The following is a 144,179-nucleotide window of genomic DNA, read 5'->3' as shown; positions in this document are numbered from 1 at the left end:
TTTGTGTGTCTTGTGTTTCGCCTACAGGCCGCAATTCGTAACAGATTCTTTTGAAACTGTGAATACCTATTCCTTATACCCTAAGGATGATCCCTCCGGTTTTTTTGGTGATTGCCCAACCCCCAGGGGCAGAGCCACGCCCATTTTTGCTTTGTGTGTCTGGGTGTTGCCTATAGGCCATGATTCTTAATGGATCGTCTTTGATCTTGGTATATGTATTCCTCATAGCCTAAGGACGACAACTGCATTTCCCGATCCCTAGGGGCAGAGCCACGCCCAATGTTGGTGTTTATCGTTTACAGGCCGCAATTCTGAATGGACCAGCTTGGTACTTGACATATGTATTCCTTATAGTCTAATGGTGTCAACTATTAATTTTGGTGAATGCCCCGACTCCCAGGGACAGAGCCACGCCCAATTTTTGCCTTTAGCGCACGAAGGCCACAATTCTGAATGGATTAACTTGCAACTTGGTATACTTATTCCTTATACCCTAAGGACGGCAACTATTGATGTTGCTACGATAAAAAAACATAGTCTCGATCATCCATTTCATGATTAAATTATGAATGGAAGTCGAGCAGCAAATGGGATCATAATCCAGTAAATATCGCAGGCTAGCGATGCCATCGAGATTTGATTTTGGTCTGGATAAGTTAATTAATGTCTAATTAATAATTTAGATAAAGAAAGACCTGCAATAGAAAGATTTAGATCTTGCATAATGTATGTTTAAAAGTACTTTACAATCCACTCGTAAGCATTAACTAAAATAATGTAATTATGTGTTGTCTCTAAATTAATTGGGGGATCACGGTGGCTAAGTGGGTAAGACGCTGGCTCGCTAGCCTGGAGGTCGGGTGTTCGATCCCTGCATTGGCCGAGAAAGTTCATCCAGATTTTCCGGCGTGGTTCCCCCTTGTCAGTGATGCAGGACGGGGGGTCTGACAAGGACAGCTGTCTAGCCCTTCGGATGAGACGAAAAACCGAGGTCCCGTGTATACATTGGAATGCACGTAAAAGATCCCTTGGCAGTTGGAATTCGACATACGAGTAGGCGATAGTGCCGCTGCCCGGGCAAAATTTGCCCCAAAGCACACTGTATGGCGTATGCCCGGCTTCATTAGCCCAGTATAGGAGCAGAACAGTAGGACGTTAAACCCCATTTCATTTCTAAATTAATAACATGTATATTAATTGAAATTTTACATAAACCCTACCCCCAAGGACATATTTAACCATGCTTTGTATCCTATTCTTTCAGCCTTTAAATTGTACAACACCTTCGACGAAATAAACTGTTTAGACCATTAATTAGGAGTAGATTAACACCAACTGAAGACGCGCCTAGAAAAAATCTAAACACAACGCAAGCACTGCGACTAATTGAGTTAACATAAAAGAAAAGAAACCACGGACTAATGATCAAATCCTTTTGAATTTAATCTGATTCAATTTCCTGCCCGTTTTATATATTTCTGTTGTTTCATCAACAATGGCGACTGTTTATTGTCATCCTTGTGAATATTTTCTGATTCAATATCCAGCAAGTCTTTCATCTCTCTTGTTTCATCAACAATGACGACTATTTTTGTTTAATGTTGCTTTCACAAACAGGCCCGTAACTAAGGGGAGGCGGGCACAGGGGGGGGGGGGGGGGAGCCTGCAAAAAGTTTCGCCCCCACACCCATCCTGTGAAAAAATTGTCGACCATAAAAACAATAGATATACATTGTCCGTCAATTTTACAGCACCCCTGAGAACACTTCCCACTCCCCTCGTTGCTCTGCGATAGTTACGTCCCTGTTAACAACTAATGTTATCAAAAACATAATAGATCCATATAAGTGTTTTTTAAATTGACAATAAATGACTATAAAAATTAAATATACATTTAGAATTAAAAGTAGGCCTACATTAAAATAAAATAATTATTAGAAAATTGGTTAAATCAAAACCTTCCAAGCCTATTACATAGAATTAGAAATGAAATGAAAATGAAATGAAAATGAAATGAAATGGGGTTTAACGTCCTACTGTTCTGCTCCTAAACTGGGCTAATGAAGACGGGCATACGCCCTACAGTGTGCTATGAGGGAAATTTTGCCCGGGCAGCGGCACTATCGCCTACCACTATCGCCTACTCTTATATCGAATTCCAACTGCCAAGGGATCTTTTACGTGCATTCTAATGTATACACGGGACCTCGGTTTTTCGTCTCATCCGAAGGACTAGACAGCTGTCCTTGTCAGGCCCTCCGTCTTGCATCACAGACAAGGGGGAACCACGCCGGGACATCTGGATGAACTTTCTCGGCCAATGCAGGGATCGAACACCCGACCTCCAGGCTAGCGAGCCAGCGTCTTACCCACTTAGCCACGTGATCCCCCATAGAATTAGAGGTATTTAGTAATTTAGAAAGGAATTCATAGAATGGACGGAGAAGATAGAATTGATATAAGAACATTATTATTAAAAGAGAGAGAAGTGGGGTTTAACGTCCACTCGACACAAACTAGCTCATTTCGGGACTATTATTAATAATAATAATAATATGTTGTCTAACAGAACGTAATATGTAAATACATAAGAGGGGTTCACTAGTCCGTGGATGCACACAGGGGCGCCGGAACCCGGGTACCAGGGTATACAAATGGTACCCTGCCCTTTTCTGGGGTATACATGTATACCCATGCCCTAATGATGAAAGTTTTCAACCTCTTCACTAGTTTATTCATTTGTGAATGATCAGGCTTTTGTCTCTTTCATTATCATGTATTTTAACGGGTTTTATGTTGGAATTTGGAATGCTAGAGGCGCTCTAAACAGCGTTCTGGGAATTGAAAAATTTCAAAATTTTCTAGAGGCGGAGTGGTGGTGGGGGGGGGGGGGGTGATGTACTAGTCCGCCGCTAAAAGAAATGCTATAAATATGGGTATCAATAAACCTAACCCTAATTCTAATAATAGATATCGGTGGACTAATGAACCCTAACCCTAACCCTAGTAATAGATATCGATGGACTAATGAACCCGCGGACTAGTGAGCATACCCCAAATAGATGTATACACGTGGTCTAACAAAATATGTAACTAAAGAACGGCGAACATAATGATTACAAGAAACGATGTAAAACAAAGAATACTCTATAAATGTACAAGTAAACTTCAACGTTATTAACAACAATAAAACAAATACAGGATATGGAGAATGTCATGTGTGTAACGTACAAAATCATCAAAACTGATTTAAAATAAAAAAACCAACGTTACTAACAATAATAAAACAAATACAGGATTTGGAGAATATCATGGTAACGTACACAATCATCAAAACTGATTTTATCTGATCAATAACAAAGATCGGGTGTAGGGGGAGGGGCTCATAGGGCGTAGATGTGACTGGTTTTGAATCAGGAATACAGACATTTAAAATTAGATGATATTGCTCCTTATTATTATTATTATTACGTGTGGATGGCTTGGAGAGATAATTCTGTCAATTACTGTGAGGTCTATTTGATATTGTATCGTAAAGTATGTACATATCCACATCAAGGTTAGAGAGAGAGAGAGAGAGAGAGAGAGATGGGTTTAAGGTCCACTTGACATAAACTAGGTCATTTCGGGACTAACATATGGTTTAATTTTATTTAAATAATTCGCTTGCGCGTAGGGGTCTTTAGCAGTGGGAGGAAACCGGAGGACCCGGAGAAAACCCACGAGGTTGGACAGGCGACCCTACTCCTTGGGTTTAACGTCTACTTGACACAAACTAGGTCATTTCGGGACTAACATATGGTTTAATTTTATTGAAATACTTCGCTTGCGCGTAGGGGTCTTTAGCAGTGGGAGAAAACTGGAGGACCCGGAGAAAACCCTTGAGGTTGGATAGGCGAGCCTACTCCTTGTCACGTACAACCGGGGATTCGAAACCACGCCAGTTGACTCAATGGCAGGCCTTATGATACAGCGCGCACGTGCTAACCATTCTGCCATCCCCGCCCCCTACGTCAAGGTTAAGGTGATGTGTTTTGTAATGGAAATTCCGGCGTGCGAAGCGTCTAAAGAGGTCCCGTGTACACGTTAGTGCGAACGTAAAAAAAAAAATCTTAATCGAAATTTGATATACGAGTAAGCCGTACTGAAGTTGAAAAAGAAGCCATTCCTTACAATTAATAATAACTTTAATCTAAAATCAACGGCGAGTACAATTTAATCTTAAGTACGATCGTAATATGGACCAGGAACTAACCATGTTGTTGGATGAAATTCAAAAATCTAATTCACAAAATCGATTCTGAAATGCACACAGACAAAGCATGCCGATTTTCATGTCGATCGGACTTGAATTGGCGAAGACTTAGGCTTTTTCGAAGAGCGTCACCACAAAAAGAAGAACACGATGGGTAGCATTTAGCGACAAATTTGGCACAAGGGAGACATTCGAACGTCATGTGCAATTCAAAGTGATTGACCCCGTGAGGAATGTCTCCCCGGCGACCAAGCTGTTAGCGACCAGTTGCTGGTCCAAAAATATGTCCAAATTGAAACCGACACCCTCAATTCTCCAGGAATTGGTCACGTGTTTCTTCAATACAATAAAATTCCTACTCGGGACCCGGGTTAGCGTTAGTGTATTTGTGGAGTGTGTGCCTTGATCCAATACACATCAAACATAATTAAACAAAAACATCTTCTACTATACCAACAAAATATAAACCCCTCTGTGTAGAAATACAGTTTCGTAAAGGACCATTATTGTTTAAAGATTTTTGAAGAGTTTACTCGTTCTACCGAATAAAAAAATTTAGTTCTGAAACCACAAAGCGACGCCTGTTGGGGTCCAATCAAGGGGCTCCCAAAATATCTCGTCATCCAACCATGTTCTATTACCACCGGGGGTGTAATATATATTGCCAATTGGGTTGCATTGTGCGCATGCTCCGTTATACCACCAGGCACCACCGTAAGTGACAGGACAGCCCAAACCCGGTACTTGGTTGTTATCCATATCATATGAGGAGAAAGCCGATCCGATCAGATCCGACAGGCAATCAGTTACGTTTACTGGGGGTTTGACATGATTCAGCTGGGCACTTAGAAGTTGGTAGTTTGTTGACGAATTACCTATTTCAAACTTTTTACACACAAATGTAACATATTCAGCAGGTAGTACCTTCTTCTGAAACTCTATATGTAAATCTAATGTTTTGCTTCGGCTTAACCAGTGCAGTTTCTCAAGTCCAATCCATTCAGCGGCCGACCCATGGTTGAAACCATCTCGATATTGTTCCCAGGTTCTATTCAATGTGTACAAATGGTTATAATGTCGCATTATTAAGCTTCGTCCACCCCATTTCATCACGCAAGTCACGGTAAACGATTGCGGGGCACCTGGTGGTAAGACTTCATATAATCCCAGACTTCCATCTTGATACATTTCTCTGAAGCCTTCACTACAATCTGCAAGATACAAATTAAATGGTTTTTCCAAATTTTGCACAAGGGAGACATTCCTCACAACACCGGCCATGGTGAATTCTCGTTGATAAACGAGATGGTGGTTTATTTTAATCGACACTGACACACACCGCATGCTAGGGTTAGGGTTGAATTTTGTCCAAAAATTCGGGTTTGGTCCAAATTATTCTAACGTCATGTGCAATTCAAAGTGATTGACCCCGTGAGGAATGTCTCCCCGGCGACCAAGCTTGGGTTGGAGATGAATTTATATAAGAGAGAGAGAGAGAGATGGGGTTTAACGTCCACTCGACACAAACTAGGTGATTTCGGAACTAACATATGGTTTAGTTTTATTTCAATAATTCGCTTGCGCGTAGGGGTCTTTAGCAGTGGGAGGAAACCGGAGGACCCGTAGAAAACCCAAGAGGTTGGATAGGCGACCATACTCCTTGTCACGTACAACCGGGGATTCGAAACCACGCCAGTTGACGCAATGACAGGCCTTATATGATACAGCACGCACGTGCTAACCATTGGGCCATCCAACCCCACGAATTTATAAAAGCTTCGGCTTGTTTTCAAATTCATTATATCAGTATTATAAATACTCATGTTGTACTCGAAACAAAATATTGTTTAAAACACTAATTAAGATGAATAGGTCCGGTTTTGCCAGCATGATCTTCCACGAGCGTTTGAAACCAGAGATAGGAAGTAATACAAAATACAAACGTGATATTTACCAGTCATTAGTCTTTCACAATATGTTCCAACATATCCTCCATAACACACACAGTCATCGTTAACTAATGTACCATTATTCATGCATTCCTATATCGTGATAAATAATTATTATTAACTATTGTATCATTATTCATGCATTCCTATATCGTGATAAATAATCATTATTAACTAATGTACCATCATTCATACATTTCTATATCGTAATAAATAATCATTATTAACTAATGTACCATTATTCATACATTCCTATATCGTAATAAATAATCATTATTAACTAATGTACCATCATTCATACATTTCTATATTGTAATAAATAATCATTATTAACTATAAATGTATCATTATTCATACATTTCTATATCGTAATAAATAGTCATTATTAACTAATGTACCATCATTCATACATGCCTATATCGTAATAAATAATCATTATTAACTAATGTACCATTACTCATACATTTCTATATCGTAATAAATAATCATTATTAACTAATGTACCATCATTCATACATTTCTATATCGTAATAAATAATCATTATTAACTAATGTATCATTATTCATACATTCCTATATCGTAATAAATAATCATTATTAACTAATGTACCATCATTCATACATTCCTATATTGTAATAAATAATCATTATTAACTAATGTATCATTATTTATACATTTCTATATCGTAATAAATAATCATTATTAACTAATGTATCATCATTCATATATTTCTATATCGTAATAAATAATCATTATTAACTAATGTACCATCATTCATACATTCCTATATCGTAATAAATAATCACTGCTCTAGACTATCGGATGGTACAGTTTTAAAAGGATTAGAAAGACCGTATGATTTACAAATTTAACTATAAAATGGATAATCGAGACTTAGTCCCGTTTGTACAGTTCTGCTGTTGCTACGATAATAAACAGCCTGCATCTGCCAACACTCATAACATCGGTCCGAATAAACTAATTTGAATGAAATTTTCCATATATTCTATTTTTGAAGTATTATAGCAAACAGTTAAAGCTCTTTATCTAAATCTTACATAATGCATCAAATACTATTTAATGTTATCTTTTAAATTCATCATTTCGTATTTTTCAAGCACACACTAAATTTAAAAATAAAATAAATCAGCGGCTGCCAGACAAGATACGCCCACATTTTGCAAGAGATGGATAGAGAACAAGCTAAAAACAAACAGGATTTTTTGTACAATCAGGGGCAATAACCCAGAAAGTTATGGTCTGAAATACCCAAATATCAAAAAGGACTAAGATCTTTGGGATATAAAGATATGTTTTAAGTTTCATCAAAATTGGATAAAAATTTGACCTCTAGAGGGCCCACAACCTTCGTAGCATACTGTTGTCGGGCAGTATCATTTCGATTTTCCCGAAATTCGAATTCAACCTTCATTATGGTGGAATGGTGATATATTTAAATGGTTTTTAAAATCGGAAGAAAATTGTGACCTCTAGGGAATCCGCATGCTACAAATGCGATTTTTCGAACAATCAGGGGCCATAATCCAAGCAGTTATGGTGTAACGGTGATATATTCGAACGTTTTTTTTTAAATCGAATAATAATTGTGACCTCTAGAGGGACCACAAGCTAAAAACGCGATTTCTTGTACATTCAAGGGCCATAATTCAGGAAGATACAATCCGATACGCGCGAATATCAAAAGGAACCGAGATCTTTGGGTTATGAACATGTATTTCAACTTTCATCAAAATCGGATCAAAATTGTGACCTCTAGAGGGTCCACAACCTTGATTTACCAGATGTTTACACTATTTGCGTACGAGGGGCTGCCATTTTGTCCAGCAGTTTTGGCCCGATTTTCACTAAATTACAGGTTAACAAACATTATGGTGTAACGGTAATATATTCAAACGTTTTTTTAAATCGAATAATAATTGTGAAATCTAGAGGGACCACAAGATAAAAACGCGATTTTTCGTACGATCAGGGGCCATAATTCAGAAAGTTACGATCCGATATGCGCGAATATCGAACGGAACCAAGATCCTTGGGTTATAAACTTGCATTTCAAGTTTCATCAAAATTGGATCAAAATTGTGGCCTCTAGAGGGTCCACAACTTTGATATACCAGATGTTTAAACTATTTGGGTCCGGGGGGCGGCCATTTTGTCTGGCAATTTTGGTCCGATTTTCATGAAACTCAACCTCTAGAGGGACCACAAGCTAAAAACGCGATTTTTCGTACAATCAGGGGCCATAATTCAGCAAGTTACGGTCCGATATACACGAAAATTGACAGGAACCAAGATATTTGGGTTATCAACATGCATTTCAAACTTCATCAAAATCAGATGAAAATTGTGACCTCCAGAGAATACATAACCCTGATACACAATATTTGACATTATATGCGAACGAGGGGCGGCCATTTTGTCCGTCATTTCCATTCCGATTTTTACGAAATTCGAACTCAACCATTCCTAGGGTGTAACGGTGATATATGCACACGGTTTTTTGAATCAGATAAAAATTGTGACCTCTATTGGGTCCACAAGCTAAAAACGTGATTTTTCGTACAATCAGGGGCCATAATTCAGGACGTTATGATTCGTTATGCGCGAATATCGAAAGGAACCGAGATCTTTGGGTTATAATCATACATTTCAAGTTTAAAATAAATCGGATAAAAATTGTGACCTCTACAGTGTTCACAAGTTAAAAACGTGATTTCTCGTACAATCAGGGGTTATAATCCATGAAGTTACAGTCCGATACATGCCAATATCGAAAAAAAACGAGATCTTAGGGTGATAAACCTATATTTCAAGTTTTATTGAAATCGGATAAAAAAAATTGACCCGTAGAGTGTTCACAAACAATTGTGGACGGACGGACGGACGTTCGGACGGACGGACGGACAGGGGCGACGACAATATACGTCCACATGATCCTACAGCCATTCAAATCAGAATAATTTGTATTTTTAATAATATATCGTTCTTTGTTTTACAACACTTACTTTTACGGCGTGCTTCTTTTGGTAATAAACTGCATTTGTCAAACTAATTGCATTTCCACAATCATTGGCTAAAAGTCCAAAATTTAAAAAGCACGTTCTGTCCGTTTTCCTGTAAGAAACTGATAAACAATTGTTATCTAAGGAACAATTGGCTGCACATTGTATTACACTTCTTGATTCAAAAGTTAAATAACTTTCAAGGCTCGTCAGAACCTGATCGTCACAGAAATCAGGACGGGTGAAATTTTCATAAAAAGAGTCACAAATTATATTCTGAAAACAGCAGTACAAGACTGATAGAAATTTAAGTGTATTCATTTTTAACAATAATTGTCCGTTAATTATTTTACTCCGAAGATTTGAGACGATCTTGACTCACGCTAGAGTAGTATTTTAATGAGAAGCTAGATAAAAGAAACCAGCATTACATCATTCGATAAATATATCGATTTATTAATATCAGTAAGATAAGAGAGAGACAGAGAGAGAGACAGAGAGAGAGAGAAATGAGGTTTAACGTCCACTCGACAAAAACCAGGTCATTTCGAGACAAATATGGTTCAATTTTATTTCAATAGGTTGCTTGCGCGTAGGGGTCTTTAGCAGTGGGAGGAAACCGGAGGACCCGGAGAAAACCCACGAGGCTGGACAGGCGACCCTACTCCTTGTCACGTACAACCGGGGAATCGAAACCACGCCAGTTGACTCAATGACAGACTTTATGGTACAGCGCGCACGTGCTAACCATTCAGCCATCCACCCCCACATCAATCCGATATAGTCAGAATTTGCAGCCAAAACTGTACATGGTGCAAACATCCAATGTAGATGCGGTTGGCCTCCGTAGATCTATTTATTAAATATATAAATTTTGACCAACAGAAAGTGTTTTACGGATGGTACAAAAAATAATCTTAGATTGCCCATATCTCGGTTATTCTCAACAGATCGTCTTCGGATTTTCATCTTTGGATTCTTTGGACGAATCCCATATGGATTCTGACTGGCTTGATTAGTTTTAGCACCAAAGATTCGCGAAAGTTTTCGTCATCATCTTTTAGACATTCGAGATGGCGTATCTCCATCACTATTTGAGGTATCAAGTTGAAACTTGGTAGGAATAAGGAGCGCATTAGTGCCTTCAAAATGGCAGATTAAAACGTTTTGTGAAGGCGTCCGGAAATTTCCGAGGCCGTTCGATTTTTCCCGAACGTGAATAATTCTCTCCATTTTGAAAAGAGACCTTGATCAATAACATTTTCAACCGTTTGGCCGCCATATTAGACTTTACAAAAAAAACTTCAACTCGATATTAAGCCGCTATTTTGATTCCAATTTTCAAAAACTATTTTGTTTTGAATCTAGTCCAATTGGCAACAATTCATAGGAAGCCGATTTTTGAATTTCGATTTCGTTTACTTCCTGTTCGACTTTTGACTTTCTATCTGGTGACCTAATCTTTCAATGACCCTTGACCTTTGTATATATGACGATCCTGATGTCAACTAACAGTTAATATCAAAAAGTTCGGTCTTGAAGTATACCTTCCGGTTTAATTAAGAGTTCAAAATGACAGGTTTTTCCACTTTAATAGGTATTGGATGTTACTATACTCAATGCAGGGTGTAATTTGACTGTTGTCGTGACAAGGCGTGACAAGGCGTGACCTGACGTACCGAAACACGTCAGTACTGCTTCGGAGTTCTAGTTTATGTTTGTATTGTACTGATTTTGTACGAATAAATTATTATTATTATTAATAACACGGAAGTATTAAAGTACATGTCGTGTACACAGTTGATAACAGGCGACCAAGCCTCCCCGTAGATCAGTGGTTCTTAACCTTTTTTTGGCAACAGCACACCTTGAAACACATGAAAAAATAGCGGCACATATGGCTAAATATACATGTCATAGACGACATACATCCGTAGACACAGACTAGTCATTGAAACATTAAGAAAAACACAGCTATGAACGTACCAGTAGACATCAGTAAATACTCAATTGGAATTAAGTGACTTTTATTATTTTCATATTTTCTCACAGGTCTACCCGATGTTTAATATCAACACCATAATGTCCAGGTACTATATTGAGAAACTGGACAAAAGTATAAAGGGGAGAGTGTTATCTTATTAGGTTTGTTTTTTTGGTTTTTTTACGTCATTAAAACCAAAAAACGACCGTCAACTATCGCAAAAGAAATAATTCCACGAAATCTTGGCCTCTAATGATTTAAGCGTGATCAAATGGATAATAATGGTCCGATAAATTCTAAACAGGATGTGTTTATCTCCTAATTGAATACCGCTCGGTTTATTCAATGGTTCAAGAGTGTGTATCCCTGCGCTATTCTCAAAATACACTGTACTCACAGGCACTTGAAGGGATTAAAATAAAACTTCTTACTACGGTTTGATTAGTATTACTAATAACCCGAGGTGAATCACAAACCAATCTCACAATATTCATTAATTCTAACACTTTCCGTCATTTGTATTGCCAACGAGACTTTATTTGATCATTATACACCTTCCAATGTAATTAAATTGGTCATTTTACAGCGTTATTATTTACAAATCAAACTTGATTATCAAACTTGAGGCGGGATCACTTGGCAATTCGTGTTTTCCTTTTGCGTTCGTCACTTCCGATTGTTGAAAGATTAATTACGCATCTATCGTAGCAATGATCTCTGTGATAAAATAATATTTGGAACGTGTTTAACCAGTTCTATCACATATATGATAATGACTGACACCAATATTGTCCTTTAATAATAATAATAATAATAATAATAATATGTGGTCCAACAGAACGTAATATGTAAATACGTGAGAGGGGTTCAATAGTCCGCGGATGCACTACTCCGTCGCTATAAGAAATGCTATAAATATGGGTATCAATAAACCTAACCCTAACACTAATTCTAATAATAGATATCGGTGGACTAATGAACCCTAACCCTAACCCTAGTAACAGATATCGATGGACTAATGAACCCGCGGACTAGTGAGCATTCCCCAAATAGATGTATACACGTGGTCTAACAAAATATGTAACTAAAGAACGGCGAACATAATGATTACAAGAAACGATGTAAAACATAGAACACTCTATAAATGTACAAATAAAAATCAACGTTACTAACAACAATAAAACAAATACAGGATATGGAGAATATCATGTGTGTAACGTACACAATCATCAAAATTGATTTCAAATAAAAAATCAACGTTACTAACAACAATAAAACAAATACAGGATTTGGAGAATATCATGTGTAACGTACACAATCATCAAATCTGATTTCAAATAAACAAAATCAACGTTACTAACAACAATAAAACAAATACAGGATTTGGAGAATATCGTGTGTGTAACGTACACAATCATCAAAAATGGTTTCATCTGATCAAAGACAAAGAGGGGTGTAAGGGGGAGGGAGTCATAGGGCGTAGATGTCACTGGATTTGAATCAGGAATACAGACATTTGAAATAAGATGATATTGCTCTTTATTATTATTACGTGTGGATGACTTTGAGAGATAATTCTAACGTCCACTCGACACAAACTAGGTCATTTCGGAACTAACATATGGTTTAATTTTATTTCAATAATTCGCTTAGGCGTAGGGTTAGGGTTTAGTTTTATTTCAATAATTCGCTTGCAAGTAGGGGTCTTTAGCAGTGGGAGGAAACCGGAGGACCCGGAGAAAACCAACGAGGTTGGACAGGCGACCCTACTTCTTGTCACGTACAACCGGGGATTCGAAACCACGCCAGTTACCTCAATGACAGGCCTTATGATACAGCGCGCACGTGCTAACCATTCGGTCACCGACCCCCCCCCCCCCCCCCACACACACACACACACACATCATGGTTAAAGTGATGTGTTTTGTAAAGGAAATTTCGGCTCCCGAAGCGTCTAAAGCCTCTAACGTGTACACGTTAGTGCGAACGTAATAAAAAAATCTCAATCGGAATTTGAAATACGAGTAAGCCGTACTGAAGTTGAAAAAGACGTCATTCCTTACAATTGATAATAACTTTAATCTAAAATCAACGGCGAATACAATTTAATCAAAAGTACGATCGTAATATGGACCAGGAACTGACCAAGTTGTTGGATGAAATTCAAAACTCTAATTCCCCAAATCGATTCTGAAATGCACACAGACAAAGCATGCCAATTCTCATGTCGATCGGACTTGGCGAAGCCTTCGACTTTTTCGTAGAGCACAAGAAGAAGAACACGATGGGAAGCGGTTAGCGACCAGTTGCTGGTCCAAAAATATATCCAAATTGAAACCGACATTCTCAGTTCTCCAGGATTGGTCATGTGTTTCTTAAGAATAATAATAATAATATCTAGAACTGAGAAGCAGTAATGACGGGTTTCACCGGTGCCCCGTTACCGTTGAACATATGTCACTTCCGGTACCGATGAGACCATTAAACAGGTTTCCATATAAGCATTTCACACATCAAATAAAATGAACGCAGAATCAACCAAATCGAGCAATATCAATTCATTGTATACATTTGTTACATGTAAGTGACAAAATTACATTACTTCCGGTGATAATGAAAATGTTAAATTAGTTTTATGAAATCAGAAATGACATAAGGCATCACATGCTGAAAATTTTATGTAAATTGAATAATAATTTACACTTTCATAGACCAAAAACCTTGAACAGTCACTTGTACATAAATCGTCTATTTCTCTGCAACCGTACAAGTTAGAAACCATTTTTTGGTATCTGTATGATCGTATGGGTACAATCCATTTGTTTTTTGGAATCAATTTTAAAAACTTTACAAATCAGACTCATTTGAATAAAATATCTGTTTTAAAGGCTAAATATACAGTTTTTGCCAAAATGACGTTACTTCCGGTGATAATGAAAATCTTAAATAATGTGAATGATTTACATAAGAAAATCTTAAACCGCTGTACATAACGTTTATGTTTATGTAAACATTTAAAAACATTAATTGTTCACTATACATAAGCACATTATGTTGAATAACATTTTCGATAAAGGTATATTTTTAAAGAGCATTTAAAAGATATCAAATTCGTAATAGACCTCAATTGACCAGGCAAGGAATTCCATAGGGTTGGTGCAAAAACACTGAACGCGCGATAACCATAAGCTCTTGGCGGCTTCCGAAGTGGTTGATACAAAAGTTTCACACCGGCAGTACTACCAAGAGGGGTATCTTTGGAGTTTGTGTATCGGTCCAATACAACTCCATATTCGGGACCAGGGTTAGGGTTAGTGTATCTGTAAAGCGTGTGCCTTGATCCAATAAAACTCCTATTCGGGACCAAGGTTAGCGTTAGTGTATTTGTGGAGTGTGTGCCTTGATCCAATACACATCAAACATAATTAAACAAAAACATCTTCTGCTATACCAACAAAATATAAACCTCTCTGTAGGAATACACTATCGTAAAGGACCATTATTGTTTACAGGTTTTTGAAGAGTTTACTCGTTCTACCGAATAAAAATATTTAGTTCTGAAACCACATAGTAACGCCTGTTGCGGTCCAATCAAGGGGCTCCCAAAATATCTCGTCATCCACCCATGTTCTATTACCACCGGGCGTGTAATATATATTGCCAATTGGGTTGCATTGTGCGCATGCTCCGTTATACCACCAGGCACCACCGTAATTAAGTGGACAGCCCAAACCCGGTACCTGGTTGTTATCCATATCATACGAGGAGAAAGCCGATCCGATCAGATCCGACAGGCAATCAGTTACGTTTACTTGGGGTCTGACATGATTCAGCTGGGCACTTAGAAGTTGGTAGTTTGTTGACGAATTACCTATTTCAAACTGTTTATACACCATTATAACATATTCAGCAGGTAGTACCTTCTTCTGAAACTCTATATGTAAATCTAATGTTTTGCTTCGGCTTAACCAGTGCAGTTTCTCAAGTCCAATCCATTCAGCGGCCATCCCATGGTTGAAACCATCTTGATATTGTACCCACGTTCTATTCAGTGTGTAGAAAGGGTTAAAATGTCGCATTATTAAGCTTCGTCCACCCCAATTCATCACGCAAGTCACGGTAAACGATTGCGGGGCACCGGGTGGTAAGACTTCATACAGTCCCGAACTTTCACCTTGATACATTTCTCTGAAGCCTTCACTACAATCTGCAAGATACAAATTAAATGGGTTTCCAGGCTGAAGATTACTGACAAGCATTCATTAAGGGGCGATAACTCCGTAAATAATTTCTTTAAGGGGCGATAACTCTGTAAATAACTGATATACGACTCACAATTTCTATATATATTCTAGCGTATGAATATTCTCAGCAAGTTTGAATATTTGGTTTTTATGACTGGGTCAAATGACAGGTAAGAGAGAGAGAGGGGGAGAGAGAAATGGGTTTAACGTCCACTCGACACAAACTAGGTCATTTCGGGACTAACATGGTTTATTTTTTTTATTTCAATAATTCGCTTGCGAGTAGGGGGAGGAAACCAGAGGACCCGGAGAAAACCCACGAGGCGATCCTACTCCTTGCCACGTACAACCGTCGAATCGATACCCCGCCAGTTGACTCAATGACAGACCGTATGACACAGCGCGCGCGTGCTAACCATTCGGCCATTCAACCCTCTTGACAGTTAAGAAAATTTTGATTGAGTGCAATCATCTCAAGAATATAAGATCACGTTATTACCGTTGTCGGTCTCTACGTCCATGAGCTAAATGGGAAATTGTTGAACGTTTTAAAAGAGGTAAATTTTTATTATAAATTTTAATTATATATTTATGTATCCTGTATTTTCATTTTAACAATGTATATATATATAAAAAGGACTTATTTGTATTTACTTTGAATTATATACAGTATCTGTATAATTGTTTTTATTTAAATACATTTGTGATATATTGTTTAAGTTGTCCCGTCAAAAAATCACCGCATGCTTCATGCTTGGTCGGAACTGATGTGCCATAAAACTCCATTTCATTTCATATATCCTATAAAAAAACTGATTCGGTTCTTGTTTATATCTAGTTAAACAATCTTCAGCACGCTGGACATAGCATCCCGACCGTACGTAACTAACGTACGAAAATTAAATGGTAGCTGGCTTTTTTTTCGCACGTATACAGTGAATGGCCATTTTGCTCAGTAATCCCAGCCAGAATTTGGCTATTCTTTTAAAATTGCGTTAAAGTTTTAAATTTTTGTTTAGAACTGAAATAAATTAACTTTTAGTCAATCCCCACGCTAAAAACATAAACAGAATTGATTGTGTATATCTGAAATAGACACGACCGAAGCACAAAATAGTGCCAATATGCCGACGTCAAATCTAGAGTTGTAGATGATGTTATTTTTGTGAAAAATCATTGGAAGAAGCGATAAGACGTTCTGTACGGATTGTACAGTCCTAAAGGCTGCGAGAAGGCTATTGTTTACAATGTAACATTGTGTCTTGTAATGTTGATAATGATCATGATGATGGTGTTTACATTAATTTGTTTGTTGATGTGACCTCATGACCTGTGACGTTTAGATAACGTCATATGGATACCATGGCTATTCACTGTGTCAGAGTCACTTCTCTGCAGGTAGGGTGAGTCTGTCGTTCAGATTGCATCCCGACGACAGATTTTAAAAACTGCGAAATTGCACTGCTGTTTTTATTAGAGGTAACCAGTGTATGTTAATAACAGGCCAATTGTCTACACATGAACATAAACAGTTCTAGACCGGAGGCTCAGCGCAGGGGGGGGGGGGGTCCATCATATGGGCACAAAACCAGATCAAACTTTTCTAGAGTGAAATTTTGCGTAGAATACGATGCCGAGTGGTAATCAGTGGGGCGCAGTAATTTTTGTATTATGAAAAGAAGCTGAAAATGATCGAAAGTAATTACACTTTCAATAAAAATGTAAACTTGCTAAATTCACCTTTGGTCTTAGTGACCCTGGAGGTCAAAAGGTGAAATTTACCGTTTTTGCACTAGGCAGATTTAAAGCAATAAAATGTCAACGTAAAATATAAAAACTAAAGCGAAACATGTTCTAATTAATAATAGGAACATTTAAAAATGATCTTTAGGTGGTCTTAGCACCGAACTTTTACTTTGGAACGTCGAAAATGATCTTGCATAACAGAACAAACACACTTTGAAACCTGTTTCAAAAATACGTAAAAACTGTCAAATCGAAATCTCTCCGATTTATTTTCACAACGATTGTTATACATAATGATACTAGTTATCTGAAAAACAATTGAATAGTTTCAGTGTTGGACTCCAGCCTGCAGGCCGGTTGGATTTCCGAGAATCCCAGTCTAGGAAAACCGACGTTAATCTGTGACGGGAAAACTCGCATCTGGCGACGAGATTAAAAGTTTGCAAATGTTTTATGTGTTTTTATGAATTTCGCCGGAACATGGACGCAGATAAAACCGACGAATGCATTGTACATAGTAGTTCACAGGATATATATGTCGTATTGGTAAATGTTAGTGGGGAAAATTTGGGCAGGATTTGTGACGCGGCCTGCAGGCTGGAGTCCAGCCATGGAACTGTTCAATTGTTTTTTTTTTCAGACAACTAGTATCATTATGTAAAGCATTCGTTGTAAAACTAATTCGGAGAGATTTTAATTCAACAGTTTTTGTGTATTTTTGAAACAGGCTCCGAAGCGTTTTGGTTCTGTTATGCAAGATCATTTTCGACGTTCCAAAGTAAAAGTTCGGCGCTAAGACCACCTAAAGATAAATTTTAAATGTTCCTATTATTAATTAGAACATGTTTCGCTTTAGTTTTTATATTTTACGCTGACATTTGTTACTTTAAATCCTCCTGCAGGCTGGAGTCCAGCCATGGAACTGTTCAATTGTTGTTTTTTTTTCAGACAACTAGTATCATTATGTATAGCATTCGTTGTAAAACTAATTCGGCGAGATTTTAATTCAACAGTTTTTGTGTATTTTTGAAACAGGCTCCGAAGCGTTTAGGTCCTGTTATGCAAGATCATTTTCGACGTTCCAAAGTAAAAGTTCGGCGCTAAGACCACCTAAAGATAAATTTTAAATGTTCCTATTATTAATTAGAACATGTTTCGCTTTAGTTTTTATATTTTACGCTGACATTTGTTACTTTAAATCCTCCTAGTGCTAAAACGGAAAATGTGACCTTTTGACCTCTGGGGTCACAAAGAACAAAAGTGAATTTAGCAAGTTTACATTCTTATTGAAAGTGTGATTACTTTCGATCATTTTCAGCTTATTTTCATGATACAGGAATGACCGCGCATTCACTTTCAGTGCAAATGAACCCATTTGACCTTTGACCCCTAATATCTCGAAAACGCCCCAACGGCGGACTGATTACCACTCGACATCGTATTCTACGCCTCCAGACTATTCATATAGGCGGCTTATCTGACGGCCCCATTTCACTCACAAAGAGATACACTGTCAAAAGTGAAAATGGACGTTTTTGATTTTTGTCTTAATAATGAGTAATTGCTCCACCATTCCTCGGACATTCACCAATTCGTTGTGGCATACTCCTAATCAACCGTCCAATCACAATTTGGGGCAATCTGACCCACTCCTCTTGCAGTGCCACGGCCAATTCTTGCAGTGTTGTCGGTTGACGTTGACGTCGACCAACACGTCTCCCGATCAAATTAAACGTAACACACTAAAGCAAAGATATGCTAAACAGTAAATTTTACGCAAGAACCGATGGGGAAGCAAACATAGATAGGATAAACCAGCGAGCGGCAGTTTTCATCAATCCTTCCTTGAAGTGCCAAATTTTGACAATGAACCCCTCCCACGTGTATGGCGCTATTGCGTGTCGCACATGCAGCTCAGTGGTTATTTTGGGGCTATAAGTTCTCAAAGCATGTCAAGCGTCCATGACTATTTAACATATCACAACCTGCATAGGCATTTGCATTTCAATATCCCCAACTTTTTTTTAAGAGTATATATTTTTCAAAATATCTCAACTTTAGTATCGGTAGACACATGCATCCAGGTGGTCAAATGCTAACATGAATGATGATGGTGATGATTATTTATTTATTTGTCAACAGGGGCGTACATAACGATTTTGTTGGGGGGGGGGGGGGGCAGCCAAAATGCGACCTACTGATACACATACCCCCAGTACGAGCCGCGCACCACAGGTGCGAGTTTTCTAGTGGCCATGTGCAGAGCGGATCTAGAAGCTGGGAATAGGGGTGGGGTGGGGTGGTTCCAAATCTAGGGCGCCATCCACAATCCAACCCCACAATGAATGTCAACAAAATACTGGCTATAACATTAAGCGTCCCAGTAGAACATAGACAATATTGTATAATTATATAGTTATTCGCCGATCGTTGTCTCGCCGGAAAGCAGTTTTATTTAAGTTGACATAAAGTTTATGTCATATATGATGATTGTGCCTATAACACTGAGCAACCTGAGAAAATTTTGAAAAATCGAGTCAATATCCTACCATTTGAGGTCATTGCTGGGAGAAAGTCTTGTGGACGAGAGGACCACAAATGTGAGGCAATGGGACAGAATCTCGAGATCTGCCCCTGTCAATTCCGCCTGTTTTGCAAGAGTTGACATGACATTTGTATGGTCTGACGCCCCACGACCCACACACCAGTATAACTGGGCAGTTCACTATAACCGTGAATACGATAGTGCTGAGACAGTATAAGAAAATAGAGGAATAGAAGAATGGTGTTATAACGGAATCGAGCGCCGCAGGCGCGAAAAAATTTCAGATATGTACCCGAGCTTTTAATTTTTCGGGATTGGGCCTGAAAATTTTAGTCATTGTCATGGCAAATGGAACTAAATTCTCGCTAACGAGAGGATAAGAAAGGAGACAGAATCTTGTGGCCTATCTGTCAATTTCGCCTATTTTGTAATTGTTTGTTTACCTCATTAATTCATTTAGTCTGAGACCGACTGCGGTGAGTACTTTTTTTGAGACCGACTATTTTTTTTGCCATGGGGGAAAAACATTTCACAGAACAACATACTCACAACAGAATAAAAGTGACAAACATTTTTTCAAACATGACAAGCAGACATGGTTATTTTATACTATAGTTTTGTGTGACGTATGCAATTTAGGCTCACGGATTCACGCAAATACATAGTATTTGGGATCTATTCTGGCATTGTTTGTTTACCTCATTAATTCATTGAGTCGCCGATGCATAATTTTGAGACGGACTGCTGTGAATGCTCTTATTTTGAGACCGACTATTTTTCTCCCTGGGGGAAATTTTGTTCATAGACCAACATACTCACAACAGAATAAGAGTGAAACACACCATTTTTTCAAACATGATAAGTTGACAAGGTTATTTTATACTAAAGTTTTGCGTGAGTAGTGTGACGTATGCAGTGAGCACTTATTGTGATACCGACTGCTCTTATTTTACGACCGACTGCACTGATTTTGCGACCTACTATTTTTCTCCCCCCCCCCCCACATTTACGCCCCTGTTTGTCAATGTACATATACTTTTGAAATTTGTTTGTACATATAACTAATTGTATTGAAAGGTATAAATTACACTTGTTTTCAAAACCATTATATCAGTATCATAAATACTCATGTTGTACTCGAAATAAGAATATTGTTTAAAACAATGAATAGGCCCGGTTTTGCGAGCATGATCTTCCACGAGCGTTTTAAACCAGAGATAGGAGGAAGCAATACAAGATACATAGAGGATATTTGTCGTTTAAGAGTGAATAACATATTTTATTTCATCGAGAATCAAGAAAACTTATATTTTCACGAATGCGTAGCATGAGTGAAAATATAAACGTTTTCTTGCTTAGAGATGAAATAAAATATGTTATTCACGAAAAAACGACAAATGTTCTATTTATTTTATGATTTTACAATCATTTTAGGTAAAAACAACTAGCCAGTGAAATAACACTTTTATTTCACTGATAAAACGCAGTATTCCACTACTGATCATAAAATAAAACGTGATATTTACCAGTCATTAGTCTTTCACAATATGTTCCAACATATCCACCATAACACACACAGTCATTATTAACTAATGTACCATTATTCATGCATTCCTATATCGTGATAAATAATCATTATTAACTAATGTACCATCATTCATACATTCCTATATCGTAATAAATAATCATTATTAACTAATGTACCATTATTCATGCATTCCTATATCGTGATAAATAATCATTATTAAGTAATGTACCATCATTCATACATTTATATATCGTAATAAATAATCATTATTAACTAATAGAAGCAGAACAGTGGGACGTTAAACCCCATTTCATTTCATTTCATTATTAACTAATGCATCATTATTCATGCATTTCTATATCGTAATAAATAATCATTATTAACTAATGTACCATTATTCATGCATTCCTATATCGTAATAAATTATCATTATTACTAATGCACCATTATTCGTACATGAATATATCGTAATAAATAATTATTATTAACTATATTAACTAATGTATCATCATTATTCATACGTCCCTATAGGTCATAATAAATAATCATTATACAAGGTGCATTATGTAACAGCTAAATCTGCCTATTGCAGGTCTTTATTTTGGCTTCAAATGTTACATAAACTATTATTTAGACATGTATTCACACGACAAGCCTCTAGACCAGTGATTCTCAGCCTTTTTTTGCTAACGGCACACCTTGGAACACATGAAACAAATAGCGGCGCACCTGGCTAAATATATATATGAACACCTGGCGGCGCACCTGGCTAAATATATATATGAACAATATTTGAATTTTGCAAAATAAAAACATGTTAAGTTAGACGGAATACAACTGTAGACAAATACTAATTAAAGACACATAGAATGACTCAAACTAAATAAAGAAAACACACTAATGAACTTACATTAGTGCAGTGTTTCGAAAATCATTAGTCAAATAGCTAGCTTCTTTAGTGAGAAATTTACCTGGTGTGCCGTTTAAAATTTTGCGGCACACTTAGTAAGATTTGGCGGCACACCTGTGTGCCGCGGCACACTGGTTGAGAATCACTGCTCTAGACTATCGGATGGTACAGTTTTAAAAGGATTAGAAAGACCGTATGATTTATAAATTTAACTATAAAATGGATAATCGAGACTTAGTCCCGTTTGTACAGTTCTGCTGTTGCTACGATAATAAACAGCCTGCATCTTCCAACACTCATAACATCGCTCCGAATAAACTAATTTGAATGAAATTTTCCATATATTCTATTTTTGAAGTATTATAGCAAACAGTTAAAGCTCTTTATCTAAATCTTACATAATGCATCAAATACTATTTAATGTTATCTTTTAAATTCATCATTTCGTATTTTTCAAGCACACACTAAATTTAAAAATAAAATCGAAAATATATATTCGGATCCTACAGCCATTCAAATCAGAATAATTTGTATTTTTAATAATATATAGTTCTTTGTTTTACAACACTTACTTTTACGGCGTGCTTCTTTTGGTAATAAACTGTATTTGCCAAATTAATTCCATTTCCACAATCATTAGCTAAAAGTCCAAAATTTAAAAAACAAATTCTGTCCGTTTTTCTGTAAGAAACTGATAAACATTTGTTATCTAAGGAACATCTGGCTGCACATTGTATTACACTTGTTGATTCAAGCGTTAAATAACTTTCAAGACTAGTCAGTACCTGATGGCCACAGAAATCTGGACGGATGAATTCTTCATAAAAAGAGTCACAAATTATATTCTGAAAACAGCAGTACAAGACTGATAGAAATTTAAGTGTATTCATTTTTAACAATAATTGTCCGTTAATTATTTTACTCCGAAGATTTGAGACGATCTTGACTCACGCTAGAGTAGTATTTTAATGAGAAGCTAGATAAAAGAAACCAGCATTACATCATTCGATAAATATATTCTGAAAACAGCAGTACAAGACTGATAGAAATTTAAGTGTATTCCTTTTTAACATAATTGTCCGTTAATTACTTTACTCCGAAGATTTGAGACGATCTTGACTCGCGCTAGTGTAGTATTTTAATAAGAAGCTAGATAAAAAAAACAAACATTAAATCATTCGATAAAATATATCGATCTATCAGTAAACTAAAGACGATCACTAATCAATCAGATTTGAGATGATCTTGACTGACGCTGGCGGTGTAGTATTTTAAAGTAGCTAAGTCTCTAACTCAATATCATCCAAAACCTTCGACAATGAAAACACGAATTATTTGTCAATTTTAATCAACATTGGTGTTGTGATCTTACCGGGAAAAGATGGGCTTCTGATATCCAATATTTAAGACAAAATAAACATTTTACGATTGGTACATTCGTGTACCATAATGCGTTTCAGCGCCATATTTAAGACAAAATAAACATTTTACGATTGGTACACGAATCGTGTACCATAATGCGTTTCAGCGCAATTTGTAACAAGCGACTCGTAAGAACGGTGACCTCATATTCTTCTTTGGAGAGCATGCGCAATAAATAATATCGGCGAAGACTGGAATAACCAGACGCTAGAGATTGCCATTCGATTGAGACTTCTGGCGTATTTCGCCGAACATAACTGTTTTGAAAGTGCAGTAAAAACGAAAAAGATTGAATGTAAATCAGTTTTTTTACATTCATATTACATTATTATATATACGTTGCGACCCATTTGTGTCAATTTCTAGGTCCCAAATATTAACGATTTAGCTCCTTTAATGAGAAGCTAGATACAAGAAACCCATTAAATCATTCGATAAAATATATGGATTTATCAATACGAGGGGAAGTCAATAAGTTCATACAAGGGGATATAAAACAGAAGCCAATGGTTGTGATATTGTGATACATGGAGCAAACATCCTGTCAACGTAGATGCGGTTGACCTCCGTAGATCTATTTATTTTATATAAATTGGGTCATTTTTGACCAACAGAAAGTGCTTTACGGATGGTACAAAAAATAATCTTAGATTGCCCATATCTCGGTTATTCTCAACGGATCGTCTTCGGATTTTCATTTTTGGATTCTTTGGACGAATCCCATATGGATTCTGGCTGGCGTTTTTTTTCGAAATTCGGAAGTTCGCTAGATTACTTTTAACATCAAAGATTCGCGAAAGTTTTCTTCATCATTTTTTCGACATTCAAGATGGCGTATCTCCATCACTATTTGAGGTATCAAGTTGAAACTTGGTAGGAATAAGGAGCACATTAGTAACTTCAAAATGTCATATTAAAACGTTTTGTGAAGGTGTCCTTAAATTTCCGAGGCCGTTCGATTTTTTCCAAACGTAAATAATTCTCTCCATTTTAAAAATAGACTAAAATGACATATGGTGGTGTTAGCCCCAGATATTGTCTTCTCTCTTCAGAGACCTTGTTCAATAACATTTTCAACCGTTTGGCCGCCATATTAGATTTTACACAAAAAAAACCATTCAACTCGATATTTAGCTGCTATTTTGATTCCAATTTTCAAAAACCTTTTTGTTCTGAATCTAGTCCAAATGGTAACAATTCATAGGAAGCCAATTTTTTAATTTCGATTTCGTTTACTTTCGGTTTCACTTTTGAGTTTCTATCTGGTGACCTAATCTTTCAATCACCCTATGTATATATGACGGCCCTGGTGTCAACTAACAGTTAATATCAAAAAGTTCGGTCTTGATATATAACTTCCGGTTTTATTATGAGTACAAAATGACAGGTTGTTCCACTTTGATAGGTATTGAATCTTAATATACTCAATAATGCAGGATGTAACTTGATTGTTCGCGTGACCTGACGTACCGAAACACGTCAGTACAGCTTCGGCGTTCTAGTTTATGTTTGTATTGTACTGAAGAAATCATTAACTACACAGTTGATAAAAAGCGACCAAGCCTCCCCGTACTACCCGATGTTTAATATCAACACCATAATGTCCCGGTACTATATTGAGAAACTGGACAAAAGTATCAAGGGGGGTTGGATGACCGAATGGTTAGCACGTGCGCGCTGTATCATAAAACCTGTCATTAAGTTAACTGGCGTGGTTTCGAATCCCCGGTTGTAATTGACAAGGAGTAGGGTCGTCTGTCCAACCTCGTGGGTTTTCTCCGGGTCCTCCCACTGCTAAAGACCCCTGCGCGCAAGCGAATTATTGAAATGAATTTAAACCACATGTTAAGCCCGAAATGACCTAATTTGTGTCGAGTGGACGTTAAACTCTCTCTCTCTCTCTCTCAAAAGTATCAAGAGCCTATCCGGTGTGTATTAGCGGGACATTCATCTGCCTGGCAACCTTCTAAACCATTCCCTGTAGTAATAATAGATTTATTACAAAACATCTTTCAAAGTATATCCATATAAGTGTTTTTAATTTGTGAAATCTATTTCTATATGTCTTATAAGGATTATTTATTTCCAATTAACTCGAAAACTTTATATTTTTTATTGTCATTCATTTCCAATTAACTAAAGCTTTATAATTTCTTATAATTCTGAATTGTTATTTCCCTACAAAGCAATCACCCACTGAGCAACAATGATTTATCTTTTGATAAAAAATAAAGATTCCTATAGGAAATCTACGGAAGCCCATTAGGGTCAATCAAATGAAAAAAAAAATTCTGACTATCTTGTTATTACGAGATACGGAGAAGCCCATGAGTAACTAATTTTAAGGTCGCCATACACCGATTTATCGAATAGTTAGGTCAACGCCGTACTTGATTGTATGTTACAGAATCTGCACATTCATGTCATGCTCCCATAAATATCATTCGTTATTTTCATGCCTCCATTAAAATCATAAAGTTCATACTCTCATTAACTTCATACTCCCACCAACTTCATATTAATATCATGATTCATCAATTTTAATGCTCTCCTTAAAGCCACAGAACGTTATTTATATTTTTCGGAAAATTTCTTTAAGTTTTGATTTTTGGCTGTTTTTATTGTCTGCAGAAGTTACCGAGTTCGGCGAATTTTTCCATTTCAACAGGAAATTAAAAACTGTGCTAAGTCAAAACGAACTAAAACAAAAAAAACATTTTTACGGTTTATCATCAACGGCCATTGAACAGCAGATATGATTCAAATCTGTTCAAAAAATCGGAGTTGATTATTGTCTTGTCATGTTAATAAATGTCTATTAATGAGCGGTTGTTATTTCTTGATCAAATGGTTAGGCGGTTTGGGGAACATTGATGGGTGTCAACGGAAAAAGTAGTTGACAGAAAATAATTAATAATTTACTTAGGTCTCAATAGGTACGATAAATGAACAGTAAGTAACGAAAATACATTCTGAAAAATGGACGCGGCGTCTAACAACAGTTTATTTATAGCTTGCGGTATCTCCCGACGAATATAAAGTTTTGAGAGGGATTTGAAGCAAATTTTTGATAGATTAATTAGTTTGAATATGTTTTTAGTCCAAATATATCATTATATCGCATAGTTTGTACGCGGGAATGTATCTTTAAGGAAAGCATTCAATCAATGTATCATGAATAAATGATATCAATGAGGGTATAAAGTTGGTGGGATTATGCAGTTAATGAGAGTATGAACTTAATGAATGGTTTTTAATGAGGGCACGAAATAGCTAATGATATTACTGGGAACATGACCTGAATGTGCCGATCCCGTAACATAAAAAAGTACTTCGTTTGCCTAGCTATCCGATAAATCAGTGTAGGGCGACCTTGAAATAAACTGGTTAGAACACTTTTTTTTTCATGTGATTGACCCTAATGGGTTACTCCGTAATTGTAATTACAAGATAGGTTATAATAGGCTATCTTTTAATTAAAAGATAGTCAGATTATTTTTTTTTTCATTTGATTGACCCTAATGGTCTTCCGTAGAAATCACACTGATCCGCAGTGAATATTCGCTAGGCCGCGACAATCACTGATAAGGATGACATCGATGCGACTTAATGAGCCACATATATTAACTTTTTTCCACCGACAAATTAAATTTGTAGGTAAGAGTTATTCCTATTTTAGTGTAAATGGGTATTAAAATGAGTAAAAGGCGCCATTCTCCTCGAATCAGTAACGTCTTATGTAAACAACGCACGCGCCATTGAGCCAATGGTTGACGCCGCGTGATATGACCTCCTGTGTTGAAGGCAGTCATCTTTTACAGAGATATTAGAAGATTTTCGTAATACTCTGTGAAACAGATTGATAGGAAATATCTAGGAAATAAACGGTCTCCTCAATGGCCTTAAATTCTTTGATATGGTTCTAAATAAACAATCTGGGTAAAATACAGATCTATAGTTCGTTTTTTTTTTTATACTTTCGTTGGCCTACACTACATGAAGATCTGACCGATTGTAGCGGAAGGTCGCATCAGGGGGGCATATGAGCGGCTTTTGACCCTAAGGCGTCAGATATTTATTAATCAATCAGCGTTGATGTTTCTAGTCGTTTACCCACAGTACCGTGCACCGCACGCCAAGAACTCACCGTCACAGACCGTTTCATTGCCTAATCCCTCACATTAACCGAACGTGGGATATATAACCACACTTCCAGATCCTAGTGTTGTGAAGACAAGTAAAGCGAAATTTTGAACTATAAAGAACGAAACGAAATAGGATATGTGTTTTAATAATATTTTACTAATTTTTAGATATGGTGGCTATACTGGGCAGAGATCAATCTGATTAAAACACAGATTATATTTCTTTTCGTTTTTATAGTTCAAAATTTCGTTTTACTTGTCATTACTACACTAGGATCGGGAAGAGTTGTTATCATTGACGTGTTCTGAATAGTGTGAGGTATTAGCCAATGAAACGATCTGTTACGGCGAGCTTTGAGCGTGTTTTGCACGGAACTGTGGGTAATCCACAAGAAACACTAATGCTGATTAGTTAATCAAATGTTTGACGTCATAGGCTCACTTGCCGCTCATATGACCTCTGATGTGACCTATCGTAACAACCGGTCAGATCTACATGTAGTGTAGGCCATCGAAAGTATAAAAAAAAACGAACCGAAATATAGATCTGTGTTTTAATCAGATTGGGGCAGAGATCTATTCTCGATGTAGTTAATTCGCTTTTTGCAGAATTGGTCTAGAATTGATTTTATGGGTCAAGTTCTATTCTGATTTAATTTTTGTTTTGAAATTTTTGGTTGAGGTCAGTGTGTTTATTGATATTGGTGACGATTTGGGCTGAAACCACGCACTTTATAATATAGGCCTGCAGCCAAAATTTCTAGCGTGAAGTTCCGCTTCAAGGCCCTCCCTACTAAACAAACTATACATTTTTGGAAAGCTTATAACACCAGGGCCCTGTTTCACGAAATTGTAACTAAAGATAAAATCCAAATTTTAGTAGATACTTCAATTTTGATTGGCTAAGCACTAAAATCAATCTAATACTGTCCAATCAAATTACTAAAATTTGGATTTTATCTTAGTTAAAATTTCGTGAAACAGGCCCCAGGGATCCAAGCAAAATGTTCGCACTAACTCGATTTAGGGCCAGATGAAAATTGTGATAATTGTCAAGTAAATGTTATATTTATACTAACAGTTGTGATGATATTCTGTTGATTAATTTATTTTTATTTTTTGTCAGGTTATGTCTATAATTAGTAAACTTATGAGTAAAATACCAAAAACCACAAATTGGGCGGATACCCCACACGTGGGGCAAAATGCTCTTTAAGCAGGGGTAACGTCATATGAAGTTCCCACGTGGGGTTAAGGGCCAACCATGAAAATCTCGGATATGATTGGCAGTAGAAACTCGTGTGTTATCACACAGTAGGGTTTTAATCTCAGCGTGAGTCCTCACAAAATATTGAAATTGTAGAAAAAATTGTATGTATTCTGTGTAACTTTCAAATTTTGGGGTCACTTTTTCTTAATTTGTAGATGGGAGTCATCGCGTGTAGCTGGTTAGCTATGAAAGATATATAAATCAAATTTATATCGATAATAACACCAGTATTTAATATCGGCCATTTTAAAACTTGTGCGATTGGTGGAAGCGGGGCAAATAGACCACTACTGCTCGGGGCATAGCGCCTATACCTGGGCGACATACCCCACATCACTAGGCTGATTACCCCAAAATGATGCAAACAATTTTTATACGCCCATATTGAAATGTGGTCGTATATTGCTGTCGTCCCCATCCGAGCGTCCGTCGACCCGTCCGTACGTCGATCCGGCGTCCACAATTGCTTGTGGAAAATTGCTTTTCTGAAGCTTTAGGGGCTAATGTTGATATCGGATTGACTTTAAATTTATACACTGTGTTTAAGGAGACGAAGAAGCCTATTGGTCACTTTGAAAATTCTTGCTGGAGCTAAAGGGACTAAAACGTTAATAAGTGTTACCTTTATAATAGAAACAATTTAAGACATCTTATTACCGTAAACATACTAAAATATCGCAAACTGCGCACGCAGAAAAGGGTATTGTACACTTTGCATTAAACAGTATTCAAGCCAGCATTGGTAGCAAAATGTTCTTTATTTCACAGAATCAAGGGATGAATAAACTACTACTACTGTAAAATTCCATGAGCCTCCTATGTTGCATTGTATTCATGACGCCTATTTCACGCAAAATCGTATTTTATATCCAAGTGGACCTTCCTTATAAACATCTATCAGCATAATAAGTTTACGAAAATACGCATGTAAACAACATTTAAAGGGACAATAACACTCTTGTTGGCTTGGCAGCTCCAGAAAATAAAAAATAGCGTTATATGATAATTTGCGGCCTACAATGTAATACAGAAATTTGCAACACGTTTTAACAGCATATCTTTCTGCATGAAATGATAACTAATTGTTTATTGAATAAAACGGAAAGGTATCTTTTTTGTACCTGTAAAATAATATACGATCGATCATATTATATAGCGTATTTCTATTAATGATTAATTAAGTAATGCAGAAATTTGCAACACGTTTTAACATCCTATCTTTCCACTCCCTACTGTACATGAATTTACGTCGTTTTTGATGAATTACTAAGGTTGCCACATGTTAAATATGTGCAGAAGCTAGAAACGCCAAGATATACTCCATAAAGCACAATTTGCAGTCAGTTTTTCTAAAGAAATTTTGCGCCTGTTCGTAGAGAACCCCATCGGACCCCCCGCCCTTACGGAGCAAGGATCACTGCGCCCCTGGGGTATCATTAGGTGCATTTGTGCCTATTTGTATAGTGTCCATTGCTGATGAAAAACAGTATTGTGGCAATCACGGGGATCACGGTGGCTTAGTGGGTAAGACGCTGGCTCGCTAGCCTGGAGGTCGGGTGTTCGATCCCTGCATTGGCCGAGAAAGTTCTTCCAGATTTTCCGGCTTGGTTTACCCTTGCCAGTGATGCAGGACAGAGGGCCTGACAAGGACAGCTGTCTAGTTCGGATGGTACGAAAAATCGAGGTCTCGTGTACACATTGGCGTGCACGTAAAAGATCCCTTGGCAGTTGGAATTCGATATAAGAGTAGGCCATAGTGCCGCTGCCTGGGTAAAATGACCCTCATAGCACACTGTATGGCGTGTGCCCGTCTTCATTAGCCCAGTTTAGGAGCAGAACATTAGGACGTTAAACCCCATTTCATTTTTTGTGGCAATCACAGGAACTTGTGAAATGAATAACGGGCAATCTTATCGGAAATTAATTTGTGAATCCCATATTGAATTCAGTAACTGTGAATATCCAAAAGAACAAAATTCGCCATATTGGAATCTATTTTCATTGTTGTTTTAAATTTACTCCATCTGGGCTATTCATAATTAGTTTTAACTCTGCGAACTCAAACCCATTAGTCTATAGGCTATAAATCATATCTAACGGAAATAAAAAAAATTAATGACGATTAATTAAAATTCCGACGTTTGAGATTTCAATATGGTGGCCATTGTGCATTTCTGCCATCATGGATTCTTGAATTTTATTTTTGAGATCAGAACTGAACCCAGCGACACCGGAAACCATTTAAATGACATGCAATAGGAAATAATGACGATTAGGCCTCGGATCACTCGGCAAACCTCAACAGATTCCAGTACCCTACATCTAATCTCGGCTGTATGACAAAGTCCGCCATTAGAACTACTTTCAAGTTCCTGGATTACAATGGTGTTGTCCATGACGACCAATGACGTGATTGATGACGACGTATTTGAAGAATGTTTTATCTTACAAAATTTCCAAAGTTTGAAGCTGTTTTTCTTTCAAGTTTATCCGATTTTCTTTAGACAAGGACAAATTTGCGCTGAAAATTCTACACACTCTTCGAACGACGCAATTTTGAGAACTTCTTTCTAAACGCGTGCAAGTTTCCCTTATAAGTAAACCGGTGCCGCATCGCAAATGTATAGGCGTAGGTACATATCACTTTCTGTCATACAGCCGAGGCTAGATGTAGGATACCGGAATCTTCCGAGGTTTGCCGAGTGGATTAGGCCTAACTTAAAATCCGCCATTTTGGATTCCATTTTGGCTGCCATCTTTAAACTCAGAGACATCGAAAACCTTATAGCTAAAAGCCATTTACGAAATAGCTGGCATGAAAAATACATTTTTTGAGGGGTTTTTTTTGGTCCAATTTGTTATTTCAGCACATTTCGCCTCTATTACCATTTGTGTTTGAAGAAGTTAAAAAAAAGAGTTATTCTCCCACCACTAAATATATTTTTCACTTTAGTTCGCATAGACAGCTTCATTCTGACCTTTAATTCATAGACATTGACAGAAAACTAAAGCAGATAGGATAAAATTGAAATAACGTCGGCAACCATCTTTGATGACGTCATAGGGAATAACCTACCACGTGGTGAGTGTCCACCCAAGTCTAAAATACTGACTAAGCCACCTAGACTAAACATTCTTCCCTACTCAAACTTTGCTACAGAACCATAGTCAAATCCAGGACTACTCCCTTTTAAAACAGACACAATTAACCAGTCGCTTAGTGAACCAAATCGAATGGGAAGGAGTGTTATCTTACTACGTTAATTCTAAATAGGATGTGTTTATCTCCTAATTGAATACCGCTCGGTTTATTCAATGGTGCGTGCTGTATCATACGGCTTGTCATTGAGTCAACTGGCGTGGTTTCGAATCCCCGGTTGTACGTGACAAGGAGTAGGGGTGAATGTCCGATCTCGTGGGTTTTCTCTGGGTCTTCCGATTTCCTCCTACTTTTAAAGACCCCTACGCACAAGCGAATTATTGAAATAAAATTAAACCATATGTTAGTCCCGTATCATTGTTTCAGTCCATTAGACAGTCCATTTCACATCCTTTATAAATACACACCCATTTATGCCCCATCATCAGTATTGTAAATTACACTCGTCGAGCTCAGTCTTCAAGATGTCCTGTTGTGTTGCAGTTATTTTCTACCTGTGGGCAGGTAAATTTTTCTTCTTTATATTTTTATTTAACAGTTTCTTATATAGCTTAATATTTTCGGTTTTCAAGGAGAAAATTGTCATTTTTATTGTTAGTATAACTGGTGACAAAATAACACAGGTATCTGTTCGTTGATTTCAAAAGCTATCGACTAAACATATATTATGCAAGAGCTAAATCTGCCAATTGCAGGTCTTTCTTTAGGCCTTAATTAAACATTAATTAACTTATCCAGACCATAATCAACTTCCGATGGCATCGCTAGCCTGTGATATTTACTGGATTAGAACCCGGTCTGCAGCTTCTGATTAAATCAAAAAATGGATAATCGAGACTATGTTTTTTCATCGTACCGACTTTAGTAATGCTGGTCGAGGCTAGACCCCAAATTCAATCGCTAAATACTCGGTTAAGGGTGGATCAATTTGACTGAAATTTTCAGTAAATTCCCTTTACATTATCTAGTTTGTAACTAGTATAGTGAGAACTACCAGCTCTTTATCTAATTTCCCATAATGTATCTTTAATTTTGTATCTTTATGTTTGCTTTCAGTTGTTCCAATTGTGTAGAAAAGACAGTGTCTAGTCGGTCGGGTGAAACGAAAAACCGAGGTACCGTCTACACATTGACGTGCGCTACAAGTAATAAGAGTAGGCTATTTTCCCGCTGTCCTGGCAAAATATCCCCTCATAGCACACAGTATGGGGTGAATTCCCTTTCATTGGCCCAGTGCAGCGGAAGGTAGGACATTAAACCCCATTTCATTTCATTCAAAAATTGTAATTTTAATGTTAAAACACCTACTAGTATATTGGATTATAATTATCAAATAGGGGGTTGGATGGCTGAATGGTTAGCTCGTGCGCGTTGTATCATTAGGTCTGTCATTGAGTCAACTGACGTGGTTTCGATTCCCCAGTTGTACGTGACAAGGAGTAGGGTCGCCTGTCCAACATCGGGGTTTTCTCTGGGACCTCCAGTTACCTCTCACTTCTAAACACTATTACGCGCAAGCCAATTATTGAAATAAAATTGAACTATATGTTGGTCCCGAAATAATCTAATTTGTGTCCAGAGGACCTTAAACTATCTCTCTCTCTCTCTCTCTCTCTCTCTTGGGACATACTTTAGAGATTGCAAAAACCACAAATATGGCTGTCGCTATCCCGACACGACCAAGGTTGTAGAACTTTTATAAGCAACTAAAATAAGCGGAGGAAAGACATGAAACAAATACATTTTCCGGTGGTTTGGATTAAGTTGTTTTTGACTTTCCAGAGTATCATTACGTTGCCTGCAAGGTCGAGCCCAATGCAAATCTAAATGGAACAAATGATGGCAATATTACAGGTGATATATGTGTCATTCAAGAGGTAGGTGTTTACAAATGTTTTAAGAAATTTTGTCGTCCGTTAGAGAGGAGGATTAAATTTTAAAAGAATGCTCGCGTGGGGGATTTTTCGTTAAAATTTGGGTCCTACCCGATTTCACCTTTCCATCGTATACTATGTATGAGAGCTTTCTCGAAGATGTATAACGTGAAATACAGATCAAGTGGCGTGAACAAACCATAACCAATAAATGCAGAATGAAACATTGCACTCAGCAACCACACTGACGTCTATGCTGTTACATCTAAAACAGTATCAAGAAATTACAGGGTTTTTTTTTAAAAATCTCATTATTACTATAGGTTTAATAGTAAAAATGTGGTGTAATATAGCACAATTAAAAAAGTATCTGGTGTCCGGGAAAGGATAATCCATCTTCGCTGGCCAAGGGTTCGCTGATGAGGATTTAAATGTTCTTTTGGTATTCATTTGCAGGTTGGAATATCGGAAAATGTTACAACAGTACATTTTAATCTGTCTGGATTTCCCAAGGATCCCAATCAACAATATTGTGCTGACAAGGGTGACAATACAGACTTGTCGAAAAGTTGCGATTCGGTAGAGGATCATGATAATAACGGGTAAGACAGAATGGGGACCTTTATTTTAATACATGTTTCTGTAAAACTGAAATGAAATGGGGTTTAACGAACGTCCTACTGTTCTGCTCCGACTGGGCTAATGAAGACGGGCATATGCCATACAGTGTGCTATGAGGAAAAGTTTGCCCGGGCAGCGGCGCTACGACCTACTCTTATATCGAATTCCAACTGCCAATTACTAAGCTGACCAGTGAGGTAACTGGTAGGTTTGTTTATAAATTAGTACCGCATCGGGTTTCTATAAATTTGGAAACTTAACAACTAAAAGATGTATAAACAATGCATTCTATTATAGACAATGTTATCCGGGCACAACAATGAGGCCTAACAATATAATGGAAAATTAGAAGGCACTTTTCAAGTTCCTATTACAGACATAAAAACTGTTATTAACAAAAGTATTGTGGTAAGTCTGAAACTGAAAACAGAGAGAGAGAGAGAGAGAGAGAGTTTAACGTCCACTCGACACAAACTAGGTCAGTTCGGGACTAACATATGGTTTAATTTTATTTCAATAATTCGCTTGCGCGTAGGGGTCTTTAGCAGTGGGAGGAAACAGGAGGAGATTATTTTGGATTTATATTTATATTTAATAAAGGATTTTCATCCCCACGTGGTTGAACAGGCGATCCTACTCCTTGTCATGTACAAACGGGCATTCGAAACCACGCCAGTTGACTCAATGACAGGCCTTATGATACAGCGCGCACGTGCTAACCATTCGACCATGCACCCCCCCCCCCCACCACACACACAGAGATTTATGTCAAGTTAACGAAACTGTCGTGATTTCTGTCGTTCACGATACTTCCCTCCGGCATAATGAGGTCATCTGTTCGACCCTTCAATTTTATCTTATATTAAAGTATATTTGTAATGACAAGGGAGAGAGAGAGAGAAATGGGGTTTAACGTCCACTCGACACAAACTAGGTCATTTCGGGACTAACATATGGTTTAATTTTATTCCCATAATTCGCTTGCGCGTAGGGGTCTTTAGCTGTGGGAGGAAACCGGACGACCCGGAGAAAACCCACGAGGTTGGACAGGCAACACTACTCCTTGTCAAGTACAACTGGGGAATCGAAACCCCGCCAGTTGACTCAATGACAGACCGTATGATACAGCGCGCGCGTGCTAACCATTCGGCCATCCAACCCCCCTGTAATGACAAGGGAAAGTTCAAACTGACATGGTTCTAAATGACTAATTATTCCTCTAAAAAAGAAGTAACTTAACGCGTGTCCGAACTGAACTCCCGTGGACAGATATTATGTGGTTTAGCATCGCCACTTAAACGGCCTGTTCTGATGGCTGAAGAGTGTTGAAATATAGAATTGAACCTACCAAAAAACGAATAATACTTTTACAGTTATGATATGAAATATTTTCAGTTCTTTAAATGGAATGCGACAGCGAATCGAATAGATGCCAATGTTGCGTGCTGTATTCAGAAATCTGTTAAAAGCAAGTATAAAATGAAATGAAATGGGGTTTAACCTTCTACTGTTCTGTTCCTATAAGGCATACGCCAGATAGTGTGCGATGAGGGAAATTTTGCCCTGGCACTATGGCCTACTCTTATATCGAATTCCAACTGCCAAGGGATCTGTTACGTGCAACGCCAATATATACACGGGGTTCTCGGCTTTTCTCTGATCTGAGTAGGCCATTGTGCAGCTGCCTGGGCAAAGCTTTCCTCATAGAACACTGTATGACCTATGTCCGTTTTCATTAGCCCAGTATAAGAGCAGAACAGTAGGGCGTTAAACCCCTATTTCATTTCATTTATCTAAAAGTTCACCTTTTGTTGGGCTCGTAAGACATTTCGGGACTGACATATGATTCAGTTTTGATTCAATAATTCGCTTGAGCCTAGGGTCTTCAGTTGTGGGACAAAGTTAGGCAGGTAACCCTACACCCAATCTGGTTAAAACGCAGATCCTATTTCGTTTCGTTTTTATAGTTCCTTTTAGACAGTCGATGATCATTGATCAATTTCAGAAAAGAAAAGAATAACGGCACAATATTTGTGGATTGAACTGTTCGTAAAATTGATCATAATTCTGGAATGGGGTAAAAGTAAGGTAATAACAAACGAATGTCTTTACTTGAAAGTATTAAAAAAACAATATGAAGTCAAAATAGCAAAAACGCGGGCTCGGGGACGGATTTCTGAGAGGTGGGTAGGGTGTAAGTGGCCGCTTTATAAAATTGATGATAATGATCGGAAGGGATAACTATGAGTTAATTGGTTAACGGCCCACTACTGGGATGTATAAACAGAATAATATACAATGTCGGGTCCCGGGATGGGTTTCAGGGGAGGGCTTCATATATAAATAATCACTGAATCTTTATTTAATAACCTTTAGATAGTATAATTAAAGATACATTATGGGAGGTTAGATAAAGAAGGGCTGGCAGTTCTCACTATATAACAGTTAGAAAATAGATAATGGAAAGGGAATTTGAATTTGCTGAAAATTTCAGTCAAATTGATCCACTATGAACCGAGAGGTTTCGGCCTAGTCTCGATCATCATTACTAAAGTCGGTACAAAAAAAAACATAGTCTCGATTATCCATTTCATGATTAAATCATGAATGAAAGTTGAGCAGCAAATCGGATCATAATCCAGTAAATATCACAGACTAGCAATGACATCGAGAGTTTGTTATGGTCTGGATCGGTTAATTAATGTCTAATTAATAATTTAGATAAAATTTCGTGCCTAAAGAAAGACCTGCAATAGGCAGATTTAGCCCTTGCATTATCATATTAAATAGTGATACAACGAATGTATGTTACATTGTATTTACAGAGTGTTCAAAATGATGAAAGCAACAGCTGTTATAGTATTTATATTAAACAGCTAAATGAATTATTTTCTATAGTGTTATTGTTTGTTATTTGATATTCTGCGTTGGTTCTCGGCCCCACACTGATCATAAGTGAATTTTCGCTAGGCCGCTACAATTACTGATAAGGATGACACTGATGCGACTTAATGAGCCAGAAATATTAACTTTTTTCCTCCAACAAATTAAATTCTAAAACATTTTTTAGGCATTAGAAAAATAAATAAAGGCGTTTGACGTATTTGTAGGTAAAAAGTATTTCCTATTTAGTGCAAATGGGTATTAAAATGAGTAAAAGGTGTCATTTTGCTCGAAACAGTAACGTATTATGTAAACAATGCACGCGCCATTGAGCCAATGATTGACGCCGCGTGATGAGATGTCACGTGTTAACGGTAGTCATCTTTAACAGAAGTATTAGAAGACTTTCGTAATCCTCTGTGAAACAGATTGCATCGGTACCCAATATAATTATAATTGGGTGCTATTTCATATCGGTTATTGATGATTGTCACTTCATTAACATCCTTCGCCAAGGCTGCTAATTCTTTGCTGCACGTTCTGTTTTAAACAGGACTTCTGGTTTTCACCAATCTGATTAAAACACAGATCCTATTTCGTTTCGTTTTTTTTTATTCTGTCGATGGCCTACTGGGGTCGTACGGGCGGCTTTTGACCCTATAGCGTCTGGCATTGATAATTCAATCAGCGTTGACGTTTCTAGTGGTTTAACCACAATTCCGTGATTGGCACGCCAAGAATCATTCGATTATCCCTCACTTAAGCCCAAGCGCCGGTAATATAACAACTCTTCCAGATCTTAGTGTAGTAAAGACAAGTAAAACGAAATTTTGAACTATAAAAAAAGAAACGAAATAGGATCTGTGTTTTAATCAGATTAAGTTTTGACTTAAACGAAACAAGGGCCAAAGCTATTTTTAGTCTTCCTCTCCCTTTTCCTTTTTCCCCCTTTTGCATGGCGATTTTTGTTGACTTTTTGGTGTAGAATCGAGGAAAAGGGTTTGAAAATACATTTTCTGCCAGGTTTTGGTGAATATTCATAATTTTGATGCGGAAGGATACAAGAGTTGTGAGGTTGGTTAGGTTGAAATGTAGGGCCTGAAATTGCATGTTTACTTGTCTCTACTTCCAGCTTGTGTATCTCAAGTTTTTCATGAAGAACCTCATACGTGCTTTTGGGCAAGCGGTTGCCACATGTTGCTCCATCTGTGGTAGAAAGCGTTCTACCCAACGAAAATTTGGGAAAAAGTTAGAGCCGGTCTAAGATACGAGAATTAACATTGAAGTCAATGGGGAAATCTTTAGTGATCTGTGTCCAAATACGTGTTAAAACGCAGCAGGAAAAACATGTATCTCAAATGCAAAGTTTATAACCGATATTTAAAACAAAACGAAATCAGCAAATAATCAAATACCACACTTTTACGGGATAACAATTACTATGGTTTATTTCACTGCGACGTTTCAACAAGATTTCACAAGTCCTTATCAAGCAAATACACAAATAAATAAACAAAATGAGAAAAATATGAATATATATATATACAAACATCAGTGCGAACTATCCAATGGTATGCAAGGAAGGTGGACATGAGTAGCTGTCACAAGCTGTTGATGGAATTAAGGTACATAATCGTAGATTAGCTTATTATAGAGTTAAAAGATCAAACAGAGGATTACCGAGATGTATTGAAACAGATTATCCATATATTGAAACCAGTTTTAAAAAAATAAGGGGTATATATACATTCAAATGGATCGAACAAAGGATTTACAGAAATATATTAAAAACATATTCTTATGCATTCAGTGATAACAGTTTAAGAAATATAAAATTTGACGTGCTACTGTTCTACTCCGACTGGGCGTAAACCATACAGGGTGCTATGATGGGAAATTTTGCCTGGACAGCGGCGCTATGGCCTACTCTTATATCGAATTCAAACTGCCAAGGGATCTTTTACTTGCCTGCTAATATGTACACAGGACCTCGGTTTGTCGCCCAATCCGGGGAAGGGGAAACCACGCCGAAAAATCCAGGTGAATTCTCTTGGACAACACCGGAATGGAACATGGGACGTCCAGGTAAGCGAGCCAACGTTTTACTCACTGGGCTACCGCGGGCCAAACAGATACTCAACCACAAGCATAAGTCTAGTGAATTGAAAAATAAAATGCCTTCTCGTCTCGCCAGTAAAGTTAATCAAGTAATGAAATGAAATAGGGTTTAACGTCCTACTGCTCTGCTCCGAACTGGGTTAATGACGACGGGCATACAACATACAGTGTTCTACGTCCTACTCTTATATCGAATTCCAAATGTCATGGGATATTTTACGTGCTCGTCAATGTGCACACGGGACCTCGGGTTTTTGTCCCATCCGAGCGTCTAGACAGCTACGGCCTACTCTTATACCGAATTCCAACTGTCAGGGGATCTTTTACGTGCAGGCCAACGTGTACACGGGACCTCTATTTTTCGTCTCATCCGAATGACTAGACAGCTGTCCTTGTCAGGCCCTCCGTCCTGCATCACTGACAAGGGGAAACCACGCATGAAAATCTGGATGGACTTTCTCGGCCAATGCAGGGATTGAACACCCGACCACAAAACTAGCGAGCCAGCGTCTTACCCACTTAGCCGCCGTGGCTCCCGGAGTTAATGAAATGCTAGTTAGTTGTCTTATACCAAATGTATTGAAATATTTAGAGTTTAGCAATTAGTGTTACTTTTTCCCTGGCATTCTACAAGTTGTCCAATGAAAATTAAACTGTTGAAGAAAAGTAATTATCTCGCGGTCCCCCAGTAGAAAATACACAGGATTACATGTTCCATTCTAGAGAGATCTGTCAGAGGTACCCCACCGCAGAAACTGACGTGCAGCGATCTGGGTTGGGGGGGGGGGGGCGTGACATTTTAAAGGTGCCTGTCAGGGGTACCCCAGCGCCAAAAATGTCTAGCAGTGGCCATTCATGATTCCTGTGGCACAGCTGAACAATTCACAATTAGGTTTAGGTGGTACAGACTTCCAGTCTTCATCGATAGTATTTATTGTGCATGTTCACCGTTCGACATGCCTCGTGGAATATGTCTAGCTTCGTTCTTCGAGTCCCTTGTTACAAATGGCGCTGAAATTTTGGATGATATTGAGTTAGAGACTTGGCTACTTTAATTTACTCTGAATGAAGTTAAATTGTGCTATATTCAATAACATTTTTAAAACTGTTATTGTAATTTATAATCAATTATGTTCTGTGAAATACGCGAACAGTCGGAATTAAACATGCATTATGCAAGAGCTAAATCTGCCTATTGCAGGTCTTTCTTTAGGCCTGAAATGTTTTCTAAAGTATTAATTAGACATTAATTAACTGATCCAGGCCTTAATCAACTCTCAATGGCATCAGATTTCTCCGATATTAAATAGATTAGAATGGTTCAGCGATACTTTGATTTAATCAAATATGGAGGACCGAGACTTAGCTTCGATCAACCAGTACGGTGGTTGAAACTATTGCACACGTCTGTCAAACCTTCAAAGGCTAAAATTTTCAAATTATTCATTTTACATCATCTACTTTCGAACTATTATAGCAAGAATGGTTAGTTCTTTATCTAAATCTTACATAATGTATCTTTAAAAGGTAGTCCATTGTACAGGTTTTAAAAATATTATTTTGTCGTTTGTGAATCAGCTATATTTGATTACTTTTGCATAAAATTTTAAACGTGGACAAGAATTCCTACTTCACAGAGCAAGTCAAACTTAGAGATACATTGTGTAAGATTTAAATAAAGGGCTGACAGTTTTCGATATATAATAGTTTAAAGACAGATAATGAAATAAGTGAATAATAGCGAAGTCACGATTTTCATTACTACAGTTGTTACGAATATATTCTTTAAATGGCATTTAGTAATTGGAACATAATCAAATAACACACTATTTATTGATAACAATTACTATGGTTTATTTCAGTACCACGTTTCACCAAGATTTCACAAGTCGTTATCAAGCATATATACACAAATAGTGCGAACCCTCCAATGGAATGCAAAATCAGCAAACATGCGTCGGAGCCACTGTCCCAAGCCTTTAAATAAACAAATGTTACAGACTATGCTTTAAATCCCCTTTGTTGGTTAATTGGTCTTGGCCGGGTGGACCTAGACTCTAAACAATAGATGTGGGGAAAGTGAGGTGTCCCCGTTACAAATGGTACTATACTAAGCAAAGTCTCGGTTATCCACTTTTTAAATTAAAGATGCATTCTGTAAGAGGTAAAGCTGCCTATATACAGTTTTTGGGTTTTTTTGTTGGCTTCAAATGTTATATAAATTATTATTTAGACATTTATTCACATAACAAGCCTCATTTACACCTAATTGTCCATCTTCTTCCAATTTATCAAAATTGCAACTTGAGAATCGTATTAGTGAAATTCGAAAATAGATGTCAAAGAACTTTCTAAAATTGATGATGATAAAACCGAATATTTGTTAATGGGCTCAAGGCACCAATTAAGTAAATTTGCACATGATACCCCCCCCCCCCCACACACACACACACACACACACCTGTGGTAACTGGTAATTTGTGATATATTTTCATCTTATTCTGCTCGTAATTTTGGCGCTATCTTTGATAGTTTTATGCTAATGGGAGCTCAAGTAAATAATATTTGTAAATTGTGCTATTTGTAAATTGTCGTTATTTTACATTTTCTGTTACCCTTTTATTTATATGTAGTTCTTATTTATGTCTCTTTTAATTGTGTACAGCGCATTATGGGCACCAAACGGTTGAAGCTATGCGCTTTAGAAATTTTTCAATAATAATAATAATAATTTTAATATCAGAAATATAGTTAAAATACGTAAATTTGTAACTGTAGAGGCCACCAAGTCACTTGTTAATTCTTTGGTCACTTCTCGATTAGATAATTTTAATTCACTTTTAGTTGGTTTACCTTTAAAGCTTATAGATAAATTACAAAAAGTACAGAAAACTACGACTAGACTTGTTATTTTAACTGTAAGAAATGTGACCACATAACTCCTGTTTTATATAATTTAAACTGGTTACGTGTTAAATATCGAATTGATTTTAAGATTTTATTACTTACTTTTAAATGTTGAAATAATTTAGCTCCTGTTCACCTGGCCTGTGCATCTGGCCTAACATTACGTACATCAGATAAACTACTTAAAGTCCCAAGCTGGTTAACTAGTATCTTAATGGTAAACGCTATTTTAGTTATCATGCAAGCACCTGTTTTATGGAATAATTTACCATTTAGTTTAAGATGTTGTACATCTCTATATTCTTTTTAAAAATATATATATACAATCGTTAACATGTCCATAATCTTGTTGTTTATTTATGACTAACTTGTCACTTTGTAAAGTGCCCATGAACGTGATATATGTAAGGGCGCACTATAAATATGCTGTTAACATGTCCATAATCTTGTTGTTTATTTATGACTACATTGTCACTTTGTAAAGTGCCCATGAACGTGATATATGTAAGGGCGCACTATAAATATGCTGTAATGATAAAAATAAATAATAATAATAATTATCTAGACCACCAGATGGCGCATATGTAAACGGATTAAAATACGATTGCCATTTAATGATTTAATTAAAAAATGAAGTCTCGATTAACAAATAACGTTTGCTACGATAATAAACAATATGATGTCAAAACTTCAACCAGTTTGGCCCAGAATAAAGTAATTTGAATGAAATTTTCAATACAGGCCTATTAATTTTGAATTATCTATTTGGGTACCCGTACTATTACAAGAAGAACGATCAGCTCATTTTCTAAACCTTAGATAGATAGATAGATAGATAGATAGATAGATATACCCTTTTCGGACAGCATGTAAATTATACATTACAATCACTATCATAAATACATTATAAAAGTGGATGAAAATACATAATAAAAAATGGATAAAAGATATATAAAAAGTGTGTACATTTATATACATTTGTATCTTTAAATTATTAAACGGTGACCGTATTTCAAACAGTTCAAAATCTGACGTTCTAATAGAGAGTTGGTTATGGACTTGGCATGTGAATAAATGTAGCCTACTTTATTAATGGGCCTAGTTTATAAATAACATTTCGGGCCAAAAGAAAGATCTGCAATAAGAGAATTTAGCTCTTACATAATGCATCTTTAATTAAACGAAACAGGTCTAGTCATTGTTTATGAAATTATATTTTTTTTTATTTCTTAAATTTCACAACAATACGAAATTTTTATACGCGCACAATACTACAGGCCGTAAAAGAAGTTTTTCTATAGTATAACGGTAAAGAAAAACGAACTACTTTAACGCTGAGAACTAAAGAGTTACCTCCCTTTGAAAATCCATACACCTGAAATTAAGTCCAATTGATATTTTGTTGGTGTGTATGGCAACTTTTTAAATTTCCTCAATATAACATCTGAATAGTTTTCAGAATTGTGAGCGTGATCTGTTTGCCGAACATGCATTAATTATAGAACTATTTTGTCTGTCGTAACCTTTTCCGGAAGCTGCTGGTAGGCTTTCTCTCTTCGCTTTTCTGATTTTGTCAACATGGATTTCGGATAAAGAAAATATCCATAAAATGTAGCCCCATGTAAGGTAAATGGCCATTGTTTATTTGGTTCGACATTTTGATAAACGAGTTGGTTTACTTGTGCGTCAAAAAATAAACAAATTGAAATGGGTTTTATAAGACTGGACAAGGGAGCGGGTTTCACCCTGAAGTCTGCAACAACCCAGCTGTTCCATGAATCTTCGTCATAATAAATAAGCTTGTTGCACCATGTACATGTATGTCTGACATCAGCAACGTTTTGTTCATTTGGGTCATAATAAAACAAGTGACATTAGTTGAAACATATTTATTTGTGCTTCTATTGTGGACAGGTAAATCATGATTTTTAAATGAAAATAGTTCAAGAAATCGCGACTGGGGTCTTAGCCTTAATGTTATTAGGCCTACTTATTTTAATTAGGTCATGGATTGTAAGCATACATTTAACATTATATCATAATAACAAGGTCAAAAAGATTAATTAGGCCAACCTGCTGTATTAGGTTTATAAATGACAACCATAAATCAATCCAACCCTCTGAATCATTTTTATGAATGACAAACCGTTAATTAAATTATGGAGCTCTACAATTTACAAATTAGTTTATTAAAAGCCAATACGTATGCAATATTGATATATGATAATATACCATTCGTTATGCCAAATTGTCATTTCTAATTTACATACGTAACGGTTTTGTGTCAAATGCTCCTCCAAATCCAATTATCAAGCAAGTTTGGAAGTTGTAACCAAATCCACCATTGTTTTAAGTCACAAGTCATCATATCACAATATTTTATATCGATAATTGATGATAATATACGCTCTTTCAATCGTAAAATTTTTGTATCAAAATTCCCCCTCAAAATGAGATTTCCAAGAAGTTTGGAAGTTGTAACCATGGGACATAACTTGTGTATTGCACGAAATCGATTGCTTGGAAATTGCATTTTCAAACATAAAAACATAAAAATTTTGATTTTAAATTAAAAATGCCAATTTTGCATAAAGAACAGTATACATGTATTATCAAATATAGATAAATTATTATTATTTGAGTTGAAATAATGGTAGATTTGGGAAACACATACTACCGGTGGATTAGTGGTAATATTTCAAAGTAAAATGTTATGCCCAAGTTTAAGAGAATTTCCTCTACTTAGCCTATACAGACAGATACAGATACATGTAGTCAGATATGTTAAAATATTTTCTGTTGCCATGGATATTCATCTGACATAGGCTCCATGTGTCAAATTGTTTGTCGTCCGACAAACACGTGCAGTGTAAGTTTAGAAATGTGCATCATTTTTCCATTAATCCTGGTGTCGCGAATGTTAAACTGTAAATAAGTTTTCTTTTGGTGGTGATGGTCCAGGCAAAATTTCCATCATAGCACACTGTATGGCGCATGCCTGTCTTCATTAGCCCAGTCAGAGCAGAACAGTTTACCCGGTGACTCCGTGTCCAGGCAATTCAAGGTGCAATCCCAATGTTCGCTAAGAAAGTTCCCTATTACATGTAGTTGGTGCAGTAAGAAGTTACATCCGTACTTTTTATAGAACAATTTTATACTTCCGTTTAAACTGGTTTCAAATATTACAGACTCTGCAGAGCCTTAAATTCTTTCTATTATTTCAACACAGTGGTACATGTAGAATCCATTATTATAGATTTGGAGTCACCAACATTTTACGTTCCACAATCCATGTGAACGAAATATATCCCTACTTGTACAAGTTCAGTGATAGAAACATGACTCATGAGACTCTCAATTCTGTTTGGATTTCGTTAAGCTGTTTGATATTTAGATTCAAATTAGTTATTATTTCTATATTATATTTTTGGAACTTCGGAGGCCATCTTTCCATAGGCTTATTTATACTTGACTTTTGATGGTCGGTTTACAACGAAATGAAATGAATTGAAATGGGGTTTAACGACCTACATGTAGTGTTCTGCTTCTGACCAGGCTAATGAAGATGGGCGTATGTCATACAGCGTGCTATGAGGGGAATTTTGTCCAGACAGCAGCACTACGGCCTACTCTTGTATCGAATTCTAACTGCCAATGGGTCTTTTACGTGCACGCCAATATGTACACAGAACCTTGGTTTATTGTCCCTTGCCAGGTCCTCCACAACGAAATGTACCTGTTGTCTTAATTGTGATTTCTTTCCTGATTTATTTTTCAGAGTGGCGTAAAAGGGGGGCTAGAAAAGGAATGAAGAAAAGAAAGAAATTTTATATTTTAATCAACTATTTTATATTTTAACATCACATTGCCTGTTTTAAACTTTTATCTGCTATCATCACTTTTAACCCCTTTTAAAAGGTGAGTAAACTCCCTTCACCGCCATTGTTTATGCTTTTTGAATCAGAAGACACAGTAGGTCAGTGAATGCGACATAAAAAGAAGGTGTGGTGTTCGATACTGGTGTTGTATGAGAAAAGGGGATTGGATAGCCAAATGGTTAGCATGTGCGTGCTGTATCATAAGGTCTGTCATTGAGTCAACTGGCGTGGTTTTGATTCCCTGGTTGTATGTGACAAGTAGTAGGTCGTCTGTCCAACTTTGTGGGTTTTCTCCGGGTCTTCCGGTTTCCTCCCACTGCTAAAGACCTCTATGCCCAAGTGAATTATTGAAATAAAATTGAGTGATATGTTAGTCCCAAAATGACCTGGTTTTTGTTGAGTGGGTGTTAAACCCTCTCTCTCTCTCTCTGTTAAATACAATCTGATTAAAACACAGATCTATATTGCGTTCCTTTTTTTATACTTTCGATAGCCTACACCACATGAAGATCTGACCGGTTGTAGCGATAGGTCGCGTCAGAGATCACACGAGCGGCTTTTGACCCTATAACGTCAGACATTTGATTAACCAATCAGCATTGATGTTACTAGTGCATTACCCATAGTTCCGTGCAAAACACGCCTAAAGCTCGCCGTAACAGACCGTTTCATTGGCTAATAGCTTAGATCATTCAGAACACGTCAATGATCAACTCTTCCAGATCCTAGTGTAGTAAAGACAAGTAAAACGAAATTTTGAACTATAAAAACGAAATGAAATAGGATCTGTGTTTTAATCAGATTGTGTTAAATAAGAAATGACCTGCTGTGGTTAAGACCGATTTTGTTTTTATTTTATTCTGTCTTTTTTATCTTGCAGTTAACGTTTCATCATGAGTGATAAGCTACTACCTATTGGTGTATTCTGGGATATTGAAAACCTAAATGTACCTAAATATAAATCTGCGTATGCAGTTGTACAGAAGATTCGCGATGGTTTCTTCTCTGGTTATCGGGAAGCAGAATTTATGTGTGTCTGTGATATCAATAAAGAAAATAAAGATGTTATACAAGAACTTAATTCAGCACAGGTATTGCTTACATGTACACAAGTATTGCTTACATGTACACAGGTATTGCTTACATGTACACAGGTATTGCTTACATGTACACAAGTATTGCTTACATGTACACAAGTATTGCTTACATGTACATGTACACAAGTATTGCTTACATGTACATGTACACGCATATTGCTTACGTCATCACGGCCCGTCAGTCGCCTTGTGGTTAAAGTTGTCACCCGATTAACATCCTAATCTTATGCATCTTGCTATATGGAATATTTTGCCTGGGCAGCAGTGTTTTTTGTTGCATGCGTACGACTATGCACTGTTCCTTGCCATGCCCTCAGCTCGTCAGCTCAAGAACACTTGACATGAAGAAACCAGGCTGAAAATTCCAAAGATCTTTCTTGGAACATCCTGGTTGGTTAGTTAGCCAGCACCTTACTGGGCTACATAGCTCCATTATTTATACAGCTTACTGGGCTCGATTATTTATACAGCTTACTGGGCTACATGGCTCCATTATTTATACACAGTGATGAGATAAAACTGCCTATTAAAGGGACAATAACTCCAGAAAATAAAAAATAGCCTTATTCTAAGTACTAAATGTGTTAGTGTTCTAACCGTTGTGTAAATTATCCATTAAATCCTATTTTACTTGTCCAGAGGGTTCAAAAATATTTTTAAATCCAAGTCACATTTGAAAAACTTTACGTTATGTTTTTCAAATCATTTAGTTGAATTTTTCCAATTTTTTAAATTAGGTGTGTTAAGATGAAATTTGTATCATCAATTAATTGGAATATTGTAAAATAGTACAATTTGTTGACCAGTATAAAGATTGGAACATATTATTCAGTTACAACAAGAGTGGTATTGAGCCTTTAATACAATGAGTACTTGGTCTTATCATTTTCACGTACAATTAAAAGTATCCACCATTTTCCTCCCAAAATAAACAAGACTCAGACATAAACATCCTGCTCCCCTCAAATTACAATTTCCTTTCAAAATAAATAAAATTAGAGGTTTTTTACCGACTTCTGATTTGCCAAATTGATTTGCATTCAATCAAATTTTCGCCTGTCAAATTAAAATCGATTACCCTGGTCAACAAATTTATTAACACCAATTTCCGAAGCAATTACCACAAATCGCGGTTTGACCGGGTGATTACGTTTTTTTTTTCCAACGATGTCCAGCCAATAGAATTGTTTATAGCTAATCGGCGCCTGTAATGAACTCGTCAAAGTACCATGAAATCGACTATACTGTCACATGACATCTCTCTAAATTAAAACCATTTTGGCAAGTCGATAAAAAAGCCTTATATGGTTCATTGGACCACGAAAAGTCAATCTGATTAAAATGTGGATCTATATTTCTGTTATTTTTTGTTTTATACTTTCGATGGCCTTCACTGAGATCATTAGGACCCAAGACGTGTTAGTGTCGCGGGTTCTAATGTAAAATCTCTAAATGTGAAACAGGAAGTGTTTATCGACATTGTAACATGCTATTTTAGTATTTTAAAAGAAATTACTAAAACAAGAGGGGTGTTATTGTCCAATAGAGAGTGTCGAATTGACCAATCAAAATGCCAGATTCACCCCTAAGCATGTTACAATGGAATATATTCTGACTATTTCAGGTAAATGTGGTTCACATTGATGCAACTGGGAAAAATGCTGCCGATGATAAAATCCGTCAAAGTTTACGAAGGTTTTCCGACACCCATCCACCACAAACACGAATCATTCTCATTTCTGGTAAGGTCAAAAAAAAAAATGTAACATTAAAAAGAAAAAAAAAACCCTACCTACCGACCCTACCCTATTTTCCATCCATTACAGGAAACAGAACCCTTTTTTTTTTGGCAACAGAACCCTTTTTTTTTGGCCTAATATACGCTAACTTTAAATCCACCAAAATAATCTGATGTGAGTTGGTTGTTTTTATTACTTTGTTTTTTATTTTGTCAAAGGATTAATGGGCTAAATGACTTTGTCACAGGAAATATGAATATTTCTGTAATGTGTTTTTTTTTATATTTTGTCCTATTTCCGATTTCAGTACCATAGGCCTTTTGCATGAAAAATAACAAATATTATGAATTTATTTTATAATTTCAGGTGATTTTAATTTCATTTCTGATTTATCAGATTTACGTCATCGTAAAAATTATTATACGATTTTAATTCATGGTCGTTTTACTAATGAAGCTTTGATTAGTTGTGCTAATGAGAGTCACCTGTACGATGATCTTATTGAAGGCCTACCATTTCGTACTCCATCAAAGGTAAGTTCGTATAGTTTAAGGGGGGTTGGGTGGTTTAACGCATACGCTTGAAACCATAGGGTCTGTCATTGAGTCAAGTAGTGTGGTTTCGATGCCCCACTTGTGCGTAACAAGGAGTAGGGTCACCTGCTAAAGACCCATGTGCAAGTGAATTATTGAAATAAAATTGAACCATGTGTTCGTCCCAAAATTATCTGGTTTGTGTCGAGTGGACGTTAAATCTCTTTCTCTCTTCCTTCATGTTTGGGCTCCTGTTACATCTAAGTAATAAGTTATGTATGATTCAGGTCAGGTTGCCACGGTGGTTCAGTCAAAAAGGGGATGTTGTTCGTGAAAGTTCCTCAGGATTTTTTGGGTTCAAGGACAAGAACATTGCCTAGTTGTTCATATGGGACGAAAGGTCCTGTGTACACTTTGTGGCATGCATGTAAAAACAGTGACATAATTCAATTGCTACCTGTGAAAAATTTCCCTCATAGCACACCGTATGGCGTATGTCCGTCTTCATTAGTCCAGTCGGAGCAGAACAATAGGACGTTAAACCCCATTTCATTTCATATTACAGGGTGCTGAAGGAAAGGTGGAAATTGAAGTACGCGGATTTTCGAAAGAAGTGTCTAAAAACCAAATTCATACCAAATTAAAATTATTATCCAATAATTGTGGAGGGCGTGTAATCTCTGTGACACCAGAGTATGCTGTTCTTAGATTTCCTAGTAGGGAGAGTTCTGTACGGTACGTATATTATATAGTATCATTCATAGTTTCTCGTGTACCGGACATTACAATCACCTTGATAAAACAATTTTACCCAGAGCGGTGGCCAAATGGTCATCTGATCAGGGTTTTGAAATAAAAATGTTTTAAGTTGAGATTTAAAATGGTCCATAGACGGTTTTTGTTTCATTGTTTCTGGTAGTCTAATCCATAGGAAAGAACCAGCATAAGAAAAGGCATGTTTTAGAAGATGTTTTTTCTGAGAACGGAGATTTCTGCTGGTGGTATAGGGTTCTACAAGACTTTTTATATATAAGATGGAGCTTGGCCGTTTAACGCTTTGAAGAGGAAGAGGAGTAACTTGAACTTAATTCTTTGCTGAATTGTGTTGATGTTTTCTAGTTTTAGTGAGGAGTCGAGCTGCTGAATTTTGAACATGTAGTTTATTAATCTGATAGTCTGGTAAGCCGTATAGTAAACCATTGTGGTAATTTAGTTTAGTTGAGATGAATGCGTAAATGAGCTTTTCTTTATTTTCATAATTGAGATAGCGTTGGATCTTTCCAATTCGATGGATATCATAGAAGGCAGTGGAGCAAATACTTTGTATGTGTTCTTTAAACGATGGGTTCGAGTCTAATATAGCACCAATATTTTGAGCTTTATGGGTTCCTGAAATTATTTCTTTATCAAAATTAACTAGCGTTTGATCAAATTTTCGGAGTTGTTGCTTGGTTCCAATTACTAGCAGTTCTGTTTTATTTGGAATTAATTCCAAGAAATGTTCTGTCATCCACCCAAGAATTCCTGTGAGACAAACTTTCCATATTTTGTATAGTAGAATGTTGAGAGTCTGTGTCAAATTCAATATAAAGTTGGGTGTTGTCTGCAAATAAAGTTTCATCTAGCATGACCCTGTGAATGTTATAGGCCATCGAATTTGGACCCCAATTAAACATACATTATGCAAGAGCTAAATCTGCCTATCGCAGGTCTTTCTTTAGGCCTGAAATCTTATCTAAATTATTAATTAGACATAAATTAACTTATCCAGACTATAATCAACTCTCGATGTCAAGGCTAGCCTTCGATATCGACTGGATTAGAATCCTATATGCTGCAGACACTCATTGATAATTAAATCAAAACAATGGATAATCGAGACTGCTTTTTAACGTACTAACTTTAGTAATGATGAACGAGGCTAGATGGAAATTTACAAAGCTGATATCTCGGTTCATAGTGGACCAATTTGACAAATTACCTTTACATTATCTAGTTTTTAACTATTATAGCGAGAACTGTCAGCTCTTTATCTAATCTCCCATAATGTATCTTTAAATCACACTTTTTTTGCCACGCTCCACTCACACATATGTGGTATCAAATTAACCAGCATGACCCTGTGAATGTTTTAAGTCATCGAATTTGTCCCCCCCCCCCGCGGACGAAGCTGGTTATCCTACTACTAGCCTAACATAAAGGAAATGGGGTTTAAAGGGACAATGACACTCTTGCTGGCTTGACAGCTCCAGAAAATAAAAAACAGCCTTATTCTAAGTACTAGATGTTTAAGTGTCCTACCTGTTGTGTAAATTATCCATTAAATCCTATTTTACTTGTCCAAAGGGTTCAAAAATATTTTTAAATCCAAGTCACATTTGAAAAGGTTTACGTCAGGCTTTTCAAATCATTTAGTTGAATTTTTCCAATTTTTTAAATTAGGTGAGTTAAGATGAAATTTGTATCATCAATTAATTGGAATATTGTAAAATAATACAATTTGTTGACCAGAATAAAGATTGGGACATATTATTCAGTTACAAGAGTGGTATTGAGCCTTTAACGTGCTACTGTTCTGCTCCGAACTGGGCTAATGAAGATGGGCATACGCCATACAGTATGTTATGAGGGAAATTTTGCCAGGACAGCGGCACTACGGCCTACTCTCATATCGAATTCCAACTGTCAAGGGATTTTAGTCTAACATAAAAGTTGTTTCATATACTGAACACACAGATTGGCTAGATACTGTTAAATTAACATTTTAAAAACTTGGTATGATTTTTAAAAATCAATCTCATTATTATAAACTGTTTGAATAAAACTTGATCCAAATAAATAAACTATTTTAACTGAATTTGAATCTTTGTTTATTTGAGTTAAAAATCATTGATAATGAGTGAGTCAGTGATGATGAAATTGGCTGATTAAACTTTATCCAGAAAACAATAGCCAACTAAACCATGTTTATACAACCCCCTAGCTCCTTGCATGCTTTTTACCTGATGAGATCAACTCATCTGACAGGGTGGGGCTCAGTTATTCTCTGGTAAAACCTAGTGAACACTTATTGACTGTTGATTGGATGATGTGCCTCATAGCTGTGATTGACAGGAGGTGAGCTGAATTAAGTCCCTCCCATGACAGTATTTGATTGGTTAGCAGTGAATGATAGCAGGTGAACTGAATTAAGTCCCTCCCATGATAATATTTAGTTGGATTTGGAAGTACAAGTTAGAAATATAAGAGTGATGTGCTGCCAATCATTTCAATTGACAACTTTTAACTTATCCTCCAACAAAAGTGATTTTCTGATATTTTCAGAGCCAAAAAAAGAATGGATGGTGAAAAAGTTTTTGGGTTCAAGATTACTGCCTCATTTCCAGGGGAAAGTGAAAACTGTACCCATGTTGCTTCATTTAGTGGTAAGGCAGCCATTTTGACATATTGGAAATGTGCTCAACAAATTTATTGAACTATTTTTATAGAAAATCTGTCAATTATTTTTTTTCATCCATTTTTGATTTCAATAAAATTATTTCTTAAATGTATAAGTTGTGAAAAATTGTCATTCAGTACCGAAGGTAGCTTTGCCCCTTTTTGTTCTGTGTGAAAGCAATAGAAATGAAATGTAATGGGGTTTAACTTCCTACTGTTCTGCTCCGAACTGAGCTAATGAAGACGAAGTGAAAGCAATAGAAATTTGAATATTAAAATGACATATCTTGGAACACAATAACTGCTTCTAATTGAGGTTGAGTGGTGATGGGCCACAGTGGTCTGTCTGTTCTTGTGTCTGTCTGATTTTCAGCACATGCTAAGCACCATGCCTCAGAACTTTGGCATTGTCGGCTGATCTGACTACTTATTTTAGGCAGCCCTTTTTTTCACAAAGATGATGTCAGAAATTCCCAAGTTAATGGGCACTAACCCTAACCCATAATCCGCATGCAAACCTGGTAAAAAAGTAAATGGGGGTTTAGATTTGAAAGGGGTTAAAAGAGAAAAGGATAAAAAAAAAAGAAGTAAAACAAATGAAAAGATGAATGAAAAAAGTCGTCAATCAACCAACATCCCTCAGAACTTTTGGAACACAGTCATTCTGCTTTGAATTTAGATTAGGAACCGCATATAGTTTCATCTAGCTGCTGTGATCCACAACAGCATTCTATATCATGTTTTTCTTTAAAACGATTGATTTATTGTTATTTATAATTCAGAGGGGAATGTAGTGCCGCTGTCCATGTAAAATGACATATCCCCATCTTCATTAGCCGTGTTTGTGCAGAAAAACACAATGTTAAACCCAATTTCATTTCATTTAATTTCATAAAAAAAAGATTTGCGACATCTGTGATTGACAGAGTTACTGCCCTTGATTATATACTTTATCAAATTGTTTTTCAGATAATTTCAAGAAACCTTCTACGCCACGTAAATTTTCGTCGAATAAAGATTTCCTTGAATTCAGTCGCAAACAAGATATCGAAAATATCTTAGATCGTAATAATTCATTCTCATCCCACGGTGCATCCAGCGTACCTATAGATATTCCTCATCCTGGATATCGTAGAACACGTCACGATAGCCAATCAGAATCCGAGTACAGCCACGTTCGAAATGGTCTCCAGGAGACACCGGAGAACGACAGTGGACAAGCGATAATTGGAAGCAAGTGCAGTCGTAATTTGTTAATGATCCACCAGCAGTTGTACCAGGAGCAGAAACAGAAGGAACAAAGTGACATGTATAACGGTTACCATAGAGATATACGTCCTTGTAGCGCTCCCATACGTAATTCGCCTTGTTACGTTAATCCCAACGTATCAAGTTCACCACGATCATTCTATCGAACCAGCCCATCCAATCACTACGCAGCTTACTCGCCCGGACCCACTAACTACAACAACTATCATAACAGTTACAATGGTCAGAATTATCTACAGAGCTCGTCGCCCAATCGTTTTACAGCTAATAGTTTTCAACCAATTGGAAATGGGTATATGAATGGTGGAAGCAGTTTTATGAATGGAAGTGTTTCACCATGTGAATATAGTAATATTGAGGGTCCAGTAGAATTGGTCGTATCAAATCTAGATTATAATATCAGTGCCAAGGAATGGAGAAAGATTTTATTTACAACATTTCACCCTCAAGTCAAGGTATGTATACATTACATCCAGGGTGCCGCACATTGTAACCTGGGTATCATTTAATCTTGTGTATTTAGCACTAATTTCTTTCACATTCAATATCATTACAGCCAGTGAGCCGCTGTAGCTCAGTAAGATTCTGGCTCACTAATATCGGGTGTGGGGGTTGGATGGTCGAATGCTTAGTGCGCACGCGTTGTATCATAAGGTCTGTCATTGAGTCAACTGGCGTTGTTTCGATTCCCCGGTTGTACATGGAAAGGAGTAGGTTCGCCTGTCCAACCATGTGGGTTTTCTCCGGGTCCTCCAGTTTCATCCCACTGCTAAAGACCCCTACATGCAAGCTAATTGTTGAAATAAAATTGAACCATGTTAGTCCCGAAATGACCTAGTTTGTGTCAAGTGGATGTTAAACCCCATCCCCTCTCTCTCTCTCTCCCTCTCTCTCACTCTCTCTCTCTCTCCCTCTCTCTCCCTCTCTCTCTCTCTCTCCCTCTCTCACTCACTCACTCTCTCTCTCTCTCCCTCTCTCTCTCTCTCTCCCTCTCTCACTCACTCACTCTCTCTCACTCTCTCTCACTCTCCCTCTCTCTCTCTCACTCTCTCTCTCTCTCCCTCTCTCACTCACTCACTCTCTCTCACTCTCTCTCACTCTCCCTCTCTCTCTCTCCCTCTCTCTCTCTCTCTCTCTCTCACTCTCTCTCACTCTCATCAGGTCTCATTTTTGATTCAAGAGTTGGCCAAGAAAGTTTCTCGGGATTTTCTGGTGTGATTTTCCCTTGATAGTGGCGGATGGCGTGGCAATGACAGTGTCTAGTCGTTTGGTGGGTATGACAAACCAGGGTCCTGTGTACATATTGGCATGTAAGACAGTTGGAATTCAAAATAAGAAAATTTCCCTCGTAGCACTCTGTCTTTATTAGCTCAATCTCAGCAGAACAGTAGGATGTTAAACCCTGTTTTATATCATTATGCTAATAGTCATTTACGTTCATATTTGTATAAGTGCCATAATCAAATTCAGGGGCAATTAACTCATCTGAAATGACTCCATTCAGCCAGCAAATGTTTACTTGTACTGCAGGATCATTCTTTCTTGCAAGACCAGTTCCAGGAAAAATATGACGTTGGGATAGTTTGGCAAATAGATTATTTGTATTGTATAATTTCAGGTTTTAAGTGTCCATATTTATTAATATTTGCAGGTTTTAAGCGTCCATATTAAAACTCAACCAGATAATACCTGTATTGGCATGATTAAAATTCCTACTATTGACGAAGCTCGTTTCGCTATTTCTCAGTTTCATCGTAAAAAAATAGGATATAAACGGATACAAGTTACCTTAAAACACGAAGATACACAGCTAGCTGCCGTCAATCTCAGGTAGGTCTTGGGACAGTTCTCAAGGTTTTCAAATCCCAGGCATTGTCTTTTTGTAAATTGTGGAGCAATGGTGGGTCAGTGATTAAGGCACTAGTTCAGTAACCAGGAGGTCTGTGGTTCCATCCTTGTTTTGGAAGAAAGTTACTGTTTCCCTCCCCCCCCCCCCTTTTGTCAAGGTGTAGGATGGAAAGAAAGAACAGCTGCTAGTCATATGGATAAAATAAAACATAGGTCATGTATACATGTTTGCATGAACTTTATTTTGATGAAGATTAAGGAGAAATGCTGCTGTTAGTGTTATGGCAAAACATCTCTTTTAGATCAATGACTGTTTTCATTAGCCTAGTTGGTGCGGAATATTAAGATATCACATGTAAGCCCTATTTCATTCAAGGAGGGGCTGGATGGCCGAATGGTTAGCACCTATCGTAAGGTCTGTCATTGAGTCTACAGGCATGATATCAATACCTGGTTGTATGTGACAAGGAATAGGTTTTCTCTGGGTCCTAACCCACTGCTAAAGACCACTATGCGCAGGGGGTTGGATGGCTGAATGGTTAGCGTGCGTGCGCTGTATCATAAAGTCTGTCATTGAGTCGACTGGCGTGGTTTCGAATCCCCAGTTGTACGTGACAAGGAGTAGGGTCGCCTGTCCAACCTCCGGTTTCCTCCCACTGCTAAAGACCCCTACACGCAAGCGAATTATTGAAATAAAAAATTAAACCATGTGTTAGTCCCGAAATGACCTAGTTTGTGTCGAGTGGACGTTAAACCCCATTTCTCTCTCTCTCTATTTCATTGAGTTTTTGTAATTTCAGGGCTGAAATAGTCAGTCTATTATCTGAAGCTAATGGTAACATGCTGCCATTGTTTAAATTCATAGAACTCTTTGATAAAAGGTAAACATTTATTTCTTTTTTTAACATACATTATGTAAGAGCTAAATCTGCCTATTCCAAGTCTTTCTTAAGGCGTGAAATGTTATCAAAATTATTAATTAGACATTAATTAACTTATCCAGTCCATAATCAACTCTCGATGGCATCAGATTCCTCAGATATTGAATAGATTAGAACAGTTCAGTCGTAATTTGATTTAAGCTAAAAATGGAGGAACGAGACTTTGCTTCGAACAACCAGTACATCGGTTGAAATTGTTGCACACGTCTTGTCAAACCTTCAAAGGCTAATATCTTCGCTCGCAATAGAGTAATTTGAATGAAATGTTCAAATTATTCATTTTACATCATCTATTTTTGAACTATTATAGCAAAAATGGCTAGCTCTTTATCTAAATCTTACATAATGTATCTTTAAATTCACTGATCGATATTTGAGGGTTATTGAAAACTGGGAGCCACAGTGAATTGACCGAGAAAGTGGATAGGGATTTTCCATCGTGGTTCCTTCGAGTCAGAGGTGCAGGATGAAGGTCATGGAAAGGGACAACTTAAGTCAATCGGATGGGACGAAAAAAAATGAGGTCACATGCACACATGGGCATGCACATGGAGTAGTGGGGTTGGATGGCGGAATGGTTAGCGCGTGTGCATTATGTATTTTCGATTCCTCGGTTTTACGTGACAAGGAGTCCAACCTAATGGGTTCTCTCCAGGTCCTCCAGTTTCCTCCCACTGCTAACGACTCGTACATGCACGCAAATTATTGAAATAAAATTGAGCCATGTTAGTCCCGAAATTACCTAGTTTGTGTTGATTGGACGTTGAACCCCATTTCTCTCTCTCTCTCTCATAATGGTGTAAGGTGTGGTATCGCTTATCACTGATAGTATCCCTGTGGTGGTCAAGAAACATCTTCAGGATTTTTTAACTTGATTTCCCCCTTGTCAATGGTGCTTAACTGGGGGCTGGTAAGGAACCCTTCTTAGTTAGAATTCAGTGAAGTGTAGGGTAAATTTCCCTAGTGGCACATTACATGGTTATGTCTAATTTCATTAGCCCAGTCACTACAGGGGGGTCACAGTGGCTAAGTCAAAGTGGTTAAGATGCTGGCTCACTAGCCTGGAGGTCAGGTGTTCGCTCCCTGCATTGGCCGAGAAAGTTCATCCAGATTTTCCGGAGTGGTTCGCCCTTTTCAGTGATGCAGGACGGAGGGCCTGACAAAGGCAACTGTCTAGTCGTTCGGTTGGGATGAAAAACCAAATTCCTGTGTACACATTGTCGTGCACATAAAAGATCCCTTGACAGTTGAAATTAGATATAAGAGTAGGCCATAGTTCCGCTGTCCGGGAAAAATTTCCCTCATAGCACAATATATGGCGTACGCCCGTCTTCATTAGCACAGTTCAGAGCTAAACAGTAGGACGTTAAACCCCATTTCATTTCATTTCCAGTCACTACAGAAAAGTAAAATGTTATTTACATTTATTATTTTCAGGTATCATAAATCTATCAGTGTATCGGAACTATACAAACTGAGAGATATCATAGACATACAGGAACATGGTGGGGCTGGACGATATGTCTACCTGACACGGAATAACGTCAACACTAGACCCTTTACTCCAGACGGATCTGATGCCGAGGTATGTTTTATCTCGCTTGTTTAGAGTTCGGTGGCCACTTTGTTTAACATGTGGGGTTGGATGGCAGAATGGTTACCATGTGCGCGCTGTATCATACGGTTTGTCATTGAGTCAACTGGCATGGTTTCAAGTCCCCGATTGTACGTGACGAGTAGGGTCGCCTGTCCAACCTCGCGGGTTTTCTCTGGATCCTCCCGTTTCCTCCCACTGCTAAAGACCCCTACGTGCAAGCGAATTATTGAAATAAAATTAAACCATATGTTAGTCCCAAGATGACCTAGTTTGTGTCGAGTGGAGTTAACCTTCTATATAACTGACTGAAGTAACGAGCAATAACAGATACACAGGCAAATTTCTGCTTAATGATAATTTCTTCGAAGACCAAAAGTTGTTATGAGACTGTCATGATGTCAAGTGATGTGGTTTGGATTCCCGACCTATACCTGACAAGGAGTGGGCTTGCCTGTCCAACCTGTTTGATTTTCTAAAGGTCCTAAGGTTTGCTCCCACTGCTAAAGACCCCCTACCTGCAAGGCTGGTATGACCTAGTTTGTGTCGAGGGGATGGAACACCCGCCCTCTCTATCTCTCTCGATTAATTTTTTAGAGCTGACATTGTGTCTATTTCAAAAAATTAAAAATATTCTCATTAACTATCGCAGAACGGTTAAAGCTAATCGATTTTTTGTATTGTAGATTCAAGAGATATTTGAACATCCAGTCTGTTCACAACATTGTCCAGAAGGAAGTGTATTTTATGCCGAGGCAATGAATTGTTCGATGTTACCTAATGTTAAGCTACATATCAAACCCTTCTCAGCCAATGTTCACACTCTTCTACTATCACATAATGGTAGCTTACCACTCATGAGGTAAAATATTTTATCGTCTGTATAAAGGGGGGGGGGGGGTTGGTGGCATGGTTTTGATTCCCGGGTTGTATGTGACAAGGACTTGGGTCGCCAGTCCAACCTCATGGGTTTTCTCTTGGTCCTCTCGTTTCCTCCCACTGCTAAAGACTCTTATGCGTAAGCGAGTTATTGAAAAAAAAATTAACCATATGTTAGTCCCAAAATGACCTAGTTTGTGTCAAGCGAACATTGAACATCATGTTATATGAATGACGTAATTCTCATAAATATGAGGTCAATGGGTTATTAACATCAATATCTGGGTGCATGTTCAGTGGCCGCATTCACAAATATGTTTGAGATTTGGTTAATAGCCCCCCCCCCCCCCATGTGTTCAATTGAAAAGAGATTTGTTTTTCAGATTGGTCAGAACTACAAGGCTTTTTGGGATGTTGGACTTCTTATGAGTGTAGATGTTTGAGATTTGGTGAATAGAGGCCCCCATGTGTTGGATCTGAAAGAGATTCACTTTTTAATTTTAAATCACATTTATGTTGTAGTTTTACTGCTTGTTATGCTGCTGAGTTCTCTCCCCTTGTAGCAGTTAAAGAGAGTGGTGTCCCTTTAGAACATCTGATTAGTTGTATACCTGGTATAGAGATACAGATCAGTAAAGTGGGTATGAAGAAAGTTCAGTGGTCCGAAAGATCAGAAATTGTAGTAGATTCTTCCTCGCCAGGTTAGATTTAAGTATTTTTGTTTTTGTGGATGAAATTTTTTGTATACATGCACCAGAACTGACTTTGGACGTTTTTATTCGCCCACATAGAAATGTAATTGTATATTGACGTCGATCCGTTGTCCACAATATCTAGTGAACACTCTACAGACTATATTAAAAAAATTTAAATTGATGTATGTTGTTTAGATTAGTGATCAAGAAGCCTAATTCCCAATATTTCTTCTGGTGTTACACCCCTTGATTCACTATATTGCACCTTGTGAACCCTCTAAAAAAAAAAAGTTTTGATATATGTTGTTTAAATTAGTGAGATGAAGAAGCCTATTTAATTTCAATAATTTCCGTTAATTTTGTCTTCAATTATAGCCCTTGTTTCACTTTATTGCGACCTTGTGAACCCTCTAACAACAAAAAGTATTATCCTATTTGTATGAAATTTATGTGCATCCTTTAAGTTAGTGAAACAAAGAGCCCTATTTAATATCGGCAATTTCCGTTAATTACTTCTAGAGTTATGGCCCTTGTTTCACTTTGTTGAACCCTGTGAATGCTCTGACAACAAAAGTTAACATCCGATCTGTATATTTATATGTATTATTCAGTTTATATCAAGTATATGTTAAAACCCCATCTCTCTCTTTCCCTCTCTATTTTAGATTCTACTTGTAGTTTAAGTAGCCCAGGATTATCGCAATTCTACGGGAACCCATCTCTGATTTGAGGCAACATTCAATTTACGTCAAGCCCTATCTCTCTCTATTTTAAATTCTGCACAGATTTCAAGTAGCCCAGGGTTATCGCATAATTTAGTTCATGTCAAACCCCATCTCTCTTTATTGTAGATTCTACAGGGATTTTAAGTAACCAAAGTTTATCCTTGAGGGGTGGTGGGGAATGTAGGGTCGCCTGTCCAACCTCGTGGGTTTTCTCCGGGTCCTCTGTATCCTCCAACTGCTATAGACCCCTATGCGCAAGCGAATTATTGAAATAAAAGATTAAAACCATATGTTAGTCCCGAAATGACCTAGTTTGTGTCGAGTGGATGTTAAACCCCATTTCTCTATGTTTATCGCAACATTTAATATATACGGCAAACCCCATCTCTCTCTCTGTTTTAGATTCTACGCGGAGTAGCCCAGGTTTATCGCAACATTTAGTTCAACTGAGTCGTGAAATAGTTGATCTGTTGAAACATAGTTCACAGTGTCGTATGCCAGTGTCAAAGTTCATCCCCGCCTATCATCACCATTTCCGACGTCAGTGTCGTGTAGCAGATTATGGATATAATAAATTAATGGAATTATTTGAAGCTCTACCACAATCCGTACAGGTTGGTCTATTTTAACTCTTTGTTTTTATTTTCTTCATTTTGTCATTGCATTGGCCGAGAAATTTCATCCAGATTTTCCGGCGTGGTTTCCCCCTTGTCAGTGATGCAGGACGGAGGGCCTGACAAGGACAGCTGTCTAGTCGTTCGGATGGGACGGAAAAACCGAGGTCCCGTGTACACATTGGCGTGCACATAAAAGATCCCTTGGCAGTTGGAATTCGATATAAGAGTAGGCTGTAGCGCCACTGCCCAGGCAAAATTCCCCTCATAGCACACTGTATGGCGTATGCCCGTCTTAGGAGCAGAGGTTAGGAGCAGAATAGTAGGACGTTAAACCCCATTTCATTTCATTTCATTTTGTGATTTTGGAAAGCACAGTGGCTCAGTAGGCTGCTGGGTTGAATAACAGGGTGGTAGGGGGTTTGAAACAGGTGTTTTGGCGTGAAAGTTGTTATACGACTTACGTTCTTGCTGGTGTGAGCGATTCACCAATGAAACAGTCTGTTAAGGCGATTTCTTGACATGCAATGCACAGAACTGTGGGTAACCCACTAGAAACGTCAACGCTGATGGATTAGTCAATGTCTGACGTAATAGTGTCCAAAGTTGCAACCCTTTACTACAACTGGTCAGATCTTCATGTAGTGTAGGCCATCGAAAGTATAAAAATGAAATATAGATGTGTATTTTAATCAGATTGTTATGTAGATAATCTGGTTTAGAATGATATATATATATAATTGTATTGTAGGTTCTTGGTATGGGAGGTAGAAAAATTATAACTTTAAGTCACCGAGCTCAGGTTCGTAGATTCACAGCTGATCTTCTCCGTGTTTTAAAATGGCTGACTGGAAAACAGATGGATCTGGAAGATTTCCCATCATGCTTCAGTAAGTAATTACTGTTAACTCCTGGAATCTATATTATTAAATTATTTTAAATATGCTGATTGACTTTAGTATTTTTCAGACAATATCTTGTTATTCACAGGGGAGCGACGGTGGGTAAGACGCTGGTTTGCTAGCCTGGAAGTCATGTGTTCGATCCCTGAACTGGACAAAAAAGTTTATCACAATTATTTGTCGTGGTTCCCTCTCGTCAGTGGTGACAAGGACCGCTTTCTGGTCCTTCGGATGGAACGAAAAAAAACCAAGGTCCTGTGTATACATTGGCTTGCGCCTTAAGATCCCTTGGCAGTTGGAATTCGATATAAGAGTAGGCTATAGTGCCGCTGACCAGGCAAAATTCCCTCTAATCTTTCTAAAACACCCGATACCAATTCTTTGCATTGTGTAACAGTTCATTTATATTTTCAGTGCGTGTATTTGGTAAACCATGGGATGTAACACAGTATGGTTCTTGTTATATAGAAGACTTAATCGCTGAAGTTCCACCATCGGCTGCCACCGTAAGTTTTTATGTCATAATTTGACTCATGTCGGCATTCAGTGGTGGTGGTGGGGGGAAGGTGATGGGCATGGACTAATGTTGTAGAGCACATTATAGGCTACCAGAAACTAGAATGGTTGGAAGGTGATTGGGCATGGGCTGATGTTGTAGAGCACATTGTAGGCTACCAGAATCTAGAATGTTTGGAAGGTGATTGGGCATGGGCTGATGTTGTAGAGCACATTGTAGGCTACCAGAATCTAGAATGGTTGGAGGGTGGCGGGGCATGGGCTAATGTTGTGAACCACATTATAGGCCACCAGACACTAGAATGGTTTGAGCGTGGCGGGGCATGGGCTAATGTTGTAGAGCACATTATAGGCTACCAGACACTAGAATGGATTGAGGGTGGCGGGGCATTGGCTAATGTTGTGGAGCAAATTATAGGCCACCAGACACTAGAATGGTTTGAGGGTGGCGGGGCATGGGCTGATGTTGTGGAGCATATTATAGGCCACCAGACACTAGAATGGTTTGAGGGTGGCGGGGCATGGGCTAATGTTGTAGAGCACATTATAGGCCACAGAAATGTCAACTAGAATGTCTCAAATTCGAATCACGGTATGGGCCGGGAAGAACCATGGGATTTTTCAGGCCTTGTTCTCGATTGTCATGAAATTTTTCAAGCCTTGTTCCCACGTGTCATGGGTAACATGGTATTTTTCAAGCCTTATGCACATATGTCATGGGTAACGTGGTCAAATATTGCTGTTGGGATGGTAAGAAACCCATGGTTCAACCATGTACACACTGGTGTGTGTGCACATGAAAGAAACCTTGATAGTTGGAATTTGATAAAAAGTAGATGGAAAAATTGCTGTCCAGGCAAATTACGATCATTAGCCCAGTTAGAAGAGAAACAGGAAGTTAAGCCCTATTTTATTTGTTACATTATATTACAGGTATATAAAGAAGCTGATAGAACTTATATATCTATTCCTAGAAGAGGTATTTATACTTTTTATAGTCAATTCATCCACACACAAATTTAGGTGGATTGGATGGCCGTTAACTCATGTGCATTGTATCATAATGTCTGTCATTGAGTCAACTGGCGGGGTTTTGATTCTTAGGTTGCACTTGACAAGGAGTAGGATCGCCTGTCCAACCTTATGGGTTTTCTCCAGGTCTTCTGGTTTCCTCCCACTGCTAAAGACCCCTTCGTGCAAAATGAATTATTGAAATAAAAATTGAACCAAATGTTAGTCCCAAAATGACCTAGTTAGACATTAAACCCTCTCTCTCTCTCTCTCTCTCTCTCTCTCTCTCTCTAAACCACTTGGCCAGGAAGTATATTTATTTTGGATGTATTTTAAATTACTTTCAGATCAAGCTCCAGAAGAAATTGAAAGAACGAAACAGTTTGCTTTAGAAGTTTACGATTTGTTGAAACATAATCAGTGTCGTATGGTCTTTAACAAATTTATTCCGGCTTATCACCACCATTTCGCACGTCAGTGTAAAGTAGCAGAATATGGTTTTACTAAATTATCGGATCTCTTTGAAGCCATATCCCATGTTGTTGAGGTAAATATCCCACATGTTGAGTTAAATATCCCATGTTGTTGGGGTAAATATCCCTTGTTCCGATCGTTTTGAAATTTATATATTGGTGAGATGGAAAAGCCTATATCATTTCAACAATTTCCGTTAATTACATCTAAAGTTATGACCCTTATGATCAATTTGAAGTAGCTAAGTCTCTAACTCAGTATCACCTAAAACATTAATTATTTGTCAATTCAACTCAACATTGATGTTGTGATCTTACCGGGAAAAGATGGGCTTCTGATATCCAATGTTGAAGACGAAATAAAACATTTTACCATAGTCATGTCAAGCAGTGACGCCATATTCTTATCTGGAGAGCATGTAGACTGGAATAACCAGAAACCATAAACGATTGAATGTAAATCAGTTTATATACATTCATATTGCATTATTACATGCGTTGCGATCCATTTGTGTTAATTTCTAGTTTCCAAATATCAGCAGGGGGGGTCAAATGGTTAGCACGCTGTATCATAAGGTCTGTCATTGAGTCAACTGGCGTGGTTTCGAACGCCAGTTGTCCGTGACAAAGAGTAGGGTCGCCTGTTCAACGTCTTGGGTTTTCTGCGGGTCCTCTGGTTTCCCCCCACTGCTAAAGACCCCTATGCGCAAGTGAATTATTGAAATAAAATTAAATCATGTGTTAGTTCCGAAATGACCTAGTTTGTGTCGAGTGGACCTTAAACCCCATTTCTGTCTTTCTCCCAAATATCAGCGATTTAATTTATCATCGAATGTGTATTTTTATATTTTAGATGGAAGATGAAGGAGAAGAAAGAATTCTACGTTTAACTTTACCAGAGATGCGTAAAGTTTTATCGGAACAGGTGACGGAGTTACTCAAGACAAGACCTGGACAGTGTATACCTCTTGTTGAACTTATCCCAGAATTCCTTAATATGTTCGGTTTCACTCCAAGATTTGAGGATTTTCACGTGGAATGTCTGAAATCTCTTTTATCTAAATTACGACATATTATCAAGGTAAGGTGATGGTTTCAAATTAGCAATGGAGCCGAGGTGGCTGAGTAAATAAGACAGAAATGAAATGAATGGGGTTTAACGTCTGTCTGGGCTAATGAACCTCGTGGGTTTTCTCTGGGCCCTCCAGTTTCCTCCCACTGCTAAAGACCCCTGTGCACAAGCAAATTATTGAAATAAAATTAAACCACATGTTAGTCCCAAAATGACCTAGTTTGTGTCGCACGGATGTTAGACCCCATTTCTCTTTCTTCTGTTGGTACAAAAGTAGGATGTTAAACCCCCATTTCATTTCATCCTACTACAAAACAATAATTAAGAATGAGGTTTTGGTTAGTGTGTTGCCTTTGAAGCAAACAAGAATATGCCTTCAGACTGGCCAATAAAAAAAGGTCCTGTGCACTGATTCATTGTCCTAGGGCATGCTATATATCTTGTATTAAGAATTACCCTAACTGCATTTCATCGAGTCAAGTGGTTTCAATCCCAACCTTGCTCTTGACAAGGACAAGGTTCGCACACTCCTTGAAAATCCTGGAAAAATGAAAATGTTATTTCCAGTACTGGAAAATCCTGGAAAAACAAGATTACTCCTTGAAACTCCTGGAAAATTAACATTTGTTGTTTTGTTGAAAATTTTAAGATATAAAACTAAATGTAGTCATCAAATTTTTCCTCAAAAACTTCACGAGTTTGTCAGTAATGTTCTTCAAGCATAAAAAAAATGCCTTATGATGTAGAATTCTATACAGGGACTCCTGGAAAACTCTTGGAATTTTAATTGTTTTGAGTTGTGCACACCCTGAAGGAGTAGGGTTGTATATCCAACCTTATGGGTTCCTCCGGTTTCCTCCCACTGCTTAAGACCCCTACACACAAGCATATTATTAAAATCAAATTGAACCATATGTTAGTCCCGAAATAACCTAGTTTGTTTCGAGTGGAAGTAAAACCCTGACATTATTGTATTATTTATAGGTGGAAGTCTATAATGGTGAACAGTATGTAGTATTGTTAAGACACACACAGTTACCTCCCTTAGCTCTTCAAGTTCTACAACTTTTGATGGATCAGAGTAGTGGTTCTCTCCCCTTTGTAGAATTATGTAGTTGGTATAGGAATACGTTTAATGTAGATTGTGATATGAAACAGATCAGAGAAGAATTGTTAGATTATGTTCAAGTAAGTTGTCAAATATTTATTTATTTTTATGGTTAATCTTTTCCGGCGTGGTTTCCCCTTGGGAGGGTGGTGTTTAAGTTGTCTAATGCATATACTTCTGATCATAAGGTCTGCCATTAGGGGGATCACGTGGCTAAGACGCTTTCTCGCTAGCCTGAAGGTCGGGTGTTTGATCCCTGCATTGGCAGAGAAAGTTCATTCAGATTTTCCGGCGTGGTTTCCCCTTGTCAGTGATGCAGGATGGAGGGCCTGACAAGGACAGCTGTTTAGTCGTTCGGATGGAACGAAAAAATTGAGGTCCCGTGTACACGTTGCCGTGCACGTAAAAGATCCCTTGGCAGTTGGAATTCGATATAAAAGTAGGCCATAGTGCCGCTGCCCGGGCAAAATTTCCCTCATAGCACACTGTATGGCGTATGCCCGTCTTCATTAACCCAGTTCGAAGCTGAACAGTAGGACGTTAAATCCCATTTTATTTTATTTCATTTTATGATACAGATTGATCATATGTTCAGAGCTCTCATTTTACAGGATGTTGGATGACCGAATGGTTAGGATGTGTGGGTTGTATCATAAGGTCTGTCATTAAGTCAACTGACGTGGTTTCGATTCCACGGTTGTATGTGACAGGGTGTAGGGTCGCCTGTCCAACCTCGTCAGTTTTCTCTGGGTTTACTCCCACTGCTAAAAGATCCCTCATTTTACTTACATTTGCCGACCTTGACTGACTGTCTGTTCAAATTGAGACATTTAGCACCAATTTCTTTAATATTCATTTAATGTCAAATCTTTGTTTAAAGATTCATAAAAATAATTTAAAATCACCCCAAATCATCTTATTTGTACTTGTGTCCAGTTTAAAGCTGACTGATTAATTTTGATAATGAGTGTTCAATTTACAAGTATTTAATTTCCTGACCACTGTTCAAAAATCAATCTTTATACATCCATAATCAATTGGGTTTATTTTTAAACAGTCATTGAGAAATATGTCATACAGTGTGCTATGAGGGAAATTTTGCCCGGACAGCGGCACTACAGTCTAATCTTATATCGAATTCCAACTACCAGTTGGTGTAGGACCTTATACTCCATTTCATTCCATTCCATTCATGTTTAGTTGTTTGATTTTTTTTTTACAGGTTTAGTTGGTTAAATACGTTTAGGAACATTAAATACTAATTTTATTTTATTCGATTTTACAGGTGTCAGGAGAAGATAATTCTGCTGTTATTTCTCTTACTCCATTGCAAACCCTAGCCAGAGATATAAGATTGTTGTTGATTGGCCATGGTAAAATACCTGTTGACCAATTAGAATCAGCCTTTCTAGATGCGTTTGGTATCGAGATTAAACCGGCCTTATATGGGTTTCCTAGTCTACAGGCCTTACTTTATGCGTTACCTCATATTGTAACAGTTCGCGGACGTGGACATAAAAAAAATCTACAATTATCGAAACAACTTAAAGTACCAAGTAAGTATTCAAAGGTTTTCCCCTAATCAAACGTTTAAGATCAATATAAGTGATACTCACTTGTGTAAAATCTCTCCTTCCAACTGTCACTTCAAAAACCTGCAGCACTTGATAGTGGTAGTTGTCATGGGGGCGTGTACGAGGTTGACAAGAATAGTATTCCTAGTCGTGTAGAAGAAAACTAAAGAAAAAATAAAATGGAAGTCAACCCCCTTTGATATGTTTGTGATTTCTGTATATTGTGTCTTGTCCGTATTTTTGTCTTGTGTAATTGTTTGTGGTGCAGTCACCATGAAACTTACTATTTACACAATTTACAAGAACCCATGTCAGTTGGAATTCAAAGCCGAATAGACAGAAACACTGCTGTCTGGGCAGAATTTTCCCCTAGCATGGGGAGCCATGGTGGCTAAGTGAGTAAGATGCTGGCTCGCTAGCCTGGAGTTCGTGGGTTCACTCCCAGTGTTGGCCGATAAAGTTCATCAGGGTTTCCACTTGTCATTGGTGCAGAACGAAAGGCCTGACAAGAACAGCTGTCTAGTCATTCGGATGGGACATAAAACCCAGGTCCTGTGTATACATTGGCATGCACATGAAAGATCCTTTGGCAATTGGAATTCGATATACGAGTGGACGTAGCACTGCTGTCCTGGTCAAATTTACCTCATAGCACACTGTATGGCATATGCCCATCTTCATTAGCCCAGTTGGAGCAGTATAGTAGAACATTAAACCCTATTTAATTTCATCCCCTCGCATTTAAATAAAACTTAAGTCTCAAAATGCCCAAAGTAGTGTTGACGAGATGTTAAACCGCATTCAGTTAAAAATTCTTGTGGGATAGAAATTAAACATACATTATGCAAGAGCAAAATCTGATTATTGCAAGTCTTAATTTAGGCTTCAGATGTCATAGAAATTATAAATTAGATCTTTATTTAAACAAGCCCAAAATCAACTCTGTAGACCCACGGATGGTTCAGCTACAGCTCGGATTTAAATAGGATTTCACTTATGGCGCATCCTGATGAGAATACGTCAGTTAGATCGAGGCTAAATGATAGAGTGTACTTAGCGAGGCCGCTGTAGAGTGTTTCCGCATGCCATTGAAAACTTTACTTGATAATCGAGATATGTAGATGGAGTTAACGCCTGTTAATCAAACGATCGGCAAAGGTGAAGGCACATTTCACTACCATTTCTAGTCAAATATTACAACGATGATAACTATGTTCAGAATAAAGTAATTTGACTGAAATTTTCAATATATTCTTCTTTCATCATCTACTTTTGAACTGTTATAGCAAGAATGGCCAATTCTCTATAAAAATCTCCTACAATGTATCTTTAATTTTTTACTTTTACCCTATTTCAGGTGCTCTATCGCAGGCTGCTCAGGTTTTAACTGGAGATAAAAGACTACAGACTGTTGATGGGAGAACAGATTCCGATACACCATCAAATGATTCCGGTGTTACTGATACACATGGTATGTTAACTGATGTCTGAATCATCGGGGAGATGGATAACCGAATGGTTAGCACGTGCGTGCTGCTTCGTTAAGGTCTGTCTGGAGTCATACGACCTGCTTTTGACCCTATGACATCAGATATTTGATTAATCAATCAGCGTTAACATTTCTAGTGGTTTATGCAGTTCCATACACCTCATGTCCAAGTCGCCGTAACAGACCGTTTCATTGGCTAATCCCTCACATCATCCAGAACGAGGGTTATATAACAACTCTTCCAGATCTTAGTGTAGTAGAGACAAGTAGAACCAAATTTGGAACTCTAAAAAACGAAACGAAATAGGATCTGTGTTTTAATCCGATTGTTTGACCTTTAACCTATTGTGTATTTCAGAAGAAGAGTATTTAATGAATACTGATGATAGAGTTGTTTGTTCTCCGTTAGATTTATTATGTAATGGTATACCGTCCAATATTCCTTCACCAGAATTACGTCCAGCTAGTCGAGGTCTACCAGATCTTATGTCATTTACATCTTCATCACCAGGTCAGTTTCTATTTCTCTTGTTTGTTCAATTCTGTATCGGGGTTGGGTGGGGGGGGATGTACGAATGGTTAGCGCGTGCTCGCTGTATCATAAAATGTCATTGAGTCAACTGGCGTGGTTTCTATTCTCCGGTTGTATGTGACTAGGAGTAGGGTCTCCTGTCCAACCTTGTGAGTTTTCTCCAGGTCCTCCAGTTTCCTCCCACTGCAAAAGACCCCCTACTACTTGCAAGCAAATTATTGAAATAAAATTGAACCATGTTAGTTCCGAAATTACCTAGTTTGTGTCGAGTGGACGTTAAACCCCATTTCTCTCTCTCTCCAATTCTGTATCACTCTGGGTGGCTCGGTGACAAGCCTGGAAATAAGGCACCTGTCACAGACAATGTCAGGCACAGATTCAGGCTTTGTCAGGCACAAAACCTTGGGTATCATTTTGTCCGGCAATCCATCAAGTGGCGTAATTTAGATTCCCAGCTTATACGCGACAAGGAGTAGAGTTGTCTGTCCAACCTCACAGGTTGTCTCCATGTTTTCCAGTTTCCTCCCACTGATAAAGACCCCAACGCATAATAGAATTGAATCATTTCTGTGTGTTTCGTTTATTTGTCTGATTCTGTATCATTATGGGTGTCCGAGTGAGTAATACCCAGTTGATTCAGATGTTGACCAAAACAGTTCCTAAGGATTTTTGAGTCACCAAGGTAACATTTACAGTTTACACTTGGGCATGCATGTAATAAAAAAAACTTTGACCGAAGGTGTAGAAAGCAATGAATTGACAAAGCAATTAAAATACATGTTTTTTATGATTTTAATAAATTTATCTTGTCCATATTTCAGATCGTGATTATTTAGTTATAACTGATGAAGAGCGTAAAATTCTACGTACCCCACTTTGTCAGACACCCACGTCACAGATACTTCAGTTCGCAGCGCAGTATCTACCCGAGACGAAACCAGGAAGTCCTATACCACCTCGCAGTCGAAGCACCAGTCCTGCAATGTACAAAATACACAAATTGGCCAGTCCAGTTCCCATATTAGGTCAGCGGTCAAATAAGATTGAGAATGTCTCTAGCAGTCCTGTGATGCGTCTGCTACAGGGCGCGCTGAGCCCTCGACCTCTGTGTCAGAGGTCATCTAGTGCCGGTATTGAAGGTCAAAGTTCACGAAGTCCTACCATAGATATTAGTAATATTAGGAGAATGAGTCTGAGTCCCGCTCAGATGAAATTATGGACAAGCAGCGGCGGTCAAGGACCAAGGTCAGATTCAGGTGAAAGGTCAAATACTGGTGACATCCAACAGGGATCCATAGTAACCATGGATACCCTGGCTGTCCCAGAAGGCACTAGTGACTGCGAAAAATCGTCGGAATTTGGAGAACTGTTGAAAGGAGGGTGGTGGAAAGCTAGTCCAACGCAACTTGAAGAAGTGAATAAAACATTTAAATTGTCATCGGAAAGTTGGTCGGGACGTTCTACGCCTGCCCTTGGCAACAGCACTTCTGGACGTTCTACACCTGCCCATGGCAACAGTACTTCTGGACGTTCAACTCCATCCTTTAAAAACGAAAAGTGGGAAACTATTAACAATAATAGTACTAGTGTCGCTACCAGAAAGAAACCATTGTCGCCTGCGGTAAAATCTCTCCTAGCAACTTCACTTCAAAACCCTGCACCACATGATAGCGATGAACTCTCTAATACTCTGACATCCAGTATTAAACATGATGCTGATACAACACTGGATGATAGAGACAGCTCGTTCGATACGACTCTGGATAGTGAAATGTCGTATAATTTACTGTTTCGTCGTGGTCACCCGTTAGACACCAGCTCTCTACGTTCCGACACGCCTAGAACTTCGCCAAGAAAATCACGACGTTCGCGGCTAGCTGCTAAATTTAGTGTACCACTGGAACCCATTCGGTCGCCTAGCAACCAAAGTTAAGTTTTAATTATATTACCATAGTAACTATGGTAGAACAATGTTTTCATCAGAAAATGATTTGAAAAGAAAAAGATTTGAAATTTGAACTTTCTAAACATTGATTTCGTTTTATTTGGATGAATTATCGAAGACTGTCAACCAGCTATTGTTTAATTACGGTACCCATGACTGATTGCGTCACCGATTATGATGTCACAGACAGTAATCATTATAAAGTTAATTAATAACATATTTACGAACCTTGTGGGGGGGTTGGATGGCTGAATGGTTAGCATGCGCGCGCTGTATCATAAAGTCTGTCATTGAGTCGACTGGCGTGGTTTCGAATCCCCGGTTGTACGTGGCAAGGAGTAGGGTCGCCTGTCCAACCTAGTGGGTTTTCTCCGGGTCCTCCGGTTTCCTCCCACTGCTAAAGACCCCTACGCGCAAGCGAATTATGTAAATGAAATTAAACCATATGTTAGTCCCGAAATGACCTAGTTTGTGTCGAGTGGACGTTAAACCCCATTTCTCTCTCTCTCTACGAACCTTGTGGATGACGGACAAGTATGGTCGACCTCATACTCAACAAACATTATTCTACGAGTAAATAGATTGTTCTGGTCATGTAATAAATATAGATACAGGTACTTGATTTGAGAGAGATATATATAAGTCTGGACTTAAGGCACCTGTCATGAGCTTTATCAGACACAATCCAAACTTGTGGGTTTTCTCTGGGTCCTCTGGTTTCCTCTCACTGCTAAAGACCCCTACGTGCAAGCGAATTATATAAATAAAATTTAACCATATGTTAGTTCCAAAATACCTAGTTTGTGTCGAGTGGACGTTAAACACCATTTCTCCTTCTGTCACGAACAAACTGTCACACAACGTATGTTGTGGAATAATTTGTCAGCCTTCTGTTCTGGTTGATATATATATATATATATGTTATGTGATAATTTGTACTTGACAGTCTGTGACAGATGCCTTATGTCCGAGCTTCATTATTACATATTTTTAAAGCATTTTTCCGGTGCCGTTCTGTAAATGCCATAACCTACCCCTGACGTCAACCGATCAGATCATGTCGTCACGTCATAAAAGTCCATCCATGTTCTCTGTTAATCTAAAAATGTTTGATATTGTGAAATTTGAAGTTTGTGTTTTCTGATAAAACATTTTTTATTAGAATGAAAAAGATGGCATTAATGTTAAAACTTTCCGTCAGATGAATATGCGGCTTTCTGTAAAAGTTTTCACAAACCTTCGGAGAAATATGCATGGTCATATTGTTGTTAAGGGGGTGTGGCTGTCTTTGCTCTGAGGATGGACTCATTGTATGACATGAAATAATAGTTTTAGTTTAGTCAAATATAATTCTCTAATCCACAAAAAGAAGTGAAGTGATTGTTTAATTTTGATTGGTTTTAGCTGACATGCTTTATGAATTTGATTTAGTCGACTTTTGTGCACAACTTACCCATTAAATGCTTGATCAGATAATTGAAAAATACTCTGCTAGTTCTAAATAGGTTACTTTCCATTTTAATTATTACATGTATGATATCAGTAAAGAGTTTGTATGATGTAATCGTGAGGTGTTAATTACCACTGACATTCTGATTAAAACACAGATCCTATTTTGTTTTGTTTTTTATAGTTCAAAACTTCGCTTTACTTGTCTTTACTACACTAGGATCTGGAAGAGTTGTTATATAACCCGCATTATGGTTGATGTGATGGATTAGCCAAAGAAACGGTCTGTTACGACTTCTTGGCATGCGATGCATGGAACTGTGGGTAAACCACTAGAAACGACAGTGCTGATTAATCGATGTCTGACGTCATGGGGTCAAGAGCTGTTTGTAGACCTATGACACGACCTCCCACTACAACCGGACAGATCTTAATGTAGTGTAGGCCATCGAAAGTCTAAAACAAAAAAAACAAAATATAGATTTGTATTTTAATCAGATGTGGTATGGAATTTGTAGAGGTATATATTCTTCTTTTTGCTCGGATATATCTCCAGGTAAGATAAGATAAATGACTAAATTCTGAAACTTTCAGAACTGATATGGTCTTTATTTTATTCAAAACTACACCTATTTATAGTTCTTAGATTTTCTTTTTCTTCTAAGAAATAATGTATACCAACATGGGAGAAGGAGCTTACGAAAAATCTGGTAAAAAAAAAAAATACATTTTGGAAGAATATATACCTGTGGAATTCAAGGAAATATTTTTCTCACTACTTCATTACATTTTAATTTTGCAATAAACTTTGTTTTAAAAAATAATTTGAGATGTGAAAATATGGCTATCAAATTGTTAGCATCAAATGATGGTGTTAAAACTATTCATATAACTTAATGGTAGTACGACCATGAGTATATACAATGATATAACTTGATGGTAGTACCACATGAGTATATACAATATAACTTGATGGTAGTACCACATGAGTATATACAATATAACTTGATGGTAGTACTACCAGGAGTATATATACAATAATAATGATGGTAGTACAACATGAGTATATACAATAATGATATAACTTGATGGTTGTACAACTAGGAGTATATACAATATAACTTGATGGTAGTACTACCAGGAGTATATATACAATAATAATGATGGTAGTACAACATGAGTATATACAATAATGATATAACTTGATGGTAGTACAACTAGGAGTATATACAATATAACTTGATGGTAGTTCTACCAGGAGTATATATACAATAATAATGATGGTAGTATAAAACTCAGCTTGTAATATATGTATTAGGTACATCATATCTTAAGTTAGGTTTGGAACAGAGGCTTTTAATATGTATTACAAAAGAATTATATCTTCAAATGATCTTAATGTCTGGATGCAGGGTTATAATATATTGTATAACGTACATCTTTGAAGTTGAACATTAAAAATCTTGTTGATAAAGAGGTTTATAATATGTAACAAGGAATTATATCCTCTATTAATCCAGTCGTTGCTGAACGGTAGGACAACATTATACCCCCATTTCATTTACATAATACATGTATAATCATTTGTATATCTCCAGATGGGTTTTGGAACATTAAAAGTCTTGAGGAAAACTTGTAGATAGTAATACAGAAGTTGTTCAGTTAAGAACAAAAATCATAAATAATTATACAATGTACATTTGTAAAGGTAGATCGATATACCTGTTCTGTTTTTATCTGGATAATGTGCGCAAAGGTAGATATATTTACCTGTTCTGGTTACCTTGACAATATCTGTAAAGATAGATATACCTGTTCTATTTTTACCTAGATAATGTGCGCAAAGGTAGATATATTTACCTGTTCTGGTTACCTTGACAATATGTGTAAAGATAGATATACCTGTTCTATTTTTATTTGGATAATATGCACAAAGGTAGATCTATTTACCTGTTCTGGTTACCTTGAAATATGTAAAAGGTAGATACACCGGCTCTATTCTTACCTGGATAATATGTGCAAAGGTAGATATTATATATTTATCTGTTCTACATGTATGTTCAACTGGATAATATCAGTAGAATTAGATAAATATTACCTATTCTATTTGAGTTAATAAATATCTGTAAAGGTAGATGTACCTGTTCTATTTTTACCTGGACAATATCCAGTAAAGGTAGATATACAGTTAATAACTGTTAAATATACCTAAATACTGTAAATGGTTAAATTTACCTGCATACTGTACATGAATCAAGTTCTATCAATAAAATGAGCTTTTCAAATCCTCATCAAACTTATTGTTTTTATATAATAATAATAATAATGAGTCTTGTATTGCGCTAAAATCCAAACCACTTGGAAGTGCGACGCCCGGCCCTTCGTTGGGCAGACTGACCGACAATCAACCAAGACACCAACCGGCTCGTTTCCGAGTAAATTACGATGGGGATCACTACCATTTTTAAGTATTTTTGTTTTCCTTTCCCCCCAATTGGTCGCCGCCGCCGATGTTATTGATGTGGGTTTTCTCCGGGTCCTCCAGTTTCCTCCCACTGCTAAAGACCCCTACGCGCAAGCGAATTATTGAAATAAAATTAAACGATATGTTAGTCCCGAAATGACCTAGTTTGTGTCGAGTGGACGTTAAACCCCATTTCTCTCTCTCTCTTGTGGCATGTTAATCTCCATTCTATCATTTTCCATATTATGTATGGTAAAAAGTGAATTATTGGAGGTTGACGTACAATCCTTGTTCATAACGTGATTTGTGGGGGGGTGGATGGTCGAAATAGTTAACACGTGCACTATCATAAGTTCTGTCATTGAGTCAACTGGCGTGGTTTTGATTCCATGGTTGAACGTGACAAGCAGTGAGTTCACCTGTCCAAGCTTGTGGTTTTTCTCAGGATCCTCCGGTTTCCCCCCATTGAACCATGTTAGTCCCGAAATGACCTAGTATGTGTCAAGTGGACGTTAAACTTCATTTCTCTGTTACATGGACAAAAGTCCAACATGGATCCCAGTATTATTTTGTAATTTGTCCCAATTTGAACAAGACTCCGTATTGATCATCCTACACCTTTGTATGCCTCAATGGTAGCACACAGAATGGCGTGTATATTAGCCCAGTCGGAGTAGGACGTTAAATCCAATTTAAGTTTCAGAGTGGAATAATTGTTGAAATGGGTCCCCAAAATCATTAACATAATTTGTTACTGAAAAAATCCCTGGGCCTACCGTGATATTGGGCAGGCGACCCTACTCAATCGCACAGACAAGCTTGGGATCTAAACCACTCAACTTAATTTAATGGCAGACAAGTGAAATGAAATGGAGTTTAACGCCCTACTGTTCTGCTCCTAAACTGGGATAATGAAGACGGGCATACGCCATACAGTGTGCTATGAGGGAAATTTTGCCCCAGCGCTACTGTCTACTCTTATATCAAATTCCAACTGCCAAGGCAATGTGTACACGAGACCTCGGTTTTTCATCCCATCTGAATGACTAGACAGCTGTCGTTGTCAGACCCTCCATCCTGCATCACTGACAAGGGGAAACCACGCCGGAAAATCTGAATGTACTTTCTCGGCCAATGTGATCCCCCTAATGGCAGACCATATGATCAGAAGTATATGCATTAGACAACTTAAACACCCCCCTCCCAACCTACATTGGATCAATTGTACTAAAAATATTCACACAAGTTAAATTCAGTGTTTTATTAGAATTTACTATAATAACTGAACCAGTAGATCAGCAGGCCTTCATCTTCAATCAATAATTCCATCAATGAACCTTTGAGATTTGTAAGTTGAGTTGTGAATCAGAAAAAGTATCTTTATTTTTATGGGGGAACCGCTACTGTTCTATATTAAATTATCTCCAGTTGTAATAGTTTGGACACTCAAATCAAAATCTTGTAGGACCTTGGACGAAGCCTTCGTCATTTTTTAAGACTGATTCCCTTGTCATGGTTGACGCTTGCAGGGGTCCAAGACTAGTTGTTAGCATGGGACATCCAGTGCCTATCGATGTTACCGTTGTCAGGCCACCATTTTCTTCCATAATATCGGTCAGTTTACTGAATTCAAACTTTTTTGTAGCCTACATACAAAACCTTGTAAACATTCTACTGGTCAGAGGGTTTTTACAAGCTTGCTACAAAAGTCGGGCTACCCCTAATAGAGTCACTGCCCAGGCCACATAAATCTCATCCTACACGGGGTCGGCTCCATCTTAGAATTGCCGGCAGGATATACAGGGATTGACTTGGATTCACTCTTGATACCAGCCAGTCTGTCATCAGTTGAAATGGATGAAATCTTTTCCCTCCTCAAGATTCAAACTTCTCAGATTTTCCTCAAATACACCAGACGTCAAATCCTATCAATACAGAAACAATATTTAAAATTATGTAACTGAATACAACCAGGCTAATGAACCCAGATGTACTCCATGTTGTGTGCATAAATTTTGCCCGGACAGCATTGTTTGAGTCTAAGCTTCATCAACTTCCAACAGTTAATGGTTCATTTACATTTTGCAATCCAATGTGTAAAGAGGACCTTGGATTTTTGTCCCATCCAAACACTTAGACAGTTCTAGGCCAGGCCGTCCATCCTGCACCACTGACAAGGGGAAACCAAGCCGGAGAATCCTGGGGAACTTTCTCAGCCAACACTGGGATACAGATTACAATAGGTGGTTTAACCTGACTTACTAGTTTGATACAGATTACAATAGGTGGTTTAACCTGACTTACTAGTTTGATACAGATTACAATAGGTGGTTTAACCTGACTTACTAGTTTGATACAGATTACAATAGGTGGTTTAACCTGACTTACTAGTTTGATACAGATTACAATAGGTGGTTTAGCCCGACTTACTAGTTTGATACAGATTACAATAGGTGGTTTAACCTGACTTACTAGTTTGATACAGATTACAATAGGTGGTTTAACCTGACTTACTAGTTTGATACAGATTACAATAGGTGGTTTAGCCCGACTTACTAGTTTGATACAGATTACAATAGGTGGTTTAACCTGACTTACTAGTTTGATACAGATTACAATAGGTGGTTTAGCCCGACTTACTAGTTTGATACAGATTACAATAGGTGGTTTAACCTGACTTACTAGTTTGATACAGATTACAATAGGTGGTTTAGCCCGACTTACTAGTTTGATACAGATTACAATAGGTGGTTTAACCTGACTTACTAGTTTGATACAGATTACAATAGGTGGTTTAGCTTGACTGTAATGTATGATTGGAATCCTTGGCTTGTATTTCTCCTGTAAGTAAAAACAACAACTGATGACATTCACTGTTACAAATAGAGAAACAGCATGGGTGGTGAGGCATCTGATGGATGGAAGGTGGTAACTGTCCAATGTATCCCATGGAAGGGTATGGGATCTGTCCCAGTCCTATGTATCTCTAGGAAGAGAGGAGACATCTGTCCCATTCTTATGTATCTCATGGAAGGGAGGTGGTCCTTGTCCCATGTATCACATAAAAGGAGGGTGGTACCTGTCCCATGTATCTCATGGAAGGGAGGTAGTATATGTCCTATGTATCTCATGGAAGGGAGGAGACATCTGTTCCATGTATCTCATGGAAGGGAGAAGACATCTGTTCAATGTATCTCATGGAAGGGAGAAGACATCTGTCCCAGTCCTATGTATATCAAGGAAGAGAGATGACATCTGTCCCAGTCCCATGTATCTCATGGGGAGGTGGGTTTGAATCTGTCCCAGTCCTATGTATCTCATGGAAGGCGGATGGTACCTGTCCCATGTATCTTATGGAAGTGGGGAGACATCTGTCCCAGTCCTATGTATCTCATGGAAGGAGGGAGACATCTGTCCCAGTCCTATGTATCTCATGGAAGGGAGGTGGTCCCTGTCCCAAGTATCGCATGGAAAGCGGATGGTACCTGTCCCATGTATCTTATGGAAGGGGGGAGACATCTGTCCCAGTCCTATGTATCTCATGGAAGGAGGGTGGTGCCTGTCCCATGTATCTCATGGAAGGCGGATGGTACCTGTCCCATGTATCTTATGGAAGGGGGGAGACATCTGTCCCAGTCCTATGTATCTCATGGAAGGAGGGTGGTACCTGTCCCATGTATCTCATGGAAGGGAGGAGACATCTGGCCAATCCTAGTATCGTGAAGTTGATTGAAACTGCTCACCTTTGAGTATTCATAAATATAAACAGCCTTCTTGATCTTTTTCTCATCAACATCACAAAAAGCACAAACCTTAAAAATAAAATTATTACAAAGCCTCTTGGGATTCAAACAACTAAAATGGGGTTTAACGTCCTACTTTTCGGCACAAACTGAGCTTATGATCGAGATACACCATACAGTGTGCCTGGACAGTGGCGTTTCCCAGACTGTTCATGGAATTCCAACAGTCAAGATACCTGTGGTCTTCCGTAACATACGAAGGACTATTCTGTTTTAATCGTTTGGATGAGAACACAACCGAGGTCCCATGAATACATTGATGCACACAAAAAAGAGCCCTTGGCAGGGGTCATACGAGCGGCTTTTAACCCTATGATGTCAGACATTTTATCAACCAATCACCATCGATGTTTCTAGTAGGATACCCACAGTTCGGTGCATAGCATGCAAAACCTCGCTTCTGCAACCGACCGCCTCATTGGCTAATCCCTCACATCACCCAGATTGCGGGTTATATAACAACTCTTTTAGATCCTAGTGTAGTACAGACAAGTAAAACGAAATTTTGAACTATAAAAAAAACGAAACGAAATAGGATCGGTGTTTTAATCAGATTGTTGGCAGTTGAAATTTGCTTTAGTGTAGGCAGAAATTTCCATGGTGTATGCCTGTCTTCATTAGACCAGGCCCTAAGTTCACAAAGCATTCTAAGATTTAAGGTAAGAATTTACTCAACTTCCAATCACTGCTTATGAGAAATATCTTTGATCCAGAAACACAAAACTTTGCACATAGTTTTCCATAGTTGTATTTGATACATTAAAACGACAAACGTTTTATAAAGGGCTATCTTTTAGATAAAATAAGGCGAATAATTTTAAGTAAATTCTTAAGTCTGAGAATGCTTTGTGAACTTCTGGCTGGGTTTAGAAAAAAAAGTAATTAAAGAAAATGATTATTGTCCGTCTGCCATACTGAAGTTTTAAAAGAACATTATGTTTACCTTTTTTTGGTTGATGTCCGTCAGAGATCGGAAGAATCGCCTCCCTTGTTTTCCAGCATTCCAGATAGTGAATTCTGGCCAATGACTTAGAATTTGTTTTTCTAGGAAATCAATTCTTATCTTCCAAATTGTTTCCCTAAAATAAGACAAGAATATGAAGGTAAGTCGGAATATTACTGACATAAATTTGAATATCACACGGGAATTAAATTTGGAAAATAACGAGGTGCACCCATCTTTTATTACTCTGAATTTGACTATTTTGTTGACACATGATTTTTGTGTGTGGTCTGAAACCGCCTGCTCAAATAACGATAAGAGTTATGTCCCTTTATTTCGGTTAAAATGTCCAACAAGAAAAATTTTGAAATCCCAACACTGATGGTATCAATTACCAGGATAAAACAAATTTCAAGGTACTGATGTGGCACAGAGTATGGACATTAGGACGTTAAGCCAAACTGTTCTAACAGCAAAGGTCAGTGCTTAGAGTTAATAATTATGCATCGGAAACATGGGAATACATGTATTGGGTTAAGGGAGATGATTTGTTCAAAATTCTACACAAATAAAATCAATTTCTATGCCCAGCTTGGGCAACATGGGCAAATTGGGTCGTCTACCCTTGCTTGTCCAACATGGGCGTGTTTGACATTCTAAGCTTGCTTGTTAAATATGGGCTTATTGGGTTAAGGGCGTTGGATGTGCGGATTTGCTAACTAACTGTTTTATTCACTATTGAGAATGTTGTGACCTATTGGTTTTTTTGAGAATGTTGTGACATATTGTTCTACTGAAAATGTTGTGACATACTGTTTTATTGAGAATGTTGTGACATACTGTTCTATTGAGAATGTTGTGACTTACTGTTTTATTGAAAATGTTGTGACTTACTGTTTTATTGAAAATGTTGTGACTTACTGTTTTATTGAGAATGTTGTGACTTACTGTTTTATTGAGAATGTTGTGACATACTGTTCTATTGAAAATGTTGTGACTTACTGTTTTATTGAGAATGTTGTGACATACTGTTTTATTGAAAATGTTGTGACTTACTGTTTTATTGAGAATGTTGCTGCATCTGGATGATATCTGTACAACATCAAATCATCATCCACACGATAAACTTCACCGCCCATTTCTACATGACGATAAAAAAATATCAAATCTTCCGGTACACCCTACAAATAGTTAAAATATAATTTTAATTCTAACATCCTTTCAGTACATATGCGAGCTGCTTCACAAAACCAGGCTCTTGGTCATTGTTATAAAAATAGGAGAGAGAGAGAGAAATGGGGTTTAACGTCCACTCGACACAGACTAGGTCATTTCGGGACTAACATATGGTTTAATTTTATTTCAATAATTCACTTGCTCGTAGGGGTCTTTAGCAGTGAGAAAACCTACGAGGTTGGACAGACGACCCTTCTCATTGTCACATACAACCGGGGAATCGAAACCACGCCAGTTGATTCAATGAGAGACGTTATGAAATGAAATGAAATGGGGTTTACCACAGTACTGTTCTGCTCCGAATTGGGCTAATGAAGACGAGCATACGCCATACAGTGTGCTATGAGGGAAATTTTGCCCGGACAGCGGCACTACGGCCTACTATTACATCGTATTCCAACTGTCAAGGAATCTTTTATGTGCACGCCAATGTGTACATGGGACCTTGGTTTTCCGTTCAATCCGTATGACTAGACAGTGATACATCATGCACACGCTAACCAATCGGCCATCCAACCCCCTGTGTATATTGGAGTCTGAAATGGGGTTTAATACCTCATAAAAATAATGCTTTGGTCATTTTAAAATTAACATATGGTTATTTTGGGTGTTTCTATGGTTACATTTGCAATGCTAGGGAGGAGAATAATGCCCAGGCAGCAGAGTTTTTTGTTTTTGCCTATTCTTCATCAAGTTGCTACAGTCAATGGTTGTTAGACCATTCAACCACCCAACCCGATACCATGTTCCTTACCTTTCCTCCTTCATCAAACCCTCCAACACGATCAAACACACCTCGTTTACAAAACCATGTTGGCATGACAACCGTTGGACCATGTGATGTATACATCTGTAGATGATCCAAATATTTCAGTTGATCATTTGAGTTTAAAATTTGAGAGAGAGAGAGAAATGGGGTTTAACACAAGCTAAGTCATTTTCGGACTAACATATGGTTCAATTTTAGCAGTTGGAGGAAACCAGAGGACCCAGAGAAAACCCACAAGGCTGAACAGGCGACCCTCCCTACTCCTTGTCACTTACAACCAAGGAATTGAAACCATGCCAGTTGACTCAATGACAGACCTTTATTTCAATAATTCGCTTGCACGTAGGGCTCTTTAGTAGTGGGAGGAAACCGGAGGACCCGGAGAAAACCCATGAGGTTGGACTGTCTACCCTGCTCCTTGTCACGTGCAACCGGGGAATCGAAACCACGCCAGTTGATTCAACGATACAATACGCACGTACAACCAGGGAATCAAAACCATGTCAGTTGACTCAATGACAGACCTTATGATACAACGTGCATGCACTAAACATTCGGCCATCCAACCCCCCCACCCTTCCTGTTTCGCATACCCCCTTGTCAGTGGTGCAGAACAGAGCTCCTGACAAAGACAGCTGTCTAGTCGTTTGGATGGGACAAAAAATCGAGGTCCCGTGTATACATTGGCATGTATGTAAAAGATCCCTTGGCAGTAGGAATTTGATATAAGAGTAGGCCATAGTGTCACTGCCCGGGCAAAATTTTACTCATAGCACACTGTATGGCGTATGTCCATCTTCATTAGCCCAGTATATGAGCAGTAGGACGTTAAACCCCATTTCATTTCATTTGTTTGACGTAATATATTTTATAAGATTATAAAGAAGAGTAACCTGTGTATACAGTTGATGTGGTGTTAAATTATTGGCCCATTTGGTAAATCTGATCGTAGAATCTTCAGGTACACGATGAAACTTACAACCAATCAACTACAAGAAAGAATCAATTATATTGAATGTTACGCTCAATCTGATTAAAACACATGATCCTATTTCGTTTTGTTTTTTATAGTTCAAAATTTTGTTTTACTTGTCTTTACTACACTAGGATCTGGAAGAGTTGTTATATAACCTGCATTCTGGATGATATGAGGGATTAGCCAATCAAATGGTTTGTTGAGTTAAGATAATGTAGATGGTGCACTTGTTTTTTAAACACAACTGAACAAAGCCGAGGTTGATGACAGATATTTAAGACTCTGTATCTGACAGTTTCAAACATATACACGCCATGATCTTCAGCCCACCAAGCCCATAGGTAAATCTTACAGCCTGAGTTGATGATTTAGTTGTATTTTTTATTATAAATCTTAGTTTTAGATGATGTTTTAGTTATATTTTTATTATAAGTCCTACAGCTCCTACAGATGATGTTTTAGTTATATTTTTATTATAAGTCCTACAGCTCCTACAGATGATGATTTAGTTATAATTTTATTATAAATCTTAGCTTTAGATGATGTTTTAGTTATAAATCTTACAGTTTTAGAAGATGATTTAAATCTTTTGTTATATTTTTTAATATAAATCTTTTGTTATATTTATATTATAAATCTTACAGCATTAGATGATGATTTAGCGGCTTCCAGTTGTTTATCTATTCTTCTCTCACTCATCTCATCATCCTGAAAAAAAGATAGGTTGCCAGGCAACGAAACATACGCCTACAACAGCTAAATCGTCCGAGTGGTCGACAAGGGTTGTCACATATTTATTCCTTTGTAGGTAATTGGAGGCCTTTACAAGACAGTTCCATACAGATCAGATTATAATTTTTGCCATTTGAGGGTTCACAAGGTTCTACAAACTGAAACAAGGGTCTCAACTCCGGAAATAATCTACAAAAATTGTTGAAATTTGACAGGCTTTTTAGCTTTACTAATTTAAATAATGCATATAAATTTCATACAGATCACATGATCACTTTTGTCATTCAAACGCTCACAAGGTTCACAACCGCCATAACTCTAGAAATTATTGACAGAAATTGCTGAAATTCAATAGTCCTCTGTTTCACAAATTTAAATGATGCATATAAATTTCATACATATCAGATGATAACTTTCATCAATCGAGCATTAACAAGGTTGAACAAAGTGAAACAAGGCCAATAACTCTAGAGAGAGAGAGAGAGAGAAATGTGGTTTAACGTCCACTCGACACAAACTAGGTAATTTCGGGACTAACAATTTTATTTCAATAATTCGCTTGCGCGTAGGGGTCTTTAGCAGTCGGAGGAAAACGGAGGACCCGGAGAAAACCCACGAGGTTGGACAGGCGACCCTACTTCTTGTCACATACAACCCCATATGATACAGCGCAGACGTAACTCTAGACGTAATGAACAGATATTATTGAAATTAAATAGGCTTCTTCGTTTCACTCATTTAAATCATGCATATAAATTTCACAACATTGAATAAAGTGAAACAAGGGCCAGAACTCTAGACGTAATAAACAGAAATTGCTGAAATTCAATAGGCTTCTTCCTTTCACTAATTTAAATAATTCATATAAATTTCAGAAAGATAAGATGATAACTTTTGGGGTTAGAGTGTTCACAAGGTTAAACAAAGTGAAACAAGGGACATAACTCTAGAAGTAATAAACGGAAATTGCTGAAATTCAATAGGCTTCTTCGTTTCCCTAATTTAAATACTGCATATAAATTTCACAAAAATTGGATGTTAACTTTTGGCATTAGAGCGTTCACAAGGTTTAACAAAGTGAAATAAGGGCCTGAACTCTAGACGTATTAAACGGAAATTATTAAAATTAAATAGGCTTCTTCATGTAACTAATGTACACAACATATATCAATTTTAAAACAACTGGATGATAACTTTTGGCGTTAGAGCGTTCACAAGAAATTGAGGACGATGGACGGACGGGGGCGACGGCAATATACGTCCACATTTCGATGTGGGCGTATAAAAATGAAATGAAATGAACAAATAAACAGTTGTCTAGTCGTTCGGAAGGGACCAAAAAACAACGAGGTCCCCGTGTACACATTGGCGTGCACGAAAAGTTGGAATTGGATATAGAGTAGGCTGTAGTGCCGCTGTCCGGACATTAAACCCCATATCTCTCTCTCTCACTATTAAGTCAAGGTGAGAGTCCTGGCCCGATCAATACAATTACAACTGGATTGAGAGACCTGGACTGATCAAGACTAGTTAATGTGACAGGATATATAAGACTGAACAGTAAAACTTACGGCATCAAGAAAACACAGATATTTACCACTACTCTGTCGAACAGCTGTATTCTTGGCAAATCCAACTAGAAATAAAGTTTTATAATCATTTAATGAGAGAGAGAATCATTTCGGGACTAACATATGGTTCAATTTCATTTTAATAATTCACTTATGCGTTTGGTTCATTAACAGGAGGAGGAAAGTGGAGAACCGCAGAGAATACCCATGAGGTTGGAATTGTCGATTGAAAAGCCAAACTAAGATCACCTCGTGACCTTATCAGGCAGTGTTTCAGTACCACGACGGAAAATCCAGATGAACTATCTCGGTCAACCCAGGGATCGAACATAGGATCCCCCCCGACCACCATCCCCCCACAGCAAGAGGTGCAGTCATACCTTTTATTGAGATATTGTGTCAAATGATAGAATTGTGTCTTGTTTATCCAGGAATTGTGTCCTGTTTATCCAGGAAAGGATGCTTCCTATTTATCCAGGAATTGTGTCCTGTTTATCCAGGAATGGATGCTGCCTGTTTATCCAGGAATCGTGTCCTGTTTATCTAGGAATTGTGTCCTGTTGATCCAGGAATTGTGTCCTGTTGATCCAGGAATGGATGCTGCCTTACTGTAAAATTTCACATACCTCCTCTTGGTTGTCCTGTGTGTCCAGACACAATAACATGTATATCTCTTCCTTCCAGTCTTACACGCCAGTCATCTAAAATAGTCATGGTGGTATCCTGAACATAAAAGAGAGAAATGGAGATTTAACGTTTACTCGTCACAAACTAGGTAATTACCTATCTGGTTAAAACACAGATCCTATTTCATTTCGTTTTTTTATACTTCAAAATATCGTTTTACTTGTCTTTACTACACTAGAATCTGGAAGAGTTGTTATATAACCTGCGTTCTGAATGGCGTGAGGGATTAGCTAATGAAACCATCTGTTACAGCGACTTCTTGGCGTGCAATGCATAGAACTGTGGGTATACCACTAGAAATGTCAACAATGATTGATTAATCTATGTCTGACATCATAGAGTGAAAAGCCTTTCGTACGATCTTTGACATGACCTTTTACTACAACAGATCAGATCTTCATGTAGTAGAGGCGAAATGAAATGAAATGGGGTTTAACGTCCTACTGTTCTGCACCTGGGCTAATGAAGACGGGGATACGCCATACAGTGTGCTATGAGGGAAATTTTGCCCGGACAGCGGCTCTACGGCCTACTCTTATATCGAATTCCAACTGCCAAGGGATCTTTTACGTGCACACCAATGTGTGACGGGACCTCGGTTTTTCATCCCATCTGAACGACTAGACAGCTGTCCTTGTCAGGCCCTCCATCCTGCATCACTGACAAGGGGAAACCACGCCGGAAAATCTGAATGAACTTTCTCGGCCAATGCAGGGATCGAACACCAGGCCCCGAGTTCACAAAGCATTCTCAGACTTAAGTTAAGAATTTACTCAACTTTCAATCACTGTTTACGAGAAATATCTTTGATCCAAAAACACAAAACTTTGCACATAGTTTCTTTTTGAGGTGTTTGATACATTAAGACAACAATAGTTTTATAAAGAGCTATATTTTAGTTAGAATAAGGCAAACATTTTTGAGTAAATTCTTAACTTAAGTCTGAGAATGCTTTGTGAACTCGGGGCCTGACCTCCAGGCTAGCGAGCCAGCATCTTACCAACTTAACCACGTGATCCCCCATGTAGTAGAGGCCTTCGAAAGTATAAAGAAATGAAACAAAATATAGATCTGTATTCTAATCAGATTGGGTAATTACAGGACTAACAGGTGATCTTTAAAAGTGGGAGGAAATTTGCGGATCTGGCCCTAAGTTCACAAACCATTATCAGACTTAAGTTAAGAATTTAGTCAATTTTCAATCACTGTTTATGAGAACCTTATTATCTAAATGAATACATGTCAGACCACACATCAAGAGACCAACCAACCCCACCTAACCCCACGATCATAAAATGAAATGAAATAAAATAAAATGGGGTTTAACGTCCTACTGTTCTTCTCCAAACTGAGCAGCAGCTAATGAAGACAGGCATATGCCATACTGTGTGCTATATGAGGTAAATTTTGATGAATAAAAATTAATTCTGCCATCTACCTGTCGTGGATTGTGATTCAATATAAAATTAAAAACTGATCACTTACAGTGCTTCCATCATTGTAGAGTGACAACTCCATTGGTTTATTGTAAGACTGGATAAAAAGAGACTGTAGACATTTGTCCAGCCATTTTTCTCCATTATACACTGGTATAATTATACTCTATAAAAATAAAAAAAGGAAATGAAATGAAATGGGGTTGAACATCTGATCTGCTCCGACTAGGCTAATGAAGACGGGCATACAACATACAGTGTGCAATGTGGGTAATTTGCCCCTGGCAACAGCACTCATGGCCTACTCTTATATCGAATTCCAACTGCCAAGGGATCTTTAACGTGCACATCAATGGAAACAAAGGGCCTCAGTTTTTTGTTCCATCCAAAAGACTAGACAGCTGTCCTTGCCAGGCCCTCCGTCCTGCACCACTGAGAAGGGGAAACCCCGTTGGAAAATCCCGATGAACTTCTTCGGCCAATGCAGGGATCAAACACACGACCTCTAGGCTAGTGAGCCAGTGTCATACCCACTTAGCCATCATGGCTCCTATATAAAAATAAAAACCATTTTTCTCCATTATATATCGGTATAATTATACTCTGTAATAAATTAAAACCATTTTTTTTTTCCTATTTTTAAATGTTAGTCGTAATCAAAGACTGGGCAGGGATTATAGCCTAACTAAGGCGTTACTGTAATCGAGGGCGGGGTGCCTAGGGCACTGTAATCAAGGTGGATACTAACATTGATGTGTAATCAAGGTGTATACTAACTGGGATATAACTGGGATATTGATGTAATCAAGGTGTTAATAACTGGGATATTGATGTGGAATCAAGGTGGATACAGTAGCTGGGATATTGATTTAATCAAGGGAGGGTGGGGGGATTTCTTGCCATCTTGGACACTGATGTAATCAAGGTGGATACTAACTGGGGTATTTGATGTAATCAAGGTGGTACTAGCTGGGATATTGGTATGTAATCAAATTATCAAGGGGGCTGTAATCAGTAATAATAGGTTTGCTTATTTTTTTAAATTAATTATTTATTTATTATGCCGATGTGCGAGCAGTTTACTGGCTTGTGTAGTCCCTAATTTCTTTGTTTATCAAGATAGGCTTAGGTATCAAAATCAGACTTACAACTTCAAACATACGTTTCGAGATTCTCAAAGTGTTATTATTTGCCTTTGAAACGTGATAAACAAACAAAACTTTACAAAACTGACGTGTAAAAATAAATTATCTCCCCTTCTTTAAAGAACCTTAACTCTGTCTAGACTGGTCATGTGATAAAATCTATTAATAGCTGGATTTCATCATCGTCACAAAAAGCCACGTGGTCGCAACTTTACATTAAACGCCGTTGACTCAGTATCCCAGATCCAGGAGACAACAATGAAAACGGGGATTTATTTTCTCCCTTTGTCAAAATTTTAAAAACAAGTCCTTTTTATCCAAGCCAAAAACAAAAGAATTCTTCTCTGGTTACATTAAATAATTAATAATGAAATGAAATGAGGTTTAACGTCCTATTTTTTTTTTTCGGATGTTCGATCCCTGCATTAGCCGAGAAAGTTCATCCAGATTTTCCGACGTGGTTTCCCCTTGTCAGTGGTGCAGAACAGAGGGCCTGACAAGGACAGCTGTCTAGTCCTTCGGATGAAACGAAAAACCGAGGTCCCGTGTATACATTGGAATGCACGTAAAAAATCCCTTGGCAGTTGGAATTCGATATAAGAGTAGGCGATGGTGCCGCTGCCCGGGCAAAATTTCCCTCATAGCACACTGTATGGCGTATGCCCGTCTTCATTAACCCAGTATAGGAGCAGAACAGTAGGACGTTAAACCCCATTTCATTTCATTTCATTTCATTTCCTATTTTTTTCTGCTCCGACTGGGCTAATGAAGACGGACATATCATACAGTGTGCTAAGGGGGAATATTTGCCCTGACATATCGAATTCCAACTGTCAGTGTTCTTTTACGTGCACGCCAATCCGAGTACACGAGACCTCTGTTTTCCGTCCTATCCGAGCAATTAGACACTATCCTTGTCAGACCTTCCGTCTACATCACGGTACGTTGTGGTGTCCAAAAGATAGATCGATATTTTTATAACATAAAACACCCTGTTCATACAGCATGTACATACACATTATGACATAATATCAGGGATGAAAAATACATAAAAATTTGATGATATATAGGCCTACATTAAGAACGTGTGTACAAAATATAAACCAAAGTTATCAATACATGATAGTGGCTTGGACTTTACATGAAGAAGAGATCTTTATAAAATGATTTGGTTTATTTTTCAAATGAGACCAATCTTGTGCTAAAATAATGTCCCACATAATGCTGATATATAACTGTTAAGAAAGTGTTAAAAACCGACTGGACATGATAGTCTAATGTTTATTTTCCTAATTAACCAGTGACAAAGATGATTTGATTAAATCACGTGATTATATAATAATGAGCAAGATGACGGCAATTGAGTTAATTAAACCGATTCATAAGTATACTATTTAAGTGGAATTCTTTTTATCTTCAAGGAAATTAGACAACATTGTGTTACATTTCGGGCTCATCTGCCTTTTCCATAAGCCACAGAAATATGCACTTAATTCATATAGTCCTGGATAAAGACATTTAGAGAGACCCGTATGAAGTTCTGAAAAGATTACGGTGAATGAATTCATGAAATGGGTTTAATCATTTGCGAATCTAGAGGCTGTGAATAGAGGGCGTGGGGGTCGGGGGTCTAAATCTAGGCCACCATCACCTACAATCCAACCCGCAATATTAATGTCAACAAAATACTGGCTATAACACTGAGCGCCCCCGGTTCACGACACCCCGGGTTTTGGTCCCATCCGCAATACTAGGCCCGTATTATGAGTTCTGAAAAGATTATAACGTAATTTAAAATAAACGTATACAATGCCATACTGAAAGTAAAATACCGTGTCTGTAGATCTTTTGATCCTAAAATAATTTTATTCAACTGTCGATTAATAAAAGTATTAAATATTTTGTTTGAATCTGTATTGAATTTGTTTTTTGTTATAATTAGGCCTGCATGCTGCCTGAGAAGTATGTATTGTGTAATAGTTATCGCGTATGTCTTCTTTATATTCGAAAGTAATAAAAGCTAAAATGTCCTACTTCTTCTGGATCAACCGGGATAATGAAATCAGGTAGTCCCTATACGAAATGAAATGAAACGAAATGGGGTTTAACGTCCTACTGTTCTGCTCCTATGCTGGGCTAATGAAGACGGGCATACGCCATACAGTGTGCTATGAGGGAAATTTTCGCCGGGCAGCGGCACTATCGCCTACTCTTATATCGAATTCCAACTGCCAAGGGATCTTTTACGTGCATTCCAATGTATACACGGGACCTCGGTTTTTCGTATCATTCAAAGGACTAGACAGCTGTCCTTGTCAGGCCCTCCGTCCTGCATCACTGACAAGGGGGAACCACGCCGGAAAATCTTGATGAACTTTCTCGGCCAATGCAGGGATCGAACACCCGACCTTCAGGCTAGCGAGCCAGCGTCTTACCCACTTAGCCACGTGATCCCCTAAATGGGGTATACGACAGGGGCGTGGTGACCCATGATTTTGCATGAGGAACAAGATCCTGCCCGGGCCCCCAAAACAAATATTTATATATGTGTGCGGAAAGGGGGGGGGGCTCCCAGCATAGGCGTACGGGGAAAGTTTTGACTGGGGGGGGGGGGCGGTGGTGGTTGGTGCCCAAAAAATGTAGTTAGGTTCTTAGTATGTTACATAATAATAATAAATTCGCTGTTAAATTGGACACATTCAAGAACACAATATCTTTTTTATACAACTTTTACAAAATACAATTGTGTGCCCAAATTTTCCCAGCATTTGGTGTCCAAAATGGGGGGGCAGCCGCCCCCCCATCCCCCCACCTCGTACGCCTATGGCTCCCAGTGCCGCCGGACGATTTGTAGCATATCTGACCCACGGTATATGTTTGACACTGGTTAAGCATTATGATTACAATGTTGAAAACCGCATTGTAGCCGCGTGATTTGCGTCATGGTTTTGAGTTTTTTCGCCCTCTTGAGTTTTTGCGCCCCCGCTCAAATGGCAAAAATGCGGTTTTTAACATTATAATCATAATGCTTAACTAGTATCAAACATATACCGTGAGTGGGATATGCTACAATTCGACACAGCCCAAAATTACCCGGTGGCACTAGGAGGGACTGTCACAGAACCCCCTCCCCCGCACACACATATGAATATTGTTTTTGGAGGGCCCGGATGCAAAATCATGGTTCACCACGACCCTGCATTGGCCGAGAAAGTTCATCCATTTCATTTCGTTTCACTTAGGTGGAAGCGGACGTTATATATAGCTATTTCACCTATATGTTTCATAAGTAATGGTCGGTCGTTAAACCCTATTTCTTTCTATCTCCACCATCTTGTTACCTTTAATTAAACACACCTGTTAAATTACACAACAGCGTGTGGTATTTCACACCTGGTTTACCGTTCACATAACTCATTATACCGCATATCCTAAATACACGGTGACCTTTGACCTTATTATAGGTAATGTACGGTACGAAGTGAAGACTATAATTGGTTTATTTGTACGGGACACAGACATCTATTGTTGAAATTTATCCACATTTGACTCGTATGGTCTGTTTGGACAAATTGTTAGGTTGGTGGTGAAATAAAATGACAGAGAGAGAAATGGGGCTTAACGTCCAAACGACACAAACTAGGTCATTTTGGGACTAACAAATGGTTCAATTTTATTTCAATAATTCGCTTGCACATAGGGGTCTTTAGCAGTGCGAGGAATCCGGAGGACCCGGAGAAACCCCACGAGGTTGGACAGGCGACCATACCCCTTGTCACGTAAAACCACGCCAGTTGATTCAATGACAGACCTTATGATACAGCGGCAGCGCGAAAACGCTAACCATTCGGACATCCAACCCACCCTGGAATATAATGACAATATACTTCTGAATGAATGAATGAAGCAACGGGATTTAACGTCCTACTTTTCTGTACCATCCGGCTTTATTTAAACCGGGAAAATACTATACAGTGTACTTATTATTACAGTGTTCGATGTCCCTTATAGCACACTGCATATCCTGGTACGTGCAGAAAAGTAAGACGTTAGACCCCATCTCTATTAAATATGACGGGGATCACGTGGCTAAGTGGGTAAGACGCTGACTCGCTAGCCTGGAGGTCGGGTGTTCGATCCCTGCATTGGCCGAGAAAGTTCATCCAGATTTTCCGGCGTGGTTCCCCCTTGTCAGTGATGGAGGGCCTGACAAGGACAGCTGTCTAGTCCTTCGGATGAGTCGAAAAACCGAGGTCCCGTGTATACATTGGAATGCACGTAAAAGATCCCTTGGCAGTTGGAATACGAAATAAGAGTAGGCGATAGTGCCGCTGCCCGGGCAAAACTTCCCTCATAGCGGAGCAGAACAGTAGGACGTTAAACCCCATTTCGTTTCATTTCATTTCATTATTAAATATGACGATAATGTATCCTTATTACGCGTTTCTCACTACTCTTCATCAAATTTCAACTGTCAACGTGTACACGGGACCTAGGTTTTACGTCCTATCCGAATGACTAGACACTGCCCTTTTCCGGCCTGGGCAGTGGCGCTCGGTCTATTCTTATTCTAAACATCCAACCTTAATTGATACTTTTACGTGCACACCAACGTGAACACGTGACCTCGCTTTTTTTCACTAGAGAGAAATGAGATTTAACGTCCACTCGACACAAACTAGGTCATTTCGGGACTAACATATGGTTCAATTTTATTTCAATAATTCGCTTGGGAGTATTGGTCTTTATCAGAGAGGAGACGGGAGGACCCGGAGAAAACCCACGAGGTTGGACCTAAGATGGAACCTCCAGGTTAGCAAACCAACGTCTTACTCACTGAACCACCAACCTTAAAACGTGAAGAAACCAGACGAGGCAGATGCATCCTTAAATGCATGGTATGTATACATTGCTACCGTTTTCTCAAGGACGACTGGTGTTATAAATAAGTGTTCGAAAACTATCCTCTTCTTCTTTTTACTATGGGGGGTTGGATGGCTGAATGGTTAGCGTGCGCGCGCTGTATCATAAAGTCTGTCATTGAGTCGACTGGCGTGGTTTCGAATCCCCGGTTGTACGTGACAAGGAGTAGGGTCGCCTGTCCAACCTCGTGGGTTTTCTCCGGGTCCTCCGGTTTCCTCCCACTGCTAAAGACCCCACGCGCAAGCGAATTGTTGAAATAAAGTTAAACCATATGTTAGTCCCGAAATGACCTAGTTTGTGTCGAGTGGACGTTAAACCCCATTTCTCTCTCTCTCTCTTTTTACTATAATAAAAATGAAGAAATGTTGTTTCCGTATTATAACAAATACAGTTTACAAATAATTTTAATTTTTTCTCCGGGTCCTCCGGTTTCCTCCCACTGCTAAAGACCCCTACGCGCAAGCGAATTGTTGAAATAAAGTTAAACCATATGTTAGTCCCGAAATGACCTAGTTTGTGTCGAGTGGACGTTAAACCCCATTTCTCTCTCTCTCTTTTTACTATAATAAAAATGAAGAAATGTTGTTTCCGTATTATAACAAATACAGTTTACAAATAATTTTAATTTTACCGAACCAAACAGCTTTTAAGTTGTTTTTTTCTTCAATCTTGATGAAAAAACAAGAGCAGGTTCTCTTGTTTTTAAATAAAATTCAAAAATTGAAGCAATATGGACCGATGAACATTTATAAGACACGTGCTGGGTCGGTGGGGGTGGGGGAATATTGCTTCGAAAAAAAAATTCAAACATTTTTTTTTTGTTATGATATTCAATAAAACAGAGAATTTTGTAAACAATATTTTATTTTAAATGTACGAAAAGGGATCAGGGAACAGGCATAGCCTATATCACCCCTCTACTCAAGAGGATTATTTGTATTATGGTCATAGGCCGTATATTTCACATGGTCCATGATCCGACCAATCAACCCTTAGAACAGATTGTTTGATGACCGGATAATAAAGGGGAATTAACTGGATAACGTCCAGTGAAATTAAAACATAATAAAACCCCTATAAAATTAGACCCAACACAAATCAGGGGCCACAGATTGCAGAAGATATAAAAGCTAAACAATTTGTTCGAATCAATTGCCGAAAATTTGGCTATATTCTATGAAAGGATTTAATTAACAAAATTAGCTGTTTATAAGTTTATGGCTTTTACATATTTTCGAATAATAAAAATAAATGCAATAAAATATAAATCTTGTGGCCATTTTGGAGAAGATGTGATAAGAAATATTTCCGTTCTCATACTTTATTGCCTTTAATTTTCATATGAACTTTAGCCGCACCGCACCCACTCTTTGTCATTTTTCGGAACAGGTGCGTTCAATATGTTTCGGTAATGGAGTTATTTCCCTTTAACCGCATTCATAAAATACGCTTCATAATTAATTTCAGCCCCACATTGTTGATCAGGAGGATGCGTCTTTTGTGGACTAGACAAACAAACGAAACTAATAAACTCCCTAAACTGTATTCTATATAATGATTTTTTTCCACGATGAAAATTATGAATAAATTTGACCGAATTTCCCGTATTTATCCATAAAATTTACTCATCTGCCCAAGTGTTCGCGTCTGCGCAGAAAAGTCATCCGGGGTAGTTTAGAAATGCAATAATGGCGGCTATAGTAAGGTGAATAGCATGATCGAATTTTAAGTATATCGCCATCTGTATGTACATAATAACAAGACACTCACTTTATTTACAAGTCTTAGAAAAGCAAAATGATGCAGAATGTTGCTCAGACTAAAGCAAACGAAATACAAGATGTTAGACGAGTGGAAATAGACGAAAATAGCCAGACACCATCTTTAGAAAACCCAGGTCCAGGAGAGATTAATGATCCCTCCTCAGTTTTTGTGGCAGAAACCTCGAGTGAGGAAGACGAGCCATCGGAGGTATAAATTTGTGATTAAATCTTGATTGCTGTGTTTATTTCGTGCATTTATTTTTAGATAGGAGTGGTGTGATGACAGTTATTCATCTTTTGATCAAAGTGTGTAGTTTTTCCGAGACGGTTTCACAACCACGTTTGTCATGACCAGCAAGATTAATAAGGTTACTGCTCCTCTGTGTAAATGAAAGGAGATATGTGGACGTTGGTGTCTGATTTGGGGTTTAAAAGGCATGTTGACTTTAGTTTGATGTTTGATTAAAATAAATCTTGGGTTAATAACCAGTTTTTTTCTCTAATGATGTCATGAATAAATCATATCAACAGGAAAGCTGAAAGGTCAAAGTTCATAATGGCCTTAGGTTACATAAAATTAATTCTAAAGTCAAAGACTCCATGGAGGTTTATTGTGATGTGAATTTGCATAATTGAATATGTAAATGAGAAAATCAATTAAGTTAAAAAGAGAATACCTATAATTTATTCTGAGTCATCATTCACAACAAGAACTTTGAGTTGGAACAGACAAAGACAGCATGCATGCAACATTTTCCATATTTTATTCCTTTTAGTTTCTAAAAATGAGATGATTTGCATGTGGAGTTGAATGGAATTAAAACAAAGATTTAGTGCAGCATGTTGTTATTCACAATCCTATGTGAATTTATCTGATTTTTAGTAGATTGTTACTGAGATGGTAGGAAAATTAGAATCTATATTAGAACATAAGTTTTTTGGTTTAAACCAATTCTTGCACACAATCTATTTGTCATCCTTGCAGATTTTTCTTGTGGAATTTTTGAGTACCCGTCAATGTTATTTGGGTGATTGATGGTTTGGTTGTGTAAGATTGATAAGAAAACTTACAAATTGATAGAGTATTAATCAGGTTAAATTAAATGTGATGTGTAGCTTGGATATGTTTTATGATTTTGGCTTGTTATTATAATCACTGATTCGTTAATTCAGTGGTTCTCAACCTTTTTTCTGCCAAAGGCACACCTTGGAACACAAGAAAAAATAGCAGCACACCTGGCTAAATATATTTGATTTTTGCAAAATAAAAACATGGTAAGTCACACAGCATACAACTGTAGACAGAGACTAGTCGTGGACATATAGAATGACTCAAACTACATAAAGAAAAACACAGCTATGAAATTATCAGTAGACAACAGTGAATACGATACTCAGTTGGGATCACATGGGTTTTTTTTTCACATTTTCTTACCGTGCCGTTCAAAATTTTGCGGCACTCATGGGAAGTTCTCACATTGGATGAGAATCACTGAGTTACTTGTTTTATACATGTAAATATACATTTACATGTACCGTATATCTATTAGACAGGGATTGTATATATAAGGAACAGGATTAGCCGAAGATATTTTATATCAATGAGTCAATGTAAATGACTTTGTTCTTACATATTAATCAACAAAAACAACAACATCGGATGAGACGAAAAACCGAGGACCTGTGTATACATTGGCTTTCACGTAAAAGATCTCTTGGCAGTTTGAATTCGATATAAGAGTAGGCCATAGTGTCGCTGCCTGGGCAAACTTTTCCTCATAGCACACTATATGATGTATGTTCATCTTCATTAGCCCGGTATAGGACTCAGCAGAACAGTAGGATGTTAAACCCCATTTCATTTCACTTCAGAATTCCAACTTAAACAGGTTATTAAGATAACCAATGGACATGCTGTAAGCATACTGATATTTTAACAATGCAACATTTTAGCATGGAAATATACAACTGCAAAAGACAATGTTTGATAACTGTACAACAAAACAAATACAGAACAAACCATACAGTAGAGACACATAACACATTTCTAGAGAGAGAGAGAGAGAAATGGGGTTTAAGGTCTACTCGACACAAACTAGGACTTTTCGGGACTAACACATGGTTCAATTTTATTTCAATAATTCGCTTGCGCATAGGGGTCTTTTGCAGTGGGAAGATCCGGAGAAAACCTACGAGGTTGGACATGCGACCCTACTCCTTGTCCATCACATTTCTAGAGTAGATACATGTATATAACTGGTGAAGGAAACAAGGACAGAACAAACCATGCAGTAGACAAAGTGTAATTAGATGTACATCACTAGGGCAATATATACATGTAGCCTACATGCATCTTATCTGTCAGTTTTTAGTCTTTTCCTCAATACTTTTAAAGTACAATAAAATAGCATGTCCTTGTTGAAATAAAAATACAACCATTTTAACCAGTAAATACATGTAGCAGTCATGTGGAGTGGGTCATTGTCTTATCTAATTACATTCCCTGGTTGTACGTGACAAGGAGTAGGGTCGCCTGTCCAACCTCATGGGTTTTCTCCTGGTCCGTCGGTTTCCTCTCACTGCTAAAAACCTCTATGGTTAAGCAAATTATTGAAATAAAATTGAACCATATGTTAGTCCTGAAATGACCCAGTTTGTGTTGAGTGGCGTTAAATCTCTCTCTCTCTCTCTCTCTAATTACACATGTAACAAAAAATTGAATTGATACAACACAGTCAGTCTGAACATTTTAATATAGCCTAAACGTCCATTTCTTTAATGCCAAATCCATCCATAAGCATGCTCAAAGCACTTTTAAGAGCAATATGCATGTCAATTCAGTCAACATAAGATTGTTTGAACAAGTGAGTTTTTAATTGGAATTCGAAATTTTTAAGAGTTTTGCTGTCACAAACATTTTCAGGTAAATTGTTCCACAGTTTTGGTGCAGTAGTACTAAAGCTTCCATCTCCGAACTGTTTTAATTTTGAAGATGGAATGCACAAAATGTTTTGATACTGGGATCTCAAAGTGTGAGTTGACTGGTATACAGTTAGTAGGTCTGAAAGATACGAGGGTGCTGTCTGTACCCTGTTGACACTGGTACGTCAAACATAGGATCTTGAAGTCTATAATATAGAACAAACTGTACATAGATACAACACAATCTCAACATAAAATAGAACAAAGAGTACATAGATACAACACAATCTCAACATGATGAAGAACAAAAAGTACAATCTGAACATAATATAGAACAAACTGTACATAGATACAACACAATCTCAACATGATGAAGAACAAAAAGTACAATCTCAACATAATATAGAAAAAACTGTACATAGATACAACACAATCTCAACATAACATAGAACAAACACTACATAATACAACACAGACCAGTTGACCAGACCAATTGACCAGACCAGTTGACCACAGACCAGTTGACCAGACCAGTTGAACCTCATTTTATTTCCTTAGTTCGAATCCCAGAATGGGCTGAAAGAGACTTGTCAGGAAAGTGTAGAATAGACAGCAGGATGGACCTGAAAGTTGGATTTGAATTTGACAATGTCCTGGTAAAATTTACTTCAATATTACATACATTACCTTTACTGCTTTAGAATAAAATCCTTGCTAACCTGGAAATGAAGGAAAAGAAATGTTATGTTGACAAGATACCAAATTCCATTGCTTTTTTTTTTTAAAGAATATTTATTCAATATTTACATATTATAAAGATACAATATTTAATTATTGGATCTAGAAACAAGCCGGAGCTTATATAAATTCTATTTCCCGTAATAAATTATTTACAAACATATAGATACATTGATCTTTTAGAGGCATTCAGTAACTGGATAGAGCAATAAACTATAACACATACTTATGGAAGAACAATTACTGATTTATTTGGGCGACGTTTCGAAGAGTATACTTGGTTGAAAACGATGAGAGAATACTCTTCAAAACGTCGCCCAAATAAATCAGTAATTGTTCTTCCATAAGTATGTGTTATAGTTTATTGATATAGATACATTGTTTATAATTATAATCAAGAATTACATACAGTTATAAATTACAAACATATAGATACATTGTTTATAATTATAATCAAGAATTACATACAGTTATAAATTACAAACATATAGATACATTGTTTATAATTATAATCACGAATTACATACAGTTATAAATTACAAAAGCAAAACATCTTTATTCTCACTTGATGAAAACGTACAAAATACTTAATATATAGAGGTTAATGTGGTTAGGGACACGGTTATCTTATGTTGATAGTGTGATGTGAACCTCCAGCTGTGGATAGTAGAAAGAGAAAGTCAATATCAAACTCCATTCCTATCAGATTTCACAAGGAAATGTAAGTGGCACGGTTCCCTTTATCCTACCCTTTGTGAACCTGGTATTATTCTCTGGGACCCAGGTTGCAGAGGATCAGGGGGTCCATTGACCTTGATTGAATAAAAAAGTATTTGACATGCATATTTTTTAGATAAATAAGATTTATCTTCGCATCCATCGAAAATTTTAGTGTCCAAAATCTGAGGAGAAATATGATCTATGAGTGAAGTGTGTAAAAGTTGAATCAAGCTAGTTTCATTTCCTTGTCATGTCACATTGTTTACTGTGATGGACAACAGTTTGTCCGAGGGTCCAGAGCTACATGGACATGTACCGTGTCCGCCCTTGCCTGGTTCAAAGTTGTCAAGACAAATTAGAGGACTGGGGACACTCTTTCATAATGTTCCTATTGGATAAAAGTTATAAGAAACAGGTTGGTATGAGAGGCACAGAGCTACGTGTCCCGAGGGCACGGAGAGGAATGAGGGGGCTGGTGATGAAAGATATATAATGATTAACTGATACAAGTAGAAAGTAAAAGTAGGTTATTATTGTTGATAGTTATTTATCAGGTTAGTCACATGTTACTAAAGGTGAAGGTCACTAGTGTCTGTCTTGTGTGTTGTGATAGTTAAGTGTTCAATGGTTTCTCATCATTTGACATACTGTAGACCAGTCTGACATCTTTAATGTCAGCCACTTGGTCTGATGTCACTTCTTGTCAGCGACAGGTACATGTATCTAGATCATTTCACAGTATTTGTGACAATAGTGTCTTATCAGGATGAAAAAATAAATTGACTTGCAATTCTAAGTATGAATAGTTCAATATTTTGGTCATAAAAATTTGAACTTTTTTCGCTTCAGCAGCTGTTATAAATACACTTTTGAGAAGCTTTTTAACTATGGGTCACTGTATGGTCACTTTATGGTTACGGACACTACAATGTGAAAAGTGAAAAAAATCAACTTCAAATTCAAATGAATAAAAAATATGTTAGATTTTAAAATTGCACATTTCAAAAGTAATATATTACTACTGAAGATCACATTGATATTGTAAGTTTTCAGAGTTTCATGCATACATGTATGTACACTGTGATTCTGAAAATTTGACAGAAACACTGGTTTTGAAATTTAGTCATAACTCCCTTAATACACTGTCTATTTGTATAATTCAACTACCAAAATTTATTATTAGAAGGCATTTTCAAAACAGTCACAGAAATTACATTAATTGAGTTTTAAAATATATTTTATTGAAGTGATACAGCATAACACATGAAAATGGCTGTTTTTGGGACATATTTATTGCCGTAACTCAACAACAAAGATATATATTGAGTTGAAATTTGATAGTCATTAGGAGAGGTCATTATTACAAATGTTGAATATAAGAAATTGACTGTAAATTCTAGTAGTTGTTTCCAAACTGGGGGGTTGGATGGCCGAATGGTTAGCACGTGGCCGCTGTATCATTAGGTCTGTCATTGAGTCAACTGACATCGTTTCGATTCCCTGGTTGTATGTGACAAGGAGTAGAGTTGCCTGTCCAACCTTGTGGCATTTCTCTGGTTTCCTCCCACTGCTAAAGACCCCTACGCACAAGCGAATAAGTGAAATAAAATTAAACCATATTTTAGGCCCGAAATGACCTAGTTTGTGTCGAGTGGCCAATTATAAAATTGAAAACAGAACAAATACTGTGTTTAGACAATATAAATAACTTAGTTTATATTCTTCTATATGTGTTATTGAGGAGCCACGGTGTCTAGGTGGTAAAGACGTTGGCTCCTAGCCTGGAGGTCGGGTGTTCGATCCCTGCATTGGCCGAGATACTTCATCCAGATTTTCCGAAGTGGTTTCCCCTTGTCAGTGGTGATGAACGGAGGGCCTGACAAAGACAGCTGTCTAGTCCTTCGGATGAGACGAAAAAACCGAGTCCCGTGTATATATTGGAATGCACGTAAAAGATCCCCTGGCAGTTGGAATTCGATATAAGAGTAGGCGATAGTGCCACTGCCCGGGCAAAATTTCCCTCATAGCACACTGTATGGCGTATGCCCGTCTTCATTAGCCCAGTATAGGAGCAGAACAGTAGAACGTTAAACCCCATTTCATTTCGTGTGTTATTGAAATAGAAGAATCTGCATTTAATTTTATAGTCAACTGGCGTGGTACCGATTCCCGGGTTGTACGTGACAAGGCCAAGGCGTAGGGTTGCCTGTCCAATCTTGTGAGTTTTCTCCGGGTCCTCAGGTTTCCTCCCACTGCTAAAGACCCCTACACGCAAGTGAATTATGGAAATAAAATTGAACCATGTGTTAGTCCCAAAATGACCTAGCTTGTGTCCAGTGGAGTTATCTCTCTCTCCTCTCTCTCTCTCTCTCTCTCTCTCTCTCTCTCGTTTAGTTTTATGATTGAACAATTGACATATTAATACATGTATGTGTAACAGATATATAGGTTTCTCACCATAATTTATTTATTTCAAAGAATATTATGCCCAAGGCTCATTACATTTAAATAAAACTCATGCAAGTTTTCAAATCATTCAGTACAATTTCTCTCTTCAATTTATCATACACATCTGGTACTCTATTTTAAATTTCCTTTAGTCAGTCGCTTGTATTTTATAGTTTTATATAATATGAAAGCCATGATGGCTCGGTGTCAGTCACTGGTATTTTATAGTTTTATACAATATGAAAGCCATGATGGCTCGGTGAATAAGGTGCTGACTTGGCAGGAGGTTCAGTGTTTGCTAAGAATAATACCCAGTATTTTCTGACTTAGTTTTTCCTTGTCAGGATCGTGTCTAGTCATAATGATGGTATGAAAATCCAAGGTCCCATTAGCACGTTGGCTGTGCACTTTATGGTGCACTGCACATGTACATGTATGCCTGTCTTGTTAAGTCGATTTCAACAAGGACGTGATTCCTCCTTGTCAGTGAGGGCCTGACAAGGACAACTGTCTAGTCGTTTGGATGGGATGAAAAACCGATGTCCTGTGTACACATTGGCGTGTTGCAGTTGCAGTCCCAAAAATCTGCCATTTGCTGGAACAAGAGCTGTTGAATAAGTTTGTGGAAGAGAACCTGTGATTGTATGCCAGAATGTAAACATCTTCATGCATTCTCTTAATGGCCGAATGGTTAGCGTGTGCTCGCTGTCATAAGGTCTGTCATTGAGTCAACTGCTATGGTTTTGATTCCCCGGTTGTACGTGACAATGAGTTGGGTCGTCTGTCCAACCTCGTGGGTTTTCTCCGGGTCCCCAAGTTTCCTCCCACTGCTAAAGACCCCTATGTGCAAGCGAATTTTTGAAATAAAATTGAACCATGTGTTAGTCCCAAAATGACCTAGTTTGTGTCGAGTGGATGTTAAACTCTCTCTCTCTCTTGCATTATCTTCACGCGAGAAAAACACGCCAGCGAAACGCTAACATAGAAATAGTCCCATTACTTTTGCATTATATCGACCTTTCTGCGAGTGGGAAAAGTGCGCGTTAATCTGTGTCAGCCAATGTCTTTGACAGTTGCCTTATTTCCAAACGTAGTTTATCTGTGCTTTGAGAAATGGAAGCCCAGTTTTTACTCGTCATCATTAGCCCAGTCGAAGCAGAACAGTAGGACGTTAAACCCCATCTCATTTCTCAAGTTCTTTAGAGTTGACAGTTCAAAAATAGATAATGAAAACAAAATATGCTGAAAATTTCAGTCAAATTGCTTCACTCTGAACCAAGATATTAAATCACTAATATCATTGGCTTGCGTTGAGTAAATCCAATACCATCTTCAATAGAAGGCTTGATCTCGCTTTAACTACGCACATCTTATCAAGGCCTTCATGTAATACCCTGCATATTTCGGCACTAATTTCGATTGGGTACAAGCCCAACTTGTGAGCCTATCAGATTCCTCGATCGTCGCGAATACCAAGTCTCGCACTAAAATATCTACCTGTGATAATCAAGTTGCAAAGTTCAAGGTTCATTCAATGTCAAGGTTTCCGTGGAGGTCGTGATGTTACACATCTGACTGGCACTACTGCTCACGTGTCTGTAGATAACATAGCTATAAGTTCGGGAATTGTGAAGTAAACAAGCAATGGCCAGATGTTGTAAAACTCGCAGTCGTTGCTTCAGGAACATGATCCGATACATGTTCAGACTTCAGATCATCTGCCTGCAGTGATTGCCGAATGTTGACAATTTTTAATTCATCATAACTTTATAAATACTGAATGGAATTAAACTAAAATATTGCAGCTTGCAAGAGATTTAAATTCATTCAAATATCAACCATGTTCTTGAAGATGTTTTTGTGTATTTTTCAGGTTGATTCGTTCACATTAGATGAATCAGCTGACCTAGACGACGATCAAATCCTGGAACCATCACAATTTTTACTTCAAGCTGAAACGGGAGATCCTGAAGCCCTACAAGCCGTGGATCCGGAGACACATGCACGTTTAGAAGCACTATTAGAAGCTGCAGGTAAAGGAACCACATACAGATATATAATATTACTCGGTGACCACCATTTTTAGGGGGGTTGGATGGCCGAATGGTTAGCACATGCGCACTTTATCATAAGGCCTGTCATTGAGTCAACTGGCGTGGTTTCGAATCCCCGGTTGTACGTGACAAGGAGTAAGGTTGCCTTTCCAACCTCGTGGGTTTTCTCCGGGTCCTCTGGTTTCCTCCCACTGCTCAAGACCCAAAATCATCTAATTTGTACTTGTGTCCAGTTTAAAACTAACCATTCAATTTTGATGTGTCTAATTTACAAGCGTTTAATTTCTCGATCCCTGTTCAAAAATAAACAACCCAATTGATTAATGATGTATAATGATTTATTTTTAAACAGTGGACAGGAAATTAAATACTTGTAAATCAGTCACTCATTATCAAAATTAATAAGTCAATTTTAAACTGAACACAAGTACAAATTAGATGATTTTGGGTGGTTTTAAATGATTTTTAAACAAAGATTTGATATTGAATGATTGTGAAAGAAATTAGTGCTAAATACACAAGATTAAATGATACCCAGTTTACAGTGACTACATGAAGTTCTATCTACTCTTGATTAATAATTAAATATCGTTTTCCTGAGATGACATGACATGACATGCTGTTATTATTGGTAATTGTATCTAGGCAAATAATTTATTTAAAGATACATTATGAGAGATTAGATAAAGAACTGGCAGTTCTCGCTATAATACTTAAAAACTAGATAATGTAAAGAGAATTTGCTGAAAATTTCAGTCAGATTGATCCAATCTGAACCGAGAATTTAGCAATTGAATTTTAGGCTTGGCCTCAAACATCATTACTAAAGTTGATTTGATAAAAAAACATAGTCTCGATTATCCATTTCTTGATTTAATCATGAATAAATGTAGAGCAGCAGATCGGATCCTAATCCAGTAAATATCGCAGGCTAGGGTTGACATTGAGAGTTAATTATGGTCTGGATAAGTTAATTAATGTATAATTTATAGTTTAGATAACATTTCAGGCCTGGTTGTACGTGGCAAGGAGTAGGGTCGCCTGACCAACCTTGTGGGTTTTCTCCAGGTCCTCCGGTTTCCTCCCACTGCTAAAGACCCCTACGCGCAAGCGAATTATGTAAATAAAATTTTTTTAAAAAAACATATGTTAGTCCCGAAATGACCTAGTTTGTGTCGAGTGGACGTTTAACCCCATTTCTCTCTCTCTCTCTCTCTCCCATTTCAGGCCTAAAGAAAGACCTGCAATAGACAGATTTGGAATAGACTGATATCTGTACTGATTATGACTCATTACCAAGCCTGCTAAAAAAGAAGGGGGGGAGGCCGATGGCCGAATGGTTAGCATGTGCGCGCTGTATCATAAGGCCTGTCATTGAGTCAACTGGCGTGGTTTCGAATCCCTGATTGTATGTGACAGGGGTAGGGTCGCCTGTCCAACCTTGTGGGTTTTCTCCGGGTCCTCCGGTTTTCCTACGTACTGCTAAAGACCCATACGATCAAGCAAATTATTGAAATTAAACCGAAATGACCTAGTCCTCTCTCCCTCTCCCTCTCCCTCTCTCTCTCTCTCTCTCTCTCTCAAAATTTTAAGAAATATTTTTTTTGTTATTTAACAGGAATCAGCAAACTATCATCAAAAGACGGCAAAGCTTTAACTGATCCCGAGGTACTACGTACTTTGACTTCTTCGGTTAGCAGTGCTTTAGATGAAGCCGCTCAAGCATTACATCGTATGAGACAAGAACACCAAGGACAAATCTGTACCACTGCTGATGGGTAAGTATAGTTTATTATAGATGGTGGGACCAATCTGTACCACATCTGATGTAAGGTTGAGGATATAGGGACCAATCTGTAACACATCTGATGGGAGGTTGAGGATATAGGGACCAATCTGTAACACATCTTATGGGAGGTTGAGGATATAGGGACCAATCTGTACAGCTGTTGATGGGGGGTTGAGGATATAGGAACCAATCTGTACCACATCTGATGGGGGGTTGAGGATATAGGAACCAATCTGTACCACATCTGATGGGGGGTTGAGGATATAGGAACCAATCTGTACAGCTGCTGATGGGGGGTTGAGGATATAGGAACCAATCTGTACCACATCTGATGGGGGGTTGAGGATATAGGGACCAATCTGTACAGCTGCTGATGGGTAGGTAGAGTTCATTATAGATGGGGGGGGGGTGAGGATGTACCACTGCTGTAGGGACCAATCTGTATCACTGCTGATGGGTAGGTAGAGTTCATTATAGATGGGGGGGGGGGGGTTGAGGATGTACCACTGCTGTAGGGACCAATCTGTATCACTGCTGATGGGTAGGTACAGTTCATTATAGAGTTTACCATTGGTTGGTGAAGCAATCTGATTAAAACACAGATCTATATTTCGTTTAGTTTTTTTTTTTTTGATATACTTTCCATGGCATCTACTACATAAAGATCTGACTAATTGCAGTGGCAGGTCACTCCAGGGATCATACGAGCGACTTTTGACTCTATGACCTCAGACATTTGATTAACCAATCAGTGTTGAACAATAAAAAAACGGAACAAAATAGGATCTGCGTTTTAATCAGATTGTTGATGCAGTATCATTCATTTATCTTGAACTTTATTCAATCCTGGGGGGTCGGATGGCTGAATGGTTAGCGTGCGCGCGCTGTATCATAAAGTCTGTCATTGAGTCAACTGGCGTGGTTTCGAATCCCCGGTTGTACGTGACAAGGAGTAGGGTCGCCTGTCCAACCTCGTGGGTTTTCTCCGGGTCCTCCGGTTTCCTCCCACTGCTAAAGACCCCTACGCGCAAGCGAATTATTGAAATAAAATTAAACCATATGTAAGTCCCGAAATGACCTAGTTTGTGTCGAGTGGACGTTAAACCCCATTTCTCTCTCTCTCTCTTATTCAATCCTTTGACAATTCTTTAAAAAAAAGCCCAACCATTTGTTTATAGTTTGTAACTGAACTCAATGTAGCATATATAATTAGGATGTCTTATACTATTTATTATACAAGTTCATTACGGTCCGTATTTGGTTGTTGATTATCCATAACATAGAGATTGTCTATCCCTGTACCTTCCATGTCTAGGGCTCTTGATAATTTTTCACAGTTGATTAGCAGTGCTAATCAAAAAGTCCAATTTTGCCAAATTTGATTAGCAAATTTAAAAATTGATTAGCAGTTTTTCAGTTTCAACACAAAAACACCTAAATAACAAAATATTACTTTAATTCATAACAAATCATTAGTTTTCCTTCTTATATTTTTTTAGCACTGCTACAGAAATATTCAGGGCTTGATAAGATGTACGAAGTTAAAGCGAGATCAAACCTTCTATTGAAGATGATCCAAGGGTACAAGATGTTGATGATTGAGTCTTATTGATTGTTTTGTTTATTTCAGTACAAGAGCTATAACAGAGGCAGGAGAGAATGACGTTGGGGGAATCCGTAGTAAATTTGATGCTGTAGCTTTTCCTGAACCTATTGACGGTGAAGGAGAGGGTGAAAGTCTTCTCTCATTGGCCTGTTCTGCTGGATATTACGAATTAGCACAAGTTTTATTGGCCATGAAGGCGAATGTTGAAGATCGTGGTATCAAGGGGGACTGTACTCCGTTGATGGAAGCAGCCAGTGGTGGCCATGCTGATATTGTTCGTCTATTAATTGCACATAGTGCAGATGTTAACGCTCAGTCTTCAGCAGGTGGGTTTCAGTTTGTCTTCAATATGTCAAGGCAGAGGGAGGCAACTTAATTGGTTGACATCTTATTGAATTCATAAAAAAAAGGAAAATTTCTGTGGATGACTCATGGCACATGTGAAAACCAAGGTCCTGTGTACTGTTGTCTTAGTTACAGGTTGGGTGGGGGAAGCAATATAGTCTTCAGTCTTTTACTGAAGCTCAGTGAGTAAGGTGATGTCTCGCTAATCAGGAGCTCTGGGTTTTGATCTCTGTGTTGGCTGAGAAAGTTCCTTAGAATTATCCCTCCTGGTTTCACTCTGCCAATGATCTTTGACAGAGGCACTGATAAGCATCTACATGTTTTCATAAGCCTAGTTGCCAAAGAAAAGTGGGGCGTTAAACTTGTTTTCATTCCCGTAACTGTAGTGTCTGAGCTTCGATGGCCGAGATTTTCTTGCACTATTCCTCCTTGTCAGTGGTGCAGTACCAAGTCCTGGGTCCTGACAAGGGACAACCTATAGGTATTCGGATGGAACGAAAAACCGAGGTTGCATGTACGTTAAAGATCCCTTGGCATTTGAGATAAGAGTGGGCCGTAGCGCCACTGTCTGCTCAAAATTTCCCTCATAGCACATTGTATGGCATATGCCTGTCTTCATTAGCCCAGTCGTAACAGAACAGTAGGATGTTAAACCTCATTTCATTTCATTTATAATCTTCAACGATCAGGGCCTTGTTTCTCAAAATCTTAACTAAAGATAAATCCAAATTTTAGTAGATACTCCAATTTTGATTGGCTAAAATCTATCTATTATTATCCAATCAAATTACTAAAATTTGGATTTTATCTCAGTTAAAATTTCGTGAAACAGGCTCCAGTTTGTGTGAATTGATATTAAACATCATGTCTGGTTGAACAGGATACATTGTAACTCATGTTATTTATTTTTTTGTTATCCAGGTAACACACCTCTGCATTACGCAGCATGTGGTGGGTATGTAGAGGTTGTAAAGGAGTTAATTAAGGCCTACTCCAATGTGGAGGTACACAATGAAAATGGTCATACACCTTTAATGGAAGCAGCTAGTGCCGGACATGTAGAAGTAGCTAAAACTCTGTTACTAGCTGGAGCTGGTATAAATACACATTCTAATGAATTTAAAGAAAGTGCTCTGACTCTTGCTTGTTATAAAGGTAAGTAGCATTAACATGAATATTCATGACCTTTGTATATATGAATAATAATGAGTTCTAAGCAGGCTTCAGTAACTCGGGGGGATGGGGCTTGGATGGTCGAATGGTTAGCACATGCGCACTGTATCATAAGGTCTGACATTGAGTCAACTGGCGTGGTTTCCATTCCCCAGTTGTATGTGACAAAGAGTAGGGTCGCCTGTCCAACCTCATGGGTTTTCTCGCTGTAACAGACTGATTCATTGGCTAATCCCTCACATCATCCTGAATGCGGGTTATATAACAACTCTTCCAAAATCAAGTCATGGTGTATTTGAGAGGCAATTACACTGGTAAGATATTTTTTATTATTTACAGAACATTTGGACATGGTAAAATATTTATTATTATTATTTACAGGTCATTTGGACATGGTAAAATATTTATTAGAAGCTGGTGCCGATCGTGAACATAAAACAGATGAAATGCACACGGCACTGATGGAAGCATCAATGGACGGACATGTTGAAGTTGCTCGTCTACTTTTAGATAATGGAGCACAGGTGAAGTTCTTACATTTCATTTGTCAATTATAAGCCCGTTAACCTAGCACTGTTACCCGGGTATCATTTAATCTTGTGTATCTAGCATTAATTTCATTAACATTTGTTTAATATCAAACCTTTGTTTAAACATTCATAAAAATCACCCCAAATCACCTAAATTGTACTTGTGTCCACTTTAAAGCCGACTGATTAATTTTGATGAGTGTCCAATTAGTGAAAGATATTAGTGCTAAATACACAAGATTAAATAATACCTGGATTACAGTGTAGATTACCCCAGGATTTATCAGAGTTATTTCCCCTGGTCAAGGAACCGTGTCTAGTCATTCTAATGGGACAAAAAACCCGAGTTACCATGGAAACATAATCATGCACGTAAGAGAAACCTTGACAGATGGAGGGGATCACATGGCTAAGTGGGTAAGATGCTGGCTCACTAGCCTGGAGGTCGGGTGTCGATTCCTGCATTGGCCGCGAAAGTCCATCCAGATTTTCCGACGTGGTTTCCCCTTGTCAGTGATGCAGGACGGAGGGCCTGACAAGGACAGCTGTCTAGTCATCCAGATGGGACGAAAAACCGAGGTCCTGTGTACAAATTGGCATGCACATAAAAGATCCCTTGGTAGTTGGAATTCGATATAAGAGTAGGCCGTAGCGCCACTGCCCGGGCAAAATTTCCCACATAGCACACTGTATGGCGTATGCCCGTTTTCATTAGCCCAGTTTAGGAGCAGAACAGTAGGACATTAAACCCCAATTCATTTCATTTCATTTCTTGACAGATGGAATTTGAAATAAGAGTAGGTCGTAGGCTAACAGGCGATATTTTAACATTTTGAAACAAAATTTGTCGTACCGATGATGTACCCAATATAAGCTTTTGTGAGTAGAGCAACAAATTATATTTTAAACCTGTTTTATTTCATTTTATTTACTTTCTTACAGGTTAATATGCCAGCTGATAGTTTTGAGTCCCCATTAACTCTTGCTGCTTGTGGCGGCCATGTTGAATTAGCGTGTTTGTTGTTAGAGCGTGGGGCGAATATTGAGGAGGTAAATGACGAGGGTTATACGCCCCTGATGGAAGCAGCCCGGGAGGGACATGAAGATATGGTTGCTTTATTGTTAGCTCACGGTAGGTGTCTTTTATTCATATATTGATTCATTTTGTGATGGCCAAGAAAATTCCTTGTGGATTGGTATCCGACAATTAGGGCCTGAGCAGCAGGGGGCACCACGTTTCCACAGTGACTAAGATGCATCCTCACAACCCAGGAGGTCCTCATGTTCAGTTCTGGTGTTAGCTGAAAAAATTCCTCTGGATTTTCAAGTCTGTAAAATTGGTTAAGTCAGGGGTCAGTTTGTCCGATACGCCGTTGCATGTTGAAACGTTGCTTTAACGCTCTGCTTTCTTTCAGTTATATCTGGCCCACTATGAAAAAAGTTTGATGACCCCTGTGTGTGATATTAACGCTCAGATGGAAGAAACCCATTAAACAGCCTTGACCTTGACGTATGGTGGAGGACTTTTAGAAGTAGCAGATTTTATAATTTGGTTAAATTGTAAATTTAGTTTAATTAATTGTTTTATGTGAAATGACCGTCTGTATGTGATGTATTTAAGATGCCGATATTAACGCCCAGACGGAAGAAACCCAGGAAACAGCCTTGACCTTGGCGTGTTGTGGAGGATTTTTAGAAGTAGCAGATTTTATAATAAAAGCTGGAGCTGATATAGAATTAGGTTGTAGTACACCATTAATGGAGGCATCACAAGAAGGGCATCTTGAACTTGTTAAATATCTTCTTAAGTGCTGTAAGTTGATTTGGATATAAAAATAAACACAACAGTCGTATAGAAAAATATCACTGTGTTTTAGTCGGAGCTAATTTCTCTGGGGGTTGGGTTGCCGATTGGTTAGCGTCTGCGCGCTGTATCATAAGGTCTGTCATTGAGTCAACTGGTGTGGTTTTGATTCTTCGGTTGTACGTGACAAGGAGTATGGTCGCCTGTCCAACCTCGTGGGTGTTCTTCGCGTCATCTGTTTACCTCCCACTACTAAAGTCCAACCTCGTGGGTTTTCTCCGGGGCCTCCAGTTTCCTCCTACTGCTAAAGACCCCTACGCGCAAGCGAATTATGTAAATAAAATTAAACCATATGTTAGTCCCGAAATGACCTAGTTTGTGTCGAGTGGACGTTAAACCCCATTTCTCTCTCTCCCACTACTAAAAACATCTAAGTCCAGGCAAATTGTTGAAATAAAATTGAACCATGTATTAGTCCCAAAATGACCTAGTTTATGTCTAATGGATCTTATACCTGATCCGTCTCCCTCTCTCTCTCTCATGGAACTGAACCGCAAAAAGAATGTCCCAGCTCGAATCCTTGATTAGGCCAATATAACCTCCAATATCTTACTGTGGTAATGTATGCTGGTCAGACTGGATGTCAAGTCTTTTGGATAAGACGATAAATAGGTTTGAACAAAAATTGGAAACCCCATCTCAAAATGGCCGATATATGGTGTTGCCATGACAGTAAAATTATTGATAAAGACCCTGTGTTTTATTAGGTAATTTATTGATAAAGACCCTGTGTTTTTATTAGGTAATTTATTGATAAAGACCCTGTGTTTTTATTAGGTAGTTTATTATAACTGTTATATTCTATTTAGTAGCTAATGTCCACGCACAGACGGGAACTGGTGATACAGCCTTGACCTATGCCTGTGAGAATGGCCATACAGACGTAGCTGAAGTTTTGCTCGACGCCGATGCTGAACTTGTAAGATATTATTTTACTTTAATCAAATGTAGTATATCGGTTGAGTGAGCTAAATAATCTTTGCCGATCTAATGAAGTGGGGCATATGCCATACAAAGTGCTATGAGGGAAATATGGCATACAATATGCTATGAAGGGCATATGGCATACAATATGCTATGAAGGGCATATGGCGTACAATATGCTATGTGGGGGAAAATGGCATACAATGTGTTATGAGGGGTATATGGCATAAAATGTGTTATGAGGGGTATATGGCATAAAATGTGCTATGAGGGAAGAAATTTGCCATACAATATGCTATGAGGGAAATTTGCCATACAATGTGTTATGAGGGGCATTTTGCATACAACGTGCTATGAGGGAAAATTTGCCCGAGCAGCAATTGAATTCCAGCTGTCAAGGGTTCTAAGCATTGTCCCATGCCAAGCCGTTGGTACTGTCGAGCTGAAACCAAGCCAGAATATCCTGCAGAATTTTCTAAGCCAATGCTGGGATCGAATGACATTACTTAATGAGCCATTGCAATTCACAAGAATAAAGACCTTGTGTAATACACCGGAAATAATTAGAAATTTGAAAATACTTTCGAAGTGTTTGAATTATTTTTTGGAGTAAAGAATTTTAAATATGGTTGACTGATTTGAAAAAGGGTGAGTAAGTGACGAAAAGTAAGCAAGACTTAAAACCCTATTTCATTTAAAATTCTTGATTAGTTTTCATTGTAAAATGGTTAAAAGGGAGATTACTCTTTTTTACTTGTAGTTTAAATATGTTGACATTTGTTTTATTGTACAGGAACACGAGTCTGAGGGAGGAAGAACGCCATTGATGAAAGCTGCCAGAGCTGGCCATTTAGCAACAGTACAATTTCTTATCTCAAAAGGTAATACTTTTATATCCATTATCAGGATTCCCTGGAAGAAAGTCGGTTGGAGCTGACGTGCCCTACAAACCTATTTCTTTATTTCTAATTTAACACCTCCGATTTTCACAGTTTGACATAAACAATTAACTGAACACAACAGATACGAACTGTCTCTGGTTATTTTGTGATAGGGGGGTGTTGGATGGCTGAATGGTTAGCACATGCGCGCTGTATCATAAAGTCTGTCATTGAGTCAACTGGCGTGGTTTCGATTCCCCATTTGTACGTGACAAGGAGTAGGGTTGCCTGTCCAACCTCGTGGGTTTTCTCCGGGTACTCTGGTTTCCTCTCACTGCTAAAGACCCCTACGCTCAAGCCAATTATGGAAATAAAATTGAACCATTAATAGTCCCGAAATGACCTAGTTTGTGTCGAGTGGACGTTAAACCCTCCCCCCCCCTCTCTCTCTCTCTTTTGATGATAACAATTTGGTTGTTTTCTGTGCTAAATGATGATTTTTTTGTTTTCTAGGTGCAGACTTGAACCGTGCCACGTCGACCAATGATCACACAGTGCTATCTTTAGCATGTGCGGGAGGTCACATGACTGTCGTGGAACTGTTATTAGGTCAAGTAGCCGATCCTAATCATAGACTAAAGGTATGTCAACACTTGAATCAGTCATAAAACATTTCAATAGACTAATCATTGACTAAAGATATGTCGACACATGAATCAGTCCTAAAACATCATTTAACAATTGTAATTCATGAAGATTTGCTGAAAACACTGATTTACAAGCAAAATACCTCTCATAGAACACTGCGTGGTGAAGGCCCGTCTTTATTAACCCAGAATGGGATGAAATGAAATGAAATGCAGTTTACGGTCCTACTGTTCTGCTCTGAACTCGGCTAACGAAGATGACCATATGCCATACAGTGTGCTATGAGGGAAATTTTGCCCGGACAGCGGCACTACGACCTACTCTTATATCGAATTCCAATTGTCGAAGGATCTTTTACGTACACGCCAATGTGTACACGAGACCAAATGGTTAGCGCATGCAGGTTGCATATTAAGGTTTGTCATTGAGTCAACTGGCGTGGTTTAAATTCCCCGGTTGTAGGGTCGCCTGTCCAACCTCGTGGGTTTTCTCCAGGCCCTCTGGTTTCCTCCCACTGCTAAAGACCCCAACGCGCAAGCTGATTATTGAAATACAATTGAACCATGTGTTAGTCCCGAAATGACCTAGTTTGTGATGTTAAAACGCTGAGTTTCATTTATTTCTGGGTTTTAATAAAAGATAATTAAAGACCACCAGTATTTATTTATTTTCAAGACAGAAGATAATTTATTTGTTTTATTTTCAGGATGGATCAACCATGATTATAGAAGCAGCTAAAGGAGGCCATACGAATGTTGTAAAATTATTATTAGAATGGCCAAATCGACAATTATCTAATCTATCTCCTGATTCAACACAGTTAAATGCTATAGACCTAACGACAGAAGAGGTAAGTATATACTATAACAGGGAATTGTATGGCTGAATGATTAGCGTGTGTGCGTGCTGTTTCGTAAGGTCTGTCATTGAGTCAACTGGCGCGGTTTCGATTCCCAGGTATGTGATGAGGATTAGGGTCGCCTGTCCAACCCCAGGGATTTTCTCCATGTCCTATGGTTTCCTCCCACTGCTAAAGACCCCTACAGGCAAGTGAATTATTGAAATAAATTTTAACCATATGTTAGTCCTGAAATGACCTAGTTTGTGTCGCGTGGACGTTAAACCCATTTCTCTCTCTAAATACACAAGATTAAATAATATCTGGGTTACATTTTTAACACCCTTCAGTATTTCTTCAACTCCTCCAACTGACCCCTGTTGATTTAATCTATTGTTTAACACCCCTCAGTATTTCTCCATACTCCTTCAACTGACCCCCACTGATTTAATCTAATTAATGAGTTGATTTTCAGGTGTTGTTTGTTGTCTATCGTGTATCTAGAGTAATATGATGTAATGTATGTTATATTTGTTAGCCCCGAGTACCATTACCCGGTCTGGTGAATATCGTACCTCCAAGTGAACCAGATCCACAGAGTCTCAACCCAGCCAATTATACACCAAATATACAGGGTAAGTTGCTTGAATCAAGCCTGACAAAGACAGCTGTCCAGTCCTTCGGATGAGACGAAAAACAGAGGTCCCACGATACATTGGAATGCATGTAAAAGATCCCTTGGCATTTGGAATTCGATATAAGAGTAGGCGATAGTGCCGCTGCCCGGGCAAAATTTCCCTCATAGCACACTGTATGGCGTATGCCCGTCTTCATTAGCCCAGTATAGGAGCAGAACAGTAGGACGTTAAACCCCATTTCATTTCATTTCATTTCTGCTTAAATCAGTCGGATTGAAATACAGATCTATATTTCGTTTTTATAATGTCGACGGCCTACACTACATAAAGATCTGAACAGTTGTAGCGAAAGGTCATGTCAGGGGTCTTGAGAGATGCTGTTGACCCTATGACGTCAGACCTTGATAAATCAATCAGTGTTTACCCACAGTTCAATGCACCTCACACCAAAAACTCCCTGCAACAGTCTGTTTTATTGGCTACTCCCTCACTTCAGCCAAAACACTGGTAATATAACAACTCTTCCCGATCGTAGTGTAGTAAAGACAAGTAAAACAAAATTTTGAACTATAATCAGATTGTGCTTAAACAAGTACATGACAGGGCCATGGTGGCTAAGTGAGTCAGATACTCCCAGGTTCAATCCCCATGATGCCCGAGAAAGTGGTAAAGTGCTGTTCATCTTGATCTGTCTGAAACAGATTTGTGTATTTTTAAAGTTTATGATGTCAGATTCTAGTTCAATAAAATCAGTATGTCCTTGTCTAATTTTCACTTCCAACTAAAGTTTTTTTTTATATCAATGCCTGATTGACAGGTCCAACTCCAGGCTTTATTGTCCTATTACTTGACTGGAATCTCTTAAAATGTCAACATAAAACTATGCAGAATAGGCACTACCCAGGCAAAATTCCCTCTGTGCACATAGCATAACTAATTAAACATACTCATCTCAAAATATTAGTATTAATTGTAATATTTTCTAATAACAAGTTTTATTATTATTTACAGCCAAAACTGTGGATCAGCTACGAACCAACTTGCAGAAATGTGTCGCTAAGCGAAGTCTCAATCCACAACCAGACAACAAAGTGATAAAACAAATAAATAATCCCGCTCAAATAGGGGAAATAACTCCTGTTACTGTCAATCCTGATAAAAAGGGCACCGAGCAATATCCAAACGAAAAAGCCACGGAAAAAGTGGAAGCAATTATTAATACCATTATGGCCAAAGAGTTAAATTCTGTTCCTGCTGCGTCAAAGGAGGAACAGATACAACGAAAGCAGCAAATTTTAGCCGAGTTACAGAAAGTTGAACGAGAACTGCACGAGAAAGCGCAACAACAGAGAGAACAACAACAGCATCGCGATCAGCAACAGCAACAACAAGTTATAGCCAGGATTCGTCAGGCGGCCAACGTGACAGCGGGTGTCCCTGATTCTTCTACTCTCCTCACACCAACTTCTACCGATATCAACACTCTAGGGGTTCAAACAGACCTCCCTTTCTCCGATTTGATGTTACAAAATCCCAAATTACCCAAATCTCTTCCCGAGCTACCTGTCGTTAGTCAGCCTGTGATGTCATACGGTGATACGTACGTTCCACAACCTATATTTACAGCCAATAGTAACGCTAATTCTAATATAACGGATACAAGGGCACCTGCTGCGGGGAAGAATGCCCAGACTAAGAGGAATGGTAACGTGAAAGCCCGTAGTAAGAGTATTATAGGTGTTATACAACCACCCGTCACTCCCCCCATAGCTGATCAAAATGGTGGTAAGTATTCATTTCATTCAAACATAGGGGGGTTGAATTTTCATTCAAAAATAGGATGGTTGAATGAGTTAAGGGGGCATGGATTGCCGAATGGTTAGCACATGCGCACTGTATCATAAGGTCTGTCATTGAGTCAACTGGCGTGGTTTCGATTCCCCGGTTGTACGTGACAAGGAGTAGAGTCACCTGTCCAATCTCGTGGTTTATCTCCAGGTCCTCCGGTTTCCTCCCAGTGCTAAAGACCCCTACGCGCAAGCGAATTAATTGAAATAAAAATTGCACCTTGTGAACGTTTTAACGACAAAAGTTATCATCCAATCTGTATGAAATTTATTTGCCTTAATTAAATTAGTGAAACAAAGGCGCCTACTGAATTTCAGCAATTTCTGTTAATTATGCCTAGAGTCATGACCTTTGTTTAACTTTGTGAAAAGTCATCATCCGATATATATGAAATTTATATGCATCATTTAGATTAGTGAAACGAATAAGCCTATTGAATTTCAGCAAATTCTGTTCATTACGTGTAGAGTTATGGCCCTAGTTTCACTTTGCTGCACCTTGTGAACGCTTAAACGAGAAAAGTTATCATATGACCTGTATGAAATTTATATGCATCTTTTAGATTTATGAAATAAAGAAGTCTATTGAATTTCAGCAATTTCCGTCAATTACTTCTAGAGTTTTACTTTGTTCAACCCTGTAAACGCTTGTATGACAAGTGTTATCTGATCTGTATAAAATTTATTGGCATTATTTAAATTAGTAAAACAAAATTTCAACAATTTCTGTAAGTTACTTCCATAGTTAAGGCCCTTGTATCAGTTTGTAGAACTTTGTCAACCCCCAAACAACAAAATTTATAATCAGATCTGTATGAAATTGTCTTGTGAATGCCCCCCCCCCCCCATTACCCACAAAAGAATAAATATGCAACAACCCTTGCCAACTGTTTTGACAATTTAGCTGCTGTGGGCGTATGTTTCTTTGCCTGGCAACATATCTTTTTTATTTACTTTCAGTTACCTCGTCAACCGATCCTCCTACCTTGGTGAATCCACCGTGTGTCAGTCAACAACAACTGTCAACAACAACAACAATAGGGACTGTTGGGGTCGTCGATCAAGTTCGTCAACAACCCCTTCAAGTTCAAAATCCTCAAAACCTTCAATTCCCTCAATTTCAACTGACCCCTCAACAACAGGGTCAACTTCTACAACATATGTTAAACAACGGACTACAATCGCAAAATTTCTCTCCAGCGCTACCACAACAAGCCCTTCAATTATTACCACAGGCCCCCCTTCCCCAATCTCCTCTCGTCACCTCCCAAGCTCTCTCCCAGGTACAACTTGCGCAAGCTCAGGCCTCCCTTGGTCACCAGAATCAGCTAGTCCAAAATACGGCAATCAGTCAATCGTTACAGTTGTCAGGGCAACCGACGAACATCCTTAACCAGACGATGTTAGTACAACAAGCGAGTACGTTACAGTTAGCTCAGCAGTCTTTACAGACGGTTGCGCCTACGCCCGTTTCCCAACAGTTCTTCACCCAGCAACAACAGCAGCAATTCCTTCATCAACAACAAGCTCTGCAACAGTTGCAGCAACAACAACCGCAACAAATCCAGCCGCAACAAATCCAGTTACAACAAGTTCACCAACAACTAGAACAGATGAAACAACAACAACAACAACCGCAACATCCACAACAACCCCAACAACCAGTAAACAACAAGCAGATCTATCGTAAACAGCAACTCCTCGTCCAACAGAATCAGAATGGACAAACCCTAGTTCAACAATCCTCGTCTATCCTGGGTGTCGAGGCTATAACCCCTCCTCCTTCAACCCCTCTTACTCCAACTCCCTCCCCTGCATCTCCCCACAGTCTACCCCCATCATCGTTGATAGACGTGGATGCACACACAGAGAGTAATCATGATACAGCCTTGACCTTGGCTTGTGCTGGAGGTCACGCGGAACTGGTGACTCTTCTGTTAGCCAAGAATGCAACCCTTGAACATCGTGATAAGAAAGGTAAGATCAATACTGTTGTTCTATTCTGGTAAAATTTGAAGAGTCCATGGGAGAAATGATCTAAGACACATTTTTGTTTTTTCACATAAAAGGCAAAAAAGACTTTTGGACGAGAATACTTGACACGAACAGAACAACGAGTGGATTTAATTACAACTTCAAAATAATGTTTAATACGAATCATAATTACCAGTACAACTGACTTCCACTTTTCAGCCAAATTAAGGCCAAATAAAGGGTACGATGAAAGTATATGTCCGGGATACCATTTCAGAAGGGCCTTGGTTCGATGTGACTCCGATTGTTCAACAGAAAGCTTATATAATTTGCTACCAGATGGCGCCATTAACTGGGGTTCGTTGAAAAAGTGACTTCGATCGTTCTTCCCCAGGGCTCTTCACTTGTTATTCTTGTAGATTGTCATTATATTCCAGAGGGGTTGGATGTCCGAATGGTTAGTGTTTTCGCGCTGCCGCTGTATCATAAGGTCTGTGATTGAATCCACTGGCGTGGTTTCGATTCCCCGGTTATACGTGAAAAGGAGTAGGGTCACCTGTCCAACCTCGTAGGTTTTCTCTGGGTCCTCCGGTTTCCTCCCACTGCTAAAGGCCCCTAAGCGCAAGCAAATTATTGAAATAAAATTGAACTATGTTAGTCCCGAAATGACCTAGTCTGTGTCAAGTGGATGTTAAACCCCATTTCTCCCTGTCTCGCATTTCATTTCTAATCATTCGGATCAAATGAAAAACCGAGGTACAATGTATACTTTTTTAAAAATAGTTGGAACTATAAATAAAAAGTAGGCACCAACATAACACACTTCATTTCCCTAAGAGAAGGTACCTTATAGCACACAGTGATCACGGTGGCTAAGTGGGTAAGATGTTGGCTCGCTAGCCTGGAGGTCGGGTGTTCGATCGCTGTATTGGCCGAGAAAGTTCATCCAGATTTTCCGGCGTGGTTTCCCCTTGTCAGTGATGCAGGATGGAGGGCCTGTCTAGTCGTACACATTGGCGTGCACGTAAAAGATCCCTTGGAAATTGGAATTTGATATAAGAGTAGGCCGTAGCGCCGCTGCCCGGGCAAAATTTCCCTCATAGCAGACTGTATGGCGTATGCCCGTCTTCATTAGCCCAGGTTAGGAGCAGAACAGTAGGACGTTAAACCCTATTTTATTTCATTTCCTATAGCACACTTCATTTCCCTAAGAGTAGGCACCCTCATAGCACACTTCATTTCCCTAAGAGTAGGCACCCTCATAGCACACTTCATTTCACTAAGAGTAGACACCCTCATAGCACAGTTCATTTCACTAAGAGTAGGCACTCTCATAGCACACTTCATTTCACTAAGAGTAGGCACCCTCATAGCACACTTCATTTCACTAAGAGTAGGCACCCTCATAGCACACTTCATTTCACTAAGAGTAGGCACCCTCATAGCACACTTCATTTCACTAAGAGTAGGCACTCTCATAGCACACTTCATTTCACTAAGAGTAGACACCCTCAAAGCACACTTCATTTCACTAAGAGTAGGCACCCTCATAGCACACTTCATTTCACTAAGAGTAGGCACCCTCATAGCACACTTCATTTCACTAAGAGTAGGCACCCTCATAGCACACTTCATTTCACTAAGAGTAGGCACTCTCATAGCACACTTCATTTCACTAAGAGTAGGCACCCTTATAGCACACTTCATTTCACTAAGAGTAGGCACCCTCATAGCACACTTCATTTCACTAAGAGTAGGCACTCTCATAGCACACTTCATTTCACTAAGAGTAGACACCCTCATAGCACACTTCATTTCACTAAGAGTAGACACCCTCATAGCACACTTCATTTCACTAAGAGTAGGCACCCTCATAGCACACTTCATTTCACTAAGAGTAGGCACTCTCATAGCACACTTCATTTCACTAAGAGTAGGCACCCTCATAGCACACTTCATTTCACTAAGAGTAGGCACCCTCATAGCACACTTCATTTCACTAAGAGTAGGCACCCTCATAGCACACTTCATTTCACTAAGAGTAGACACCCTCATAGCACAGTTCATTTCACTAAGAGTAGGCACTCTCATAGCACACTTCATTTCACTAAGAGTAGACACCCTCATAGCACAGTTCATTTCACTAAGAGTAGGCACTCTCATAGCACACTTCATTTCACTAAGAGTAGACACCCTCATAGCACAGTTCATTTCACTAAGAGTAGGCACTCTCATAGCACACTTCATTTCACTAAGAGTAGGCACCCTCATAGCACACTTCATTTCACTAAGAGTAGGCACCCTCATAGCACACTTCATTTCACTAAGAGTAGACACCCTCATAGCACAGTTCATTTCACTAAGAGTAGACACCCTCATAGCACAGTTCATTTCACTAAGAGTAGGCACTCTCATAGCACACTTCATTTCACTAAGAGTAGGCACCCTCATAGCACAGTTCATTTCACTAAGAGTAGGCACTCTCATAGCACACTTCATTTCACTAAGAGTAGGCACCCTCATAGCACACTTCATTTCACTAAGAGTAGACACCCTCATAGCACACTTCATTTCACTAAGAGTAGGCACCCTCATAGCACACTTCATTTCACTAAGAGTAGGCACTCTCATAGCACACTTCATTTCACTAAGAGTAGGCACCCTCATAGCACACTTCATTTCACTAAGAGTAGGCACCCTCATAGCACACTTCATTTCACTAAGAGTAGGCACCCTCATAGCACACTTCATTTCACTAAGAGAAGGTACCCTCATAGCACACTTCATTTCACTAAGAGTAGACACCGTCATATATCCCACTGCATGATGTATTAGCCATGGGTGGTGCGTTGTTTATCTGATGCTAGAACTCTTCAAGTTATGGAGATCTGAAATGTGATGTTTTTATTTTATAGGATTTACACCACTGATATTAGCCGCTACAGCAGGACACGTTGATGTTGTCGAGATATTATTAGATCATAGAGCTGATATTGAGGCTCAGTCGGAGAGAACCAAAGATACACCATTATCGTTAGCTTGTTCGGGTGGAAGATATGAGGTAATATAGAATACCTGTTTTAGGGGAAGAATGGGAGAATTGGCTTGTTCAGGTGAAAGATGAAATACCTATTTCGGGGGAAGGGGTGGGAGAGAATTAGCTTGTACAAGATTACGGTAAAATACCTGTTTTGAGAGGGAGGGGAATTAGTTTGTTCTGGTGCAAGATATGAGGTACAATAAAATATATATTTTGGGGGTGGGTGGTGTGGGGGGGGAATTGGCTTGTACAGGTGGAAGTTATGAGGTAATATAAAATAACTGATTTGGGGGGGGGGGGGGGAATTGGCATGTCCAGGTTGAAAGATATGAGGTACAATAGAATACCTGTTTGGGGAGGGGAATTGACTTGTTCAGGTGGAATATTATGAGGTACGATAGAATACCTATAAAGTCAGATCGCTATAATATCAGTCTAAAACTGGGGTTTGATGGCCGAATGGTTAGCATGTGAGCCATTTGCGCAAGGGAATTATTGAAATAAAATTAAACTATGTTAGTCCGAAATGACCCAGTTTGTGTCGAGTGGACGTTGAACTCTCTCTCTCAGTCAAAAAATTCCTTCAGTATTTACAAAGATAAAATGAATACAAAATTTTTTAACGTTCGTCATCCTTTCCAGATTACCGATGTGAGATCTTTTCGGTGCTGGAGGAATGTAGTGGATGGAGATAAATATTTTAAATGTATCAATGAAATATTTGTATTTTGTATTTGTAGGTGGTCGAGTTATTATTAGCGAGAGGTGCAAACAAAGAACATCGCAATGTCTCCGATTATACTCCGTTAAGTCTGGCGGCTTCCGGCGGTTATGTCAACATCATTAAACTTCTTCTCAATCATGGAGCAGAAATCAACTCCAGGTAAACACACAAGCTTTGTCATTTGAAAAGGAAATCACGTGGCTAAGTGGGTAAGAAGCTGGCCCGCTAGCCTGGAGGTCGGGTGTTTGATCCCTGCTTTGGCCGAGAAAGTACATCCAGATTTACCAGCATGGTTTCCCCTTGTTAGTGATGCAGGACGGGAGGGCCTGACAAGGACAGCTGTCTAGTTGTTCAGATGGTACGAAAAACCGAGGTCCTGTGTACACATTGGCGTGCATGTAAAAGATCCCTTGGCAGTTGGAATTCGATATAAGAGTAGGCCGTAGTGCCGCTGCCCAGGCAAAATTTCCCTCAGAGCACACTGTATGGCGTATGCCCGTCTTCATAAGTCCAGTTTAGGAGCAGAACAATAGGGCGTTAAACCCCATTTCATTTCATTTCATTTTGTCATTTGAAAAACATATCAAAAGATCTGTCATTGAATCATGGTTTAGATTCGTAGAGGGGGGTTGGATAGCCAAATAATTAGCATGTGAGCTCTGTATCGTAAGGTCAGAATTTGAGTCAACTGGGGTGATTTCGATTCCCCCCAGTTGTACATGACAAGGAGTAGCGTTGCCTGTCCAACCTTGTGGGTTTTCTCCGGGTCCTCCGGTTTCCTCCCACTGCTAAAGACCCCTACGTACAAGCGAATTATTGAAATAAAATTGAGTCATATGTTAGTCTTGAAATGAACTAGTTTGTGGCAAGTGGACGTTAAGCCCCATTCCTCTCTCTCTCGCTCGCTCTCGCAGTTGTACGTGACCAGCAGTAGGATGGCCTGTCGAACCTCATGGGTTTTTATCTGGGTTCTCCGGCTTCCACACACTGCTAAACAATCCTACATGCAAGCGAATTATTGAAATAAAGTTTAACGATATGTTAGTCCCAAAATGACTTAGTTAGAGCCTATAAGTTCTATTATTTATAGTACATGGATTATTTTCAGGACTGGTTCTAAGTTAGGTATTTCACCGTTAATGTTAGCGGCCATGAACGGCCATCTTGCTGCTGTTAAATTGTTATTGGATATGGGTAGTGATATTAATGCCCAGGTGAGTACTCCACACATTTTATTACCTGTATCTTTGTATCTTGATATTAATGCCCGATTGAGTACCTCACACCTTTCATTACCTGTATCTTTGTATATAATATTAATGCCTGATTGAGTACCTCACACCTTTCATTACCTGTATCTTTGTATGTAGTATTAATGCCTGATTGAGTACCTCACACCTTTCATTACTTGTATCTTTGTATTTTGTATTAATGCCTGATTGAGTACCTCACACCTTTCATTACCTGTATCTTTATATATAATATTAATGCCCGATTGAGTACACCACGGCTTTCATTACCTATGTCTTAATGTCTTATATTTACATAAGGGCTGTTGGATGGACAAATGGCTAGCGTGTGCGCGCTGTATCATAACGTCTGTCATTGAGTCAACTGGCGTGGTTTTGATTCTTCAGGTGTACGTGACGAGGAGTAGGGCCCCCTGTCCAACCTCGTGGGTTTTCTGAGGATCCTCCGGTTTCCTCCCACTGCTAACGACCCCTACACGCAAGCGAATTATTGAAACATTTATCTGGTAGCCCAAAGCATAGCAAGGCCGTCATTGACGCAATTGGTGCTAAAAATTAGAAACACAATTTATTTCAAACATTTTACGCTAGCATTCTTCATCAACGTGTTTTTTTATATTTTGTTTCTTTACTTTCAGATTGAAACAAATCGTAATACGGCCCTGACCTTGGCCTGTTTTCAAGGTCGTCATGAAGTTGTTAGTTTGTTAGTGGATAGAAAAGCCAACATAGAACATAGAGCTAAGGTAGGAACATAAGAGTTGGGGTAGGAACATAGAACCAGGGTAGGAATATAGAACCAGGGTAGGAATATAGAACCAGGGTAGGAACATAGAGCTGAAGTAGGAATATAGGGCAAAGGTAAGAACATAGAGCTGTGGTAGGAACATAGAACCGGGGTAGGAACGTAGAGCTGGGGTAGAAACACTTAAGTGTGGGATAGGAACATTAAGATGGGATAGGAACATAGAACTGGGGTAGGAACATAGAACCAAGGTAGGAACATAGAGCTGGTTTAGGAACATAGGAGTTGGGATAGGACCATAGAGCTGGGGTAGGAACATAAGAGTTGCAGTAGGAACATAGAGCAAAGGTAGGAACATACAGCTGGGGTAGGAGTGGGCAACAATGTTTTAAATCATGTAGTTTGTCTTACTATTGCTCAAAATTTATTTCCTGCTTTATTTTTGGTTGCAGACGGGATTAACTCCATTAATGGAAGCAGCTTCTGGTGGTTATGTAGAAGTTGGTCAAGTTTTGATAGATAAAGGGGCCGATGTTAACGCACCCCCAGTACCGTCGTCAAGGGATACAGCATTAACCATCGCTGCAGATAAAGGACATTATAAATTTGTTGAACTTCTTATCATCAAGTAAGTTTCATTCGGCTTGGACAAAAAACTGAGGTCCTGTGTACACATTTGCGTATACGTAAAAAAAAACTTGACAATCCAAGCATAATTTCCCTCATAGCACTCTGTATGGTGTATGCTCGGCTTCATTTAGGCCAGTAGGAACAGAACAGTAGTGGTTTAACGTGTGCGTCTGTCCAGTCTTGCAGGTTTTCTCCGGGTCCTCTGATTCCCACCAACTGCTAAAGACCCCTACGCACAAGCGAATTATTGAAATAAAAAAATTAAACCATGTGTTGGCCCCGAAATATACCTCTCTCCCTGTATAATATAGAATATTAAACATATTACTGTACATGAATAGAGGGGTTGGGTGACCGAATGGTTAATGCGTGCGCGTTGTATCTTAAGGTGTGTCGGTGAGTCAATTGGCATGGTTTCAAGCCCTCACTTACATGTGACAAGGAGTAGACTGGCCTGTCCAACCGCTTGCGTTATCTCAGGGTCCTCTGGTTTCCTCCCACAGCAGAACCATAGTTAGTCCCAAGAGACCTAGTTTATTGTCGAGTTTTGAAAAATTGACTCTGTATTAACTGTTGCTTTTCTTTCTTACAGAAATTGCCAAATCGAGGTGAAGAATAAGAAGGGAAATTCCCCTCTGTGGTTAGCGTGTGCTGGTGGCCATCTTGATGTCGCTCAATTACTGGTTCAGAATTCAGCGAGTATCGACAGTATGGATAATCGTAAAGTTTCTTGTTTAATGGCCAGTTTTCGTAAAGGCCACACAAAGATTGTAAAATGGTTGGTGAAGCTCGTTTCACAGTTCCCTTCTGATCCTGAATTACAGAAATATATCGCAACTGTCTCTGATAAGGTGAGGCCCAATTGTTAATTTTAAGGGAGAAGGCTGATAGGGGCCACGTTGGTGAGAGGTACCGTATCTGCCATTGGTAGCATGTTTAAGAGATCTCCGACAGTGGAAATGCTGCTGTCCACGACAAATTTTGTTCATAGCATATGCTTGTCTTTATTAGCCGTTTTTCTTTTTTTTGTACTATTACTGTAATCTTCAAATTAAATTAAGTCAGAAATTGATCAAAGCCCTTTTCTAGTGATACGCAAACTGCCAAGATGAAAATTAAATGTATTTTGATATTACGGTTACAAGAGATTCTTCCCCATCATGCTGCATCATAAAGTCTGTCATTGAGTCAACTGGCGTGGTTTTGATACCCCGGTTGTACGTGACAAGGAGTAGGGTCGTCTGTCCAACCTCATGGGTTTTTCTTTGGGCCCTCCAATTTTCTCCCACTGTTAAAGACCCCTACGCCCAAGCGAATTATGGAAATAGAATTGAACCATATGTAAGTCCTGAAATGACCTAGTTTGTGTCAATTGGACGTTAAACCCCATCTCTCTCTCTCTCTCTCTCTCTACTTTGAATTTGATATAAGAGTAGGCGATAGTGCCGCTGTCCGTGCAAAATTTCCCTCATAGCACACTGTATGGCGTATACCCATCTTTAGTAGCCCAGAATAGGAGCAGAACAGTAGGACGTTAAACACCATTTTATTTCATTTGAATTCATCTCTTCCCTGAATGACCCCCATATTGAAAAAAATTATTATTCTATTTTGTAATACGGTTCTAATCCATTTTACATCTTTCATACACATACTGGAATAATACCAAACCCTGCCAAAACACCAAACCCCGGTAAAAGCCACCCCGGCAACCCCACAAAACTCTAAACCCCGGTAAAATGTTTACCTAGGTTTCAGAATAGTATGTATAGAACCTCACCAATTGAGTGAAATTAGTGTGAACAGTTCAATATAAACGAAACTAGTCACTATAAATTAGGATAACTGGACAATTCGCCCATCTTTATATACTCTATAAAAAACAAAATGAAATAGGATCTGTGTTTTAATCAGGGGTCATACGAGTGGATTTTGACCCTAAGACGTCTGACATTTGATTAACTGTTTCATTGGCTAATCCCTCACATCAACCAGAAAGCCTGTTATAGAAACAACTCTTCCAGATCCTAGTGTAGTAAAGACAAGTAAAACGAAATTTTGAACTCTAAAAACGAAACGAAATAGGATCTGTGTTTTAATCAGAATGAATGAAATGGAGTTTAACGTCCTACTGTTCTGCTCCTAACCTGGGCTAATGAAGACGGGCATACGCCATACAGTGTGCTATGAGGGAAATTTTGCCCGGACAGCGGCACTACGGCCTACTCTTATATCGAATTCCAACTGCCAAGGGATCTTTTACGTGCATTCCAATGTACACACGGGACCTCGGTTTTTCGTCTCATCCGAAGGACTAGACAGCTATCCTTGTCAGGCCCTCCGTCCTGCATCACTGACAAGGGGGAACTACGCCAGAAAATCTGGATGAACTTTCTCGGCCAATGCAGGGATCGAACACCCGACCTCCAGGCTAGCGAGCTAGCGTCTTACCCACTTAGCCACGTGATCCCCGTGTTTTAATCAGATTGAATGATCATGTATCTGTTTTCTGATTATTTGTTTTATTTTCTAATCAGGAATTGCAACAGAGATGTGAACAGTGCATGGAGGCGATAATTAGTGCTAAAAACTGGCAAGCTGAGGAAGCCAATAAAAACGCCACGATTCTTCTGGAAGAACTGGATAAAGAGAGACAAGAATTGGAGAATAAGAAAGCTGTACAAGCCAAAAAACGGGAGAGAAAGAGAATGAAGAATAAAAAGAAGAATATAAAAGATATCAATAAAAAGGAAGATGAGTAAGTGTGTCTTTATATTCAATGGGGGGGTTGGATGGCTGAATGGTTAGCGTGCGCGCGCTGTATCATACAGTCTGCCATTGAGTCGACTGCCGTGGTTTCGAATCCCCGGTTGTACGTGGCAAGGAGTAGGGTCGCCTGTCCAACCTCGTGGGTTTTCTCCGGGTCCTCCGGTTTCCTCCCACTGCTAAAGACCCCTACGCGCAAGCGAATTATGTAAATAAAAAAAATAATAAAAAAAACATATGTTAGTCCCGAAATGACCTAGTTTGTGTCGAGTGGACGTTAAACCCATTTCTTTCTCTCTCTCTTTATTTTCAATGGTCTTCACTGCTGTGGACGTAAAAGATCAGTTGGCAGTGCCCGTAAAAGATCAGTTGACAGTTGGAATTCGATATAGGTTGTAGTGCCACTGTCCGAGCAAAATTACCCTCATAACACACTGTAGGAAAAAAGTTAATATTTGGGGCTTATTAAGTCGCATCGATGTCATTCTTATCACTATCCACTGCTGATCAGTGTGGGAGAATGCTTGTTTTTCTTTTCACCCACATTTAACTGTATAACACCCCATGATTCAAGGATCTGAATATAACAATACACCTATAAATGTGTTTTATTTTTACAGGTGTAAATATTCTTCACCTGAGCCGGACAGTTCAGAATCAGCTCATAATGAGGTGGAGAAAATTGAGCAAGAAATTGTGAAATTAATAGTTCCTGTTGCCACGACAACATCTACCATAGGTAAGATTTGTAGAAAGACGTCTTTAAATACTCTGATTATTATTTGAGTCTTTTTTGTAAAAGTTGAATAATAGTCAAAAAATGGTTCAATTCATGATCTCCAGTTTCCTCCCACAGCTAAAGACCCCTACGTGAAAGCGAATTACTGAAATAAAATTGAACTGTATGTTAGTCCCATTACATTGGGGGAGTTGGATGGTCGAATGGTTAGCACGTATGCACTCTGTATCATAAGGTCTGTCATTGAGTCAACTGGCGTGGTTTCGATCCCTGGTTGTACGTGACAAAGAGTAGGGTCGCCTGTCTAACCTCGTGGGTTTTCTCCGGGTACTCAGGTTTCCTCCCACTGCTAAAGACCCCTACTTGTATTTTATATTGAATGTGTTTCAGGTACCACCTTACCTACCACCACTGAACCAACTGTAGCCCGTAACCGTAAAACTAGAGTAGCACCAACATCCAGTCTCGAGGCGAGAAAAAATCGTAAAAACCGTCGCGAAGAGCGAGAGAGACAGTTGGAGAAACGTAACGCGATACCGAAAACATCATGCAACTGGAAGTCTGTGGCTACAACAACTTTAACGATAACAACAACAGCTAATGTGATAACGACTGTGAGTATGGGAGCTGTGACGTCGACGACCACATCGTCCAGTAGTAGCGGGGGACGCGTCAAGAAAAATGACCTTGTATATCGGTCCAACCATAACACAGGTAACTGTTACTAAGTATGGTTTAATTGTCGAGAGCGAGACATTAAGTAATATATTGATAAGACATGAGGCGTTAGCCAAGTGTTGTTTCAATATATTACACAATGTCTTTATCTCGAGACCATTAAACAACTTAAAATACAGACACTATCCCGCACGTGCTTTTCAATGAAGTAAGTCACACGAGTCCAATATTTCATCTAGTATAGATAATGTACGATTGGCAAGTTTCCCGTACACTATTGGAAATAATGGTACGCCAACATCAAAGGATGATGTCACATTTGTATTTTAAATATAGATGATGATTAAATATAATAATAATCTTTTAAAGATGCATTATGTAAGATTTAGGCCATATGAAAAAACAATATCCTGGTTTTCAGTTTGGTTAACATGTGCACGTTGTATCATATTTTCTTTCTTTAATTGCGTCAAGGTGTGTGGTTTTGATTTCCTCTACGCACAAGCAAATTATTGAAATAAAATTGAACCATGTTAGTCCCGAAATGACCTAGTTTATTTCAAATGGAATTTAACCCCATTTCGCTTTCAAAATGCTCAATTATCAGGAGATCCTTGGTTAAATTCTGGTGTTGTGACCGAGAAAGTAACTCGGGACGAGAGCGTCTTGATGTTTGCCGAGAAACATCTTCAGGACTTTCCAGTCTGGATTCCTCTTGTCTGTGGCGTAGGATGAAGAGGGCTTTGCACTGACAAGACATCTGGTCGTTCTGATGGGATTTAAATCCTTGGCAGTCAGAATTCAAACAGGAGAATAGGCGGAAATTACTGCTGCTGTCTGGGCAATGAGATCTTCTGTGACATATTCACCCCAGAGACCATATGAGAGGTTTACTTAATAGATAGGAAGAGAAAATTCTTCTCCCAAATAACCTGAGTATTCCTGTCCAGGGGAGGTTGAATGGCCGAATGGTTAGCTTTGTATCATAAGGTCTGTCATTGAGTCAACTAGTGTGGTTTCGATTCCCCGCTTGTACGTGACAAGGAGTAGGGTCGCCTGTCCAACCTCATGGGGTTTCTCCGTGTCCTCTGGTTTCATCCCATTGCTAAAGACCCTTATGCGCAAGTGAATTATTGATATAGAATTGAAGCACATGTTAGTCCCGAAATGACCTAGTTTGTGTCCTCTGGTTTCCTCCTATTGCTAAAGACCCCTACCCCCCCTCCCTCTCTCTCTCTCTCTCTCTCTCTCGCTCTCTCTCTCTGACATGTTATATATTATAACTGTTTACAGGTATTGGTGATTTAGATGATTTCGGTACAATCCCTCCAAGTATGAAACTGCCAGATAAAGAAATTCAAAAACTTACTAAAAAACTGGACAAGATCAAAATCAACAATGTGTAAGTTATTCAGATTAAATAACCTAACTCTCTGTATCAGAATAGGGGCTGGCACAAAATGGTGTCTAATTCTTTGGATGGTATGAAAAAAACAAGGTCCTGTGTGCAAATAATTGCTTTCCAGACAAACTTTACTTCTAATAGCACAAATATTATACATAATGAATGCTTGTCTGTCTTCATTAGGCGTTGGTTGGATGTCCGAATGGTTAGCTCGTGCGCGTTGTATCATAAGGTTTGTCATTGAGTCAGCTGACGTGGTCTTGATTCCCCGGTTGTATGTGACAAGAATTAGGGTCGCCTGTCCAACCTCGTGGGTTTTCTTCGGGTCCTCCGGTTTCCTCCCACTGTTAAAGACCCCTACAGGCAACCAAATTATTGAAATAATGACCTAATTTGTGTCGAGTGGATGTTAAACCCCATTTCTCTCTCTCTTTACCCCAAATAGCACACGTTTATACTTGATGTATGCCTGTCTTTATTAGTATGGTCAGTCTAAATTAGACGGCACCAGTTCCGGTCCATTCTTTATATTGTTATATAAAACTATTATATCTTGATTACAGCACTGATAAAACAGCCACTGCTGGTTCCCATAACAACCTGGGATCAAAGGTCAACCAGTCAACTAGTCCCAAAAAAGGTCAGAAAAAAGAAGAAGGTTGGAAGGAAGTAGTTAGAAAGTAAGTTTTGGGAGTCATTGTTAAAGCAGTGTATTTTTACACAATACAACTGTTGTGCAAAACATGTCATATGATGTTTACACGATACAATCGTCGTGCAAAACATGTCGGATGTCGTGCGAAATATGTTGTATGCTGTTTACAGGATACAACCGTTGTGCGAAATATGTCGGAGGCTGTTTACAAGAAACGACCGTCGTGCGAAATATGTCAGAGGCTGTTTAAACAATACAACGGTTGTGCGAAACCTGTCAACAGGCTGTTTAAGCAATACAATCGCTCTATGTCAAAATGATGCCAAGCGACATTTATTCACATGTCAACTCTCTAGGCTATCAGATGACTTTGATATCGAATCAATCAGATTAAAACACATCCTATTTCGTTCGTTTTTTATAGTTCAAAATTCCGTTTTACTTGTCTTTACTACATTAGGATCTGGAAGAGTTGTTGTATAACCTGCGTTCTGGATAATTCGAAGGATTAGCCAATGAAACTGTCTGTTACGGCAAGTTTTTGGCGTGAGGTCCACGGAACTGTGGGTCAACCACTAGAAACATCAAGGCTGATTGGTTAATCAAATGTCTGACGTCATAGGGCAGTCAGATCTTCATGTAGTGTAGGCTATCGAAAGTACAAACAAACAAAACGAAATATAGATCTGTATTTTATTTAGATTGATATTGAATTGATTAGACCAATTGGATGCCACTCAATAAAATGGCTGACAATCTATTATCATGTCAATTGTACTTGGATATTTCTTGTCAAAACTTCCTACACTCATAACTTTGATCAGAATAAAGTATATATTCTTTTGTCATCTAGTTTTGAATTATAATAACAAGAACGTCCAGCTCCCTATCTAAATTTTACATGACTATTTAAAGATACATTATTTAAGAGCTTAATAAAAGAATTGGCCGTTCTTGCTATATTAATTAAAAAAAACTTGATGATGATAAAAGAAAATATTGAAAATTTCAGTCAAATTACTTTATTCTGAATGGAATTGTCAGTGTTGGCAGATTGGACTAGAAATAGGCATCAGTTGTGTCTGCGCCATCTATTAGCATTGCCGGTCATTTGATTTACTCCACCCACACATATTCTCGAATATCAAGTAACGTTCTCAATGGCTATGGTACCGGCACTTCGCAGGCCACAGATCACCAGTCTCCGGTAGTAATGTCAGTGACTAACGGTAAACGTTAGATTAGTCTGCCATTTATTGATTTAATTTTAAGTGAACGACTCTTTAAATCCAAACTGTATCCAAGCCATCCTTGGGTCCACAGAGTTGATATTGAACTTGTCGTGTAAATAAGGGTCTAATTGATAATTTCTATAACATTTCAAACCTAAAGAAAGACTTGCAATAGGCAGATTTAGCTCTTGCATAATGTATTGTTAAAGAAATATTTTGTATGTGTATCATTTTAATATATATTTGCAGTATTTTTTCTGTGGATTGATTTTATAATATTTATATTTGATTGTTTCAGAATGCCGTGTGTTTCTAGATTAAAGAAAGTATCTGTTCCAGCAAATGCTATAAGTCGTGTGATTGGTCGTGGTGGATGTAATATTAACGCTATACGAGATGTATCAGGGGCTCATGTAGAAGTAGAGAAACAGAAAGGAATGGGAGAACGATCCATCACTATCAAGTACGTTCCTCTACTTATTATACGCCCGGGAGCCACATTGACTAAGTGGGTAAGGCGCTGGCTCGCTAGCCTGGAGGTCACATGTTCTATCCCTGCATTGACAGAGAAAGTTCATCAGGATTTGCCGACATGGTATCCCCTTGTCCATGATGCAGGACATAGGGCTGACAAGGACAACCATGTAGTAGTTCGGATGGAATGGAAAACCAAGGTCCTGTGTATACATTAGCGGGCACGTAAAAGATCCCCTGGCAGTTGGAACTCAATATAAGAGTAGGCCATAGTGCCGCAGTCCGGGGAAAACTTCCCTCACAGTACACGGTATGCCCGTCTTCATTAACCCAGTCTGAGCATAACAGAGCATTCCATTTCATTTCATTTGTCAAGACATGGAGTAGGCTCCAACCTCCCATGATTTTCTCCAACAAGTCCTCTGGTTTCCTCCCACTAATATGCACAAGCAAATTATGGAAATAATATATTTGATTCATATATATCTCTCGCTCTCTCTCTCTCTCTCTCTCTCTCTCTATATATATATATATATTATCTACATAGCTAGGGTGACCCCTGCACTCTACAGAAAGTAGGTCTCGACACGGCTAATGTGCACGCTTCAGTGGTTGTCTCGAACTATCAGCAGTGGACTGTATGATACTATAAATAGCCATGGCACGTGCAATTCTCTACAAATCTGTCAACTATTACAGCCGTAAAAAATCTATTGTTGACCATTTTGAATAGCAGTAAAATTTAGCTTCTTGGTTAATACAGCAGCTTTAGAAATTACGTTCGTTTTATTTTTTAAATTGCTTTATCATTAACTGTACCGTTAAGAGCGGCATCTTTCGGTTTAGTACAGATAATAGCTCTGAATCACTTTCGTTAGCAGGAACATGATACTAGCAGTAGTTTCATTTTACTTTTACAAGCTTCTTAAAACAATTGTTGAGCTGGCTAACGTGCGTTTTTCTAAATTCAATTTCTTGTTCCAGCTTTCTGTTATGTTTCGTAAAAAGGTAGTCTTGATTATCCCGACCTGTCAATCAGACGTAGAATAGTCGGTACACTGGTTAAGCGAGACTAATTTCAAAGCAAGGGCCCGTAACCTATATTTTACTCAAAAGTGTCTGGATGTTATGGACGAAACGTTGAACCAGTTTCAGTCTATTATTTATAGATCATTAAATGGTCATAGCTTATTAAGTACAACATGATCGTTTATTTAGTGACTATAATTGTGTGAAACTGATTTAGGGCTTGGTATTTATATATAAATATTGTGGAGTAATTGTCGAGATATTTGGAGAAATTTATTTATGGTGGGTCACCCTAACATAGCTAACAAAATGTTTTATTTTCTGTTAATCTTCTACTCTGATCAAATTGATATTTTTTATTTCAGAGGTTCGTTAGAGGCGACACGACAAGCCCATGCATTGATAACAGCATTGGTACAAGATCCAGAGAAGGAATTGGCCGAGATCATCGGAGAAACGAAAGCGGAGTTGAAGGCTGACAAACCTCCAGTCATTGACACATTCTCAGCTGATATGCCGATTGGAACTTTTAACGCTGCATCTGTTAGTCATAACTCGGCCAATAGCAATGCGCCTGTCAAATCATCAGGAACAAGAAGTAACGAGGCCCGTCAGGGTATGGGAACGCCAACTCATGCAAAAGTCAACTCACAACCTCCCATGTCTGTATCTATGTGGCAAGATCCTAACCCAACTCCGTTAGCATCACCAAGAAAAAGTCCCCAAAAACTCTTCATGAATCCGCCACCATCCAGCGGACCCATGGGGTACGATAAAAACGGAATTCAGATTTACTCAGAGAGACATCAAACGCCTGTAGTTACTGTTTCCACGACAACCGTTTCCCATAACAACAATCAAGGTATAAAGGTCATGGTTACCACGACATCAACAATTACAGGTCAACGGGTGGACAACCGACCCCAGATGTCTGGAAAGATGCCAAATAAAACCCAGCCGACACCGGGACCTATACGTCTGTTACAAAGACCCGGAACGACAACCAAGTCGGAACATCAACCGTTACCAATAGTAACCTCTCATGCTAGTCATGCTGTAACGTCTAGTCAGCAGCATGCTCCCCCTGTTTCCCCAGCAACCACTCCAGGAGAATACTCCCCCTTCAACACCTTTATTAGCAATGTTTTCATGAAGAAAGAAGAAGATAAGATGAATTTCGCGAGCGTTGCGAAAGCGGGCGTCGTGTCCACTTCCACAAATATGATAAACAACTCTCACCCATCGGGTCCGATACCCAATGATCATATGATGGATCCAGCCCTACAGGCTAAAGCACCAGGCTACAAACTCGGACGAACGGCATCACCTCAATTCAGACAAGAACAGGAGCTTCAAGTCCCAACAATAAGGAATTTTCACATCCCTATAAATAACATGAATCCGATGACCGAGCATGATTTCAGTCGAGCTCCTGGATATCCCAGCATGATTTCTCCGCGATCAAATAACTCGACTCCCAGCGGTCTGTCTCCCCGTAACCATGGACCCATGGAGATGAATCAACAGTCGCTAGCCGCGTTGTCCACTAGTCAAAAAGCTGAATACAGTACTCCAAACCAACCAATGACCCTTCCGGAAATCAAAAGCACATTAAATCCGAATGCTCCCGACTTCCACCTGGCGGGAAATCAAAACTCACCCATCATGGAGAACATGGGTATGGGTATTCCACCCAATTTACAGAGATCTCCACGAGTTCCCCCCATGCACGGAAATCCCACGCCTACTGTACAGCAATCGTTACTACTATTAAACGCCAACAACTTGAACATGCTGAGTCAAAAAGCTGACATCGCCTCCATTATTCAGCAGCTTGCATCCCATAATATGAATCCAGGTAGCGGGGCGTTTAATCCTCCTCCACCTGTACAACAGATACAGCGAGCTCTTTCTCCCATGATGCCACAGCTTGGTAGACCGAACAGCGCACCTTCTATAGGTACTATACAAGGTATGTTATAATACGGCAGCAATGAAATGGGGGTAATCTGGTTAAAACACAGATCCTATTTCGTTTCGTTTTTATAGTTCAAAATTTCGTTTGTCTTTACTACACTAGGATCTTGAAGAGTTGTTATCATTGACGTGTTCTGGATGGTGTGAGGGATTACCCAATGAAGCGGTCTGTTACAGTGAGCTTTAGGCATGTTTTGCACGGAACTGTGGTAATCCACTAGAAACATCAGTAATGATTGGGTAATCAAATGTCTCACGTCATAGGGTCAAAAGCTGCTCGTATGACCTCGGACACGACCTATTGCTACAACTTGTCAGATCTTCATGTAATGTAGGCCATCGGAAGTATAAAGAAACGAAATATAGATCTGTATTTAAATCAGATTGTGCGCCCGTTGTCGGCTTGAAACAACTCTCCGAATATTGGCTTGGAAATTCAGTATTTACAACAAAAAAAACCTGTTCATCCGTAAAGTCCTCAAATAGTTTCACTCAGGGTTGGAACACTCTCAATGGACCGCGAAATTTGTCAAATTCCTCAAGAAACGCGTCCGTCCGCAACCACTCGCCATCGGACCAATAGAGGTGGTTTTGTGTCCGACAGAAAAATGGCCTGTCGACCTTGGGTCAGACAGGATGTCTATGCGCCCTACTAAGTCTTGGTCAGTCGGACATTCTTTGCTCCCTCTGTATTTTAATCAGATTGAAACGGGGGATTAACATTCTACATTTCTGAACCAACCAAGTCAATAAAAACAGGCATACAACCAGACAGTTTGCCGTCCGGAACATTTTGCCCGGACGGTGGTATTCCCTCAAACTCATTCTACATTTCGGCACCAACTGGGCTAATAGAGACAAGGGGGTTGGATGGCCGAATGGTTAACACGTGCGCGCTGTATCATACAGTCTGTCATTGAGTCAACCGGCATGGTTTCGATTCCCCAGAAACTCCATTTCATTTCATTTCATTTCGATTCCCCAGTTGTATGTGACAAGACGTATGGTCGCCAGTCCAACCTCGTGGCTTTTCTCCCGGTCCTCCGGTTTCCTCCCACTGCTAAAGACCCCTACACGCATGCAAATTATTGAACCATATTGTAGTCCCGAAGGGGATCACGTGGCTAAGTGGTTAAGACGCTAGCTCGCTAGCCTGGAGGTCGGGTGTTCGATCCCTGCATTGGCCGAGAAAGTTCATCCAGATTTTCCGGCGTGGTTCTCCCTTGTGATGCAGGACAGAGGGGCTGACAAGGAAAGCTGTCTAGTCGTTCGGATGGGACGAAAAACCGAGGTCCCGTGTACACATTGGCGTGCACGTAAAAGATCCCTTGGCAGTTGGAATTCGATATAAGAGTAGGCCGTAGTGCCGCTGTCCGGGCAAAATTTCCCTCATAGCACACTGTATGGCGTATGCCCGTCTTCATTAGCCCAGGTTAGGAGCAGAACAGTAGGACGTTAAACTCCATTTCATTTCATTTCATTTTGTAGTCCCGAAATGATCTAGTTTGTGTCATGTAGATGTTAAACCCCAATTCTCTCTAATAGAAACAGGTATACACTAGTTTGTCGTCCTAAACATTTTGCCCCGATGGTGGCATTCCCCTAAACACAACTAATATTAAATGTCAAGAGTGCTTGCCAATGAGGAGTACACGTGTGACCTTCTTTTTTGTTGTCCCCTCCGATCTGCTGTAAACTTATATACATTGTTTAGACCAGTGAAACACAATCTTCTACTGCAACAATTTCTGATAGAGTTATTACCCTTGATTATTGCAATTATTTCGATCCCTGCATTGGCCGAGAAAGTTCATCCAGATTTTCCGGCGTGGTTCCCCCTTGTCAGTGATGCAGGACAAAGGGCCTGACAAGGACAGCTGTCTAGTCATTCGGATGAGACGAAAAACCGAGGTCCCATGTACACATTGGCGTGCACGTAAAAGATCCCTTGACAATTGGAATTCGATATAAGAGTAGGCCGTAGTGCCGCTGTCCGGGCAAAATTTCCCTCATAGCACACTGTATGGCGTATGCCCGTCTTCATTAGCCCAGTTTGGAGCAAAACAGTAGGACGTTAAACCCCATTTCATTTCATTTTATTTCATTTCATTAGCCAAGTGCGAGCCGAACAGTAGAACGTTAAACTTTAATATTTAAATATTTCAGATATTAATAAAATAATAATCAACAAATTGATCAATAATTGTTTAAAACATGATATTTTATTTGTATTTTAGAGAGACCCGCCCCAGTAAATGAAGTAAAACCCTCATTAGAAGATCGGCGGGTACCTCGACCAATCGGAGTAGAGCGAGCACATCGTAAAGCTCCAGGTCGATCATCTCTAGAATTTGCTGCTGGACGAGATTTTGGGAAACTGTGGGAGATGAATCAAGGTAGGAAAGCCATTTATGAATATAGTCATTCGGATGGGACAAAAATTGAGGTACTGTCGTATTGATCCTTTACTGGATGATCATTATTGTAATATAAGTTACGTGAGATGGGAGTTATCTGCCCCTGTCGACTCTCCTCTGTAATATATATATTGAAGTTAATAAAAGGCACACATACTTCGAAGTGTGGTCGTACCACGAGAATGTCTTGTTTTAATATATAAGGGGGTTTGAGATATGAATATGACCGTCCATCCACGTGCTGATATATAGAAGGCATCTAGAAGGTAGTGATCCCAACACAACAGTACCATATACACATTATCCTGCACATAAAGGAAATAAGAGTAGGGCCGTAACTTCACTGTACGGCATATACTCATCTTTATATGTTAAACCCCATTTTATTTCATTGATCATAAAGTAACTTAGGGTTTTTGGATGGCCGAATGGTTAGCGCTCGAATGTTGAATCAAAAAGTCTGTCATTGAGTCAGCTGGTGTGGTTTCGATTCCCCGGTTGTATGTGACAAGGAGTGGGGTTGCCTGTCCAACCTTGTGGATTTTCTCCGAGTCCTCTTCTATTTGTCTCTGATAGTCCCAATTAATGAGTCTCTTACGAGTATCACAATAAAGGGCCTGACATGGGCAGCTGTCTAGTTGTTTGGATGGGACAAAAATCGAGGGCCTGTGTATACATTGGCTTGCACGTAAAAGATCCCTTAGCAGATGGAATTCGATATAAGAGTAGGCCATAGTGCCACTGCCCGGGCAAAATATACCCTCATTGCACACTGTATGGCATATGCCAATCTTCATTAGCCCAGCCGGAGCAGAACAGTAGGTGGTTAAACCCTATTTCATTTTATTTCATTTTTGTATCGCAATAACAAATAGTCCCTTTTGTCTAAATCGTTAATAAAATTGTTTAATATTTTTATTTTAGAAGTGAATCATGATTGGGTGCCATCAACAACGCATTTAATGACGGCTGCCTCAATGTCGTCGTCTGTCATGACATCATCAGTGATAACGGGTGGTAATATGGTATATAATTTAAACTCTTTACCAGGAGGAGGACCTCCAACTAACGATACACCTCATGAAAGAACATCTTATCATGAAAATATACCACAGCTTGATCCAAACTTACCTGTAAGTCTACTTATACAAGTCTCTTGGACCTATTTACATCTTTCCATTTACAATGCATTATATATTGGGGAGTGGGGGGGGGGACTGAATGGTTAGCGTGTGGGTTGCTGTATCATAAGGTCTGTCATTAAGTCAACTGGCGTGGTTTTGATTCCCCGTTTGTACGTGACAAGATGTAGGGTCGCCTATCAAACCTCGTGGGTTTTCTCCAGGTCCCGTTTCTTCCCCCTGCTGAAGACCCAAAATTATTGAAATAAAATTGAACCCGAAATAACCTAGTTTGTGTCGAGTGGATGTTAAACCCCATTTCTCTGTCTCTCACTCTCCAGGGGGGTTGGATGGCTGAATGGTTAGCGTGTGCGCGCTGTATCATAAAGTCTGTCATTGAGTCGACTGGCGTGGTTTCGAATCCCCGGTTGTACGTGGCAAGGAGTAGGGTCGCCTGTCCAACCTCGTGGGTTTTCTCCGGGTCCTCCGGTTTCGTCCCACTGCTAAAGACCCCTACGCGCAAGCGAATTATGTAAATAAAATTAAAAACCAAATGTTAGTCCCGAAATGACCTAGTTTGTGTCGAGTGGATGTTAAACCCCATTTCTCTGTCTCTCACTCTCCAACATCAATTTTTTTTTTTTACGACATGGTTTCCCCTTGTCAGTGGTGCATAACGGAGGGCCTGACAAGGACAGCTGTCTAGTCCTTCGGATGATATAATAAATATGTGAAAATATTTTACACACCTTTACCTGGCCACCTGTGAAACCCCAGTAAATTGATATGTCTTTTGTTATTTTATAAGCAGACGGCAAGTATGGTGACGATGTTTGCGAATGGCGGTGTACCGGGCCATTATCCTCCCAATCAACACATGATGGCACCACGTATGTCTGGAGATAATTTACCCAATCTCTGGAACTCGGGTATTAAACAACCAACACAAGATTCCATAGAAAATGGGGTAAGTATTTCATGTGAGTTTGATGTGAGAAACGTTTGTATTTCTTTGAAGAAAGAGCCGCAGTGGCTCAGTGAGTAAGAGGTTGGCTCGCTAACCTGGAGGTCATGTGTTCGATCCCAGTGTTGACCGAGACAGTTCATCAGGATCTTTTATCATAAGTCTTTCGTATGGGACAAAAAATCTGAGATACCGTGTGTACATTGGCATGCACAGAAAAAACAAACTTGGCTGTTCTGGCAAATTTCCCTTATAGCACACTGTATGGCATATGCAGGTCTTCATTGGGCCAGTCTGCGCAGGACAGGACATTAAACCACGTTTTCGCTAGCCTAGAGGTTAGGTGTCCGATCCCTGCATTAGCCGAGAAAGTTCATCCAGATTTTCCGGCGTGATTTCCCCTTGTCAATGATGCAGGACGGAGGGCCTGACAAGGACAGTTGTCTAGTCGTTCGGATGGTACGAAAAACCGAGGTCCCATGTCCACATTGGCGTGCACGTAAAAGTTCCCTTGGCAGTTGGAATTCGATATAAGAGTAGGCCATAGCACCGCTGCCCGGGCAAAATTTCCCTCATAGCACACTGTATGTCATATGCCCGTCTTCATTAGCCCAGTTTAAGAGCAGAACAGTAGGACGTTAAACCCCATTTCATTTCATTTCCAATGTACACGTTGGTTTCCCCTCTTTGGTAGTGATTACCAGACTGGGCCTGTGATGATACAGGTTTTACTCAAAATAAAAAAATATTATGATTTACAAGAAAGACGCAACAGAAATACTGCGACCGGTCTTGACGAATAGCGCTAGTCTGCCAGTTGGCGTCTAAGTTAGGATGTCAAACAAGGGAAATAATCCAAATCGAATCTTGGAAAGTGCTAAATAACTTTTGTTTTTGTTTATTTTTTTTTTCAGACCTGGGCGTGGAGTCAGCAGGGAAACATGTAATACGATTCTTTCACAAACCATTTTACTTTTCTTTTTTTCGAAATGAAAGCGATATTTTTTTTGGTTTTTCTCTTACCAATAATTTTGATGTAGTAAGGTTGCTATGGTGATGTTGGAAGGGGTTGCTATGGTGATGTTGGAAGGGGTTGATATATATAATTATATATATATATATATATATAGGGGGTTAATTTGTGTTGAATATTCTGATTAACCCCTATTCGTGCTATTATTATTATTATTATTAATATTATGGTTAACACTTAAAGGATGTATCGACTGATCGTCTATATTGTGTATTTGTGCCCACGTTCTTCTCTCAAAATAGCTTTTTTTCTTTGATAATAGAAAGAAAGAATGTTTCAAAAAAAATGTATGAATAAAAAATACTTCTGATTGAAGCTATGAAAAATGTTTGGAGTTTTTTGCCTCTTCTCCATACCCTTTTATTTTATTAGTGTTTAACATCGAGGAGCCTTGGTGGGTAAGACGCCTTGGTGGGTAAGACGCTGGAGGTCGCGTGTTTGATCTCTGAGAAAGTTCATTAGGATTTTTCCCTTGTCAGTGGTGCAGGAAGGAGGGCCTGACAAGGACAGTTGTCTAGTCATTTGGAAGGTACGGAAAACAGTGGTCCCATGTATACATCCGCCTGCACACAAAAGATCCCTTGGCAGTTGGAATTCAATATAAGAGTAGGCCAAATTTCCTTCAGAGCATACTGTTACAGCATATGCCTGTCTTCATTAGCCCAGTCGGAGCAGAACAGTAGGATGTTAAACCCTATTTCATTTTTGTTTAACATTGACTTCCATTGAGATTGATATCGCAGAAAAGGGGTCTTTAGCAGTGGGAGGACCCAAGAAAACCCACTAGGTTGTACAGGCAACCCTTCTCCTTGTCACATAAAACTGGGGAATCGAAACCACCCCAGTTGACTTAATGACAGACTTATGATACAACGCCTACGTGCTAACCATTCAACCACCTAAAGGTAGGCTTCAATGGACCAACCTATAATAATAGCTCCCATATATCTTATAAATACTCTTAAAAACAGAAGTCATCAAATATGGAGACAAGGATAAAATGCACATGC

At 38.6% G+C, this 144,179-nt stretch overlaps 3 protein-coding genes across 7 annotated transcripts; 2 read left to right on the top strand and 1 right to left on the bottom strand.

The window, feature by feature from the left end:
• Positions 1-44,104: 44,104 nt before the first annotated feature.
• LOC126809745 (meiosis regulator and mRNA stability factor 1) lies at positions 44,105-74,379 on the top strand. The gene is made up of 24 exons (XM_050534497.1): positions 44,105-44,208; positions 46,361-46,500; positions 47,341-47,551; positions 49,182-49,299; positions 49,663-49,829; positions 50,395-50,564; positions 53,154-53,254; positions 54,237-54,991; positions 56,188-56,366; positions 57,185-57,265; positions 58,763-58,910; positions 59,606-59,781; positions 60,321-60,499; positions 61,621-61,832; positions 62,584-62,722; positions 63,149-63,240; positions 64,184-64,229; positions 64,609-64,808; positions 65,588-65,815; positions 66,791-66,994; positions 68,200-68,470; positions 69,846-69,959; positions 70,336-70,488; positions 71,331-74,379. Exons 3-24 carry the CDS (start codon positions 47,354-47,356, stop codon positions 72,440-72,442), a joined length of 5,043 nt encoding a protein of 1,680 aa, XP_050390454.1. The 5' UTR covers positions 44,105-44,208; positions 46,361-46,500; positions 47,341-47,353; the 3' UTR covers positions 72,443-74,379.
• Positions 74,380-77,615: 3,236 nt separating this feature from the next.
• On the bottom strand, positions 77,616-89,789 carry LOC126809761 (UDP-GlcNAc:betaGal beta-1,3-N-acetylglucosaminyltransferase-like protein 1). Of its 3 annotated transcripts, XM_050534519.2 has the most exons (12): positions 89,669-89,789; positions 88,570-88,686; positions 87,024-87,120; positions 86,398-86,462; positions 84,737-84,802; positions 84,012-84,107; positions 83,104-83,199; positions 82,170-82,294; positions 81,114-81,249; positions 80,111-80,179; positions 79,134-79,208; positions 77,616-78,292 (listed from the first exon to the last, which is right to left on the bottom strand). In XM_050534519.2, exons 1-12 carry the CDS (start codon positions 89,678-89,680, stop codon positions 78,212-78,214), a joined length of 1,035 nt encoding a protein of 344 aa, XP_050390476.1. In that variant the 5' UTR covers positions 89,681-89,789; the 3' UTR covers positions 77,616-78,211. The 3 variants fall into 3 exon arrangements, with proteins under 3 accessions (XP_050390476.1, XP_050390478.1, XP_050390479.1); XM_050534521.2 differs by lacking the exons at positions 88,570-88,686; positions 89,669-89,789 and having other exon boundaries at positions 86,424-86,462; positions 87,024-87,099; XM_050534522.2 differs by lacking the exons at positions 86,398-86,462; positions 87,024-87,120; positions 88,570-88,686; positions 89,669-89,789 and having other exon boundaries at positions 84,737-85,494.
• A 6,465-nt stretch (positions 89,790-96,254) lies between these two features.
• Positions 96,255-143,499, top strand: LOC126810644 (ankyrin repeat domain-containing protein 17). 3 transcript variants are annotated; one of them, XM_056099148.1, is made up of 32 exons: positions 96,255-96,559; positions 105,053-105,212; positions 106,852-107,011; positions 108,653-108,954; positions 109,895-110,128; positions 110,528-110,670; positions 111,619-111,808; positions 112,298-112,489; positions 113,353-113,459; positions 114,258-114,345; positions 114,859-114,986; positions 115,700-115,843; positions 116,370-116,466; positions 117,481-118,254; positions 119,277-120,293; positions 123,206-123,351; positions 124,071-124,213; positions 125,163-125,268; positions 125,943-126,050; positions 126,502-126,677; positions 127,272-127,530; positions 129,217-129,437; positions 130,066-130,184; positions 130,575-130,898; positions 132,156-132,264; positions 132,831-132,947; positions 134,453-134,617; positions 136,023-137,629; positions 139,872-140,030; positions 140,976-141,184; positions 141,981-142,139; positions 143,051-143,499. In XM_056099148.1, exons 1-32 carry the CDS (start codon positions 96,386-96,388, stop codon positions 143,081-143,083), a joined length of 8,070 nt encoding a protein of 2,689 aa, XP_055955123.1. In that variant the 5' UTR covers positions 96,255-96,385; the 3' UTR covers positions 143,084-143,499. The 3 variants fall into 3 exon arrangements, with proteins under 3 accessions (XP_055955123.1, XP_055955122.1, XP_055955121.1); XM_056099147.1 differs by having other exon boundaries at positions 113,350-113,459; positions 141,984-142,139; XM_056099146.1 differs by having other exon boundaries at positions 113,350-113,459.
• The last annotated feature ends 680 nt before the right edge of the window (positions 143,500-144,179 follow it).

This window comes from Patella vulgata, chromosome 2 (genome assembly GCF_932274485.2).
Source record: "Patella vulgata chromosome 2, xgPatVulg1.2, whole genome shotgun sequence".
Lineage (NCBI taxonomy): Eukaryota > Metazoa > Mollusca > Gastropoda > Patellidae > Patella > Patella vulgata.
The sequence above is the reverse complement of the archived record's forward strand: the minus strand, read 5'-3'. Positions and strand labels throughout refer to the sequence as shown.

What these genes read in the sequence shown, in the direction of transcription:
- LOC126809745 (XM_050534497.1), top strand. Translation starts at nt 47,354, where the DNA reads ATGAGTGATAAGCTACTACCTATTGGTGTATTCTGGGATATTGAAAAC. An exon ending in ACGAATCATTCTCATTTCTG is followed by an intron (nt 49,300 to 49,662) that starts GTAAGGTCAAAA and finishes TTATAATTTCAG; the next exon opens with GTGATTTTAATTTCATTTCT. An exon ending in GGTAGCTTACCACTCATGAG is followed by an intron (nt 59,782 to 60,320) that starts GTAAAATATTTT and finishes TTTATGTTGTAG; the next exon opens with TTTTACTGCTTGTTATGCTG.
- LOC126810644 (XM_056099146.1), top strand. Translation starts at nt 96,386, where the DNA reads ATGATGCAGAATGTTGCTCAGACTAAAGCAAACGAAATACAAGATGTT. An exon ending in GACTCTTGCTTGTTATAAAG is followed by an intron (nt 110,129 to 110,527) that starts GTAAGTAGCATT and finishes TATTATTTACAG; the next exon opens with GTCATTTGGACATGGTAAAA. An exon ending in ACAATTTCTTATCTCAAAAG is followed by an intron (nt 114,346 to 114,858) that starts GTAATACTTTTA and finishes TTTGTTTTCTAG; the next exon opens with GTGCAGACTTGAACCGTGCC.
- LOC126809761 (XM_050534519.2), bottom strand. An exon ending in GCAACATTCTCAATAAAACA is followed by an intron (nt 81,250 to 82,169) that starts GTAAGTCACAAC and finishes GTCTTATTTTAG; the next exon opens with GGAAACAATTTGGAAGATAA. An exon ending in CGGACATCAACCAAAAAAAG is followed by an intron (nt 80,180 to 81,113) that starts GTAAACATAATG and finishes TTTATTTTTAAG; the next exon opens with GTTTGTGCTTTTTGTGATGT.